Source organism: Panicum virgatum, chromosome 2K (assembly GCF_016808335.1).
Source record: "Panicum virgatum strain AP13 chromosome 2K, P.virgatum_v5, whole genome shotgun sequence".
NCBI lineage: Eukaryota > Viridiplantae > Streptophyta > Magnoliopsida > Poales > Poaceae > Panicum > Panicum virgatum.
In genome coordinates, this window is record NC_053137.1 from 59,429,597 (window position 1) to 59,569,848 (window position 140,252).

The following is a 140,252-nucleotide window of genomic DNA, read 5'->3' on the forward strand; positions in this document are numbered from 1 at the left end:
AGAGATTCCACGAAGAAGAGCAGGAGCAACGCGATGAGAACAAGATAGAGAAGATGACGATGACAACAATGAAGGTGAGCTTGGGCGAAGCTTTCATCAAGCGTACATGATAAAATTCAGAGGCTTGGAGCAGAGGAAGAACCCCAATGACATTAGCAAATAAAGGCACAAGCGGTCGACCTTCGCCAAACGAAGATGTTGCAAACAAACCACGACGTATTACAAGAGCACAACATTCAACACATGGAGACGTGAGAAGCAAACCACGACGGACCACGAAGAGTGCATCAAGATGACATCTGGCACAAAGCACCACAACTCCAATGAGTATGAAAAAGCTCTAAGGCTAAGGTATACATTGAATTCTCGAGCTTCTATTGGTTTTGTTGATAATCTTTAAAAATCTCATGCTCGAACCGATAGTCGGAATGAAAGTTTAAATTATATGCCTTATTCTTTTGATGATAGTCTAGAGTTTCTTGAGAATGTTGATTTCATGCTTAAAGAACCTCTGCCTAATAATGAGCTCCGCGCTATGCAAGAAACACATGCTGCATTTAATTACACCATGCCTTGTTGATGAAATTTAATTGAGGATGTGATTATGTTGCATATGTTTACAAAAAATTGCAAATCTCGATCTTGCTTTGCGCTTGGTCAAGCTCATGACCCTAAAAGAGCACATGTCAGGAGAAGTCCCAAATTTCACTAACCATGCAGGACATGAAACTCAAATGATGAGGAGGGAATCCGTGCCCAAAATTTTGAACACCATCATCAACATCTTCAAGTTTCAAGAACGGACGTCGCTAAGCCTCATCAATTTTGTGCACAAGTCCAGAAATTTATAATGCAAGAAAGTTGAATATTCAGGATCTCTATCAAGTCCTCGGTTCAACGCATCAATGATTGATACAATTGAAGACCCACGCGAGGAGCTATGTCTCAAACATCGGAGATGCACATGTTGAAATCAGGACGGGGCAGATTGCAGTGACGGGGAAAAAGGGGCATAACTCCCTCAATTGGAATGCATTTTGGGCAAATGAAGACTTGTTGGAAAGAAGATTTCGTGCACCTTGCATTGGATCAATTGGTTGGCGCAACTCCCAATCTGGACAGAGAGGAAAATCCATGAAAAGAAAGGTAGCGACGAAGGACAACAAAGAAGGAGGTGACGATGATGTGAGAGACGATTGGACAAATTTTCCATTAAGCGTGATTGATCATGTCCAACATGGGAAGTGGAATAAGAGCTGCATGGAACACTTCCACCTCTTGCATGAAGGACCATGCCTTCGCACCAATTTGAAGGTAAGAAAGTCAAGCTCTATGACTTTAAATGAAGCGCTTTGCAGGAGGCAACCCAATCTTTTATTTTATACATATTAATATGACCGTCTACATTGCACTATTTAATCGGAATATCAAGTAATATTGTACCATTGCTCTAACAAAAACCATAACTTCATGTTGTTCATTCTAAATGTTATTGAGCGAGCACTTTGTTATTTGATCTCGGGAAACTTGTAGACCTTTTTGTGTGCCTATTAGTGTTTAGAGTCTTTTTTATTTGTGTTCTTTTAGAGGGAAATATGAAGTGTTGCACTACCCTTTGATTCTAAACTTGTGGCTAGTTAACTTAGGCTAACTTTTTGTTTTGTTTTAGACCACCTCATCATGTCATATCATTTTATTCACCCACCCCGTGTTGCATTGCATACCATGTTGTTCGTCGCACCATTGCATTGCATTGCATTGCATTGCATTGCATGTCGTATTAAAAAAACTTTTTTTCTAAAAACATTGACTAGCCTTGCTTTTGAGATCCTAAAACCCTTAGGAAAACCACTTATAGAGCAATCCTAAAATCATAGGTTATGTTTTTCATTCAAAAAAAATCTAACTTTTGTTTCTCTATAGTTTTTTTAAAAACCACCTTAGATAGAATTTCTATACCCAACACTCTCTCTTCAAAATTTTTGTTTTAAACCAAAAAAACATAGGAAACCCATAAACCTACTTCTAAAACCTTGTTAGCTCGGTTGCTTGGTCCTTTTTGATAAATAACCTTTTCATTGACAAAATCCTCACTTCTTATGAAGTGTCGCGAAGGCTTTTTGTCACTCTTAGCAATTATTTTTGAATAAGCTAGTTGCGGAACAACATCGAAAGGTCCTTTCAACCTTGCTAACACTTGTTTGTGCTAACTTTGCATATGCACTTTGCATCCATTCCATTGTTCATGCCACAAGTTGAGTCTGGGGATGCTTGGTTTGTTGGCATTTGTCTCTACTCCTGACCGTCACCCCGGGGGTAGTGTGTGTACTTGATTGTTTTGCAGACATGACAAAGCATTCCCATAAATTCGTGATCAAAGAAGAAATCAAATTCGTCAACATCTCTAAAGTTCGAGAGCAAGCCCCGCTGTTTTCATCAAATTTTGCATATGGACAGAGACGTACAAGGAATAAAAAGTTGATATTCAGAAGATCCATGAAATTCCCGTTCCAACACAACCAAGATCAATGAATTTGAAGACCCGTACAAGGAGATATGGCAAGAACATTGGACGTTGCGCGTTCTGAAATTCGGGACAGATTGCAGCACTGGGATGAAATGGACATAACTCTCTTGTTCGGAATCAATTTTGGGCGAATGAGGACTCGTTGGAAAGGAAAATTCATGCACTTTGCAATGGAGCAATATTCCAGTACATGTTCTATTCTAGAAATTGAAAGAAAAATTCGTGAAGATGAGGCAGCAATGGGACAACGAGGAATTGAAGGAGGCGACGATGATGTGAAGCAACGATTGAGACCATGACTTAGTACAAGAAGAAGTTGAAGGAAATTGAGGTAACAAAGGTGAAGATACATTGAAGATGATATTCATACACATGAAGGAAGGACTTCAAGAATTGCAAGATGGTCCATCTTCTCCTTCCACGCCTAGCATCATGCTAAGCATGGGGGAGGATTTCGTGGACAAGGAAGAAAGATCTCATGGAATAAGATAATCACGGTTGCCACAAGATGCTCATGATTCTTCTTCCATACTTAGCACAATGCTTAAGTATGGGGGAGGCCGCACTACACTTCATTACGAGCATCGAGAAGGACGGTAATTCTTCCTCTCTCTTATTCTAAATGCTTGTACATATATGCCTTCAACCATAGATGCAACCTTTGTATATCTCTCCCTATAATAAAATGGCTACTAGAAGTACAACCTAGATTTGTTTTTGTTTTCAATGAATGATAACCAACATCACTTTGTGCTCACCACATTGATACATTTTGGCAATGTCTTATGCTTATGGAAAAATGATGAAAGTTGCTACTTTGTTTTACCTACGCTATGTTGTATATGACTTGACCATTTGCTCTCAATTAAATGGAATTAAAATGATTAAATACTGGCTCTTTTATTTGTGGAGGTTAAATGACTAAATTCTAGACCCACATATTCTATGTTGCTCTTTGATTTAAGTCTACCGATGACCTTACACCTTGTGTTGTTTAATTTGAAAACTTAATTCCTATGCTATCTACATTTGTGAATCTCTTATAAAGTTCTACTTACCAAAGCTTATACATACATATTCTTTCATGATGAAACCTTTAGATTACAAACTTATATTTTGATGAGTTGGATTAAGATTGATTTCTTTGGTATGAGACTAAGAAGCTGATCATTCTGTTTTTTTTGTGTAACCTTCTTTCTGCTAGCCTATTTATCCATGCATTGTGAGTTTCTACTTCAGGAATTTTACAAACCTCGCTGGATATTCATCCTAAACCAAAAATATCTTTTTGTGATTACTTCCTTGACCACAACCTAATTTGAGTATGGATTATCATTTCGACGGAATTAAAAAAATCGAGGGCACCATATAAAGAAAAGTTTTGGGAGACAACGCTCCCTGGAGATTCAAGAGGTTCTACGAAGAAGAAGGTGAATTTGAGATACTTACCCTAGCTAGTTGGTTCTCCCACTATTCATACTCGAGGACGAGCATTCATTCAAGCATGGGGGGTGGCTGGGTAAGTATTCTATATTATCAAAAGTTCTAAGGAGCAAAAAGAAAGAAAAAAAGAAAGAAAGAGAAAAATAGAAAAATGAAAAAAGGAGAAAAGAAAAGAAAAATGAAAGAAAAATGAAAGAAAAAAAAGAAAAGAATAAAATGCTCATTAGCTCTTTTTGGCTTCATTATTTTTCCAAGTTACTTTGAAGAATTATTCCATACTCAAATCTTCCAACCATATGCAATCCGATAACGAGAACTTTATTTGTGTCTCGGGATCATCCATTTGCCGCTTGCACATGTCCACCTATCTAAATGTGTGTGTTTCATCTTTCTCCCTCTCCAACATTATTTTCCAATGACCTTTTTGACAAGTCTCAGTAAATCCAATAGATCTCTCTCTTAGTTTGACAATATTTCAGATATAATGTTTTGCTAGGATTGTTTTTACCTACCAAACTCCACATAAGCCTTCCACTTTTATATATGAGTAGAATAGGTTGAAGACAATCTAATGTAGGCTTGAGAGACTTGATGAGATGAGTATTTCCATGATCTTTTGCAAGAAAATCTCACTTATGTTTGATATGCATTCTTTTGAAAACTCTTCACGATGAAACAAGATAAAGGTTTGAAGTTCGCTTAAGTTTGAGAGCATTGCATTTATTTATTATTGTGGCTTGTTCTTTAATTGCTAGTCTATTTCCATAATGAAAAAGTAGCCGATCACAACATGAACTTAAATGCTAAATGCTTTGAGAGAGCAATATGTCTTGTTATGTATGACTAAGTGCAGAGAGGACATTGAGGGGCAACACTGATTTCTTTATAAGCAAAGCTCCTGGACTTACTCGAGGACGAGCAAGGTTTAAGCATTGGAGGAATGTTGGCGCTCCTTAAGTACCCCTTTTATCCCTTGTTTATCCTTGATAATGGCATGAATTTAATATCAAAATCACTAACTGTCCTAACCCCGACCTAATTATTGGTCATTTTCACACTTGCACATATATTTTGGAGGAATTTCATTTTTGCAGGTTTTTGGCCTATTTTGGAGCATGAAATGACGAGGCCCGTGATCGAGCGCTAACACGGAGAAAGACGAAGGCCAAAGACCAAAGGAAGGACCAAAACTCATGTTGATTCGAAGCCCATTCATGCACATCCATCCTCCAAGAGAGCCCAAAGGACCAAGCCCATGAAGATGAGATCAAGATACTTCGGGATTAAGCAAAGCAAATGAAGATTTAAGGAAGGATTCTCTATCCTATCCTTTCCTCGAAGATATCTCGAAGATAACGATGTCCAAATGGGTGCAATCGTGAAGGACATAAACTCTAGAAGATGCGAGAAGTCTACACGCGAAAGATGAGACCGAGGCGAGTCCGAAAGAGGGTAGGCCGGCCGACCTAGCCCGTTTTCGAGGCGGTTCGGCCTCCCTTTCGACCGGTGGCTTCCTCGGCTTATAAATAGCTCGCACCTTATTCAACTCGCAACATCCATCCATCCAGAACTCGACGAAAACCTAGGGCCAAGACCGGAGGGAGACGACGGCCGCCGCAAGTCTTCGAAGTTGTCTAGGAGATGGCTTAGGCCGCCCCTAGCTGCCATGGCCTCCCTGCGTGGTTGTGCCATGGTGGAGTTCATGAGCTAGTTGGAGTCGTCAATGGTATGTACTCGGTGGTGACGATCCAAACAAATCTATTATGTGAGTAATGGTAATCATGTCTTCCGAATCTTTTAGCGACCATGTTCTCTCTTTCGATTTCATTTTTTTTCTTTGGGTTTGCTTCATCCTAGATCTATTATCGAGATAGATCGCTTAGCATGATCTTGTAGTCATGGTGGCTAGAGGTTCATGGCGGAACTACCAAAGGGGGTTCGACTTGCTTCAGGGTGCTTTCGTCCAAAGGAGGGCGTCGTGACAGGGCGTTGCTTTAAGTAGATGGGGTATCGAATGATCGGATTGGAGATTTTGGGTTTAAAGATGCCATTGATTGAGATGCATGATTTATTTGATCGTTAGCTTGAACTACAACTAGATGACAATAGGCCTAGTCATGTCTTTGGTTTTGCTATGGTTACGCCTATGTTCATGGATGAGATCAACCTTTACACAACACTCATATCTATTAAAGGTTACTCTATATGTGCAATTCATGCTTCATGTTAGGATAGATCCGTTAGATTAGATGGAAAACCTTAGGTAGTTCTTTGTCGATCCACGAATTGATAAACCTTGGGGGAATACTCTAAGGGAAAAGCTACACGATCCCGTGCGCTAGCGGTATATAAATTGGGGCGCTAAGGAGCGTCAACACCCGCGCTCCTGCGGTTGAGCTCCGCCCGCAGGTCTTCTGTTCGCGCACCCCTCACCGTGGTAGGGTACCACCGCATTGCCAGGCGGAGGTCGTTGCCCAGTCCTTGCAGAACTGTGAGAGGCCTGAGCCAGATGGAGGAGACGGTCAACGTCGTCCCGCCACTGCCTCAGGGCGTCTGGCGAGGCTGCAGCAGCCGGAGGGTTGCGAAGCAACTCCCTAGCTGCCGCCAGTGCTCCGCCGCTCGCAGCTTGTGAGGGGGCCCTTGACGGGCGCCCTGACTCTTGCCGACGTGCAGCGCGCGCTGCTGCCGACGGTGGCTGCTCCACGGGTACGGTTGCCCCTGGAGCAGGAAGGCGTGAGACGCGTGGCGCGGATGATGCCACACCCTCCGTCATCTCCACGTCGTCGTCGTGGTGGGAGTGCTCAACCACCCGAACCATGGAGATGAGCAAGAGATGAACTAAAACTAGCTAAAGCCCCCTACCTGGCGCGCCAAATGTCGTGGTGTGCAAACCCACAGCCGGGTGGCGTAGTGCACCCGCCTAAGTCAAGAGGGTGAGTACTCGGGGATTAGCTAGGATTAGCCCAATCTAGATGCAAGAACACGATAAACACAGCTGGTTTAGAGTGATTCGGTCTGCCGGAGCGTAATACACTACGTCCACTGTGTGTTGTATTGCTTGTGCTCTCAAGAGATTGAGAACGGGGTTGTTCAGAGTGAATCCGAGCTTGTGTTGTGTCTGCCTTTTGCCTGGCCCTCCACTAGAGTCTAGAGTGTGCAGCAAGCGCCTCCCTTTTATATCTCAAGGGAGGCGCGTACATGGCCGTTGAGTCCCCGACAGGTGGGCCTAACGATGTAGTATAAAATAACATACTATACATACTTTATGGCGTTGCAGGCGACGGAGATCTCATTCCTGGATTTTCTTGCTCTGCCCGTGGGAATCTTCCGTCCGGCATAGCCATGTCCTGTCTTGTCGAAACAGTGCCAGGGGTAGCTTGCGGCGTAGCTTGCCGCGTAGCTGAACGGGCCATGTAGCTTGCGGCGTAGGCGGTTTGATGAAAAGGTGCCGTGCCGTCGTATCAATTTAATGCGGCAGACGAGCTCTGCGCGGATGCGGCGCATGCAGCTGCATTGTGTACCTCGGTAATATGCGTCTCAACTACCCGCATTGAATGCGGTGGGTGGACGAGTCTTCCAGCGGAAGACTCGCGCCCGCGCCTGCGGGACACGTGGCTCCCCCGGACCCCGCCCCGGCGGTATATTGGTTCTACGCGCGTGGGAGGTCTGGATGGACGCGGGGAGGTCTCGGACCCCTATGGGGGGTCCGAGCCCTCGGCTGTTGGCGTGGAGCTTCCCCTCCTTAGGGACACATGGCATCACCAGACCCGTCCCAGACCTCGGAACGGGTCCGGCGCCGTTGGCCCGGTGAGGTAAGAGCCTGACCCCCTGGGGCCCGGCTTCTCCGCCTCTTAGGGCGTAGTTATGGATGACTACGCGAGTCCTGCCTTGCTGCAGTAGAAGTGGGTATCCCTACTACAGGGTACCGACGGCCTCGGACTCCTCTGCTTGCCATCTGCGCCGGAGCTCGCCGCCGCGCAATGAATCAGTGATTGCCGTCGACGAAGACCTCCAAGCCTAACATGCTTCACCAGAGGATAGAACACAAACTAAGAGATATTTACTGGTATGCGGGCGAATCTGGAACATAACCTGACATGCTCAAATATTTGCTTGCAGATTTCTGGCATACACTGGCGGTACAGGGTTCCAAACCACGCAGCTGGGCTCACTAGAGGTGCAAGTTAATAATTATTAGGTGCACATTCAACCCTCTTTAGTTCAAAATTTTGTACTATTTCTCCAAAAGTTTAAACTAAAGAGGATTGGAGGTACGGGTCACCTCTTTGCACCGAGCTCACAGCCGGATACTACAACTTAGATGACAGAGACGGTTACAGAACCATAGCACACATGCTCACAAGGCATCGTGCTAGCATGAACTTCACTTGTGCTGAGATAAGGGACAATGAACAGAGTTCGGAAGCAAAAAAGTGCACCTGAGAACTGGTTCAGCAGGTAATTAAACTATTGGTCACTCATCTATAAATTGGTGATTTTTCTCCTTTTAGGAACACAAAAGCAGTTCTAAATGATCATCAAATATTCTTGTGCAACCATAAAAAATGGCAGGTCTGGATGGAGAGAGGGCCTACACATAGCATGCGAAAATGCACTCAGTCGCTATGATGCAACAGCTTACAACACAACCCTCAGGAATGCAAGACCGCAAGGAATCAACAACAATGGCCCTCCTGAACACAAGTTGTATGGGTTCACCTACCTCCGAGTATCGAATGAGCTCCTTGAAGGACAGAACAACGCCACTTTCAAAACTTTTGTCAGGAGAATGCATGTTAACCTGGTGAGTAACACGCTTGAAAATCAAGACATTCATAACTGGACATATTTGTGTTTGGAGCTACGTACTGACAGAAATACAAAAAATATTTCAGGATTACAACGCAAATATTGATCCAGTTGCACCTGTGGAAAGATCAAACCCAGAGATACCAATCGAAGAAATCCTGGATGTAGCAGCACAGCCAAAGTTGGAGCCATTTCCTTTCATCGAGAACGCAGATCTGCCAGTTTAAACATTCCAATGGTTCAATCTACAGGAAGGGGCACAAGGAATTTTAAAAATCGAGACAAATAGAGTAAGCCTATAGTCGAACAATATGCTGAAACTAAACAAACTGCTATGCTAAGCAGACTGCAATCATGATCTTGCGTTGTTGAGCCTAAGGCTTGATGCTGGTCTAATGAGCTGTAATATCTTGGTGTTCACGTTGGTGTATGTATTTGAGCTAATGAATACAATTGTTGTTATCTGCCTTATTTATCATGCCATTTGGAGACTATGGTCACTATAAAAAATCATTAGAGAATATAGTAGAAGAACCACAAACTGGATAATTGGTTGGCATAAAGCTACAAGCTTAGTTGATTATAACAAACATAACCTTAACAGAACTATCAAGATGGTTTAGCACACATTTCAGCAAACATTTTTCTCTGGAATAATGGAATTCATAAAAATACGGAAATTGCAGACTTCAATAAATGCGAGAGAAATCTATAAAGACACATGCGTTCTTCTTTGGAGTGCACATCTAGTCTAGTGTCTACCTCTTTTCTTGATTCTGCATATTTCTGAATGCAAGAAAATGCAGAAAATTGTTCGCTGCATTTGATTTACATGGCCTACCTTCCAATGCAGTCAGCTCATTTCTTACTTATCCCTGAAAAACAAATATCATACATTATGAAAAAGTTTTTAAAAAAGGTAACACAGCAGGTCCAAAAATGGTCCATTATGGTCAAAGCAAGAGTGCAAAATGCTGTTTGTAATAGTGGAATGTTTTAGTGCATCAAAATAAAATAACCAGTGTTCCATCAAACAAGAAATAGTCATGAGAAAACATAGTGCCTTAACATAAAGATTGCTTCCCTGCTAAAAAGGTTGATATATTTTTGCCTAGCTTGAAAAGCTTATTAAAAATCAGGAGAAATTGTGTACTCTATGAACCAAAAAATTGTACGGTTTATGCATACCAGGAGGCGCTAAAACAGAGATAAGATGGCAATGACCCATGCATTGCTACACCCACAACCCAGGCATGGCCACAAGCCACAGCTGCCGATTGCTCCTTTCGTGGTTTGGCACAGCCACGTGCTCTCGTGGCTCGATGGCCTCCTTGTTAAACAAAGTATAAACCAAATATGGAAATGTAACTAAATATGGAGAGACTTGACCGGCTAAGGATGTAGATTGTTGTATAAGTCTAGGACTCTTGTTGTAAATCTTTTCCTTCCTAGAATATTTCCTAGCCGGTCATGATCTGCACCATATATATGTATCGCACCATGTTGTGTGTTTCAATTAATCAACACGCAACCGCTGAGATCTCCGAGTTTGGAGGCCGGCGTTCCACCACAATATCCACCGCACCTCTGATCTTCACATGGTAATCAGAGCCTAGGCGATTCAAGCTTCAAGATCTCCATGGCGTCCTCAAGCTTGACGTCCAACCCTCTTCTCGGCGTTCAAGTCACCGAGAAGCTCACCCGCCAGAACCATGCAATGTGGTCGGCGCAGGTTCTCGCGACCTTACGAGGCGCGAGGCTGGAGCGCTATGTCAACGGTAAAGCCGTTGCTCCAGCTGCAGAGGTTGAAGAAAAGAAGGCCGACGGCAAGACCATCATGGCCTCCAACCCAGCCTATGAGGAGTGGTTTGCCGCGGATCAACAAGTCCTCGGTTTTCTGCTCAGCTCCCTATCCAGGGACATCTTGGCGCAAGTCGCCATCTCGAGGACTTCTGCTGAAGCATGGAAGGCGATCAGCGATATGTTCGCGTCGCACACGCGTGCTCGTACCACCAATGTACGACTCACTCTCGCCACGACAAAGAAGGAGAACATGACCGTAGCCCAGTACTACGGCAAGATGAAGGGACTTGCAGATGAGATGGCTGCAGCAGGAAAGCCTCTTGATGATGAAGAGTTGGTGATGTATATTTGCAATGGTCTAGATCTAGAATTCAATCCTTTAGTTTCTGCTCTTGTAACTAGGATTGAACCTGTTACCCCTGCTGAACTGTACTCACAATTACTAAGTTTTGAGACTAGATTAGAACTACAGCTTGGCACAGGATCTTCATCAGCCAACACCGCAGGGAGAGGCGGCCGTGGCGGGAACCAGCAGATGCGTGGTTCTGGCCGTGGCGGTCGTGGGCGATCAAGCTTTGGCCGAGGCTCTGGTGGGCGCGGTTCTGGTGGGCGTGGACAGCAGCAACAGTCACGCCACAACCAGCAGAACCAGCCACGCAGGAATTTTCCCACCGGACCTACTGCAACCCACGACAGCAATGGGTGCCCCATTTGCCAAGTGTGCTTCAAGACAGGACATATGGCGCTTGAATGCTGGCACCGTTTTGATGAGAATTATGTTCCAGAGGAACGACACGTTGCTGCTGCTATGAGCCTCTATTCCATGGATCAAAACTGGTACATGGACACTGGTGCTACGGACAACATAACTAGTGATCTTGAGAAGCTCGCCGTTCGTGACAAGTACAACGGAGGCGATCAGATTCACACCGCAAGCGGTGCAGGTATGGAAATTAAACATATTGGTCATTCAATAGTTCATACCCCAACTCGTGATTTACATCTAAATAATATTCTTCACGTTCCAAAAGCTGCTAAAAATCTTGTTTCCATTCATCATCTTACTAAAGATAATTCCACTTTCCTTGAATTTCACCCTGATTATTTTTTGATCAAGGATCAGGTCACGAAGAACACCATACTTAGAGGATCATGCCGTAGGGGCCTATATCCTCTTCCTCCTTCGTCCACCATAAAGCAAGCTTTTGGAGTTGTCAAGCCATCTTTTGAAAGGTGGCATAGTCGTTTGGGTCATGCGTCTGCTCCCATTATCTCTAAAGTTATTAGTATGAATAATCTCCCTTGTTTAGGTGAATCAAATAAAGAATCTGTGTGTGATGCTTGCCAAAAGGCAAAGAGTCATCAGCTTCCTTATCCAAAATCTCATAGTGTTTCGAGTCAACCTTTGCAGCTTATTTTCTCAGATGTCTGGGGACCTTCGCCCTTTTGTGTTGGAAGAAACAAATACTATGTTAGTTTTATTGATGACTATAGCAAATTTGTGTGGCTCTATCCTCTTAAGCACAAATCTGAAGTTTTTCAGAAATTTCATGAATTTCAAAATCTTGTTGAGAGGCTCTTTAATCGCAAGATTATATCTATGCAGACTGATTGGGGAGGAGAATATCAAAAACTTCACTCCTTTTTTGAGCGCATTGGCATCTCTCATCTTGTTTCATGTCCTCACGCTCACCAACAAAACGGGGCTGCCGAACGAAAGCATCGGCATATTGTTGAAGTTGGCCTAGCTTTATTAGCGCATGCATCTATGCCGCTCAAGTTTTGGGAGGATGCCTTTATCGCTGCCACTTATTTGATTAATCATACTCCTAGTCGAGTTATAAATTTTTAAACTCCTCTTGAACGTTTATTTCATCAAAAACCAGATTATTCCTCCCTTAGGATTTTTGGCTGTGCTTGTTGGCCTAATCTTCGCCCCTATAATACCCACAAATTTCAGTTCAGATCCACACAATGTGTCTTTCTTGGTTATAGTCCTTTACACAAAGGATTTAAATGCTTAGATCCTTCTACAGGTCGAGTTTATATATCTCGGGATGTCACATTTGATGAAAATATTTTCCCCTTTGCCCAACTTCATCCAAATGCAGGAACTCGTCTTCGTCATGAGATCTCTCTTCTTCCTTCTGATCTTAGGCCATCGACATTTGATCAAGGGGGAGAACTATCGAGTGATCATATGTTTAATTCTAATAATTCATGTGATGAAGTGTGTGCAGAAAACAGGGGGGATTCAGATTCAGCAATTTTAGAAGAGTATCATGGGGTAGATTCAGCAAATACTCCTGGCGCTGAAACCCATGGTGATTCGGTGTCTGTACCGATCCTCCGATCGGCTGGTGCAAGTTCGACCCAACAGGAGGGCACCACGTTGCCAACAGGAGAGGAAGCCGACGCGGACACAGATTCTCCTGGCGCAAATTCTCCTGGTTCGGCCAGTGGTGCAAATCCCGCAACTGATCCACCTGTGCTGTCGGCCCTTCCTGGATCTTCTGCTCCGACCAGCTTCGAGCTTGCTGGTGTGCCTTCTGTTGAGGAAACAACAATTCGGCCAAGAACAAGACTACAATCCGGGATGCGGAAGCCTAAGGTATATACTGATGGCACCATTAGATACAGTTGTTTTACTTCATCAGGAGAACCACAAAATTTAAATGAAGCTTTTGGAGATAAACATTGGAAAGAAGCTATGGATTTAGAGTATTCTGCTTTGATGAAAAACAAAACATGGCATTTGGTACCTCCAAGGAAAGGAACTAATATTATTGATTGTAAGTGGGTCTATAAGATAAAAAGAAAAGCTGATGGAAGTCTTGACAGATATAAAGCTCGTTTAGTTGCAAAGGGTTTTAAGCAAAGATATGGTATAGATTATGAAGATACCTTTAGTCCTGTAGTAAAGGCAACAACAATTAGAGTTATCTTGTCTGTGGCTGTGTCAAGAGGTTGGAGTCTTCGTCAATTAGATGTGCAAAATGCCTTTTTACACGGAGTTTTGGAAGAGGAAGTTTATATGAGACAGCCACCAGGTTATGAGGATAAATCTTTGCCTAACTATGTTTGCAAACTTGATAAAGCTTTGTATGGTCTTAAGCAAGCGCCAAGAGCGTGGTATTCCAGATTGAGTATGAAATTACAAAGTCTGGGTTTCAAGCCATCAAGAGCAGATACATCTTTGTTCTTTTATAACAAAGGGAATATTAGCATGTTTGTGCTTATTTATGTTGATGATATTATTGTGGCTAGTTCAATGCCAAGTGCAACTACAGCTCTACTCAGTGATCTTAATAAAGAGTTTGCCTTGAAAGATTTAGGTGATCTACATTATTTTCTTGGAATAGAAGTAAATAAAGTTTCAGATGGTATAATTTTGTCTCAAGAAAAATATGCTTCAGATGTCTTAAAAAGAGTTGGCATGAGTGATTGTAAACCAGTAAATACTCCTATGTCAACTTCAGAAAAGCTTTCTGTTCATGGAGGGGATTTACTTGGTCCTAGTGATGCGACACAATATAGAAGCATGGTTGGTGCTTTACAGTATTTAACATTGACAAGACCAGACATCTCTTTTGCAGTCAACAAGGTATGTCAATATTTACATGCTCCTACTACAGTTCATTGGGCAGCAGTCAAAAGAATTCTAAGATATATTAAGCATACTATGAAACTTGGACTCAAAATTGGGAAGATGTCATCTCTTCTGGTCAGTGGTTTTAGTGATGCAGATTGGGCTGGATGTATTGATGATATGCGCTCTACAGGAGGCTTTGCAATATTCTTAGGCTCAAATCTGGTTTCTTGGAATGCACGTAAACAGGCGACGGTATCAAGGTCAAGTACAGAAGCTGAGTATAAAGCACTGGCTAATGCAACTGCAGAAATTATGTGGATTCATATTTTGCTGTTAGAAATTGGAATTCAAGCACCAAGAAAAGCAAAGCTATGGTGTGATAATATGGGAGCCAAATATCTTTCTGCAAATCCAGTTTTTCATGCAAGAACAAAGCATATTGAAGTGGATTATCACTTTGTGCGAGAAAGGGTTGCAAAAAGATTACTTGATATTGAACATGTGTCGACAAGGGATCAGATAGCCGATGGGTTTACAAAACCCTTAGCTGCACGGCAGTTGGAGATTTTCAAAGGCAATCTGAATCTATAGAAGATTTAGATTGAGGGGGAGTGTTAAACAAAGTATAAACCAAATATGGAAATGTAACTAAATATGGAGAGACTTGACCGGCTAAGGATGTAGATTGTTGTATAAGTCTAGGACTCTTGTTGTAAATCTTTTCCTTCCTAGAATATTTCCTAGCCGGTCATGATCTGCACCATATATATGTATCGCACTGTTTCAATTAATCAACACGCAACCGCTGAGATCTCCGAGTTTGGAGGCCGGCGTTCCACCACAATATCCACCGCACCTCTGATCTTCACACTCCTAATAATCCTGACCACTCCTGCAGCCAGGAATGGCTGTATACGGATCAAGCTTTGCCAGAAGGGGCCGCATGGTGGGGAGGAAGATGGTGCTGGTAGGAGGGCCACGCACTGCAAAATTGGGAGGCACCAGCACGGAGGCGGAGGCGGGTGCCGCACCCCCATTCCGCCTCGGTGCTGGGTGAGGGAAACGGCAGAGCGCGCAGCAAGGTGCTGCTGAACCTCACCGCGTATGGCACTCTGATTCCGCATCCGAGCTCGTCACCGCCGCAACACCCACGCCACGCACCTCGCGGAAACGTTCGACCTCGACGCGGTGCTGCCGATGGGTCCTACGACAAGGCCGCGTCGGGGGCTCACGCCGCACGGCCGCCGGCCTGAGGGCCGCGTCGAGAGGCGTGCGGACGCCTGCCGGAGCGCCGCGTCGAGGGCGCGCCGGCGGCCGGCGCCGACCTGAGGAACGCGTGGGCGCCGGCCCGAGCTTCGCGTCGGTGGGGCGCGCGGGCGCCGGAGCGCCGCGTCGGGGGCGCGCCGCGCGCGACCGCCGGCCCCAACAGTTTCCGGCGCCGCGCGTCTGCTTCACACGAGGAACGGCAACGGTGCCAAGCAATCGTCAATCGCGCGCCATGAGCTGCCCGCCGGGAAACGACGGCGTGATGGAAAAGGGACGATCCATGCGCTGGGAGAGGCCTAGCTCGGGCCCCACGCCTGGATCAAGACGAGCCGCTTCACGCTTGGTGCCTTGTCCATGTTTTCCAGCTGCCACGGATCCGCCGACACGGGCATCTGACCTGAGTAGGTTTCGGCTTCTCTTATCTCTTGAAATGTGTTGCTTAATCAGGAATATAACATGTGTAAATCAATTTTTTCTTGCAAACCATGCAAATTTTAATTTGGGCCACCGAAGAGTATGGAGAGACTGAGTAATTTTACAATTACTAGCTAATATGCCCGTGCGTTGCTACGAAAAGTTATATAAAATTATAAATATATATGTTGATTAGCATTGTACGTGTCGGTCGAAGACTTTAGTTTTTTACTATTTTACTCGCCAAACGCTAATTCTAAATGGTCTCGAACCCTTAACTCAACAAACGATCGCCGGATTCCGATTAGAACTCCGGTTGACGAACCAAGGAAACAATCCTTGCTTTAGAAATAGATAAAGATAAAGATTAACAAGATGCCCGTGCGTTGCTACGGGTGAAGTCATATAAATATATTGATTAGCATCCTATAATACTAAAAATAATTTTACAAAAAGTGATATGTTATATGGATGTACCTAATAATTATTATTTTTATAATAAAAAGAATAATAATATAGTACGTGCCGACATAGAACTTTAGTCTTTTCCTGGTTTTACTTGCAAACGCTAATTTCATATGGTTTTGGACTCATTCGTGATTGAATTGAGTAGTTCTGGTCGCTGATTTTGGAATCAATAAAAGAGAATGGCGCATACAGTTGGATTCTATTCTTGGCACCAGTTATTTTGGTAGCGTTGGTTGTTGGTGTTTGATGTTGGTGACATAGAGGAGTTGGAGCCCTGGAGATAGCCTACGGACGATGCCAGCACAGGTGACACCAAAAGGAAGAGCCATGAAGCAATGAGCAAGCTCACCCATGGACTCAAGGAACAGGGTGTCACCCAGGCTCGGTCCTGAGATTTCGAAGGCCCGGGGCGCAACTAAAAAAGGGGCCCCATAAGTACTCATGAACTAATATTCCTAATATTAACTCTAGTAGTAACAAAATCCTTCAATATATTCAAGGCAATATTCTATATCATACAATCTATAAATATTACCTTTAAATTTTCATCTAGCATTTCTCGATGCGGAATCATCGATGATGGCATTTATGTTGATCTGATCCAATAATTTCTAGCATTGCCCTAGCCGAATGCTAAATCCTGATGGATGATGGTTCTCCAGTATGATATGTGAAGATTGCAAAGAGGCAAATTATCAGGCTAGAGGGCAGATGCATACAACATATAGATGAATTTGTACCCGCAAAAAAAATATAGGGCTTCGTAGATGGAAAATCAATGAAGGGGGCAAAGAGCTAGCATCAGATGACTTAGATTTCACAATTCACATCAGGCTCTTGCGTAGTCTCGGCCGGCCGCAATGCAAATAGATATCAAGTTCGTCGGCGAACGGCAGTCGGCGTAAGAGGCAAATCGCATGACGCATGTGGGATTGGAAATTGGAATCCGATCGGGATGAGCCAGCGAAGAGCTAGGATACGAGGACCCGGGGAGTTGGAGTCGCGCGTGACGGAGCGACGGCCAATAGTGTGGTATGCAAATCGTCAATTCATCTGGGTGCGATGCATAGGAATAGGTGGGGACAGTGTGATGTAGATTCACATGCCAGTGTCTAACGACGGACCAAAAGTCAAAGTACCGCAGAAATAAATGCTCTTTATAAATAAGGTAAAGATAAAGATAACCGCTCATCTTTGATTGGATAATCATACTTTGCAAATCACCCTCCCACACCCCTACGCCCCCAACCCCCCCCCCCCCCCCCCCCCCCCCTCCTCTTTTGCACTGGAAAGGTTACGTTGTTTTTTTTACACAGGGGCTGAAATCGATCTAGACCATTATTGTACCAATCACGGCCTTTTTTACACAAGTGTGTATCCGGAGTTTTATTGTTTCACTACCATGGCGCATAGAAAGGATAGCAATATAAATGTTTCATCTATTTTGTACAACCCTCATTTAACAGTCTTCTAACAGTCCACTCATAATGGTATTAAAAATATGAGATTAAAATTTCAGTGGCAATGAAGAGATTGTCTAAACTTCGATAACATTGAAGGGATGAGCTAAATTTCCGATAACATAAGGAAATTGCCATTTTTTATTAGGTTAATTGGATATCTACTATTACAATTATTCCCTTATTGTATTTTAAAAATATACTATTACTATTCGTGTTTATGAAGAACTTTGGATCAAAATCCTCTCGTCATCTTCCTCTCATCCGGTCATCCCCCACCTCCCTGTCAAGCAATGTAAAAAATAGCGTGCTATAGCGTCGAGATAGCGCCGCTATAGCGGCTAGAAGCAGCTGCCGCAACGATATTGCCCATTTTTGCGCTATGGGCACTATCGCTGCTATAGCGCGCTATAGCGCCGCTAAAGGGAATAGCTTAGCATTTCATATAGCGGCGCTATTTCCTGGTTCGTAGGTTGTGGCCCAAAACTAAAACTTTAAAATTTTAATAATCTTTCTTATTATTTTATCAATTTTTCACTTTTCGAGACTTATGAGTTTATGGCTGTTTGACTGTAATAATTGAGTGTATGACAATATGAAACTTATGTGATATGTCGTTATGAAGTAATGAAGTATAATGTCATCATCTTATCTTGATGTTTGCTTATTATGTAAAAAATAGCGAGGCATCGAAATAGCGCCGCTATAGTGTCCAGAAGCAGCTGGCGCTACTGCATATGACTGCTGCTATAGCTCGCGCTATATCATATGCTATAGCGCCTATAGCGTTTTGGTGAGCCTCCCGCTAAATTCTATAGCTCGCGATTTTAAACATTACGGTCAAGTCAAAAGCTACAGTGTCCGCCGCCCATCCTCCTGCCCCGGCTCCGCGCGTCCACTGACCGCCGTCCTCCCGGTGGCCAACCCCCGCGTGCGCCCCGCTCCGGGCGAGCCCTGCTCATCCGCGCGCCGCAGCGGTCCTCTCTGGACCTGCCGCGTATGTCCGCAAGATTCTCAGCACGCGCCCTCCTCGATCCCGGCCTCCCGCGCCGGCGCTCCGGCGCGGCCTCGCGTGTCCGCGTCCTGTGGCGAGGGCGGCGCTCCGGCCCGGCTCCGCGCACCGCGTTCCGGCTTGGCCACCTGGGCGGCCGCGCGTGCGGCGCCGGCGTTCCGGCCCGGCACCGCCCCGCGCGGCGGCGGAGGGTGGGCACCACCGCGTAGTGCCAGCAGCACCCGAGGGCGGCGCGCGGGGTGGCAGACCTAGAGTAGGGAGCGCCAAAAGAGAAGCTGCGGTCAAGCAGCTTTCCCACGCGATCGATTCGGCGCCATTCTACCGAGCTCCTTGCTCCCTGCCTGACTCTTGGCACTCGCAGACTCGCTCGTGAATCACGCCAGACAGCGCAGGACACCGCAGCATTCTTGGAAGAAATCGATGAAACACTACTGTCTACTGGTCCACAGGCCATGCACCAAGCATGCACGTGCGCCCTGCAACCATATTCACCCAAGACCCGGAATCGTGAGGGAGCAGAAACGAGGATTCGATTCAGAGAACACTGCACTACACTTCTCGACGTGCACGGTTCTGATCAGCCTAGCCTGGCCTCTGATACAGACATATAGTCATAGAGATACATACAGACAGTGGCAGATCTAGGATAGGAAGTTGGGATATACCGCGTCAAAACTTCAACATACAATTAGATATTCGGTACAATCTAAAAAAATTCAGTACACAACAAAAAATTTCACGAGCAATTCGGTTTATAAGCAACATAGGCCAATACTTGCATAGATTACAATAAATATATAAAATAAGCTTACATACCTACAATAGTTCAAAGAGATTATCTTATTCCTTCTTATCAGGCCTACTCTTACTAAAGTTGATGAAAGTATTAATTAGAAAAAATAGCTATTTTGACCCCTCAACTTTATTCCAAGAGTCAAACACATCCTTTAACTTTCAAATTGGCCAATATGATCCCTCAACTTTCATTTTAGGGTTATATTTGTCCTTATACTGATATTATACTCCATAATAACATGAAATAAATGTAAAATGTCCTTTTTATCCTTGGCTTTTTTTCTTCTACTCTTTAATTTCCACTCTTCATGCGCCCGCAATACGTTGCGATGCATAGTTAAATAAAATTCTATTTTCTAAATTTAGCACTTGTGATGTTCAGCTCCTAAATGCATTGATGCTCATGCCACTATACTGATTTGCTTGCACTGGCCAAAATTTTTTTAGTAATAATAAACAGTTGAGAAATTTAGAAGGGGAAGGAGACAAGGGTAAAGAGGACTTTTTGCATAAATATTATGTTATTATGAAGTATAATATAGCATAAGGATGAGTTAGATCCAAAAATAAAAGTTGAGGGACTAACTTGGCCTATCTAAAAGCTGAGAGATGAACTTGACCCCATTTCAACATTAAGGAACCAAAACGCCTATTTTGCCTATTAATTATTTTATCTTCATTCACTAGAAAGAAGAGAAGATATCTCGCTCATACAAAAGACTATATATCTCCCATCTTATTTCTCGGCTTAGTTTTCACCACTTGGCATTACCACTTGTCGGTGTCCTGACCCGGCGGTCCGGACCCAACTAGTAATGCTGCTGCGTGTTTCCTCGTCCCAGATGTTGATGCAAGAGGCAACACAGTAACGCACGGGTTTTGAAGCGTCCCCTCATAAGAGAAGACTTAAATGTGATACAAACATCAGTCCCAGGAGGCTGATGACATATTTATTACATCAGATGGTTCATTACCGTACAACTCTACGCGGTAGTGAGCAGAGAAGCACCACTATCTCAACCCACACCCACACAACGATATTAAATATAAAAAGGGGGTCATCAGAGTCTTGCGCCATGCGGTATCTCCTGCGGGTGACCCTAATCCACAGGCAAGGCTGGGTGCAGGACGGTACCCTACTCAATGTCCTCTGGAACGAAGTCTGGGTCTTCCTCTGTAAAAATTAAGAATGAGGTGAGTACAAATGTACTCAGCAAGTCCAACCACACCCACGGAGGGGGAATAAACAAAATATAATGCACAGGGTAATTCAAGGATAAGGTTAAGGCTTACTTTTGCGGAAAGCTAGATTTTATGCAAGGGATCATTTTGAAAGAAAGTATTTCCAAAACCAGTTTTCCTGTACCGAGTAACACAAAGGGTTGATCCACACAGGATCCCAGTTTTAGACTGCTACCAGACTCCTCATCCGCCGTAGCACACGGCACAACTGCCGGACACATTCCCAAAACAACTCACGCCAATCCCATCCCAAAGTAAACACTAGTTATGTGACCACACCGTAACTCGCCAAGTACCGTGGGCACGGCTATTCGAATTAATTCTTAACTCTGCAGAGGTGTGCAGCTTTACCCACAAGTGGGGTACCACAACTCGATCACCTTAGTGTCGGTGCAGATCCCAACAAAGCCATTACCCACCTTAGCTAGACCTGACTAGCCATCACGGGATGCACCAAGGGGTCATTGACCTATCACAGAGGCTGTAACCGGGGCATAAGTCACACAGAGCTAATCCCTTCTCCTTGATCACCCATTGCTCTCAGCTCTCCTGATGGCTATCAGACTAACTAGTGGGGTTTATGCTAAGCCGTTGCCCATTCAACGGTCGAGTGGTTTGCACGATAGTGAAGTTAGGTGAGATGACACACCAACTCGGTCCTTAGTTGTGACAAGATGGATATCTCCCTTCCCTGCTCTGCCACACAGGCACGAGCACACCATACGGCAAATCACACAGAAATGCCATCCATCCCGTCTAAACTTTATCTTTACAAAAATTCCACTTCTATCCCATCCCACACACACACCTTTTCTTTTTAAATCAAGTTGTATTGTGTATAAGATCCTAAGCGTGCTAGCAGCGATTAACGTCCAAACAAAACACATTCCGACATTAATCTAAGTGATCAAGGAATGGTTATAACAAATCAAGAGGTGGCTATTGTAGGATCAAGAACACCGACTAGAGGGGGGGTGAATAGGCGGTTTAAAATCTAAAGCCAACAACACTAGAGAAATTTAATTAGTAACAAAGGAAATCCCTATGTCAAGCTATTACTATCTCTAGATGGGTTTGCAACCTAGGGTGACAAGATACAAATCAAGCTCTAGTAAAGTAAAATGCTCAAAGTAAAACAAGAATTAAAGTGAGCAAGAGAAGTAACCAAGCTTGACACAACAATTTATCCCATGATGTCGATGACTTGCCGGTCACCCCTAATCCATGTTGAGGTGGATTCCAAGAATCAACCGCTCCTCTATCAAGAACATCTTGATCTTGAGCTGGCTTGAATCAAGGAACCGCTCCACACCTCGATTCCACTAGAGTTGCTCTTCACCACTCTGGTGAGGTGAGCACAAGACCTCTCACAACCGAAATCGGGGCTCCTCAACAATCTCCTTGGAGGTGCTCCACGAAATTCTCTTCACCAAGCCGTCTAGGGAGCGGCAATTCCCAAGAGTAACAAGTTGACGATGCTTGCTTGAAGTTTCCCTAATGCCACAAAGCTCAAACTCTTGATGCAATGCACTAGGAAGCTCTCACACCCTCAAGAATGCAATCTCTAAGCAAGTGTGTGTGTGTGTGAGGGATGCCTTAGCTCTATTGTGTCAAGAATGCAGTCCAAATGGCCAAGAGAGACACCCAATGGCCGGGCATTGAGTATATATAGACATCCCTTCAAAAACTAGCCGTTACACTCTTTTCTGCGAACTCGCAAAACCGTCCGCGTTTCAAAAACCGGACCGTCCGCCGTTATAAACCAGTGAGTCAGAGTGTATTTAATGCATGTCAGAACTAGCCGTTAAGCCCTGGCGGACCATCCGCGCCACAGGTGCGGACCGTCCGCAGTTATGTGTTCCACACTACCAGAGACGAACATCGTCTCTGGAACAATTTGAAAAAGCCCGGCGGACCGTCCGCCGTATGAAACAAACCGGATTGTCGAACGGACAACCCGACTCCTTGTATCGTCGTGATAGTCCCTGGATCAGTAGCTATCACATACAGAACTCATTTCAATTACATATCACGGTCATACTTCTCGATAAATCACAACAAAGGTTTAATTATTATATAATGCAGCGGATTGTGGTACGAAATCATCTGGTACAAGCCCATTGGGCTAAAAGGGAACAACCAGAAAACGGAAGCGGTAGCTAGACTTCTGGGGCATCCTTCATCTTGACGTCTTCTTTTATCCACAGGCAAACTTGAGCGAAGCACGAGTCGTCCTTAGTCCTTCCTTCAAAGTCATCGTCGATCTTCGAGTCGGATCCTGCATCTACCAAACTATCCCCAAGGGCGGGATAGGTTCACATCACCATCCGTATGCAAGCTTTAAGTGGATGCATTATGATATAAGAAATAGTCAACAGATAAGGCTAGGGTTATCTATGCGTAGCATCAACAAAGTATAGCATCTGCCAAGTCACCTGACGCGGGCCATTCCGGCATCCCGGACTCCATTCCGGCATCCCGGTCTCCCGGTCAACTCACACCTCCGAGACTCACCCAAGTCCCTGATAACCAAGTCGGTGCGAGAACTCCCTCTCCTCGCACCTCAGCTGCTATCCAAGCAGGAAAGTAGACTAGAGGAAGGTAGAAAACTATCAAGTCACACTAACTAATGATAGTAACAGAAGAGTAGGAATGTATATGACCGAGTACGCGGCTATACATATAGTTTTTACCCTGCAGGGGTTGTACACCTGTACCCACTCGCCCCGTCGCCAACCAGCAGACAACTCCGACTGACTCCGAGGCACCGGTCTACTGAGAACAAGAACTAGCAGCCATGGTACCATCCTGCTTTCCCGGGTTTGGGTGCGTTCTCTCGCAAGAGGTCGCCCCGGGACTGTGAAGCCGTCTAGAATAGGATTCCCATGAATCCCGCGAATCGGGGAACGTCAAGTCCACACCTGCTCCCCCTGCATTGATACTACATCCACCTACAGGCTTGGCACCACGCTTACTAGCCTCAGACCAGATCCACCTGCATAATGGATAAGTGGTGTGCACGCTCACAAAGTCCCACTAATCATAGTTACACCAACCGGTTCCTTATATGCCGGGGCGAGCATCTCCGTCCTCATGCGTATCCGCCACAACGGTCCGCGACTGGCACCCATTACAGGTAAGGCCCACATAACACCTCAAAAGTCCAACCGTGTCCAACGACACCAACATGCACCCGCCACAGGTGCTCGCAGGGTGTGCCCAACACACACCCCCAGCGAAGTCACTTGCTCGACCCCTGCTAAAAGCCCTAGTCACCAACTCCTGATATGGTGGATCTCCACACACGCCAAGACTATCATATCACGAGAAAACCCCACAGATACACATGCAAGCATATCAACCATTCAAACATGGTTTATATTAGGAGTTCAAGGAATAAGGGCACACAATTGGCTATGCAGGTTCATCTCATAACAGTAATAAAGCGATAGCAGTTCTAGCAAGCAATGTCTAATAGGTAATCAAATCATAGATGGGCATGAACCTAAGACTTCTCATAGTCGTCCTAGATCTTTGGAGTCTTCTCATAGTCTGGGACGTCCTCCTGGGTCCTCTGGGCATCCGGGGCGTCGATCAGCTCCTCCTCACTAAGGGCCTATTCGCAATTATGAAATACTATGGGGCCAAAGTGCAAAAGTGCACAAAAGTATCCAAATAAGATCCAAATCACACCAAAACCTATTCTAACGGGTAGATCATGATTTTAGTAAAATTATGAAACTGGTTTCATAATTTTCGGAGCTCCGGTTAATTTATTATCAAATTTTGAAGCCTAAATCTATTTCTGAAATTAAACAAAGTTTTTCGGAAAAAGAAAAACACACAGTCAGCCCTGTTGTAGCCTCTGGGCGCACCACGTGTCAAGCTTGACGTCAGCACGGGGTCAGGCTCTGCTGTCGTCATTATCACGTCAGTGTTGGCTCGGTCAACATTGACCAAGTCAACGGTCAACGGGTCCACGTCCAGGTCAGCGGGTCCGCGGTCAGTGGGGCCCACCAGTCAATTCATAGTAGACACTGACATGTGGGTCCCGCATGTCAGCAGGGTTTAAAGCAAAAGAAAAGGGAAAAAGAAAAGGGTTAACGGGCTCAAAGGAAATGGACTGGCTAGGCGCAGCCCAGAAACTCGGCTCGGCTCGGCTTGGCTAAACGGGCTAGTTTGGGGAGCAGCTTAGCAGATCGGCTCGGCTTGGCAGGCTGGAACAAAGACGGGCTGGCTCGGCTTGGCAGGCTCAGCTCGGGGTTTGGCTCGCGGACTGGGCTGGCGAATTGGGCCAAAATCGGCCCATCTCCTTTCTTCACTTCTTTCTTTTCTTCTCCTTCCTTCACCGGCTGACAGTCCGGTCCCACTCGTCAGCGCCTTCTTCTACTCTCTTGCAGCTGGGCTCCACATGTCAGCCTCCGCGAGATCTTCTGCGTCGGCTCGAATGATCCAAAGTGGCCTTGTGCTCGTGTGGTCGTTCGTGTGCGTGCGGGCGTGCTCGAGCCCGTGCGGCGGCGGCGGCCAAGCGGATGGCGGTGAGCAGTGCAGAACAAGGCAGCGAGGCTCAGCAGCGGCCCGACGGCGAGGTCCGGCGGTGGATCGGGGTGGCAACGGGTTCCAACTCCGGTGAGGACAGGGCAAGTGCTCGGCTAGGTCAGGAACACGGCGGCGGCACGGCGGCGCAAAGGAAGGTGAAGGGGGCTACGGGTCACGGCGGTGCGGGCTCCTGCAGGAAAGGCACACAAGGGGATTGGGGTGGTCCTAGGGCTGGCTACGAGGTTTATCGGCGGCAAAGGCAACGCCGGCAGCACACAAGAGGAAGGCGAGGAGCGGCGGAACGGAGGCCTACCTCTCGGATTGGGGAAGAACACGGCGACGCAGAGGCGAGGTGAGGCCGTGGCGATTCGACGCCGTGCAGGCAGCGCAGGATCGTCAGTGTAGTCGATTGTGGGCGCCGGCTCGGCGACGTGCTCCAGCAGTGGCGGCGTCCTTCTCCTCCTGGCGCTCCTCTCCTCCTCCTTCCTCTCTTCTTCTTCCTCCTCTCCGAGTTCTCCCCTTCTCCTCTCCCTTGCTCTGTTTCTCTGGCGGCGGCGGTAGGAAGGGAAAATTCCCCTAGCTCTAGGGTTTGGGGAGCGGCGGCCACGGGTTTTATAGGGAGCGCCAGTTAGGGTTGGAGGTTGCAGTGGGCCCGGACGCCGAGGGCATCGATGGGACGCGCGCGCTGGGGCTGGGACGCGTGGCGGCATCCGAGGCTCGCGCGGCAGGGACTTGGCGGGCAAGCAAGGGGACAGGGCAGGCGGCCTTTTCAGCGGGCATCGCGGCGCGGCGACCAGGTGGTTGCGGAGCCTTGTCGTGAGGTGAGGACGGTGGCGTGCCGTGCGCGTGAGGGCGCAGGTGAGGCTGCGGCGGCGTCGTCCGCTCAGCGTGAGGAAGAGAAACAGGGGAGGTGAGGGGAAAGCTGCCCGGTGGGGTAGAGCTGTCAGCGAAAGCGGGTGGAGGAAGGAGGTGAGGCGGCCGGCGCTCGCGAGCTGGGCCGGGCGATCGGCTCGGGCTGGCGGCAGGCCGTGCGGGTAGTGGTGGCGTGGCTATCGGGCCGGAGGCGCGCGTGTGTGCTGGGCTGGGGAAAGTGGAGTAGTGCTCCGGTCCCACTAGTCAGAGGTGCAGGGTGAGGGTGCCGAGTTGGGCTGGGCCGCGTGCGTTAACAGGCTGGGGTCAAGCCAAGGGCAAGGAAGCCGGCCTGCTTGCTTGCTCGTCGGGCTCTTGTGTCCCACGTAACGGAAAGGGATTAGAGAGGGGCTAGCAGGTTGGTTAGAGGGCTCTAGGCATGTTAGCATTTGAGTTCAAATTAATTGGCTTAAATTAATTTGAACTCCACCCGTTCCAAACAAAAAAAAATTATTCGAATCCAAATTTAAACAAGGTAGATACAAATAAACTCCAACTCCAAATATTCTCACACTAGCAGTACATTATCCTTAATTATATTAGAAAATTTTAATTACTAGGATTTTTGAGAAGGCAGAAATCCTACTTAAGTTGATATTTACAGCATTGCCACGAAAAATTTTGAAATTCGCATTTTTCGACTTTATAAAATTCCGGAAAAATCCAGGTTGTTACACCGTACATCCGTGAAATCCACCAGAGACAACAATGTGTCTGGTACAAACTGTCAAATAGTAGGCGGACTGTCCGCGCCCCAGGTGCGGACCGTCCGCAGCACAGACCATAAGCCCAACTAGAGAAAACACCCTCTCTGGTACAAATTGAGAGCTGCGGACCGTCCGCCCACCTGGGCCGGACTGTCCGCCAGTCACTTCTAAAAACCACCAGAGGCAAACATGCTCTCTGGAACGATTGCGGACCATCCGCGCCCCAGGGGGCGGACTGTCCGCGCTTGTGCAGTCAGCTCTTAAACTTGTTCTTTTCAAACTAGTCAAAGCGTTGTTAGCCCTCATGCATGCACCTAGACATTTTGAGCAAACTGGCACTAAAGACCCGTCAAGCATGAGTACACAACCCCTCTTGATAGTACGGCTATTTTATACCTTTGCCTAGAGCCCGAGCTTTGCTCATCATCTCCAAAACTCCATACGTTCACAACCAAATCTCTTTCATCCGTGGATCAACCTATACTCATTATATCAAATGAAATCGTTAATCCACAAACCGTTGTCATTAATTACCAAAACTCGAATTAGGGGCCTAGATGCTTTCAATCTCCCCCTTTTTGGTAATTGATGACAACACTAAATTTTGGAGTGATAAAAGTGTTCAAGTCAACTTTATACACTAGGCATAAGGTGGACTTGGAATTGAACTTTGGAAGAACTTACTCATTTTTCTTGAAAATTTCAGAATATGGTATGAATAAATTCACCAAGTTCGATGAGTAGAGAGAACTCCCCCTTGATATGTGCATATAAATTTGCATGACTACCAAGAGCACATATATATATTTGAGAATTTTGACGGAGTTTTCCCTACAAGTGGAAATCGAGGCATACACGATACAAGATATATATGATATGAATTTTAGCTTGGTTAGCACAACCTCACAACCACAAGATGAACATTAATAGATAAGAGTAACACAAATCAACATAGTTCATCACACATTACAAACCAAATGTTCAAATCCAAACACAAGTCTCAAGCCGAGTTCAAGTAAGACACAAACCATAAACATGTAATGCAATGGTTTAACACAAATAAATGCGAGTAGCAAGCGGAAGCCGAAAGCAGATGATCTCCATGAGAAGTCCATGAGCTCCCCCTATATCCAAGCACTCCAAAGATCCTTCTCCCCCTTTGGCATCAATTGCCAAGAAAGTCAATCCATCGGCGGTGGAGGAGGTGGTGGTGGGTAGAATGGCTGGTGCGGGTAGAACTCTAGAGGCGGCACTGGAGGCGGAAATACTGAGTAGAAGTGGTCAGAAAACCCGGTGAAGGTTTTGCTGAAAGTATCAAAGCGCTGCTCTAGCTGCTCCTGCCTCTGCTCAAGCTGCTCAAACTGCTCAGAAGAGGGCAAGTCCTCAAAGCATGAGTCAAGAGCTGCTATGTCTGAGTGTAAACTCTGCTGAACCCCCTGCATCTGAGCCATCATGGGCTGGAACATCTGGTGCTGCATGTTCTGGAAGTTGAGGTTCATCTGATTCTGCATCTGATCAGCCAACCCCGCAATCTGAGAGGACTTGCTTTCCTGCATGGATGCAAAGTACGGGTCAAAGTAGCCAGCTGGAGGAGCCCACTGCTGCTGTACGGGAGGATGCAGTGGTGGCATGGCATGCTGAGCTGCAGCTGCTCCCATGTGAGCATCATCATCAATATCATCATCATGCCCCTGTGCTTCAGCATCCATATCATCTCCAGGGAAAGGAGTCAAAGGCCTCAAAAGAAAAGTATTGTCATTCTTGAATGGCCTGAAAGGAGTGTGCTTGCTTTCACATATGCCTCTGAAGCTAGACTTGACCTTGATGATGGACATAATGTATGGAGCAAAATATAGGTTCATCTCTATGTTAAGCCTTAAATTTGTAAGCTGATCCATGATAAGAGCAATGACATTTATTCTATTTCCGTTCATGACATGAGATATCACATTCCAATAGTGCCCTCGAATCTTATCCTTGTTGCCACTCTTAGGCATGAATGTGACTCTGACAATCTTATTAATCACTGCATGATGATGCCTCAGACCCTGAGTGCCCCCAAAGCTTCTAGCAATTCCAAGATGTGCATGCTCATAGAACAAGGGGTAGTCATTCTCATCTAGAGGGTTTTCTAACACAACATTCACACTTTGCTCACTAGTGATGAAATTATAATCCAACTGATTAGCCTCAGCAAACTGTGCAAATGTAGCATAATAGGTTCTCTTGCCAGTTGTCCACCGAAATGTTTCCTCAACCATGTTGATCTCTAGAGTGGCATAGAACCGACGTATCTTAGTTTCATTCCAATCACACCTATGCTGCAGAAAATTTGCTAACCCCATTTGCTGAAATCTATCTACTAGATCAGACATGACTTGTTGTTGTCTCATATAGCCTAGGTCAATGGTCTGATGTTTGAATACATTCTTCTTAACTAGATGACCAAAGTAAGCATCTTTTTGTACCTCAGTTTTGAAGAAGAGAATGTTGGTGTCACGAGGCAAGCTGAACTGATCCACTGCTCTTGCATAGGCATAGCTCTCTGCAGTCCACTGTCGGCTAGGTAGATCTAGCCCCATCAAATCTATAACATCATCCTCAACCCCCTCAGTCTCTTCCTCTGAAGATTCATCACCTGCATCTCCTACTGAAGATGCTGCAGCCATCTCACTGAGATTTGGAGCATAGTCCACATCATCGGAATCATCACTGTCTCTTTGTCTTTTGGAAGTCATAGCCTTCTTGATTTTAGAAGCAGTGACCTTGATGATCTTCCGGGGTGGCCTGAGATCAAGATTTAACCATAAGAACAATTACTAAAGCAATAGGACCAATCCATAATGATATAAGTCAGTTCAGCATTTATCTGAAAAATCTGACACTGGCGGACCGTCCGCACTTTTGAAAGCGGACTGTCCGCGGTTCATGAACTACCACTGCGGACCGTCCGCGTCCAGCAGGCGGACTGTCCGCGACCCATCTGTTCTGCGCAGGAACACAAAATCGCCCTCATCTTTGATTCACCCATATTTTGAGTTTCGATTCAAATCCACCAACCAAATTTTAACTATAGCATCTCCTCATCCCTAGGAACAAGATCCCCAAAGTATTTTCAAGAATCCATGGTCCAAAAACAGATCGGAGCATCTAACCCTAACTCTTTCCAATAAAGAAATCCAAGAACAAGAGTTAGTGATTCGTCAAAATACCGAGAGGATATGATGCACAATCTTGAGAAGAGTCCGGGGATGTTCTCGGACCATCCGGGAACCACGCCAAAAAGCCTTGACCTTGTCATCTCCCCCACGTGCTTGAGAGAGAAAGAAAGAGAGCTTTTTGGATGATGTGTGCGGTTTGGTGGGGGGTTGTGAGAGGGACACCCATTATAAGTCAAGTGTGGCCGACCCCACCTTTCTGTCCATTCGCGGACTGTCCGCGATATCCTGGCGGACCGTCCGCCTATGAATTTTAACACTGACACCCGACCGAAACTGCCTCTGGCAAATTCTGCCCAACACAGGCGAACCGTCCGAGGTCCTTTGGCGGACCGTCCGCAGTGTATTTTTGCGGTTGAAAACTTCTCTGCAGAGCCTCTGGTGGACAAGTCTCATGAACGGCGGACTGTCCGCCCCTTACCCGCGGACCGTCCGCTATACCATATTTCAGACAGCCCTGAATTTTGCCAACTTTCTCAATTCCAACTTCAATTTTGGATCATTGCTCATATAAAAATCCAAAAATCTCAAATCTTGCATAAAAACCTTCAAAAGACTCATATGAGCAAGTTATAATAAGAATTCAAAAATAAATCGAGTAAAATCATGAAAACTCATAAATGGCTCAAAAATACCTCAAAAATTCAGAAAAATAAAACAAAGAGTGCATGAAAGAACCATATGCCACATGTGCTAGTTTTCAAGCCACATTTGAGAAGTCAATGATATTTAACTCATTTCTTAACTTGCAAGACCGAGATTCATCCAAAGGCTTGGTAAATATATCGGCTAATTGATCATCCGTGCCAATACCATCAATCTTAATATCACCCTTGTTCACATAATCTCTAAGAAAATGATGGCAAATATCGATATGCTTGGTTCTTAAATGTTGAACCGGATTAGTAGCAATCTTCACGGCACTTTCATTATCACACAACAAGAGAATTTCATCAAATTTCACACCATAGTCAAGAAGAGTTTGCTTCATCCATAACAATTGTGCACAACAACTTCCGGCCGAGATATATTCCACTTCGGCGGTTGAAAGAGCCACGGAATTTTGCTTCTTTGAAGACCAAGAGACAAGAGATCTTCCAAGAAATTGGCAACCACTGGAAGTGCTCTTCCTATCAACCTTGCACCCCGCATAATCCGAATCCGAAAAACCAACCAAATCAAAATGAGCACCCTTGGGATACCATAAACCAATATTAGGAGAATATTTCAAGTATCTCAAGATCCTTTTGACGGCGGTCAAATGACATTCTCTAGGTGCGACTTGAAATCGTGCACACATGCAAACACTAAACATGATGTCGGGCCTAGATACGGTCAAATAAAGCAAACTACCAATCATAGAACGGTAAAGTTTTTGGTCAACCGGGTTACCTCCCTCATCTAGGTCGAGATGCCCATTGGTGGCCATAGGAGTCTTGATTGGTTTTGCATCTTCCATACCAAATTTCATCAAGATATCCTTCACATATTTTGATTGACACACAAAGGTGCCTTCTTTGAGTTGCTTGATTTGAAGTCCAAGAAAGAAACTCAATTCACCAATCATGGACATATAAAATTCCCTAGACATCATTTCACCAAATTCCTCACAAAAACTTGGGTTAGTTGAACCAAAGATAATATCATTAACATAAATTTGACAAACAAACAAATCCTTACCAATTGCTTTAGTGAACAAAGTAGTGTCAACCTTACCAATTTTGAAGCCCTTAGAGATAAGAAAGTCCCTCAATCTTTCATACCAAGCTCGTGGAGCTTCCTTAAGACCATAAAGAGCTTTAGAGAGCTTGTATACATGATTTGGCTTCTTAGGATCTTCAAAACCGGGAAGTTGCTCAACAAAAACAAGTTCACTAATCTTGCCATTCAAGAAAGCACTTTTCACATCCATTTAAAAAAGTTTTATGTTGTGAGAGCAAGCATAAGCTAATAAAATTCTAATAGCTTCTAATCTAGAAACGGGAGCGAAAGTTTCACCGAAATCCAAACCTTCGACTTGAGTGAAACCTTGAGCTACCAATCTTGCCTTGTTTCTCACAACCATTCCATCTTCATTTTGCTTGTTTCTAAAGACCCATTTAGTGCCAATAACATTATAATTCTTGGGCCTCTCAACTAGATCCCAAACTTGATTCCGGGTGAAATTATTTAATTCTTCATGCATAGCATTCACCCAATCCGGGTCTCTCAATGCTTCATCTACACGGTTAGGTTCAAGAAAAGATACAAAAGAATAATGTTCACAAAATGAAGCAATGTGAGATCAAGTTTGGACACCCTTACTAATGTCACCCATGATTTGATCCACCGGGTGATCCTTTGCAAGAATATGATGAATTCTTTGAGGAACAATGGGTTCTTGAGTTGATGAAGAAGGTGCATTAAATGAACCAACTTGATCTTGTACTTGAGAATCATCATTACTTGAATCTTGTACAATTGGTCGTGCTTGATCATTCGAGATAGAAGTTGAAGGATTAACTCTAATAGAGATAGAAGGACCATCTTCATCTTCATCTTCTTCTCTTGGTCTAACATCGCCAATTGACATGTTTTTCATTGCATTTCTCAAACCATCACTTCTCACATCATCAAGATTTTCTTGTTCATTATGAGACCCATTGGTTTCATCAAACTCAACATCATATGCTTCTTCAACAATGCCATGTGTTTTGTTGTAGACCCGATAAGCCTTGCTACAAGATGAATATCCAAGAAGAAAACCCTCATCACATTTGCTTTGAAACTTTGATAAACGAGTTCACTTCTTGAGAATATAGCATTTGCAACCAAACACTCTAAAATATGATATATTTGGCTTCCTTCCAATAAGCAACTCATATGGGGTCTTGTTATGAAATCTATGGCAATACAATCTACTAGAGGCATGACAAGCCATGTTGATTGCTTCGGCCCAAAAACTATCCGAAATATTGTACTCGGAGAGCATTGATCTTGCCATATCAATCAAGATTCTATTTTTCCTCTCAACAAGACTATTTTATTCCGGAGTGTACTTGGTTGAGAATTCATGCTTCATTCCTTTCTCATCACACCATTCTTCAACTCTTGTGTTTCTAAACTCACTTCCATTGTCACTCCTCACTTTCTTCACCTTGAGCTCAAATTCATTTTCGGCCCTTGTCAAGAATTTCTTGAATATGTCATATGTATCGGCCTTATCAAGAAGAAAGAAAATCCATGTATATCTTGAGTAATCATCCACTACCACAAGACAATAGCAATTTCCACCAATACTTCTATATGTTGTAGGACTAAATAAATCCATATGCAATAATTCCAATGGTCTCTCGATTGACATGACACTCTTAGTGGGATGAGAATTTGCAACTTGCTTTCCAGCTTGACAAGCACTACATAACTTATCTTTTTCAAACTTCACATTCTTCAAGCCAACTACTAAATCATGTTTCAAAAGTCGGTTGAGTTGCTTCATGCCAACATGACCAAGCCTTCTATGCCATAACCAACCCAAGGATGATTGAGTGAACAAGCAAGTAGACAAGTTTCCCTCTTTAGTAGCAAAATCCACAAGATATACATCCTCATGTCTAAATCTCGTAAAGATGTGATCTTTTCCATCCAAGCTAGTCACTACAACATCATCTTTAGTGAAACTACACTTATATCCAAAATCACAAAGTTGAGTGACCGCTAAGAGATTAAACTTGAGAGAATCAACCAACAAAACTTTCGAAAGAGAATGATCAGTTGAGATAGGAATTGTACCAACTCCTTTGAATTTGCCCCGGCTATTGTCACCAAAGATGATGTCACTATAGCCACCCACATTCTCATCTAGAGAGCAGAACATCTTTGGATCTCCGGTCATGTGTTGAGTGCATCCACTATCAAGCACCCAATGTCTCCCTCCGGACTTGTAATTCACCTTTGCACCACCCTTTGCCATAAGACAATGTGGTGTAGAGAAGAGTGATGGAGCCTCCTTGATGGCGATCCCGGCAACTCCCTTGGATGGCTTGTCATTATCATCATCATCATCATCATCATCATCGGAGTTTGCATCGGAATCCCATTCAACAAAATAAGCTTGGCCATTCCGCTTCTTCTTGATGAACTTCTTCTTCTTCTTTTCATCATTTTTCTTGTCCATTTTCTTGTTTGGACAATTGACAATGATATGACCTACTTCACCACATTGGAAGCAAGTCTTGTCCACAAAAGGATTTTTTCTTGATGATTGACCTCTCTTGCCAAAGTTCTTCTTGCTCATCATTCTATTGAATCTCTTGACAAAGAGAGCCATCTCCTCATCCGATTCTTCTTCTTGGCATCCACTTTCTTCTTCATTTTTGCTATCTTGAGCTTTGAATGCCACACTTTTCTTTTTCACATCAATTTCTCCCCCATGAGCTTCATCTTGAGATTTCTTGAACATGTCCTGGGTGAGAATTTCTCCCAATATTTGTGTGGGAGTTGCGGTCTTCACATTTGACCTTACAAGTAGGGTCACAATTGTGTCATATTTTTCCGAAAGACATCTAAGAAACTTGTGGTTGAAGTCCCCATCCGGTACCTCAAATCCAAGTCCCTTGAGGTCATTCACAATGTCATTTAATCGGTTGAACATCTCGGCTATACTCTCATCCTTCTTCATGGTAAATTCACTAAAATTGCCCTTAAGCAAATATAACTTGGTCTCCTTCACACTTGATGTGCCCTCATGAATTTCCATGAGCTTCTTCCATATGTCATTTGCATTTGTGAGGCTCTTGACTCTATTAAATTCAGTCACATCAAGAGCACTAAAGAGCACATTAACCCCATGATCATTTAGTATCTCATTTTCCTCATCTTGGGGTGTCAAACTCTTTGGGTCCAAAATGACATATCCATCACTTACTAATCTCCATAGCTTTCTACTCGTGGCTTTGAGATGAGCCGACATCCTAGTCTTCCAATAATCATAATTGTTCCCATCAAAGAACGGTGGCTTCCCAACATGAATCCCATGATCACTAGTCATTGTTCTACTCCAAGATGGTTAAATCCACAATTAATGGAGTACTTAGCTCTGATACAACTTGTAGGATCAAGAACACCGACTAGAGGGGGTGAATAGGCGGTTTAAAATCTAAAGCCAACAACACTAGAGAAATTTAATTAGTAACAAAGGAAAGCCCTATGTCAAGCAATTACTATCTCTAGATGGGTTTGCAATCTAGGGTGACAAGATACAAATCAAGCTCTAGTAAAGTAAAATGCTCAAAGTAAAACAAGAATTAAAGTGAGCAAGAGAAGTAACCAAGCTTGACACAAGAATTTATCCCGTGGTGTCGATGACTTGCCGGTCACCCCTAATCCACGTTGAGGTGGATTACAAGAATCAACCGCTCCTCTATCAAGAACCTCTTGATCTTGAGCCGGCTTGAATCAAGGAACCGCTCCACACCTCGATTCCACTAGAGTTGCTCTTCACCACTCCGGTGAGGTGAGCACAAGACCTCTCACAACCGAAATCGGGGCTCCTCAACAATCTCCTTGGAGGTGCTCCACAAAATCCTCTTCTCCAAGCCGTCTAGGGAGCGGCAACTCCCAAGAGTAACAAGTTGATGACGCTTGCTTGAAGTTTCCCTAATGCCACAAAGCTCAAACTCTTGATGCAATGCACTAGAAAGCTCTCACACCCTCAAGAATGCAATCTCTAAGCAAGTGTGTGTGTGAGAGGGATGCCTTAGCTCTATTGTGTCAAGAATGCAGTCCAAATGGCCAAGAGAAACACCCAAATGGCCGGGCATTGGGTATATATAGACATCCCTTCAAAAACTAGCCGTTACACTCTTTTCTGCGAAGTCGCGGACCGTCCGCGTTTCAAAAACCGGACCGTCCGCCGTTATAAACCAGTGAGTCAGAGTGCATTTAATGCGTATCAGAACTAGCCGTTAAGCCCTGACCGTCCGCAGTTATGTGTTCCACACTACTAGAGACAAACATCGTCTCTGGAACAATTTGAAAAAGCCCGGCGAACCGTCCGTGCCCAAGGGGCGGACCGTCCGCCGTACATCCTTGAAATCCACCAGAGACAACAATGTCTCAGGTACAAACTGTCAATTAGTAGGCGGACTGTCCACGCCCCAGGTGCGGACCGTTCGCGGCACAGACCATAAGCCCAACCAGAGAAAACACCCTCTCTGGTACAAATTGAGTTAGAGCTGTAGACCGTCCGCCCACCTGGGCCGGACTGTCCGCCAGTCACTTCTAAAAACCACCAGAGCCAAACATGCTCTCTGGAACGATTGCGGACCGTCCGCGCCCCAGGGGGCGGACTGTCCACGCTTGTGCAGTCAGCTCTCAAACTTGTTCTTTTTCAAACTAGTCAAAGCGTCGTTAGCCCTCATGCATGCACCTAGACATATTGAGCAAAATGGCACTAAAGACCCATCAAGCATGAGTACACAATCTCTCTTGATAATACGGCTATCTATCCAACAAATATGGTCATTTTTCATCCACTAAACGCCTTGTGACCGGTAAAATACAAAAGCCCTATTTTATACCTTTGCCTTGAGCCCGAGCTTTGCCTTTAATGGCGTTCGGCCGGTCGTGTGCATCGTGAAGCGGCGTGCGGGCGGCGAGGACGAGGTGCAGGACGATTACACACCTTGTTCCGGCGACGAGCGGCGCGGGCGGTGCTGTGCAAGCACAGGAGCGGCCGGCAGTGGAGGCGAGGCGAGCAGTGCACGCGTGTGCGTGGCCGGCGGCGAGGGCAGGCACAGGGCGGTGCTGTTGTGGGCGGCACGCGGCGTGCGCACGTGGGTGGGGTCGGGAGCAGTGGCGAGCGGGATCGGGGTGGCCGGCGAGCGGCGCGCGTCGCGTGGCGCACGCGCGCGTTGAGGCGGCGAGGAGGCTCGACGTGCTCTGCGGCGTCGGCGAGCGGCTGAGCAGCGGCGTCGCGGCGGGCGGCGCGGCGGGTGGCCCATGCGCGTGGAGCACGCGCGTGCGCTCAGTAGTGCTCGCGCCGCGTGGGCAAGGCAGGGGAGGTGGGCCGGGCGTGCATGGGCCGACGGCCGTGGCATAGCGCGGGCGCCGCGGCTCGGTGCGCCGCGAGCGCGCGCGCACGCGCGTGGGCTGGCCGGGGGCGCGCGGGAGCAGTGCGTGGGCAGGCCGGGGTGCTTGGCCGAGGGAGGAGGCGCGCGCGAGGGCTGGGCCGGGAGCGTCAAGGGCGAGTGCGGCGCGAGCGGCTGCTCTGCAGCGCGCGGGAGAGAAGGGGAGAGAGAGGAAGGAGAGAGAGGGAGAGGAGAGAAAGAGAGAAATAGAGAAGAGAAAAAGGGGGAAAGGAAATAGGAGAAAAAGAAAAGGAAAAGGGAAAAGAAAATAGAGAAAAGAAAAGAAAAATGGGGGAGAAGAAAAGTGAAAAAGGAGAGGGAGAGTGAGCGCGCGCCGGCGGCGATTGCAGCGGGCGGTCGCGCGTGGCGACAAGCCGCCGAGCGGCGCGGGACGGGACGGTGACGAGGAAAAAGGGAAGGGGTACAGTCGGCGGAAAATGGAACGGCGATGGAAATTGGATGTCAGGACAGCGGAAAATTCAGGGATAGGTCTTGAGCTCAACGATGAAAAATTATAAAAATAAATTATCGAGTGATTTAATTAGTAAATTTTTCCGGGACGTCACAAACCTACCCCACTTAAAATGAATCTCGTCCTCGAGATTCGGCTGGCTCCTAAACAGGTGGGGAAATTCTTTCTTTAGAGCATCTTCGCGTTCCCATGTCGCTTCCTCTGCTCCATGTCTGCTCCACTGGACTCTGCAAATCCGTACTTCGGAGTTTCTTGTCCTCCTGGTGACAGTGTCCAGAATCTTGACCGGTATCTCCTGGTATTGCAGGTCTGGCTGCAGATCTATCGCTTCTATTGGCACGTGTTCTACCTCGGGTACCCTCAAACATCTCCTTAACTGGGACACATGGAATACTGGGTGTATATCTGACATCCCCTCTGGTAACTCCAACTGGTATGCTATAGCTCCGATTTTCTTCAGAACTCGGTATGGTCCAATGTATCGTGGGGCCAACTTTCCTTGTACCTGAAACCTTCAGGTTCCTCGAATGGGTGAAACCTTGAGATAAACGAAATCTCCGGGGTTGAAACTTATTTCTCGTCTTTTCCTATCTGCGTAGCTCTTTTGCCTTGACTGGGCTGCTTTCAGCTTTTCTCTAATCTCGGCAACTCTTTCTTCTGCTTCTTTTATGAGTGCGGGTCCAACTAGGGCACGTTCTCCAACCTCTGACCACATCAGGGGAGTTCTACATTTTCTGCCACAAAGAGCTTCAAACGGTGACATGCCTAAACTTGCTTGATAACTGTTGTTTTATGAAAACTTGGCATAGGGTAAACTCTGCTCCCAATCTTTGCCATAGGTAAGGACACATGCTCTCAACATATCCTCCATAATTTGATTCACCCTTTCTGTCTGACCATCCGTTTGCGGGTGATAAGCGGAGCTGAAATCCAACTTGGTGCCCATGGCTTTATGCAGACTTTTCCAAAATCTAGAGGTGAATTGGGTCCCTCTATCTGAGACAATTCGGCTGGGCACACCATGCAGCTTTACTATGTTTTCCACGTAGAGCTTTGCTAGCTTTTCCTCGCCGTAGCTGGTTCGTACGGGTATGAAGTGAGCCGCTTTAGTGAGTCGGTCCACTATTACCCATATGGAGTCGTGTCCCTTCTGTGTTTTGGGCAAACCCACTACAAAGTCCATTCCTATCTCATCCCATTTCCAAACCGAGATGGGTAGGGGTTGTAACAACCCTGCTGGCTTCTGATGTTCGGCCTTGATCCTTTGACAAGTGTCACAACGGGAAACAAACCGTGCAATATCTGCATTCATTCCATTCCACCAATATTTTTATCTTAAGTCCATATACATCTTGGTGGATCCTAGGTGGATGGAGTAGGCCGAGTTATGGGCTTCATCCATAATCATTTGCCTGAAGTCTCCTTTCTGGGGCACACAAATTCTATCTTTATATCATAAGGTTCCCCTATTATCCACCCTAAAATCTGGTGCCTTATTTTCTCCAGTCTGCCTCCAGATTTCCATCAGCCCCTTGTCCAAACTTTGTGCCTTTCTGATTCTGTCTTCTAGTGTGGATTGGACGTTCAGCACTTGGCTAGAACCTTGAGGAACAATGTGCACATTCAATCCTGACATTTCCTCTCGCAGATGATCATCCCTGGGCCCATAGGATTTCCGGCTTAGGGCATCGGCTACCACGTTTGCTTTTCCGGGGTGGTAATGGATTTCCAAATTATAATCCTTAACCAATTCCAGCCATCTTCTTTGCCTTAAGTTCAAATCTGGCTGGGTGAAGATATACTTCAAACTCTTGTGGTCGGTGTAAATCTCACACTTATTCCCAATCAAATAGTGTCTCCAAATCTTAAGGGCATGCACTACAGCTGCAAGTTCCAAATCATGGGTTGGATAATTTTGCTCATGAGGCCTGAGTTGGCGGGAAGCATATGCGACGACTTTCCCGTCTTGCATGAGTACACAACATAATCCTTGTCGGGATGCATCACAATAGATGACAAAATCCCGATGAATGTCCGGTAGGGTCAGTACTGGGGCAGTTGTCAACCTGTTCTTCAATTCTTGAAAACTCCTCTCACATGACTCTGTCTAGGTGAATTTCTGCTCCTTCTTGAGCAGCTCTGTCATGGGCTGGGCTATCTTGGAAAATCCTTCGATGAACCTCCGATAATACCCAGCTAATCCGAGAAAACTTCTGATCTCACTGACGTTGGTCGGTTGCTGCCAGTTGGAGACTGCTTCGACCTTCTTGGGGTCCACCTCTACTCCTTCCGCGGTCAGAATATGACCAAGGAAAGCTACTTTCTCCAGCCAGAATTCACACTTGCTAAATTTGGCATATAGCCTGTGTACTCTTAATTTTTCCAAAACTACTCTCAGATGTTGCTCGTGCTCCTGGACACTCTTCGAGTAAATAAGTATGTCGTCAATAAAGACTACGACAAACTTATCTAAATCGTCCATAAACACCATGTTCATGAGGTTCATGAAGTATGCAGGTGCATTGGTGAGTCCAAAAGACATCACGGTGAACTCAAACTGCTCGTAGCGGGTGACAAAAGCTGTCTTTGGAATGTCGCTTTCTCTGATCTTCAGCTGAAAATATCCTGACCTTAGATCAATCTTGGAGAAGTACTTGGCTCCTTTTAATTGATCGAAAAGGTCATCAATCCTGGGGAGGGGGTACTTGTTCTTAATGGTGACTTCGTTTAGCGCCCGGTAATCTACACACAACCTCATACTCCCGTCCTTCTTCTTGACAAACAGGACTGGGGCTCCCCAAGGCGATGAGCTTGGTCTGATGAAGCTGATTCATTGTAACTCTTCCAGTTGCTTCTTTAATTCTGCCAATTCGGAGGCTGCCATCCTATAGGGTCTCTTGGCTATAGGGGCGGTTCCAGGGACAAGGTCGATGACAAACTCTATATCCCTATCTGGTGGCATCCCAGGGAGTTCTTCCGGGAAAACATATGGGTACTCATTTACCACTGGGACTTCTTCTAAGGACTTGGCTTCCATGCTAAACACCATCGGGTCTGATCCACTTACCCAGGTATGGCAGGTCACTCGTACTCCTTCCGGGTTTGTCAGGTGTACCACCTTGTCCGTACAACCTATTAGGCCATTGTGTCGGCTTAATCAGTCCATTCCAAGGATCACGTCTATCCCCTTAGACTTAAGTACTACTAAGTCTGCTAAAAATTCTACCCCACTTAAATTGATCCTTACCCGTAGACACCCTAGTTGACACTTGATGTCACCTCCGGGCGTCCGGGTTATTAGGGGCGTTTCTAGTAGTACTGTAGGTATGTTATGCTTTTCCACAAAACTCGAGGATATGAATGAGTTGTGATACTCCAGAATCAAATAATACTATTGCAAGAGCTGAGCTGACTAGGTACTCACCGAGCACTACGCCCTGAGCCCCTTGAGCCTCTTGCGCGTTGATGTGGTTGACGCGGGCTCGTCCAAATGACTGCTGGGGCTGCCTCATATGCTGACTGTTGTTGTTGGTGGTGTTGTTGTTGCAGATGGGCACTCGGTTGGCACCTGACAAAACTGGCCTTGGTCCATTCATTGTATTGGAGAAGGATGATGTAGCAGGCTTGTTCTTGGCATATGGGCAGTTGGCAATGAAATGCCCTGTCTCTCAGCAGTCAAAATAGACCCTAGCATTGCTGTTGGTGGTGGTGACTTGACTGGCATTGCTCTGCGGGGCCTTCATGGTGTTCTGGCTCCGGAACTGCGTGTTAGAGGCCTGTGAGCCTGTCACTTGAGATTGAGTCCTATACTGCATTGGGGCCTGATACCTTGGTGCAGTGTAGCTGAAGCTTCTTGATTTCTGGAAGCGATCCTGCTGGTGGGACTTGCTTTCCAGAAACTTGCGCTTGTTATCTTTCCTTTCATCAATTTTGGCCCTTTCGGTAAGAATCGCCTTGTTCATCAGGGTGTTGAAGTCTGGATAGATCTGCGGAGTAAGCAAGGTCCGGAGTTCTGGGTTTAATCCTTTCTTGAACATATCCTGTTTCTTCTCATAGTCATTCACTTCTTCTGGGGCATATCGGGCCAACTCCATGAACTGATGGGTGTACTCTTCCACCGACATGCTTCCTTACTGTAGTGCGCGGAACTCATCTGCCTTGCGCTTCATGGTGGCCAAGGGGATATGATATCGGCGAAATTTCTTTACAAATTCCTTCCATGTGATGGTGGAGGCATCTTCGGCGGCGGCACAGTAATTCTCCCACCAGACTAAGGCAGTCCTGGTGAGTTGGTGTGTTGCCAGAAGGACTTTGTCTCGGTCCGGACACTCGAACGGCTCGAGCTTCCCCTGAATTACACGTAGCCAGTCATCTACATCCAAGGGGTTGCTGGATCCGGCAAAGGTGGGTGGCTTGGTCCTCAGAAAAGCTGTCAGCTTGTCATTCATGGTTTGCTCTCGAGGCCGCTTGTTTACGAGGGAATTGACCAGTGTTTCTAGGATGAGGGTCTGGTTGTGGATTATCTGTGCCAGGTCTCCGAGGGGTGGTGGTGGTGGCACTTCTTGATTTTCTCCTCGGTTCTGGCTCACTTCTTGTTCACCCTGAGGGGGGTTCTGTCCATTAGGCTGCATTCCCGTGCCAGCGACTGCAGGGTTCCGAATGCGGGAGGCCCTCATAACGCTTCGGGAAGCCATCTGTAATTTGGGTAGAGTTTTTGTGAGATTTGGATTAAGTGATGTTTAAGTTGTTTAATTCGTATTTTTGAAAAGACAGAATCTACCTTCTGCCGATAAGCACACAACTAGCAAGCACAAACATAGCAAACACAAGCACACCCAACTTTATTACCGCAAGGGGGTACAACACTGTTCAAAAATCTCAGAACATAAGCTCTATGGATGTCGAGAGTTGCAGGGATTGAGGATTTTCTTTCCTACGAAGAAAGGATAGTGAACAGTGCTTGCATCTACAGCAATCTCAGAACTGATGCAATTGTGCTCCTTGTTACAGAGTCAGAGGTCCTGAGGGTTCTAGCGATGACTAAGGTAATCCCTTATCTCTCTGTTTTTCTATATTTCTTTGTAGTGGGGATATGTTATTGTTTTCTCGGCCTTGCTTTGTTTGCTGAAGCTGAAAGAGCTGGCAAATTAAGGCTAGGATTGCATACTAATGTGTATTGTTTTCACGAGCTGAAATCCTATGACGTTCATGACAATTATTAGAGGTCTGAATTGAGCAATTTTCCTTGTGACATTGGATCGAAATTGATGGGAATGGCCACAGTCCTACTATTGCTAGCGTTCTGTTATTTTCTTAATTCTGCATTGTGCTCTGATGAAAGAGTGGATGAGTGATACTTGCAGCACTGGAACTGTAGCTTTTGGTCTACGGTCCTTGTGATTTTGAAATTCTTGTTCTGACAACGAGAGTCGTGCAGTCAGCAATAGGGACTATTTTCATGATGTAGGTTGATCAGTGAAATTGGATGCCCAACTGCTCTACTATTAATCAAAATTAACTAGTTATTGCTGTGTCAGGGCAAACTAAACTGATTCCCTGATAAGATAAGATACAACATCAATCTGTCATGTCCTGTTGTCATTGTTGTACAGTGTTCATGGCCATGCTTGGTTGTTTCTTACCTGGCCTGTGTTTACTTCCCAAACTTTCCAAACTTTCTATCACATCAAAATCACATCGAAATATTAAATATAGTAAATGATTCATGCATGGAGTACTAAATGTAGGTAAATAAAAAAACTAATTGCATAGTTTTGATGTACATTGCGAGACGAATCTTTTGAGCCTAGTTAGCCCATAATAAGACAATATTTATCACAAATAAATGAAAAGTGCTATAGTATGCTACAGTGTCCGATGTAACTTTTTCTACCAACTTTTCAAGAATCTAAACACACCCCACCCCTGCTTTCTTTTCTTTCTTGCAGAATGTGAAGTGCGTTCAACCCCGCCAACTATCCAAGATGAGGATAGGCCCACATGCATGAGCCTTGTCAACAGGGGCCGTGGCCTACCCAGCGGCCAGCCCAGTTTGCTCTACCTAGGTCAAGTTGAGGCTCTGTTTATATTTTTACCCGTAAATCCGTAAACATAAAAAAAAACATCACATTAAATGTTGGAATACATGCATGGAGTAATAAATGAAGTCTATTTACAAATTTTTTTGCATGGATGGTCTGTAAATCGCGAGACGAATCTAATGAGCCTACTTAATCTATGATTTGCAACTGTGATGCTACAGTAACCATCCGCTAATTATGGATTAATCATAGATTAATTAGCATCATTAGATTCGTCTCGCGATTTACAACCCATCTATGTAAAAAGTTTTGTAAATAGATTTCATTTAGTACTTCAAATTAGCAAGATTTCAACACAAAATTTTTACACGTAAAAAACTAAATACGGCCTAAATCGTTGTGTTCAGTTCCTGCAGCCTGCTGGCTTGCTGCGCAGGACTAACGCGGCCTGAATCGTTGTGTTCAGTTCCTGCAGCCTGCTGGCTTGCTGCGCAGGACTACTGCCATTCGCCGCTGTGATCCCATCGCCCGCTCCTTCCGCCTGCGGCCTGCTGGCTTGCTGCGCAGTACTACTGCCATTTGCCGTTGTGGTGCACGCTCGTACATTTTTGTGTGAGTTGTCTTCGGGCCCCTAGAAGTCTACTAACAACAATAGAGCCTGCTAAGTGCGGGTATTTTTTTATATATATACGGTGCATTGGATTTGGAACTACGAGTGGTATACGGTCATACTTGCTCATTTTAATATTGTACTAGTGGAGGTGAACTCAAACCGCCAAAGGATGTCGGACCAGTTGGTCACGGCAGTCCGGCGGCACCCCGCAGGTTGTGGGTTTGATTTCTGGTCGGGATAAATTTCCGCATGCGGGTAAAAAAACCCCCTCGCCTACCTCATGTCCAAAGCACTGTGGAGCCCAGCCTAACTCACAAGGCGACGGGCCCCCGTGTACGGGTGGGCAGGGGTTCGGGAGTTTTCTTGGCCTGCTGTGAGAAGGTCATTCTACCTCTCAAACAATGCCGTGGGGGCGGTCTTACCCCCCGCAGGTCAAGTTTTTTTTTCAAATTCGGAAACTATCAGTTTCACCACTCACATTGCAATAGACAAATCACAAATTTAAAATGAATATTTCAATCAATCTTGACATATTATCAGAAGAGCTGCACTGATGAAGCCTATTTATACATAACATCTTTTGGATGGGAATATGTATCAGGCAAAGACAGCCTAAGGAAGCAATCACCATCTTTGTTTATTTGCAGCTCCTTATGCTCTCTCTTCAGAGTCTTCTCAACAAAGTGGATTACTTATTGGGCCGGATTAAAACTATTGAAAACATACTTATAATAGAAAATGTGCTACACCTCAAATGGATTTAGCGATAATAAGCAAAAGAATTGAGAAACTTGGTTGCTTCCTTATGATAATGTGATCTGCATTGGAGAGCTAAAGCCAAGACTCACGTCTTTTACTGTGGTTGGGGACCATCCAACCATAATTATAGGAAGTAAAAGGACAGGGTGTACCATTGCAATTTGTTCAGCCATATGATGGTTTACTTCTTCGAAGATCTAAGTCCTTGTTTGTTTCATACTTTCATCCTGTGAAAATGGAGTTAACAAAGTCAAAAGTTGAATACAATATGTGCCTCAAGTAAAACACACCTTGAAATTCCATCTTTGTTGAACAAATTTGACATTTTAGTAACACTTCTATTCATAAACTAAATTTATATAGCACCGTAGTCTTATCATCTCATCATATTTTTGCACAAGATACTGCCCAAGAAAACAAGTAGCTCCAACCATCCCCGCTACAATTCCAATATAAAGGCTTCTAGACCCCATTTACATCAAGAATATTAAGGAAACAAACACAAGTTTAGAAGCAAAAATAAAAACTTTAGGAATAAGTCCAATTTACCCCCCTAAACTTGTCAAGAAGTCTGAAATACCCCCTCGAACTACAAAACCAGACATTGTATCCCCCTCAACTCTCAAAACCGGGCAAATTACCCCCCTTGGCAGGTTTTCAAGGTGGTTTCGTTGACGTGGCAGCGTGCCTCACATGTCAGTTTGCAGACCCCACATGTCAGCCTCTCCTCTCTTCTTCTCTCTCTACCTCTCCTCTTCTACGCCCCTCCCTCTCCCCGCAACGCCGCCGCCTGCCTCTCTGCTTGCTGGCGGGGGCCGCATCAGTACCTCCCTCCCTCTCCCCGCAACGCTACCGCCTGCCTCTCTGTTTGCTGGCGGGGTCCGCATCAGCTCGTCCCCACCCACTCCTGCCGCCCCTGTCGCCTCCAGCGGAGTGGAGCTGGGCTTCGGCAGGGCGGAGGCGCGCGTGGAGGGAGGCGGAGGGCCCTCGAGCTCCGAGCTCCGGCGGGGCGGAGGCGCGGTGTGCGGCAGTCGGTACACGGTGGAGGCTCCCGTGCAGGGAGGCGAAGGGCCCTTGAGCTCCGGGCTCCGGTGGGGCGGAGGCGCGTGCGGCAGCTGGGCCGCAACGGAGGCACGCGCATGTTGCGGCGCCCATGGCGCGAGGCGAGCAGAGCGAGCAGAGGACCACAGAGGCAGGAGGCGGCGTTGCAGGGAGAGAGATGGAGGTAGGACAGGAGAGGTGGAGAGAGAAAGACAGGGGAGAGGCTGACATGTGGGGTCCGCAGACTGATATGTGAGGCCCGCCGCCACATCAGCGAAACTACTATAAAAACCAGCCAGGGGGGTAATTTGCCCGGTTTTAAGAGTTGAGGGGGGTACAATGTCTGGTTTTGTAGTTTGAGGGGGTATTTCAGACTTTTTGACAAGTTTAGGGGGTAAATTAGACTTATTCCAAAACTTTATAATTGCACTCAGTTCCCAGCTGCAGTAAAAAGCAAATGTCACAAGGAATGGACAAATGGTTAATACATGAGAACATCTAAATGATAATAAAGGAGAGAAAGTATTTACAATGTACTTCAGTTCACACTAAAACATAAAGTGACGGTTGAAAAGAAATCACATAACCAAGCTTACCCAAATTATCAATTGAAAATTGGGTCAGTTCTGGAGTCCAACTCATCCATCACTTATCGCGTGCCACTTCAATCAGCTACCAAAGGAAGTATCTTGTGCAATATCATTTGACCGAACCTACTACATTTCCCCCTTTGCCTCTGACAACTTGGCTAGTCATTGGCGAGAGGGGAGGGGCGGAGCGGGCCGAGCACGCAAGCTGGGCCGGCGGGAGAAGAGAAGGAAAAGAAGAGGAAGGGAGAGAGAGGGGGATTTTGGGCCGGGCTGGAAAGAGTAGGGAGAGAGAGAAAGATTTTGCATTTTCTTTTGAAATTGATTCAAACAAGTTCAATTTAAATTCAAATTTTAGAAATTCGAATTCGAGTTGAACAACAAGCAAGAAAATAATACAAAGACGGCATGAATGCTCAACATCTATATAACCTTATATTTATTTTTATAGCTAACTAATTTATTTAATTTACGATAAATGCTCTAAATTCAAGATAAATTAAATAAAATCTTATCAAAACTATGATAAATCTAATTAAATTTATTTATATTCCTAAATTAAAAATGCAGGTGTTACACTAGCGCTGGCGGTACCCAGCAAATTAATGTAAAATATTCCGTTTCCAGAAGCCTCCGGTGCCATCCACTTCCATCCTGCCAGGCAACGCGTGCACCTGCCTACCTCGGTCCATATGTTTTAAAAATATAATACCACTTGCTCGAATACTTCCGGGACAGTTCAAAAATACAGCGGCTGTACTTATCCCCAACCTAGAAATCGCTGATCTCAACGCCATCCTCGTCGTTCAGATACACCCTTATTCGACCGGCTATGAAAAATACTGCTGACTGGTGCTGATTTAATGTAAAAGAAAAATAATGCTGCTGATTACCAGCAAAACAGAGTGTGGCATATAATGAAAATCATGCACACGATGCCAAGTGCCAACCGAGGGGAAGTAGACGATTCATCAAAAGTACTTCGCTTCAAATCTTTGCTTCAAATTATCGATTATCAATATAGGAGACACACAGTTTATATATTAGAAATCATATGAATGAACATCTATTTGAGACATGTAACTCATAACATATTTGTAGATAAACAAAAGGAACATAACTTATCCAACACAAGCAGCATGCAGTCAGAGATCATTTCACAAGGGCCAAACCGCACAGAATCAGCGCCAGAATTTACTTCAGTGCTCACAAATTAATAATTCCCATTGTATGTTTGGCCTATCCACTCCCTTGTCTCCTTCGTGCTCGAACGATTCTCCTCCTTCGCTGAGGTAGCACCAGCGGTGCTAAATTAGGATATTTGGGCGCAAAGACTGAATCATCATATAAAAATAAAATGTTCGCTCCAGAAGCAGCAGTTCCTGCAACTAAAACTAGTAATTTTGTAACAGCAGCTGCCGGGCTTGTTTGATGGATCATTCCATTTCTTTGGATGCAAATTCCCGCAATGATGGAAGAGACAAATCCAAACTCAGAAATAACTCGGACAAGTGAGCGAAAAGTTGCATATGGATCAGGGTCTGGAGATGGGTCCTCAGGCAGAGGCATCCTAAATCTAGTAGGGCGCATCCTGTAAATTTAAAAGGAAATGTCAAATGTTTCTAATGTCTGCCAGTGCAACTGAACATTATACAAACACATCAAAGCAATTCCATTTATAGTTCTATATTAACATAAAAAGCACCAGTTGCTTTCTGTTTTACATCAACCCACCTTGGTGTACACAGAGTTCTTAGAAGAGAAGTGTAGTCTTATCCGTTCTATCAATACCAATAGTTTCTACTGATTTCATGTTCTGACTCCCCTATCCCCAAACAAAAGAATGATAATAATCACTGCAAACTTGTCCAAATCTCTAAGAATCGAAAGCTGGGTCCATTCTCTGGCCGGGTAGCGGGTCCACGTCACCCGTTAATCCGCTACCGTTGGATCTGGCCAGGGCACAATTTGAACCATCCGATTGCGGATCGATTCGGGTCTTGACCCATTAAGCAATGGACTCGATAGAAGCTCCTCGACCGATCTCGTCACCTCCGCCTCGCGCCGCCGGCCCGAGCGTCTCCTTCCGCCGGGTTGCTGTTGAGTCTCCGCCGAAGTCCACGTGGATGAGGCTGAGCCACCGCACGTCCGCGCCGGCCGCGAGCCCAAGCCCCCGCGCCGGCCGTGCCCCCGCGTGACTGCGCCGGCCGCGCTCCCAAGCCCCCACCCCGGCCGATCCTGCACGGTTCCTCCCGCCGGGTTGCTGCTGGATCGTCGCTAGAGTCGTCCCCGCGGATGAGGCCGAGCCCCTGCGCGCCCGCGCCGGCCGCGTGCCCAAGCCCCGGGCCAGCCTGCGCGCTTCCTCCCGCCGGGTCGACGTCGGCCCGGGCGCCTCCTCCTGCCGAGTTGTTGCTGGGTCACCGCCGGAGTCGACGCCGATGCGGAGGACCGGATGGTGGTGCTGCGGCTGCCCCATTCTACTTAGGACCGAGGCTTCCTTACAAGATGGCTCTGCAACTGCCCTTTCCAGCCTTCGATCTAGGTACCTGTTCAAATTGTACTTGCTATTCTTTGATGCTTGTTAATCATCGTAATTCTCTTCGACACACAAAATTTTGGTGTTCTGAAGTATCAATAGTTACCTCCCCAATTAAGGCATTTGAGGTTACATATTTGCAGGAAGAAAGGCTTCTGACATTGATCCGTCTAGATGAGATCACTAGGTAAAATGTCAACCATAAGTATGAAACATCTTTTGTCCAATAAATCATTGAACTGCTAAGCACGATGTTTATCCATGATTCAGACCTTAGGACATTGCTCTTAGTATTGACACCAATCTAAATCATTGAATAGATTATTATAAAACTATCGATGAGTGGAAGATATTTTGGAGTTTTATACATTTATCTCAAACTCAGCATCTTATCATGCTATGTACCTCTTACATAGGGCACCTCTGTTTTTTTTTCAAACAAATTATGGTGTCTATCGATCTCAGAAGTTTGATTTACATAACTGCGCACATTTGAAAATTAGTTATAACTACAATTTCCCACAATGCATACTATATCACTTTATCAAGCACCAAACCATCTCGAAATAGTTGAGCAGTGAAATGCTTCTTTGCTAGGATTACTAGCAGGAGTATAAAAAAAAACCATAGTGCAGATCTTAGCAAATATATATAATGACATAGATTATGAACGTTGAATAACATTTGGTACCTATTATACTACATTTGCCTGTATTTACATATTTTACATAAGTGAATGAACAGATACACTTAAGAAGTATACTAAAGACATACACGAAATTGAAATGAAAAAGATTCATGCTGAAGATAAACACAAGCAAACTGATATGTGCATTGTGCAAGACTAAATAGAAAATAGAATAAAAGCTCATGTCAGCTTACTGGTGCTCCTATGGGAAAGCCTTCTACAGAAACATATATGAATTATAGCTGCTCCGTTCGCATCAAATTGAAACTTGTTTTCTACTGTAATTGCTACAGCCACCACATCAAACGTGTCTATCTGTCTTCTCCACCTTACTGACATTTGGATGGACAGTGGGAGTACGATTAGGATGTCATATACAAGAGATAAAATGCAAGGGACAGAGCTGATGATGTTTTAACATTTTCTGAGTTGCACTGAATTGAGCAATCCAGGCATCTGTCGGTATTATAATTTCAGCTAATCCCGTCCCCTCTTGATTATAATTTCAGCTAATCTCGTCCCCTCTTGAAGCATGATCGAGCAAAAGTGAAACTAGGCTACCTCTGTGCTATTTCAATAGTGACACTGTCATTTCCTTGCACGAGGCAGTCTGTGCAGTACCCTGACAATGTTCCTTTAAGCTTTTACCCTTTTATATTTGCTGCTTCTTTTGTCATGATCATTTTCCTCTAATTTATGACAATTGGCCACTGCAAATTGCATGTCTCATCCTATTATGTCTGTGTTAGCAGAAATGGGGTCCAACAAGCCCACTTACCGTCCAATCCAGTAAAAAGAAAATAGAACACGAACAATTACATAATAAAAATATGAGGCACATCATGCCGAAGAAACGTTAGTGCTCCATTTCGCAAGCCATGGGGTGGCTCGGCAACGCCGAGCCTGCTTTCTAGTAATAACATTAATACCAGAAATGTGGCACATAACCACCAAACCTAATTTAAAACTACATTTGCACGATTGCTTGTGCGAATAGAAATTTGAACTACAAAAAAGGAATAATCTACAACAAATACAGTGATGTTGAAGTGCTAAGCTTCAAGCAGCATTAGATTGGCCTCAATAAAGAGTGCTGAAAAGGTTCTTTGGTCTAAAAGAAGGGTACTAAACTGCACATCAAAAGTTCGAATCATTTGTTTGATGTTATGCATCATAAGTTTTTGTATCTGTTGGTTCTCAAAATTCGTTTCCAAAATTTGACAGGTGGGGCCCACTTGCAAGCATTATTGACAGACTTGCTAGTGGCAAGTCATATGTTCCCTCTCCCTCTCCCTCTCCCTCTCTCTCTTCATCTTCTCTTGCATGATTATATCGACTTTTATATTTACCGGAAAAGTTAGTTCCATTGGATTTCGATCTGAATGTACATCAAGGAGAAAATACAGTCGGTATGGAGGCCAACAAAAAAGGTAATAAATCTAGTCTCAAAACTGAAGGAACTATATTTTCTCAGTTTGATGTTAGTCCCACACATTGTAAACCACACAATTTAGTACCATGCACTGCACCATTGCTACTTTCTTAAGTGAATCTAGTAATTGAATAGAAACATATTTTGGGTGCACCGTGCATAATCCTTACCACAATAAGAAAGTAGCAATAAGAGATAGCATAAAAACAGCTCTAGGTTATGAGAATTGCAATTACTATTTGAAACTGTTTGGTTTCAATAGTACCAGAAATAGCGTAAAACCAGCACTTCACGATAACTATATCAGTATATCATATAGTATAGAGTTTGAAAACAGAGAAGAAACAACCAGCCAATAAAAGGAGGGTGCAGTGACGGTGCCATAGCAAACAATAAACATATTAACCAAAAAGTTCTTTTTTCCACATTACCTAAGACCACAATAGCACACCGGCACCAAATTTTGGAGTTCAATTGATCTGCAAACATGCACACAAAAACATAAGTTTGTGCTACAGGAAAAAATCAAAATAAGGAATCAGGTGATTAACCGAGCGGCCCCTTGCAACTCTGGACAAATAATAGGAAGCCTAGGGTTCGGACGAATTTGAAACATAAACTGATACGCACAGCAAACATGGCTGATTGAGAAATAAAAACAGCTCTTTGAGCATGAGATTCATCCCAAGAAAAGCTAGGGCTTCCTCACCAACAAAAGAATTAATTAATCCAAGCGCTGAGGACCTGCACGTCCCATCCTTGTAGAGGATTAGGGGCGGGGGTGGTTGGGTGGGGGAGAGGGGGGGGGTGCTAAGATTACGTCAGAGGGATTTGAAGGTGTGGGCTTCTGCGGCGGAAGGTAAGGGAGGAGGTTTCGATGACCAGCGCAGCGGGCATAATTGTGAAGATTTTCTCCACTCACCGTATTCGGCAGGCTGGAGCTGGAGCTGGAATAGAGTGAGAGAAAAATATTGTTGTACTGGTAGGGCTGGTGGTTGGAGCGGTATGAAGGAAGGTACGAAAGAAAATTACTGTAGCGCGGGAGGGGAGAGGACAGGCGAACGGATTCTTCTATCTACTGAAGTATATAGGCAGAGAGATGGAGTACGATTCCAACTTATAACTGTATTGGGCTCATTGTGGGCTGCTGATAGAGATGGCAACTGCGAATTCCCCGCCGGGGGCTCGCTCCATCATCCCCATCCCCGTGGCGTGAAAAAAGAAATACCCGTCCCCACACAGCGATTTTATCCCCGTCGGAGACCCCGTCCCCGCGAAATCGAGGGATCAAAACTAGGACTAGAGCTCAATCTGGAGGTGGTGCAAGCTGCTGGCGCCGTGGATCCACACCCACCGCTCGTTGCAGCGACTCCACAGAGCTGACGCCGGCGAGAGCCCCTCCAACAAGCGATGCAGCTGCAGGCTGCAGCTCTGGCGATGCGGCCACTCTCCTCCGCGCTCCGCGGCCTGCCTCGAGCGGATTTTCTACGCGCGTGTCAGCCACCTCACCGGCACCGCCCTTCCTCCTTGCTACAGTCGCCAGGAACGACGGACACGGCCAACGGGAGCCGGCAGCCAGCAGCCGCCATCTAGCCAGTGCCCAACTCTCTCATCTCCTTGCTACACCCACCGCCTCACCAGCGCCGCACTCCCTCCTCAATAGCCGGCCGGATCCGTGCGATCCTGTGCTCCTCCTCGACGCAGATCCGGTGCAGCCCAGGTTAAGGACTGCATACAACTTGAATCGTTGAATAGAATTACGACAGTACTGCATAGTGATTCACCTCTTGATTGATGCCTGCTTAAGTTGCAGTTGTAGCACTCCGCGCTTCCCCGACCGTGAGTCCCTCGTCCCCTCAACACGACGCCGCCGACCGCAGGATTTGAGAGAGATATACGGTTGGGGTTGGAATTGTGGGCGGCGAGGAGACTGGAGAAGTAGGGCAGGATTGGTTGGGCCGGTGATCGGGGGCCTTGTGAGTGGGTTGTTAAGTAATCTCAATGCTGGACTCTAATGCTTTTTTAATTATATTAAATTTGCTTGGTTGGATGTCAAAATATGAGAATATCAAAATATGGGTAAGCATGTAAATTTTGGCACTTCTTCAGAAGAACGAAAAGTAGTCCGCCTAACCAAGTGCTATTCTAAACTTGCCAAAATTTTGGTAGAAAAAATTTGCGTGCCCATATTTTGGTATCCAACCAATGAGGCCCATAATCTAGACTCCTTTGCTAGATTATATAGTCCAGCTTATTGGTGGTGAATTATATACTCCAGATTACTATGAGAAGAGGGATGAGTTGTCTGGTAACCTGGTTTGTTGAAGGTGTGTATTATTGTTTTCAGGGATGCAAGTTTTTTTTTTTGAGGGGATTCAGGGATGCAAGTTTGATATCCTAATATCCACTGGCGGAGCCCAGCGGAGGTCTCCGTCTCCCCCTTGGTTTAGCAAGAGTTATGGAGATTTAAGAGTATGTCTATAGCCATAAGATAATAACAAATCTAGCGCTTCATTATCAATGGATAATTTAGCCCCCCCCCCCCCACCCCCCCCCCCCCCCCCCCACACACACACATTTGATTCCAAGTCACGCTCCACCACTGCTAATATCCTAGATAGATGACACCACTAAAATTATTAACTATATTTCTCTCAACATACAAGTTATCTAAGTCATATAGGAATCAATTATATCAGTCATCACATTATCATCCAATAGGACTATCTATTTATGTCTTCCACTGATTTTTTTGTGAATGTTGTCATGCAATTATCTTAATATTTTTACTTTTATTTTTTTTTAAGAAATCTCGCAGCAACACGCGAGGTATCACCTAGTATTTGGAGGGATGCAAGTTAGATATATTTTGAGTAATTGGATTGAAAATAAAATAAACTAAAATAATATTCTGCATAAATAATTTGGGAGGAGAAATAAACCAAAATAAAATAGCATTTTCATCATAATTAATTAACTGATCTAAAAACATCATTGAATATTCACTTGCATCCTTAATTTTTTTAAATAATTTATGTGTATCTTTGCTTCATATTGCTGGTTCGTGTCGCTGCTGGGCATGCGCTTGCTGCGGCCGCCGGCCCAGTGCTGCTTGCATTTGCGTCTTGGCGCAGGGTGCAGAACGTCTGCTTCAGCGCCAGATCAGCTGAGGCCAGCACAACGCCCAGCGTCGGCCAAGGGACGCCGTCTGCCGCACCCGCACCGGGCAACATGCTCTCGCGTCTCGCCCCTGCAGGCTGGATGGCGTGTGGGATGTGCCTGCGCCGCCGGGAGTGCTGCCCGCCGCACCTGCACCGACCCGGATCACACGTACAGTACGGGTGTAAGTGGATAGTTTTTAGATGCACCTCTAATTTTTTTAGTTTAAAATATTATACTAATTTTTCAAAATAATATTATATTTTAAAAAACTAGTTCAATATTTTGAAGAGTATTGGAGGTACTCCTAAAGATCACCCATTTACACCCCTACTAGTACGCAGGTTTAGATCGTCAACGCTATGCCAGATAGGGGTGCCAATGCGTGAGTCTTAGAGGTGTTTTCAACTCTCTTTAATTTAAAATTTTACACTATTTTTTTAAATAATAATATAATATTTTGAATAAAAAAATAGAGGCATATGAGGATCAACCATTAGCACCCCTACTGTGAGACAACGACTGCGGCCCCCGAAGCTCTGAATGTCATGCCGACAACCTGTCAGACTGTCTCCAACAACGGAGACCCAAACCAGCTACCCATTCTAAGATTTGGGTCATGCACAGTGAAGAAGTCAGTAACCCAAATATTTCCGCCTCCAACAGAGGACCCATCCTCCCGTTGCTCTCTTTCTTCCACCTCGCTCACCGCAAACCCCCGCTCCGCTCAGCCGCCGCCGTCGACCGCTCGAAGGTGCCGCCCGCCGAGCTCGCGGGTGCTGCTGGGCCCCTCCTCCCGCGCGCGGGGCGGCGGCCGGCTCGCGGGTGCTGCTGCAGTCGCCGCCGCCGGCGTTCCTGCTCGGCTCCAACGACGACCAGCCCGAGCGCGCCCGCGTCCGAGCCGCGGTGCGGGCCGCCTCCATCTTGTCCGCCTCGTCCGCGTCGCCGTCCTCGTCCGCATCGCTGTCCTCACCGCGCCTCCGTCCTCGCCTCGTCCGCATCGCCGTCATCGCCGCATCACCGCATCTTGCGTCCTGCAGCTGCTGCTTGCTCGACAACGCGGCGTGGGGAGAGGCAGGGACTGGGCGGCGTCGCGGCTCGCTAGTCCGAGGCCGGAGGGAGCGGGGGCCGGAGCCCGGCGTCGGGAAGAAGCAGTGGCCGGCGAAGGGGCGGCGCCCGGAGCAACTCGAGGCGCTGACGCCGGAGCAGAAGAAGGCGGGCCCGGGGGCCACGCTGCCGATCGGCGCAACGCCGCCGGTCCACGCGTTGATCTCGCCCGAGGTGGCGATGGCGGCGTGCGGGTCCGCGACGCCGGCGTGCTTCGCGGCGGGCCACCACGTGCTGCCCGGCGTCGGGGAAGATGGCGTGGGGCAGATCCCCGCCGTCCTCCTCCGCCTCCGCCTCGCCAGCCTCCGCCGCGGGCTCCTCGCCGCCGCGCCCCGCCGTGGGAGAAGAGGATAGAGGTGGGAGAGGGAGGAGGACACCGGCGCCGAGAGGTTTGCGTCGTGTGGAGATAGATGACCCATTTCTGGGTCTCGTTTGGGCTGATACCCAAAATGGGTTCCGTATTTGGGTCGTCCGTTGGAGCAAGTATTTGGTAGGCAAAACACTGTTCATGACCTTTTTTGGGTTTGCATCACCATTTGGGTGCTCTGTTGGAGATAGCCTCAGTGCAACTGCAGAATACCTCACTATCGCCGGTTGTTGATATATATTTTTTAATAATCATTCTAACATGCCTTGGTTAATTAAGCACAATGGAAGAGAACGTATGAGATATACTAATGGATTGGGAAATTTTTTAGTTTGGGGCAATCTCTCACGGTGTTTCTCCACACTCCTCATTATTTTACTACAACTAGGTAAACTGCGCGCTACGTCGCGCCCACTTGAAAATATGGGGAAAAAGTCTATATTACCCTCCAACTATGAAGAGTGAACTATATAACCCCACAACCTATAAAACGGTCTATATCACCCCCTAAACTTTCCAAAACCGGTAAAATTACCCCCTAAAGCAGTTTTGAAAAATCATAGTAAATCATAGAAAATCATAAAATGAAAAATTCAATTGTGTTGGACTCCAAATAAGTAGATCTACACAATGAATATATAATATGAGATGGTTTACTACATTTTTTACAACTATAAAGAAAAGTATAGATCTAAAGCTACAACAAAAAATATATTAAAACATACCATATAATATATTCACTGTGTAGATCTATTCATTTGAAGTCTAATACAATTAGATTTTCTATTTTATGATTTTTCTGTGATTTACTATGATTTTTCAAAACTGCTTCAGAGGGTAATTTTACCGGTTTTGGAAAGTTCAGGATGTGATATAAACTGTTTCATAGATTGGGGGGTTATGTAGTCCACCCTCCATTGTTGGGGGAGTGGTATAGACTTTTCCAAAATATGGAGCAAAATGATTAATATATTGACAGTTACGTGTACGTATAGTGCAAGAACAGAGGTACATTGGGCGGTGCGGCAGGTCGGCTCGTGCGGCGTTTCGGAGACGGGTTTAGACCGTCCGCACTCGTGGTACTCTATTTTTATTCTCTAAAAGAAATATTCATGTTTGATCATCGAGATTCTTTCCTCTATATCCAAATTTCCCGCACCCATCATTCTCGATATCTTATACTCTATACCAACTACCAACAACGGCCCGCTTATCATATTCTTTTTCTCCTTTATCCCTCACCCACCTCCCTCCCTCCCCATCCTCTCTCTCTACACCGAGCACGCCGGCCTCCTCTGCCTCATTTTCTCCGCCTCTACCGCCTCCTCAACTCCTCGGCTCACCCACCCCGCGCACGCAAGCGAGCAGGCACGGATCGAGGCGGCGAGCTTCGGTGGCGGCCGGATTCGAGCGCGCCGAGCTCCGAGCCATGGCGGCGGCCGGATCCTCCCTCTCCTCTCCTCCCCTTTCCTCTTCGCCTTCCCTCTCCTTCCACGCTAGCTCCTCACGGCTCCGTCTGCGGATCTACGGCGGCCAACCTTCCACCCCATCGTCTTCCCTCCTCCCGCGGCCTCGAATCCGGCCGCCACTAGCTCCAAGCTCCGTGCGGGCGGGTGGCTTGGAGGAGCAGGGCGCGGCAGGTCGGCGTGGCGCGATGCGATGGGAAAGGAGCGAACGCCAAATCCATGCCTCGTGTCGGGCTTCCACTACTACAAAAAATGATTTACCGTGACCTTTATTTTGCACCTCCGAGGCGGACAAAAAAAATAACCGCCTCAATTAATGCTTGGCATTAACCAAGGCAACCACCTCGCAAAAATATATTGTTTGAGGCGGTTGTCTTATTAACCGAGGTGGTTAAAAAATTGCTTCGGTTAATTATTTAAAGAGGCAAACATGTAAAAAGCGTCCACCTCAAAAAATTTGGCCCCACCCAAAGCCCACTATTGCACTCGACTATATAACCAAACCCTAACCCTAACCCTTGCTCCACTCTCTTCCTCCCTTACTGTTCATTCCGGGCATCGCCCTCCCTCCACTTTCCCTCTTGCCCCTGTCAGCCCCCTCTCGCACCCCTCTCCCTCCCTCCCGCACTCCTAGGCGGGCGAGCGGCAGCGGCGGCGGGGCTCGAGGCCGGTGAGCGGCGGCTCGCCGGCGGTGAATCTGGGAAAGTGGGGCCCATGGCAGCGGATCCGGCCAAGTGGACAACCACGACGGCAGATCTGGCCAGGAGGGCACCCCCCACGGCGACGAATCCGTCCAAGAGGAGCACCGACGGCGCGTGGGGTGCGGGCACGCGGCGGATCCGGCTGAGCAGGGACTGGATCCGGCCTTCCCCGGGGGTGGCGCGGCGGCGGTGCCCTCCCCCTTGGATGGGATCGGTGGTCCTGTCAACGGGCTTTCTATTTTTTTTCTATTTGATTAACCGAGACGGGCAAGCTACCGCCTCGGAAAATGGGTTATTTACTGTGGCCGTATGTCCGAGCCTCCGAGGCGGTTGCCAAAAATGCCTCGATTAAGCGTTTTTGCCTGTGTCGGTTAATAACTTTTGTAGTAGTGTTCCTCTGTCTAGGGACACATGTCGCTTGGGGAGCGCTCGGTTGCTCCCAGCCCTCCCTCTCCTCGGTGTATAGGTAAGTTGATCCTTTACATTTCTCTTCATTACTTTACTACAATAGGCAAGATGGTCCTTTACATTTGCTCTGTTTACACCAATACTTTCCCTCGAGATGGGCTAAACATATTCAACAAATCCATCTTGTTACATGCTAGCTTTGTGTGATTCTCAGTTAGTTGATAGGGAGACTTGACATACTTTAGCTTTAAAAGCCCACTATCAATCTTTTCCTTAATAAAGAGCCTATCGATCTCCACGTGCTTCATGTGGTCGAACTGAAGAAATGTTTTATTCTGCAAACAACTAAACTAGATTATTTGCCATATTGATCTCTGCTACATTATCATAATGAAGCAACATAATTTCATTCTTCAACACCTGAAGCTTTTTCAAAAGATTCTTCAGCCACATCATCTCACACAAAACCACTTGCTTGGATGGTGGAGGAGGTTGTCTCCTAGAATGCAAAGTTGCACCTATCTGCATAAAAGTTTTATAAATAGACTTCATTTAGTACATCATGCATGCAAGATTCTCTTCTAGAATTAAAATTCTAGAAGGGAACCAAACGTGGCCAAAATCATTACCGTACTAAGATATTTGAAATCTGAATTTATTCACATACCTTTTATGCACTAAGCATGCAATTGCTATTTCGATACTGAAAATATCACATAGCAACTTGGGTGTTACAAATAATTTGCTAATATGGTTGTAAACTGATGGTTAAGTCTGCTACTTCAGCGAAGCACTAGAAGCCCATGATGGTGGTAGCACGGCCCTCAGTTTCGAGTTAGCCACACATGCTCGATTGGGTGGTGATGTCGTGCTGGGGTTCCAGGATTAAGGGATCGAACTGCATCTTCTCAAACAGCCGTGTGTGTCTGAACTCTGAATCCGGGAGCAGCGTGGCCGACTAAGGGCATGTACAACAGTGGAGACAGTTGTTGTCTTTTTGTTACAAACAGACAGCTGAACAGACAGCTTATACAATAAGCTGTATGTTTAGCTATCTGCAGGGTGATTAATTTATCCTTTGACACACAAAATTATGATGATCTAGTGCATATTGATCTTTGTAATCATTTTGTTGCATACATGAGAGAATGCACAATACATTCAAATAATTCGTATGACTCTTAAAATAAGCATGTATATAATGTATATATTCATATAAAATGGTCTTAGAAATACATGATATAATATAATAATAAAATCACCATTACATTGGACATGTGGCTCTAATTTTCTCTTGGCCCAAAACTGAATTGGAGTCAGAGATGTTAGGATTGATCTAACAAAACTTAGAACAAACTTGACTTAACCAGAATCTCTAATCCAAAATAGATCACATCTAGTACATTAACTAATGCGGAATGGTAGTGTTCGGTCCTATACCAGCGGTAGTGGTGTCCATGGCGCCGCTGGAAGTAGGTGTAGGCGTCACGTCGTCGATGGCGTGGACGGCGTCGGGGACGTAGCGCAGACGCTCCTTGAGCGTCCTCTCGGGGTAGCGGCGGCCTTCAGGACGCCACCGGCACTGCCCCGGGGTTGGTGCTCGCGCTTCTGAGTCTTCCCGTGCTCTGATTGATCGGTGGATGGTGGAATGGAATAGGTTACTAACCCTAGGATTGACCCCCTCTTATTTATAAGCACTGTAGACCCAGGGCCGAGCCTAATGAGCTTAGATTTGCCTCCCGATCAAGGCATTCGTGCATGGGTTCTATTGAACCGATCCCTAAACTCACGGGGTGAGATCTCCCCTTTTTTCTCTTGGTTCTGTTGTTGACAGAGGTCAACCAAATCAAAAAAGAAAATATAAAATATAAGCCCCGCCCAAACCGTCGTCAGCCGTCGGATGAGAGCCAATGGCTCAGATCGATCGCGGGGGTGAGGGGTCGCGCGCCGCAGCGGGTCGAAACGGCGGCCCGCTCGTCCGCTGCCGAGCCACACGTTAATGGGCCGCCTAAGCCGCTGCCGTCGCCCCGCGCGCCTGAGCTGAGCCGCCGCGCAGCTGAGCCGCGCCATTAAGCCGAACCGAAGCCACCTTCGCTGAGCCACGCATCCGCTGAGCTAGGCCGCACCTTTGCTGGGCCGCGCGCGCGATTGGGCTGCTCCTGGGCGCCCCTGCGGGTTAGGGACGCCGCGCGGTAGCGGGCCGCTGCTGGGCCATTTTTCCTTTTTGGGCCAGTTTTAAAGTTTTTCCTTTATTTCAGTTTTCAGTTCTTTTCAGTATTAAGTTCAGTTTAATTTCTTGTATTAATTTCAGTTAAACTATCACATGAGCAAATTTAAATAGTTGGTGTTTATTTCATGTTCATAAGTTTTTTCCACCACTATACTTTGAGATGCCTCTAAATAAATGGAACCACCGATAAGTTTATTTAGAGTAAACTTGTGATTATTTCTGACCACCGTTGTTTAATCATGAGTATTAAGATGAAATTTCATTTGTTTTCCCCACCGGTGATGCAAATTGAAATTTTAATTGCGTGATGTTAATCAGACCACCGTTCTTTAATCATGAGTATTAAGATGAAATTTCATTTGTTTTCCCCACCGGTGATGCAAATTGAAATTTTAATTGCGTGATGTTAATCAGACCACTGTAGAACTATTATCATACTTTTATTTGCATTTCATTGTATATGATTACTAAGATAAGTTTTTTCTTTAATTTTCAGTGACAAATGTCAATGTTGTGGCCTCCTATCTGAACAACATTGAGCCGCTCAATGGAGCAAATTTCCCTGACTGGAAGGGCAATGTCATGACGTGCTTGGTTTGGAATGATCTTGACTTGGCATTAAGGGAGGATAAGCCTGTTGTTGCTGCATGACAGACTTCAGCTGCTCTGGAAAAGTGGGCAAGATCAGACCGCATGGCACTTATGGTCATGTCTCAGACTATCAGTGTGGGCATTAAGGGCGTCATCTCCACCAAGGATGCGCAGGGAGCAAATCTGAGTGCTAAGGCCTTTCTGGCAAAAATTGAGGAGAACTTCAAGAGCTCATCCAAGACTTATGCAAGCACTCTCATCGTGAAGTTAGTGGCCTCTCAGTATGATGGGAAGACTGGCATCAGGAAACATATTCTCAACATATGTGACATGGCTAATAAGCTCAAGGAGATGCAGATGAAGATCTCAGATGGCTTTCTTGTTCACTTCATTATGACCTCGCTGCCCTCACAGTACAATGCTTTCAAGATCAACTACAACACCAACAAGGTTATTTGGTCTATCAGTGAGCTAATCAGTTACTGTGTTGAAGAAGAAGAGAGGCTTAAGACTGAGAAGATGAAGGATGTGGTGAACATGGTCCATCACATGAGTATCAGTGACAATCTTCCTAAGAATCAGCATGAGTAGGTAGTAGCAAGCAAGCCCAGAAGAAGTTTAAGAAGAAAGGGAACCAAAACTTTGGTCCAAGAAACAACAACAAATTCAAAGGCAAACAGTCCCAAGGTGAAAAGATGATGTGTTCATTCTGTGCTTCACCCAAGCATCTTCAGAAGGGCTGCCCAGGCTTTAAGGAATGGCTGAAACAGTAAGGTAATATTAAGTTTGATGTTGTTTCTTTCATTGATGAGTTATTCTTAGCACATTTATCCCCTAATACTTGGTTAATTGACTCAGGTGACACTGTGCACATTTCTAATTCATTACAGGTATTTCGTTCGATCCGAACTATAAGAAGGGGGGAGCGAAACCTAAGAGTGGCTGATGGGAACATGGTTGAAGTCGAAGGCGTTGGAAGCTTCTCCTTAGAGTTGCCAGGCGGCTTCCAGCTTAATTTAGATGATGTCCTTTATGTTTCTAGTTTAAAGAGAAACATTATTTTTGTTTCGCGTTTAGATAAATCTGGACACGTGTGTGAGTTTGGCAACTCGGTTTGCAACATTAAATTTCATAATATTAGTGTTGGCCTTGGTCATTTGCAAGGCGATCTTTATTTGCTCTCTCTTGATGATAATTATTCTATAATGAATGTTTCTGATGTGATGTATAAGCGTAAGCGTGATAATGAGACTTCTTCGAAATTGTGGCACTGTCGTCTTGGCCACATTTCAAGGGGGAGAATGGAGCGTCTTATTAAAGATGAGATACTTCAGGAGTTAGACTTTTCAGATTCAGAGCAGTGCATCGATTGTATTAAGGGAAAATATGCTAAGACTATTAAGAAAGGAGCGACTAGGAGTACGGGCGTATTAGAAATAATTCACACAGATATCTGTGGCCCTCTCTCAGTAACATCGGTAGACGAATATGATTTTTTATAACATTTACTGATGATTATTCCCATTATGGACACATTTACCCCATCCAAAAGCGTTCAGACGCATTAGAAATATTTAAGATTTATAAGGCGGAAATTGAGAAACATCACAACACTTCCATTAAAATTGTAAGATCAGACCGGGGAGGTGAATATTATGGAAAACACGCTCAATATGGTCAGATTAAAGGACCATTCGCTAAGTACTTAGAAGAAAATGGCATAAAAACGCAATACTCTATGCAATACTCTATGCCAGGCGAACCACAGCAAAATAGAGTCGCTGAGCGACGCAACCGTACACTGCTTGACATGGTACGGAGCATGCTCAGTTATTCTACTTTGCCTGTGGAGCTGTGGATGGAAGCATTAAAAATAGCTGCTCACATCCTTAATCGGGTTTCGTCTAAGTCAGTTCGCAAGACACCTTTTGAGCTGTGGAACGGGAGGAAACCGTCACTTAATTATTTAAAAGTGTGGGGCTGTCCTGCTGAGGCTAAATTATTTGATCCACAGCAAAAGAAATTAGATTCTAAGATGGTAAGCTGCCACTTCATTGGATACCCAAAAAACTCTAAGGGGTACATATTCTATTGTCCTGGTCGTCACACTAAGTTCGTAGAAATCATGCAGGCTGTGTTCCTAGAGGACTCAGGAGTTAGTGGGAGCTTTCCAAGGAGGGAAGTGAGTCTCAAAGAACTACGGATTGAGCTTCCTGATCCAGTAGTTCAAGGGCCCACAGAGGTATATCAGTTTGTACCACCTGTCATTCCTCCTATTCAGGTAAGTGGCGCCATGCCATCTACTGCTGCTCAGCAGGAGAACATGGAGCAAATGGTTGGAAACTAGACGCAACCTGCACCACAAGATCCAATTCCTCAACCTATTTCTCAACCAGTTGCGATTGAACCAGTAAGAAGATCGCAACGGGCAAAGAGATCAGCCATTTCTGATTATTATGAGACATACTTAAGTGAGGATGTATATGATATTGGGAATATAAGTGACCCTACCACATTCAGACAAGCAGTGTCAAGTGAGAATTCCACTAAATGGATTGAAGCCATGGAAGATGAACTAAGGTCTATGAGTACTAATAAAGTATGTGATTTAGTAGAAATTCTTGATGGAGTCAAACTAGTATGTTGTAAATGGGTCTACAAAACCAAACGTGATTCCAAAGAGAAGGTCGAACGATTCAAAGCTAGGCTCGTAGCAAAAGGGTTTACACAGAAGGAAGGAATTGATTATAATGAGACCTTTTCTCCTGTGTCTACCAAAGATTCTTTTAGAATTGTCATGGCATTAGTAGCACATTTTGATATGGAGCTACATTAGATGGATGTTAAGACTGCATTTCTAAATGGAGACTTAAATGAAACAATCTTTATGGCACAGCCAGAAGATTTTGCCATAAAAGATAAAGAATATATGGGATGCAAATTAAAGAAATCCATTTATGGACTTAAGCAAGCGTCCAGGCAGTGGAACCTTAAATTCGATGAGGTCATTAAGAAATTCAGATTTTAGGAGAATGATTTGGATAGTTGTATCTACGCCAAAGTTAAGGGTGGAAAATTAATAATTCTAGTACTGTATGTGGATGACATACTATTAGCGTGTAACGATAAGAATATGTTACATGAGACTAAGAATTTCCTTTCATCCAATTTTGATATGAAGGATCTTGGTGATGTCTCATATGTCCTTGGCATTGAGATACACCAAGATAGAGCCCAAGGAGTACTAGGATTATCTCAGAAAACTTATATTAAGAAAATGCTTAAGAGATATAACATGGATAAGTGCAACACTTCACCTGTTCCTATTCAAAAGGGCGATAAGTTTAGTCAAGCACAATGCCCTAAAAATGACTAAGAAAGAGAAAGAATGAATAATGTTCCTTATGCATCAGCTGTCGCAAGTCTGATGTATGCACAAGTCTGTACGCGCCCAGACTTGGCATTTGCAACCGGAGTTTTTAGTAGATATCAGTCAAATCCAGGATGGGCTCACTGGGTAGGTGTCAAGAAGGCGTTAAGATATTGCCAAGGCACCAAAGATTACATGCTCACATATAAGAGGACAGACAATTTTGAGGTTGTATGTTACACTGATGCTGATCTTGCTGGTGATGAAGATGATAGAAAATTCACTTCTGGATATATCTTCACTCTGGCAGGGGGAGCAATTTCATGAAGAAGTGGTAAACAAGGTGTAACGGCTGCATCTACGATACAAACTGAATTTGTGGCATGTTATGATGCAACAGGACAGGCAGTGTGGCTTAAGAATTTTATTCCGGCATTAAGAGTTGTGGATAGTATCTCGAGACCTATCACAATGCACTGCGATAATCAATTTGCAGTATTCTTTTGCGCAAACGATAAGATGTTTGGTGCTTCTAAGCACATTGACCTCAAGTATCGTGTCGTGAAAGATAGAAACCGGGACCACACAATTAAAATTGAGCATATAAGTACTACAGCAAATATTGCGGATACGCTCACAAAAGGTTTATCACCATTCCTCTTTCAGAAACATGTCCTAGGTATGGATTTGGTTGATACTTTTGATCAGGTCCTGGTTCAGGACCATTAATATTTTCCCAAATAAGAATAAGAATCCTGACAAAGTTTTTCAGTAAGGCTATGTGTAATGTTATCCCAGTATGCCATTGTGCTGCTGACGATGCATTGGTCTGGTACTTACTGATTTACGGATGATGGATTTTAGTTTAGTTTAAGTATAAGTTAGTGACAGAATAAACATTAAGTTTAAGTTAAAAATAAGTTGTTGACCTTCGGTCAAGGGGGAGAATGTTGGTTTTTTTATTTGGTTGACCTCTGTCAACAACAGAACCAAGAGAAAAAAAAGGGAGATCTCACCCCGTGAGTTAAGGGATCGGTTCAACATAACCCATCCGCGAATGCCTTGATCGGGAGGCAAATCTAAGTCCATTGAGCTCGGCCCTAGGCCTACAGTGCTTATAAATAAGAGGGGTCAACCCCAGGGTTAGTAACCTATTCCATTCCACCATCCACCGATCAATCAGAGCACTGGAAGGCTCAGAAGCATGAGCACCGACTCCGGGGCAGTGCCGATGGCGTCCTTAAGGCCGCCACTACCCCGAGAGGACACTCAAGGAGCGTCTGCGCTACGTCCCCGATACCGTCCACGCCATCGACAACGTGACGCCTACACCTACTTCCAGCGGCACCATGGACACCACTACCGCTGGTATAGGACCGAACACTACCATTCCGCATTAGTTAATATACTAGGTGTGATCTACTTTGGATTAGAGATTCTGGTTAAGTCAAGTTTGTTCGAAGTTTTGTTAGATCAATCCTAACAAGAGAAAAAACAAAAATGAACAATATAACATTTTTAAGGCATAGCAAAATGGAATCATACCAGCAGCAACTTCATCACCGGGCTCTATTTCTTGTGCCTCTACAGCAGCGCCATTATCAGGTGGACTCCACAGCAGCGCCATCATCACAAGCTGAAGGCTCTGTTTCTTCTGACTCCACAGCACACAGCATCAGCGCCATCGATCATCTAGGTCTCGTCGTCTCCAGCAGCAACTCCTGCAACGGGCGTTTTCCCCTCGCCGCGCCTCGGAGCACGGGCCATTAGCCGTAGTCGAACGAGACGCCGGGTGGACATTTAATGCGGGTCCCGAGGAGGGTTTTTGAAAAAAAAAATCCTGCATGTCTCTACGTCAGTAGACAATATATGCTCTAAGGGCTGTTTGTTTTCTTGTTTAAGTCATAAATTATGTCGGATTGAATGATTAAATATAGACTTATTACAAAATTAATGTCATAATGACATGTAGAACAGTGAGCCAACCTCGTCGATATGCAGGTTCTTTTTGCAAGGCTGGCATTTACTGAAGAAAGAGAACGACGCCGTCGTCTTGTTCGTCGACGGATTCGACGCGTGCTCCGAGGGAAAGCGACGAGGAGCGCCGCCGCTGTACAAAGTGTTGCGGCTCGGCGACGGCGGCGAGGATCCGATGGGCGCGTGGGGGGAATCGTTTCGCGCCAGTGGTTTGCGCCGATTCCTGCCGAAAAAAATCCCCTCCTCCCCTTGTGCTGCTCCTCTTCCATCTGTGACGGCCACTATGTCGCAGCAGTCCGAGAAGGCGGCGGCGCAAGATCTGCTCAAGGCGGATGTGGCTTGGATGCGCAAGGCTGCTGCGGGGCATGAGCTGCTTGATGCTGCGGCGCGGCGGGAGTGGAAGGCTGCTGCGGTGCAAGCACAGAAAAAGCTCATCGTTGGCAGGGGAGGCAAAAGGGAAGGCAGCTGCGCAGCAGCAGAAGAGCTGTCTGCACTGTTGTACTTGCCCTAAGTCGTGATTCAATCATGAGACAAATCTATTATGTTTAATTAGTCCATAATTTGATCACTAATTGCTATAGTAACTATTTGCTAATTGTGCATTAATTATAATTAATAAATTTGTCTGGACCTCTAATTGCAATTTATGTTCGATGTGACAGTAACTTACAAAACCAAATAAGCCTAACCTGGCTGATGCCGTGGGCTCTGCCGAGACCCACGAGTCGACAAGCAACACGCGGCCCTGCGGCCAGCGATCGCCGCCCTCGCGAGCTAGGCGCGCCGCCGCCGCCGCTCCCGCGGCAATCCGGCCGGTCAGGATGACGTGGGTTGTGGTGTGTGCTGGCCAGGTGGCCGGTGGGCTCACTGGGTTGGGCCGTTGGTGCCGTCTCTCGCGAATGGTTGGCCGAAGGGGATCAGCACTCAGCAGCGAATGACCGACCCAGTGGTGATGGAAGTCTCGTTGCGACATCTGTAAAATCAAAGGAATAGTGCGTTTTTTCAGGAAATGAAGAGCACCTCCTATGAAGTTCACAAAGCCCAAACATGTTCTAAATAGATACTGTTTGATTCTTCAACTAAAACTCCGACCTCGCAAGGGTCGTTCTGGCTTTGATCCACTCAATTGTTTTGTTTTTTTTTATTTTCAGGGTGCGTTGGTGGTTTTAGCTAAGACATTTTGATAATGCAATGTTTCATAACAAAGTTAGCAGACGACTAGGGGCGGAGACAGGGGGGCAGGGGCCATGGGCCATGGCCCCCCTAATGTTGGTGTAACTACACATAAAATTCTCTAATCTCATTGCTAATGTTGCTCATTAATAAGGTGTGGCCCCTCCTGATTGTCGGCATTAGTAAATTGGCCCCCTCTATTTCAATCCTGGCTCCGCCCCTGACTATTCCTTCTATGTTCATGAATCTTACTGCTAGTCTGCTGCTACAGATCAACCCGGGGCAGAGAATGGCGACGAACACTTCCAGACACGGTCAGCGCCCCATTGGCGGTGGCGCAATCCAAATGGAGGCCTCGAGTGATTCACGCGGCCACATGGCGTGCACACACTGGCCTCCAACTTATCCAGTCAGATAAGGTGACGGCGGCGGGCGACGCCACCACGTCCGTCTCATATATTTTTGGTTTTGCCACGCTGCCGCTCGATCCCGAGACTGCTCGACCGGAGAAGTGCACACACAAGCCAGCCAAGGCCCCCGAGCTGCTGAGATGGCACAAGCCATGGCGTCCATGACCGGCCTCTCGCAGGGCGTGCTGCCCAGCAGGCGCGCCGCCAGCAGGGCCAGGGCGGCCGTCGTCAGGGCATCGGCCGAGGGCGAGGCCGCGGCGCAGGCTGGCCGCCGCGCCGTGCTCGGGCTGGTGGCCACCGGCATCGTCGGCGGCGTCTTCACCCAGGCGGTGCGCGCCGATGAGGCCGTCAAGACCATCAAGATCGGGCCCCCGCCGCCGCCCTCTGGGGGACTTCGTGAGTGCCTTGCCTGCACCTTTTCTTTGATGCATGCTAGATGTTTCTGCCAAGCTTTTTACACCTGCTGCTGAATGCCTGAATCTTGATCACAAGTTCAGAATCAATGTGTAGTTTCAGCTTCCATAGACTTGTGTGCGCATCTGGCCAGTAAAGATAAATCAACTTTTCAATGTGTATTTCAAAAAAAAAAATCAGCCTCTGGATCCTCGAATGGTGTATTTCAATGGTGCAAACTCCTGTAAAGATCGAGTGGTAGAGCACTGCGCTGATCCATCACATGAACTGATGAAGCACAAACAGACTAAAATGTGCAAGAAAAAATTGATCAAATTTTGCGCCAAATTAGCTGTATAGCTCATGGAAAACCGCGTGATTGTGAAACAAAACCGTCTAACGCATCCGTTTCCAATTTACTATGGCACAGCCGGGACCTTGAACTCTGACCAGGCCAGGGACTTCGACCTCGCCTTGAAGGAGCGGTTCTACCTGCAGCCGTTGCCACCGGCGGAGGCCGCAGCCAGGGCCAAGTCGTCGGCGCAGGACATCCTCAACCTCAAGCCACTCATCGACAAGAAGGCTTGGCCGTATGTCATGAACGACCTCCGCCTCCGGGCCTCCTACCTGCGCTACGACCTCAACACCGTCATCGCCTCCAAGCCCAGGGAGGAGAAGAAGAGCCTCAAGGAGCTCACCGGCAAGCTCTTCAGCACCATCGACGATGTAAGCCATGTCATGCCATCGAACTGAGAACAATTGGCCTATTTGTTTCTCTTTTTCACAAGAACTGTGGAAATGACATGTGAGCTTTTCTTCTCATTTTGGCAGCTTGACCATGCGGCAAAGATCAAGAGCACCCCAGAGGCTGAGAAATACTACGCGGCGACCAAATCTGCCCTCGATGATGTTTTCGCCAAGCTAGGCTAGATGGAATATAATGGGCTAATGGCCATGTAATTTCAGACTTTTGTGTTTGTTCATATGGATATGGAGCCGGCAATGTGCCATTTCCTGTTGATATTATATCAACAAGCACGTAACTATGATGCTATCGTGAGGTCTTGACAAGTACAGTTCCAAGCAGATGTGATAATCAGAAATTGACACCAACAATAATACGAGATCCACGTACATAAGAAAGGAATCAAATTGAGTTTTCTGTCTAAGGAGGCAAATATTGGTCATCAGATAAGTAGCAGCATAACAGCGAGCATGCGAGTTCAATAGTTCATGATAATTGTTCACAAAAAAACGCACCAGATCTTTCGACACTACAAAAAAATCCATTCATTTTGCTTACATGCAAGCAATAAATAATAAGAATGTAACAGAAATGAGCAAGGATGTTAGTCGCTATTATTTAAACAATTCAGTTGGTGTGGCAGCTGCTGTAAATAGAGAAATTCTACATGATAAACTACCTCAATTCAGGCTCTTGAGTCTTGAGTATTCAATGGTTGTACAAAATTTCCACCAAAATAGTTCTTACAACACTAAGATGTTGATATAGAAGAGAGGTTGGCTTAACATACACTGCTGCTCCCAAAAAAGGGGTATAGTTACCACATAAGAAATTTTGCCCAGTTTATATCAAGAGTAAGCCTTCCATTATTTGCCCAGAAACAACCAATGTTTTGCTGCCTCCATTTATCTGTGACAAAAGAAGTATTTCAGCTCTATCATAACTTTGGGTTGCAAAAGGGCTGCCATGTGCATGCAGGAGACCTGGACTTTGATGTTTGACAGATAACTACAACCAGGCATCTAATGCAGCAACACAGAATTTGAAGTACATAATATCTGCAGAAGCAGTCTCAGCGAGACTCAATTTCATCTATGTGTGATTTGCTATCACATAAGAAAGGCTTCATCTATCTGAGAGACAAAATAATGCTGCAGTTATCTGGGTACATGCTATCTGGATCAACAAGGAATATGAACACAGTCATTTTGCTAATAATAAATTAATGGACTCTTAACATCGCAATTATAGTTCGTCTTCTGAAAGAATCCACATCTTGGGTACTAAACAGAAAAAGCTTTCAAAAGCTTTAAGTGATGATCATTGCAGATAGAAAAGTTTACCATTATACTCACCATTCAAGACAGGTACAAAGGTTCAGATTCAAGCTGCAGCAGCAGTAGCAGATACCTCTTCCTTTTTGTCTGTGACTTCAGTTGTTTGGTCTTTACCCGCTTCTAACTGCCTTTGCTTTGCCAAAGCTCTTCTTGCTTCCCTACGGAAATCTCTCTTGGCAGCATGGACCTCGTCAAAGCCCTGTTCAATTTTAGCCTCTTCCTCAGGAGGGAAGAAGCCTACTTCCATTTCAGCCAGCTCTGAATACATCTTTTCAATCTTTGCTTTCCACGCTATCCCCATCTCAGTATCCATTTTGCTGTAAGGTGTCTTCAGGAGGTATTCATCTATACCACCAGCTTTGTCAATGCACCGAAGTGCATGTGTGGTAACCTTAACTCTAATGTGACGGTCATGAATATAGCTGAAGAGACGCTTCTCCTGAACATTTGGCTTCCATGATCGCCTTGATCTAAATAAGAAAGAGGTAATTTGATCAGAAGATTATAAAATTAAAACCATAAGTTTGGATTTGCATGTGCTACATAAAGATACTTCCATCACTACCAAGATATTCTTAGGAAATGTTACTGCCCTGTGGAAAGTTTACTACAATGGCATCATTTTAGCATGCTGATGCAGAAGCACATTTTCCCAGTGTTAAAATTCAAGAAATCTGCCACTATAGTAAGAAAAGGTAACAATCCAGATCTTAACATTATCTCTTTCAAGAGATGGAAGTGTAGACTGCAAAGGCCAGAGTAATCCCCACAAATTTATTACTCCATGTGGAGAGGTTATAAATGGCACCAGAGATGCAAATCAATGTGCTTCAGTGATTGAATTCATCAACCGGCTGAGAATAGACACTGACTTCACAAATAACATCGAAATAAATGCCTCCAAAAAATAATTTAAAAAGGTGGAGAAAAAATGCAAGAGAAAATGATTGATGTATTATCTTTGCATAATGAAATGCAGATAATTCATAAGGTCGCACCAGCTAAGTTAAGACAGTGACATTGATCCTGAGATAATGGGATTACATGGTTATTAGATTATGATTCTCGACATGGCTGATGAATTTAACTGAATTGAGGACATCATGAAAGAATTTAGTTGTATTGCAACAGTGTGCTGGAACCTCAGCTGCTGTTTCAAGAATTTTTATTTTTTAAAAAAAAGGCATACAAAGGAGGCATTTTTGTCTCTTCTCAACCAAGCTCAGAAATTGTATCTCGCATGCTAGCATTATATGGTATTGCCATATATACAAAATATAGCAATTTTGTTGGTTTGGACATTCCAGACATCAAAGAACATATGATCCAAACTATTAATGCTAAATGTTCCAAAGGTGTCTGATTCAGTCATCAATGCTTCCAATGCTCCAGGCAGTAATAAGGAAACGGTTCAGTCAGACAAAATGGTATTTCGAGATGCCCTTGCCCTCCCCAGGTAGCGCTCACCCTTGATCATACAAATTTTCTTCTCTAGTTCTATAACTTTGTGCATTTCCTCTGGGGACTAATTCTTGTGCTATTTGCTTCAGCCCTGCATCCAGGTCGGTATATCCTAATTTCCCACTGAAGGCTGAAATCACAATTATCACACTATTTACCATCCAGCCCACCAAGTCTATACGAATACAGTGCAATCAATTACAAAACCTTAATCCCCATTTCGAAAACTTAATTTCTGCGGACAGCATCTACGCGCATGGATCAGGACATGAGGGAGGGAAATGAATTGCCGTGCAAGAAAGGCGAGATGGCTTACTTGTTGCCGCCGTCCTCGGAGACCTTGTTCCCGAACTGGATGTGGCGGCCGGCGAAGATGCCGCGCTTGGCCCGCCCCATGACGACCTTGCTGTCGGGGAGCATGTCTTTCACCGACTTCATCAGCTCCGCCGGCAGCTTCCCCTCGCCTCCCACGCGCCGCACCACCTTCTTGTACATCTCCCGCGCCCGGAACGACATCTTGCTCCACTCCTCCTCCGGTCCTCGTCCTCTTGCTTCGACGGCGGCGCCGGCGGCCGGTTGCTTCGCGACGTTTTGGTGCCTAGGGCGGCGCTACGGTGCTGGGCCCGCTTCGGTTCGCCGCAGGCCCGCAGCTAGGGCTGCAGAATTGGGCTTTGAGCCTTTCTGTCGTATGGTGTCTGGGCTGAGCCACTGGAGAGGAGTGCAGGCGGCAGGCCCCTTACGTATGGGCCTGATTGGTTCCCGCAACTTTTTTCTGGTTATTACGTTTTCTAATTTGGCTCCGGTGTAAAATGCGTAACTCCTGCAGCTGTCAATAAAAAGATTACCGTTAAGAATTAAGATAGTAATGAAATTTAGTACTTGAGTAGAACTCCAGAAAAAAAGGATGAAATAATTTAAAAGCTCTCCCATCTAAAATATTACTGAAAAATTCAAATCATAGAGCTTCATAGCATTCCAAAGAAAGCTCAACACGATGAAGGGATGTTATAATGTACTTGATAAAGAAGAGCCCGCCCCCCCCCCCCCCCCCCCAAAAAAAACTTGGTGAGGCTACTGCCAAAGAAATATCTGAGTACAAACATTTAGATGAAGCCCCCAGGAATGAGAATGGTAACGTAGTTGTTTGTGAGCCTTGTTCTGATCACGAAAGTTCAACAACAAAGAGCCTTGTTTGTGCAATGGCCCTGTTTGGTTCCCACTAGAGTTTCTAATGCACCCGAGAAAAGAATCTCGCATGCATGGAGTGCTAAATAAAGTCTATTTGCAAAAATTTTTTAGGGATGAGTATAACTTTTTGCAGCGAATCTAATGACGGTAATTAATCGATGATTGGCTACAGTGATGCTACAGTAACTATCGCAGGGTCCTGGAATTGGTTTTGTAAGCTGGCTTTATTTAACACCGTAATTAGCAGTCAAAATTTCCTAATACTCCCTAGTACACAAAACCAAACAGGGCCAATGTTCAATGAGTTTAAATTTGGTGTTGACTATGGTGACATAACGAGATATTGAGCTAGTTGCATGAATATGAAACTCGTTGAGGTTAGACACTCTTTGTACTTAGTATGTGTATGTAATGAACTGGTGCATGATAGCTTCTAGCCTTCTATTCCCTCTATTCGTTAATCTTATGGTGCTTTTAGGTCAGGCTTGTTTTTTAAGTTTCAATCGTAAGTTTTGTCACATCACATGTTTACATATCAATTAGGAGCACTAATATAAATTTAATACAAATTTGATTTCATAAATCATAATTTAATCACGAGACAAATTTGTTAAGCCTAGTTAATTCATAATTTGGTCACTAATTGCTATAGTAATTATCAGATAATTGTGCATTAGTTATACTAAATGGATTCGTCTAGAGCCCTAATTGCAACCCAGGATGGCAATGGTTTGGTTTCGGGTCGCATATTCGCAGATTTCGGGTTTTGCGGGTTCGGGTTCGAGGATAATTTCTCACTCACGGTTTCGAGTTCGGGCCCCCGAAACTTATTGGGTTCGGTTTCAGATTCGGTATTTCCTCCATGGATACCCAATGAATAACCGTTTGGAGTAAAATCTCATGTTTTATAGCATACTTAGTCATAATTTTGTTTACTTAGACTATTAAATTTATTCTAAGTTGACTTAAAAATTATTTACTATTTATTGCATCTTGTTTATATACATGTAAATGTTATATATATATATATCATGTATACGTTTATAAAAAGTGGTTATTGCTCTTACTATATTGCTATACAAAAGCGGGTTTCGGGTATCCAATTGGATTTTGGGTATCCGCAGGTTTCGATTTTGAGAATAGATTTTCACCCGAATTGGTGTTCGCATCGGGTTCGGATTTTAAGTTCGGATTTCGATTTTGTGTGCCTAGACACTCCATCCGACTCGAATTTGATCCGTTGCATCCTTAATTGTATCAATATGACAGCTACTTAAAAAGTCAAACGAGACCTTAGGCTTATACTGTTCTACTACTTGAGCAATTCCAAGCAAAACCCGTTTTGGGCCAACCGGACGGAGGATCACGGTAGCCAAAACCGCTAGACACTGACACGCGGTCCCACTCGGCCGGACACGTCACCGATCCGGGGGCTCCCGCTTGGCGGGCGTTTTCCGACGGGAAACCGCCCAAACGAAAACTCCCTTTCATCGCCTCCCGCCGCTTCCGGAACGCGGACCCCGCGCGCATCCGCCGCCCGCTCGAACGCATCCGACGGCTCCCGTGCCGCGATCCGCGTGATCGCCTCCCATTGGCTGCCGCTCAGTCCCGCGCCCCTATATATACCTCCCCGCTTGCCCCGACAACACATCTGCCGTCGCCCGACTCACACCGTAGCACACAACCCTCACGTTCCGTCCCCAACCACCGCCTCGTTTCGCCGCCGTCGTCGGGTGGTCGAGAGAAGAGATGGCGGGCCGTGGCAAAGCGATCGGCGCGGGCGCGGCGAAGAAGGCGACGTCGAGGAGCTCCAAGGCCGGGCTCCAGTTCCCCGTCGGCAGGATCGCCAGGTTCCTCAAGGCCGGCAAGTACGCCGAGCGCGTCGGCGCCGGCGCCCCCGTCTATCTCGCCGCCGTCCTCGAGTACCTCGCCGCTGAGGTAAGAGGGGACTGAATTTCGCGGTTGGAGTCTTCGATTTGGTTTTGAATAGCAGTTAGTACAAAAATTGGGTGCAGGGTTCTCATCTCGTCGATAGTTAGGGTTGGTAGCAAAATTGGGGCGAAATACTCTTCCATTAGATTCCAACAGTTGGGACTTAGGGGAAATGATTCAAATTCGAGCAGCGGGTGTAGTTCGATTGGCTAATTTCAGTCGAATTGGCGAGAATTTTGACTAATTGCTTGGATTTCTTCCCTTCGGACTAGGTTCTCGAGCTGGCCGGGAACGCCGCGAGGGACAACAAGAAGACCCGTATCGTGCCGCGCCACATCCAGCTTGCCGTCCGCAACGACGAGGAGCTCTCGCGCCTGCTGGGCACGGTGACCATCGCGAGCGGGGGTGTGATGCCCAACATCCACAACCTGCTGCTCCCCAAGAAGTCCGGTGGCGGCAGCGCCAAGGCTGTGGCCGGCGACGAGGACTAGATCCCTGACTGCACCGCCCCTCGGGTGGTGGTGCTTCTTGTGGATGCAGCGTATCACTTGTGCTTGTGTAGTAGTGTGTTCTAGACTCGCCTAGGTGTTGCCGTCTTGTAGGGAGGTTGTATGTGTGTGCCCTGTACCGATGCTAAACCTAGTTCACTCTTGTGTTCGCTAAGGATTAGTTATTTCTGTATTTGTTGCCATATCTCTATAAAAGATGCATCGTTCCGATGACTTGTTAATCAAATCTGTTGTTTATCCCCAATTTGAGTCGGAATGGATTTTGAATTCTTGATCTGTTAACCTCGAATTGGTGCAGTGCTGTGCAGTAGTGAAACCTACTTGGTGTTCTGACTGCTATTTTGCTATCTCATGTCAATCGGAGACAGTAATTTCAGAAATGTACAACACATCGGCATTTCATACTTGAAGTGGAGGGTTATTTCGTACTCTTATTTCACCAAAATAAAAGTGCATACAGCACTGAGCTGTTGTTGATATTCTAGAAGAGAGGCTGGCTTAACATAAGCTGCTGCTCCCCAAAAAAGGGTTATAGTTGCCACACAAGAAATTTTTTGCAGTTTATATCATGAGTAAACCCTTCCATTATTTGCTCAGGAACAATCAATGTTTTGCTACCTCCCTCTATCTGCAAGAAAAAGAAGCATTTCAGCTCCATCGTAACTTTGGGCTACAAAAGGACTGCCATGTGCGTGTAGAAGGCCTGGACTTCTGATGTTTGACAGATTACAACCAGTCATATAATGCAGCGAAACAGAATTTAAAGTACGATATCTGCAGAAAGAGTCACAACAAAAACTCAATTTCATCTGTGGGAGACGGAATAATGCTGCAGTAAAGTGGGTGCACCTTATCTGGATCTACGAAATTAATGGACTTCTAACTTCACAATTATAGTTCATCTTCTGAGAAAATCCACATCTATGAAAGGTGTGCTTATTGGTAGTTTTTTTTATTAGAGTTCTTCAAAGGATAAGTTCCCTTGCCCATCATGCCTTGCAACAGGATATAAAAGTTTTACATCATCTTACGCCCATGCAAAACAACACCTAGCAAGGCAGCAAATCAAAAGAAAAAACAGGTCTGAGACCCCAGCAATGATCGATCTTCCCACAACCTAACTATCTATTGTCCACATACATCAGCGAAAGAAACAGCACAAACTGGTGGCAGCTTCAAGCACACCAGGCATCTCCCCAGTCTCACTGCATATCTGTCCATGTACCCATTCACCATCTGCCCAAAGCAGCCCTCCATCGGAGACTGGTCAGCAGCAGCTCGATCTGTCATCAGTCATCAGGAAGCAGCAGCTCTGTCATCACCCATCAGGATCCTCTCTGGTCTTGCCTCCAGCGCGGAGATCGCCTACAAGATGTTTGAGGATGGGAATAACCAGCTGCCACATGTTTGACAAAGCCTCGCCATTGTCCACTACTCCGCTGGCCCAAAAAATGCATCAGAAAAACCACGGCAATTACACTATGTTGCCGCTGGCCCGACACGGCTGCTGAAAGATATAGTGCATTGGTCAAGTGTTACTGTTTGTCCATTGTCAGGCAATGTGATTAGGATCATCAAATCATCATGTAAATTAAAACCTCCACTTTTTTTAACTGAATGCAACATCATGGTAGAATACTTGTTACATTGATGAAATAAATAGAAAGGCAAGTATCATTGTACTAAGACCCAGAAACTACACGATTTATCAATGACATAGCATCGTTTCACTCAATCTGAGAATATAGGAGGAAAAATTATCTCTGAGCTTATCTACTAAGATTATTAATAAGATTGTCTAATAAGGTAACTCCTCTGACAACATTTTATCCATGGGAGAAATTGAATAAGAATATGATAAAGCTAACGAGCTTCGTGAAATTCAGATCTCACCTCACCTTCAACACGAACAAGGCCTATGCTTAGCAGAAGTCAGTCACTGTTCTGAAGGAGCAAATAGTCAAAGACCTACCACTCAAGAGTTAGCGAAAGGGGCAATCAAAGCCCACATCTACAAACACAGTTTGCCCAAGCAGAACTCGCAGCTTCAAAGCATGAGTAACAAAAAGAAATACAACTGTTAACATTATTTACCTCTGTAGTATAGTATGCACATCAATAGCCTGCATGATAAGCGCTTCACTCAAACTGAAAAGCACAAAAACCTATTTTAGCTCATGGCAACACGACATTATCTTTCTCTGTTACCAATGCTATAAAGAAATAGTGACAATTTGAATTCTCTCCTCTATTTATTACAGTAGCTTGAATCTAGTTGTAAGTGGTACATCCATATATCAAGAAAATAATTTCAGGATTAGATCAGAGAGCCCTCTTTGCTAGTATGCTTTTGAGACAACCAAAATAGCAGTTGGGCTTTTCTTTTGCAATCTGTGACTTTAAGCATAATATTCTAGAAGTAAAAGGTAACAGCCGTTACAGGAAAAAATTTGTCAACCTGGACCAACAGGATGATCCTTGCACAGGCAGCTAACACTGAACTTATTCAAGCATTACACAACCAACACGCCATTTCAGAGCATTACCAAAATTACGAACCAAAGTATGAATTGTAAGAAAGAAAATTCAACACCGCATTACCTTCAAGGCTTCAACCGAACCTGTTGTGCGTATGCACCGCAACAAAAACACATAAAGAAACATGGAAGGAAGAAAAAAACAACTCAGCACTGACATGCATGTAATCGGAGTTAGTACATCACAAATCAATCCGGATACCAAGATGGTACCATGCAGGGCCGGATGGGAGGTAACAACTGAACAGTGCAGCCTTGCTCTCCCAGGTAGAGCTCACCCTACGCAATCTTATTCTCTAGTTGAATTTGTGCATTTTCTTCGGGGACCAGCCCTGCATCCAGATCGATATATCATAATTTCCCATGGAAGGCCGAAATCACACACCAAGTCTAAACGAACACACTGTACTCAATCGCAAAACCGTAGTCCCCATTTCGAAAACTGAATTTCCACAGGCAGCACCTACGCGCATGGATCAGGACATGGGGGAGGGGAATGGATTGCCGTGGTTAAGAGGAGGCGAGATGGCTCACTTGTTGCCGCCGTCCTCGGAGACCTTGTTCCCGAGCTGGATGTGGCGGCCGGCGAAGATGCCGCGCCTGGCCCGCCCCAATGCCCCAGGACGACCTTGTTGTCAGGGAGCATGTGCTTCACCGACTTCATCAGCTCCGCCGGCAGCTTCCCCTCGCCGCCCACGCGCCGTACCACCACATCTCCTGCGCCAGAAACGACATCTCGCCCTCTTGCTTCGACGGCGGCCGCGGCTACCTCGCGGCTTCCGCTCCGGCGCAGCTCAGCTAGGGCTGCAAATTGGGCTTTGGGCCTATTCGTTGTGTGGTGGCTGGGCCACTGGCGCATCATCTCTGCAGTTCCTTTTCCCGGGGAATACGTTTTTCTAATTTTGGATCCGGTGTAAAATGCGCAACTAAAAGATTCAGATAATAAAAAGGATGAAATGACTGAAAAAAGCTTTTTCCATATAAAAGATTACTGACCGTGGGGCAGGTGCGGTGAGCAATTCCCAAATATGAATCAGATATAAAAGATTACTGAAAAATTAAATCATAAAGCTGCAAAGCTTTCCAAATTATTCTCTATATGTACGAGAGATAATTATTTCCTTGGCCCTATAAAAAGTTATGCTTAAATTTTTTTTTGCCTTTTTTTCTCTCTCAAACTTGGCTATTTGGCCAAGCTTGCCGGATCAGACTTCCCGTTTCTGTCTTGTGGTGCTGTTGCCACTTCCTTAAATACGAGTATCCGACCAGCAAGATGCAATGTGTCTCGCTCTCTTTAGTCCCAGCCGTCCTATCTTTAGTCGTAGTCGAACATGATGACGCTTTATTTGCTCTGCTCTGCTTTGCACAAGCAAAAAATTATCTTCTCGTTCCACTTTCACGTCAAATGCACTCACCAAAACATACAAATGTTATGTATCTGTAGGACAGTAGGAGAAAGCGTGATACATACATATACATCACCTTCTTGTTCGGGGGAAAACGAAAACCTAATGCGCAAGCTTTCCCGAGCAAATTTTCTTTCTTTTTTGTTAGTCAATTTTTTTCTTTTTTCGAAAGAAAATTTTTCTGGAGAATGAAAGTTATGGCTGTCAGGTGGAATACACGGATCAATGGATGGGATGATCACGAGCCTCAGAGCAGGGCTCCGGTCAGGCATGTGCCACCCGAGGTTAACCGATGCACTGCACTGCCCGCTGGTACGCCATGGAGGATGTCGGCAGAGGAGCGCAGCCTCAACGTCTAGCGGACACCTGGTGGCTTTCCGCAGTGCTCGTGACACGGGATGGGTAAAGAAAACCAGGGCTGAGGCAGGGATAAAGAACATGAAAAGCAGAGACCGGCGGCATCTCTGTCCCTCTCTCGCACACCAGTCCGTTTCACAGGCTCAGCACTGTCGCGCAGCGCACACCCTGCTAGCTCTGCACGCCAGCATCCCAAAGCACAGGAGAAGAGGAGGAGGATGGAGAAGCCGGGCCATGGCGAGAGTGGAAGCCGTGGTCGTCTGCCTCCTGGTCCTCGCCATGGACGCCGCCGCCGGCGTGCTCGGGATCCACGCGGAGAAGGCTCAGAGCCAGGCAAGTCGCGTCTTTCTCTTCTCGGGGTCTTTTCTGAGCGTCTGCGTGTGTACCGGGAAGCTGGGGCTCCTTGCCTCCTTGAGGCTTTGGCCTACTGCTCCGCTCACCTGGCCCTGGCGTGGCGATTCGTATGGCTCATGGTTGCAGGGGCGGCACCTGCGGATCCTGTTCATCGAGTGCCGGCAGCCGGTGCGGCGCGCCTACGAGCTCGGCATCGCGGCGGCCGCCGTGCTGGCGGCGTCGCACGCCATCGCCAACGCCGCCGGCGGCTGCGCGTGCTCCTGCTCCGGCGACAAGCTCCGCCGGGCGTCGCCCAACCGCCAGATGGCGTCCTTCGCCCTCGTCCTCACATGGTACGTTAGCGGCATCATCCCCTGCTCCAACAAGGCAGCAAGTCGAGCAAATCTTGCTCTGGAAATTTAAAAAAAAATCTCGGATTGCTTTGGTGGCAAGCGATTTGTATTCTAAATCCTTGCCGTGTCGGTCGCGGGTGATGAGCAGGATGGTGCTCGTCGTCGGGCTCGCGCTGCTGGTCCTCGGCGCGCTGCCCAACCGGAAGCACAAGCTGGCGGACTGCGGGGTGGCGCGCCACCGGTTCCTGTCCATCGGCGGCGTCCTCTGCTTCGCGCACGCGCTCTTCTGCGTCGTCTACTACGCCTCCGCCAGCGCCGCGGCGCGGGAGGAACGCTGCGCGGCGCCGCACGGGTAGCCGGCCGGGCCGGCCCTGTCCGTGGCCGCGCGCGTCGTGCTGACATCTTCTTCCCCGTCGACGGCGTGCGACGGGTTGTAAATTGTAATTTTGCTTGGTCACGCATGGTACCTCGGCTTGCTTGGCGTCTTAGCTTGGAGCGTGCACCGTGTTATGAACATCTCGCCATCGTGTGTTCGCGGCTCGACATGTCAATGAATCGTTGCAGGAACTTTTTGTCGCAGCAATCCCATCGACCAAGGATGATTAATAGATGAGCTTGTATTGTGAAGGGGTATTAGGGTCAATGATCTGTTACCATCTTAGTAGAGACTAGAGAGTAATGCATGTGACGGTCATGATAGCTAGTCATACCTTTTGTTTTAACAGCTTTTTCATATAAAACAGGATCACATTAGGTTGCAGGTCATGTGAAAGAATAGTTTGCTACGCATTCACATTTGGGCTCAAGAGAAGTTACATGCCTAGCAATGACTTTCTCGAGGCCAGGACCAATAAATAGGCAGCCTTTGTATATATCCATGGACCTTAGAAGCAGAGTTTTAATTCACCGTTTAGTTGGAATGCGGAGGAACAGAGAAGATGCATCTAGGAACTATTATTGACTACATTATCATTGAGGAGAAAACAAACACTTTTAGCAAGGTTTTTGTTGCATTCAAACCATGTATCGATCAACTACTTATTAGAAGAATACCATGCCCGGCCACAAACTCAACCTTCTTGAATGGCAAGAACGTGAGCAAGGAGTATCATGGAGATTTAATTGGTAAGAACATTTAGCCATCAACAATAGCATATGGAAAGGAATCATTTAATAAGTTTATGACCACAACAAACCCGGCCCTAATTGCATAGATTGGCTTGTAAGGATCACCCATCCATATAAGCCAATATCAAATTCATGGATCACTTCAAGTGGCTACATTTAAAACAACACCTCATAGTCTATGAACAACAAGGTAATAATCCTTATAAAGGAATGACAATTATTGAACTTGTTGATAAAGTGTGGTGTTATTGATGGAGATGATGGAGCTACAAAAGATATACGAGGAAAAAAATCAGTCCTTTTGCTTTTGAAATAAATTAAATGAACACAGTTTTATGGCACAGTTACTAAGATTGGGACCTAGTAACTATGCTAGCTGAGTTTCATGGGGTGAAACTCCTCTCTCATCCCATGAAACTCCTTTCTTCTCTTTTCTGGCCATGTCAATGTCATAAAACTCTCCATGAAACCCTATTAACTAACGTATCTCATAGACTCAGCTCAATCTTCCCAACTCAGTGTTTCTTATAATCTCAATGAGACTACTTGGAGTAGCTATTCATGCAGATAAGGCTACTTGGAGTAGCTACTACTCAGTGTTTCTTATAATCTCAACGAGTTGGATGAATGCATTCCAAGGCTACTCGTAGCTTTAACATTCATCCAATGCCTGAAAGTTTAATTTGGCAGAGGATACACTTGGATTCAAAAGTTTAAGAGCATATCCCAGAGTTTTATACAAAGGTATGCTCTGGAAAATAGATACATGTGCTAGCATCATTGGAAGCTGTTGGAGCTTACTGTAGTTGCTACTGAGTGCTGTGCTATTGTTAGGTCATGTTTGTTTCATCTTTTCTCAGCATTTGGCAGCTAGAAGCTTGAAAGTTGAAACAACAGCCTAACTGATTAGCTGACTTTCGGAAAGGTAGCCTCCGAGGAAATGAGCTGAGTTGGAAAGCTGGTTTCTGATAGTTTTTTTAGGTTTTCATGTGTGCTAAGAAGATAAAAATTTATTAAAAAATCAACAGCAAAAATTCAAAAGCTAAAAAGTCTTTCGGTCAAAAGTCCACAAGCTGCAGCTCAAATAAACAGGCTCTTGGTGCCGCCAACACTTGCGAACAATCCGACTCACTCTGTTCGGTTACAACCAGCCAATAATATTTTTCTTTCACACCAAATCAGCATTAGCTTCCAGCCACAGCCAACCAGCAGTATTTTTCTCTTATATTAAATCAGCACCAACTATCTGCCACAGCTAGCCGAACAGAATGTGTATTGATTGATCTAAAGATAAGAAGAAAAGTTAAATGTAAACGGGTGGCCTTAAAATCGCTAAAGGATTAAGGACAGTCGATGCAAAATTGCTTTTCGGACCAACGGATCAACGGGGGGAGCACAGGACTCAGCTCAATCGCTAAAGGATTACGCTTAGCGCGCGTTTTCCGACGCGAAACCACCCGAACGAAAACCCTCGCGCGCCCCGCCCCTCCTCCGCATCCCGCCGCTTCCGGATCGCGCAGCCCGTGCGCATCCGACGGTTGCCAGGCCACGATCCGCGTGATCGCCTCCTATTGGCTGCCGCCCCGGCCCCGGGCCCGTATATATCCCCGACCCCGCGCCCGGCGCCTCCTCACATCTCCCGTCTCGCGCCTCGCCCACAAGCCCTCCGGTTCCGCCCCCCCGCCTCGCCGTCGTCGTCGGCTGGTTGCGAGAAGAGATGGCGGGCCGTGGCAAGGCGATCGGCGCGGGCGCGGCGAAGAAGGCGACGTCGAGGAGCTCCAAGGCCGGGCTCCAGTTCCCCGTCGGCAGGATCGCCAGGTTCCTCAAGGCCGGCAAGTACGCCGAGCGCGTCGGCGCCGGCGCCCCCGTCTACCTCGCCGCCGTCCTCGAGTACCTCGCCGCCGAGGTCCGTGCCCCGCCTCGTTTTCCCTCTGATTACGCTTCGTGGTCTGGCTGGGAGGTGCCTCGATCCGGTTTTCCCGTCCTTCTAGATGCGCTCGTCCGGGCGTTCCTAGATCTGACAGTGCTGGGGAGATTTCCTTCTCCCGGTCAATTGTTCTAGCAAAAACCATTGGCATTACGAAATTAACCCACTGATTTAATGCTCAGTTGTGAAGATTTGATAACTTTGTAGAAATTTGAGGCATACGCATCGGATTAAAATGCTAGTTCCTGTAGCATTCTGTTTTGCCTGTTGCAAAAAAATTCCCCAGCCAGCTCGACCTAACCTCACTGTGCATTTTCCCCAAATCGACCAGGTTCTTGAGCTGGCCGGGAACGCTGCGCGGGACAACAAGAAGACCCGCATCGTGCCCCGCCACATCCAGCTGGCGGTCCGCAACGACGAGGAGCTGACGAAACTGCTCGGCGGCGCCACCATCGCGAGCGGCGGCGTGATGCCCAACATCCACCAGCACCTGCTTCCCAAGAAGTCCGCCTCGTCCAAAGCGTCCGGCCACGACGACGACGACAACTGAGGCGCCGGGCCGCCATCGTGTTGCTGGTTTGGTAGGAGTAGCCTTTTGTTGTTTTGGTGATACCTGTGAGAGCTTAGATGCGGTTTGGGATGGGGAAGTAGAAGAAGGTTGCAATAGGTTCTTGGCTGGGTGGTAATGTTCTTTCAATGGGATGTGAATACCACTAAGTTTTTGGGTTGTGAAACTCGGGGGTGTAAGCCAGATGATGTTTTGATTTATGAATGAAGAAATCAAATGGGAGAAAGTGAAACTCCAGTATTGCAATCTCGCACTTCTTTCTGTTGCATCATTTGCTGGGCTAATTGATTTCACTGGATACCCGAGCTGAATCCTGCATCAGCGAAGTTGCTGGACATCTTTTGTTAAGGTTGCCAAAGATTGAAGCGAATGCGCTGATGGTTTGCTCATTGAAGACGACCTGAACCTGGTCTCTGCACGTCGCATCGAGCCTGCAGGAGTGTGGCGTCATGCCGCCATCCAACGAATTGCGCGGAAGGACACCGCCAAGACGGCAGGACCCAGGAAAACAAGGGATCGGTTCGGTGAGTTCAGGTAGGGACGCACATCACTGACTCATTCTGTAGTTGAGGCCAGCCGAGCACCAATTCTTGAACATGCAGGTGCAGGGTTCAGCGTATGCCACTGTATCAGTATACATGCTGTTGAAAATTGTAATTTTTCACTGCTGCTACCATAACCTGTCTTTGGCGTTACTTTTAGTACTGCTGTCTTCGGTAAACCGCGTCCTGTATGCTCTTTAATCTTCACTGTTCAATGCACCTGCTACCAATGGGTCGTCTGATCAGGCAGTCTACTGCTCCACCAATAGGTAGAAGGCCATGTCCGGGAGCTCCAAGGCCGGGCTCCAGTTCCTTGTCAGCAGGATCCCCGGGTTCCTCAAGCGCGGCAAGCACGCCAAGAGGAGACTTGAATTTTACTGTTGAAGTCTTCGATTTGGTTTTGAATAGTACTAGTTAGTACCAAAAAAAAGGAAAAAAAAATACGTGCTGGGGTTTCCATTTCCTTTAATTGGGTGAGGGTTGCAAAATTGGTGCAAAATTGATTCGAATTTGAGCTGCGGGTGCTGTTCGATTTGCTTATTTGAGTCAAATTAGTGAGAATTTGAACTAATAGTTTGGATTTCTCGCTTGTTTCACCTAGGTTCTTGGTGCATCAGATCATAAGTCTTTGCACTGCATTTCTGTGTCTTTGGTACAAGTGTATAATGAACAAAAAGAGCAGTATCAGAGTCAGCCTACCTCGTCATGCATGTTATGCCCGCCCTAAACTAGGCCGGTTTTCTTCATTTTCCTTTGAATTGCCCCATTATGCCTTTGGTTGCACCATTCATATGGATGTTGTCTCGACCATCAGAATTTCTTTTGCTTGTTAGGAGAGTGCAAAACAACCAACTCAGAAGGACAAGCTAGGTCCGCTGAATTCCAAATTTTCCAGTGTACAAAAAATCTGGTTTAGCAATTTGATTCTGTTTGCACAATGAAGGGACAAAACAGCGTCGATGTTATCATACCCCCATCAATTTTCATGTGTTTCGTGTCGGTAACTCGATACTGTTTGGAAGGTTCATAGCAATGCACTCCGTAGGGGGAAACGACGGTTTCCTTGATTTGATATATAGCTCAGCTTAGTCATCCTCATCAGAACTTGAGCTTGAGCTATCTGCCCTCCGGTCTTGAATTGCAGGGAATAGTTTACGCCTTGGATCATTGAAAGACGGATGGGATGTTTGGGGTGGCTGATGGGTCTTTGTTTTCTTTGGAGCTACTTTTGATTCTTCTTTCAACTCTTTGCATACCTTTTCCAGCATTGTGAGGAAATCGCGCACTACCACAAATAATCGTAGGCCTTCGTCCTTCCCTGTACTCCCATGAAAATAATCAACAGTGCTTTTGACCATCGAACGTATTTTCTTCTCTTCCTCTAGCAAGAAAGAAACATCAGTTTGAGACTGCTCAGTGAAATGCTTAAGCTTGTGGTGAAACCCACTGTCTTCATCCAAACTTTTCATGCTCGTGTTCAGGAATTCTTTGGTTCTGATAAGCTTGTGGCCAAGGCTTGCTACTGACATAGCCAACTGATCTGCATCCAGGATTGCTGCCTTCCTGACATTTTGGAGTTCATCACCTAAATTTGACACCACTTTCAGTCCAAGTTGCTTATAACCATCTTTAGTTTGTTCCTTGTTGTCATTGGTAACATTATTGCTGTCCAAACTTGATACACTTGTGCTCTGCTCTTTTGCAGCCCGGGAAGCGCGAACCCCTTCAGAACGAATAATTTCTAGAACAACAAAATGCAACAGTGTTGTTTTCCCATCAGTTCCTTTGACATCAGAAAGCTTAAGGAGCGTATCAAGTTTAAAAGCTTGAGCTCCTCCACGGAATGTGCCAACATTCATTCGATTTCCTGTTTTAAGGACCGCCTCTAGTAGCTTCAAGAAAAGGCGGCTCTTTGTAAGCTCTTGGCATGCCACCTGATCAGGAAATACCAGGAAACATTATGAATAATGATCAATATAAACGTAGAAAACTCCAGGGGTTTGTGCAAGTTGTGCATGTTAGCTAACAAAAATTCAATATCCTATGCTATATAGAAGTGAACAAATAATGATAAATACGTCAGTCATAGTGCTGAAGCAACCAAAACTTTAAAGATATTGACACAAACGAGTGACATATAACCTATAAGATTAGAGGTTATTACCTCTAAAGTAGCAAAAGATTGCCTCACATTTGAAGCTTCCTCTGGAAGATTGGACATGAAAAGTAATGCATCCAGACGTTGGAAAACATATGGAATGTCAATAATTGCTTTCAGGAATTGCTCTGCAGGACCAAGTTGAGTGAGTTCGCCGGTGTATAGTCGAAGCCTAAGCTCCTCATCACTACTTGGTATCCACTTCAGTATGGTGTCTATCAAGTCTGTTGGAAGTTGGTTTCCTACAAATAAGCAAGGATAGTGGATATGTTGATAAAAAAATGATCGGGAAGAATCAAAATGGTTCTGTATGAAAAGATTGAAGTGGACATATATATGGAAAAGGTGTTAACAACTTAGCTTAGAAAAAAAGATTAGTCTCTAATATTTATTTTTAGATTTTGAAGGCCTCCATTATTTTCATATGGTAATGTATATTATATCCATTATTACAAGAGAGGTTGTAAACCGGAAAGGAAGACCTATGTAGGTAAATTTAGTAAATAAATATGCAATTACAAGATTATGCACTGAGAGTAAATAGCAGAAAGGAAGACCAATGCAGGTAAAAAGAGCAGTAATGGCAAAATCGATATTACCTTCCTTAACTGCACTGCATACTTCCATTGGTGAAACACTTAGAGCTCTCAAGGATATCGCTAGGTTCTGCCCCTTTTTAGGATCAAGTATCCTCACGAATTGAGGAACATCCTTTGATGCTAAATCTTTTTTGCCATCACCGCCTGTTTTGTCTGTAGAGTTATAACCAAAAAGGGTTTCAATCATCTCCTCGTTGAACCTGCAGACCATTATAGGGAACTGGTGTGATGTCGCAACAGGGGGCTAGGTGAGGTAAATAGTTGTAAAGCCATCAAAAAACTTACTGGAACGATCCAGATTTAAGGTGATCCCACACCATAGATTGATTAGCATTTGCTGTTACTTTATCCCAAAAGAAGGGCTTTAGTTTTGTTTTAGCTTCTTGAGAAGTTGCGCCATCATCTACTTTATTGCCTAACTTCTTCATGGGTGGCGGTGGACGCATTTTTGAACCAGGCAGTGCTGGAGGTGGTGGGCCAGGTGCACCAGAAGATTTTGGCGGTGGCAGTGGAGGTCCAGCTTTTGGCGGAGAAGCAGCGCTTGGTGGTGGAGGTGCAACGTTTGGCAGAGTTGTAGTGTTTGACAGTAGAGGGGTAGAGTTTGGAGCAGGTGATGGTGTGGATTCTGCAAGAAGAACTGGCACATGTGGCGATGAGAATTCTGCATGAAGAACTTGATCGGGTTCTGAAGGTGGCACAGGTGCATAAGGAGTTGAAGGATCTTGTGGAACTGTAGAGAATGCATATAGCACAACTGGTGGAGGCGATGGCTCCAATATAGGTGTAGAAGAACCAATAGAACCAACCATTGGCTCAACCCAACTGTTGTAGACTGCTGGGTGAACATTTATGTCAAGGACTTCAGATGAGCTTTTGATATTGCCATTTTGGATAGTCTCTGACTTCACTGGTAGTGCTCCCAGCTTGTTGACATCAGTTGGATTTCCTTCGAAAGGTATAGAAGTTGCTACAAAATCAAGCATGAAAAATTAATACTAGAACAAACAGTTACATTTCGTTGGTAAAAGTTAAATGGGTGTATTTCACACCAGGCAAATCACTCTGGCTTAGACCCAGAAGTGGTTTATCATCCCTTATAGAAGATGCCTTGTTTGCACGACACATGCAACAACATAAGCATAGAAGAGCTAACAATGCTATAGCAGATACACAGAGACCAATGATAGCAATGGTTGGCATGCCACTACTATTCTCCTTTTTGGCCACTGATTCTTTTGTTGGGGGCATTGTCTTCTCTTTAGGTGATGTTTCCAATGAAGAATCTGTTTGTTCCTCAGGTATTGGTGAGGAAGATTCACCTAGAGAAGGTAATGGAGTTGATTTCAAATCTGCTGGTGGTGCTGGATCTATTACTGTACCTGGAGGTCCCTGAGACACATCTCTTCTTAAAATGGCAAGAAGTATTTTTATAAAATTAGGAGGCAATTTTTTTGCGCTCTCCTGTGCAACAATGACAAGTGGCTGCTTGCTTAAGCAGTTCAGCAAAGTTTTCTTAATTTCTGGAGACAATGCTTTGCTAGCATCTTCAGTTTCATGAGTTTCTTTTCCAGAGACCGTACGGAGAATGTCAAGTACATGGCTGTAATTGAAATGTTTTCTAACATCTTCCAGAGATCCCTTGTCTAGGCCACATTTGAGCCATACATGTTCCACCTGTATGTAAATTATGACAATCATGTCAGTGTATGTAAATTAACCAATACGAGATCATAGACGTACAACCAAATTGGCAAACATAGCATGAATTATCATAACATATATAATTGTTAGAAACTAATGAATATTTATACCTTTAGATTTTAGGTGTTCAATATTTATGTTGTAAAACATCACTACAAAAATTAACAAATCACAATTTTGCTTAGCAACAACAGTCACAAAATCAAGAAACAAAACACTAGCAAACAAAAGCACTATATGACGGGAAGCATCATATTCTCCTCAACAAGTGCAGCGATGCACACTATCAGTACAATGCAATTTTATAAATAAACTTTATGCTTTTTTTGTAAGTTCAGCTTGCTTACATGTTTAATCAATATGAAGTAGGCGTTCAATTATAATATCAGACAAAAAGCAATAAAACTATGTATGACTTTAAAAATCACATCAAACTTTCAGGTGCATGCATGTCCCAGATCAAGAAAATACGTTACATCAAAAATATATGTTCCATTCAACATCTCTTGTAGCTGGTGTCTCACTGTTCACGACTGAAACTAAAATAAAAGAACTTAGAAAAACTCTGCAATATAAACCAAAGTATACTTGCCATTTCATCTACTTGTTTGACAAGGAGTGGTGTCAAGGCTGGTGGAGAGCCCTGTGCGGTAACTAGTAATCCCTCGAATACCCGTGGCATGAAGAGATGCATGGAGATAAGGCACATGCATAGGAGCCATTCCCTCTTGCAGCACCTCATATTTCCTGCCTCCTTCTACACCAATGCAACCATGCCAATGTAATAACCCTATGAAATATACTAGCAATCCTCCTCCCCCCTTAGAAATTTCTCAGCATGGATAACAATTTCTTAGCATCGTCGAACCGATTGCTTGACGAAACCCATCAATTTCACCAAAGCAACAAGGGTTGCATGCAAGGAAAATGCAAGAAAATGGAGCCACAAAGAGAAAAACTGTGCAATGGACACCTAGGGATGCCGCGGAACCGAAGATGAGGAGGCTCAGAAAGAATCATGAAAGGTGTGGGAAATAAGATTAGGGGTGCTCCACAGCAAACATCAGCATGCAAAGCTGCAATGCCCTCCTAGAATGCGGAGGCAATCTGCAAACGCGGTTGGAGAAAATCCAATAAAGAAAAACTGTCAAGAAATCCAAATGAAGAACTTGGGGGATGGAAGAGAAAACAACAAAACAGAAAAAATCAATCCTAGGAAATTGTAGCAATGCCCCCCTAAAAATGCGGGACCAAATCCGCGGCAAAACAAGAAATTTGGCGCGTGATCTTGAGCCGGCGAGGTGGGCAATTGGTTTCTTCCGCTCCCCTCTTATTTTCTCCCTCTTTTCTGGTGGTGCCTCCCCGAAATGGGGAAGAAGAATGGAAGAGGGAGAGGAGGAAGGGGCGGAGATGTGGAGAGTAAAAATGATGGAAAGTGGAGGATGTTTGGGGGGTGCGGTTATATAGGTCATAACAGGTGATGATTTTTCAAGCTATATCTCCTTGAAATAAAAATAGTTGACTATAATTACATGGTCCAATCAGCTCATATGGACAAACCAATCAACATATAAACCACTACTTAATTTTAAAAGAGAGAAGTCAGTTGCATCCGTACAAAGAATGAAAAATTTGATGATATTCATTCTACATGTAATTAGATACTTTAATGCTTAAAACTGGACATCAAAAATTAATTTCAGTTTCATCATAATAGTTCTTACGACAAGATCTTTAAAATATGACCGCACTTGACTATGCTTAGATATTATTTTCACAAACATTTTTTTAGCAATTAGTAGAACACGTGACCGTAAACAAACACTTAAACAACAATGGACAAGTGAATATTTTCTATTAATAAAGATTAAATAAAACATAGATAATTTAGCATTATGAACGGATTAATCACAAACACAATAGGTAAACATGATCCACTGTGATTTGATGGGCTGAATCCTGGGATCATTGGAGCTGCGCACCTTGAACTAGCACAATTTATGATCATGTGCTAATTGCAGCATGGTTTGCAAGTTGCTACCATGACTTACCAAAACCATATGAATTAACACCACTCCAACAGCGCACCAAATAGTTAGGAGTGGTTTCCTGGAATTAATTTGGTTTTCTGGCATGTTTGGCTGATCAGCTGCATCGCGAGGGTGTGTTGGCAAAACAGATATAGAACAAGCAGGAAACAAGCGTTGAAATATTACACAAAGATCAAACTCTAGTTATTATCCAATCTAAAGAATCCTCTGTTTCATGTTGTCGGTATATGAAGCATAACCATTCTATGGAGGCTTTACCCGAACCATTCTCCTCTAATAAAAGTTCATGCAGCTCACTTGCATTTGGCCAGGCTGCTCTACTCCACTAATTTTCAGGGTAGTGTGACTGTGTGAGATAACGCGGCTCGCAGAGGGTTATAAGCCTCTTGATTGATTGAAGGTACCTACGAGTGGTCTCATCGTTCATGATGTGGGCGACCCTGTTTGTGGAAATCTTCTCTCGGGCAGAACGCTCATGGATACCGACCATCGTGACTCCAATAGGCCATGTGTCATTGCCAAGGGCCAGCTTGATGTATTGCTCCATTGCTAGCAGGTGGTCATGCCTGATGCAGCATTCAACTATACCAAGCAATGCTTGACGGATGTCATCAGGAAGAATCTGAACATACAAGGCAATTATTAGTTTCAGAATTGTTGAACAACATACAGTGAAGAAAGACAGTCAAAACGTTAGCAGTACCATTAAACTAAGACTAATATCAAAGTGTAAGCAGAATTAAGAACATAGTAGTGCCACAAAAAGCTAAATCGATGTGCCAAGGCAGTAATTAGTTATATCGAGTCTGAATCCCGGGGGAAAATGTTTTGCATGCAGAAAGTTCAACTGTAGTGCAACAAACAATTAGTTTGTATGGTATTATCTTAAATCTGCTAATGAGAAACAAGTTGAAGCATGATCCATGAACATCATATTAATGTGTACTTCAATTATTTTGTTAGTTATTATTTTTGCGCGACTGCTACGATCTAGAATAATGCAGAACACCTTAGTTGATTGTAATTTAAGCAAACCGTCTGGCAGGAATCCCCAAGAACTCTCACCTTTTTCCTGCAGAACTCGAACAGGGGGTCGAGGTGTTGTGCGGACTGACTGAACCTTTCAACCTTCCTCTTCCCGTCTTCCGTCCGCTTCTCCATCTCCGACATGCCATCGAGCTCCCGTCTCCACTGATTTAGCAGCTTGTTGAAGAACACCAAAATCTTGTCTTCCACGCAAAGCTCATCGAACTCGGCCTCCATCCTCTCCAAGTCCCTGTCTGTACCCGCATCGTCGTCATCCCCGCTCCTCCCGTCACCACCAGCGGCACCCCCAACGGCACGCTTGCAGTAGGCGTCCCTTGCAGATTTGCGCCACTTGCGCATCTCGATCACGTCCTCCCCAGTAAGGAAGTCCTGCTGCCCACGAGTCATGCCGAGACCGTCGATGCCGTCGATCGCGCTGGACCTGAGCGCGAGCTCGAGGCGCTCGGCGCGGGCGGCGGCGTCCTCCCCGAACAGCGTGACGGGCTGATGCAGCAAGCGAAGGCGCCGGGTCACCTCGTGCTGCGGGAGGCAGCTGAGCTCTTCGTGGGGCTAGGGCTAGGGATTCCCGCTGCGGCGTATGGGTTGCTGCCGGGACAAGAGGCAGCTGCAAATTTGAGGGAGGAGGAGGACGCCGGCGCACTGGCCTTGGGCTTGGGATGCTTGTCGCGGCGCTTCTGGAGCTGCTTCAACTCCAGCTCCGACCGCCGCACGAAGCTTCTCCCCGCGAAGTCCTCCCTCGCCGCCTTCCGCTTCTTCTGCAGCTCCCGCTTGAGAAGATCCATCTTGCCCGTGTTTCGCGCTTTCTCGGAGATCAGGGATCGGGAGAGCCCCCGTGACGGGCTGATGCAGCAAGCGAAGGCGCCGGCCCGATGGATGAAGCTCCGTTATAGTCGGAGGAGAGCATCTAGCCAGTTGAAACCTTGCACAGTTACGATCGAATCATGGCGGCGTACCAGTAGGGCGACGTCGACGGCTGCGGCGGCGGGGCGGATCGCATCAGCGGCCTCCCCGACCACCTCCTCCACATGATCCTGCTCCTCGTCCCGGGCGGCACGGCGGCCGAGGCCGCGCGCACCAGCGTCCTCTCCTGCCGCTGGCGCCACGTCTGGGCCCACCTCCCCGAGCTCGCGCTCTGCTACGACCACCGCGCGCACGAGCACATCGACGCCGCCATGGCCGTGTACGCCGCGCCGACCGTCCGCCGCCTCAAGATCGCCATGCCTTTCGGCTCGCCCCACGTCACCGCGGGACGCGTCTCGTCGTGGCTGCGGTTCGCCTCCCGGCGCCTGGACGGTGAGCTCCAGCTCTCGCTGCCCCACGAGTACCTGGCGCCGTACGCGGAGGAGGAGATCGCGCTTCCCCTGTGCGATCGGGTCACGGTGATCGACATGGAGTACCTGGTCCGCGGGCTGCGGTTCCGGCGGCTCGACGGCGTTCACGGTGCTGGCCACCCTGAGGATAACATACGCTCGCGTGGACGGGCGCGAGCTGGAAGGTCCTCCCGGTGCCCGCGCGCGCTTGACGAAGCTCGTCCTGGAGAAGGTCAGCCTGCTGGATGGAGCTCCGATCTTCTCCATCCGCTCCGGCTCCCTGCAGGAGCTCGAGATGTCCAGCGGCAATGAATTCACCGGCGTGCTCCGGCTTGCCACGCCGGAGCTTCAGGTGCTGAACCAATGGTGCATCTCATGCGACGCTGTGATCGCCGCCCCAAAGCTTTCTGAACTCAAATGACACACGCGCTTCTACGATCCGAGCCATCACCATTTTCTGGAGGCCGGACGCCATCTCCGGCGGATGAAGGTCGAAACAGGCTCTCCGACGATGGCACTGATGAACCGATTCGACATCGTCGACGAATTAAACTTGACTCTCTCCGTAGAACCGGTACGCTGTGCCTGCTGCCTGTGCAAAATTAAACTAACACCTTGTTTAAAGAGAAAACTTGGCCTTTAACGTGTTTTCCTCTCTCTTTGTGTCTTCCCCCCTCCTCATCAGGGTGTACACCAATACAAGGAGCTCTTGAAGGACACTAATAAACTTACCAAATGTGAGTTTTTGGTGCTAAAGTTTTGGGAGGTAAAGCATGACTTTAAGCCAATAATGGTACATCTTCTCCAGCAATGTGCTGGTATAAGAAAGCTTCTGGTGGAATTCCCTCTTGAGATGGTACGTCAATATATATAGACACTTCATTTTCATTTCTAGCTAGGGTCGGTTGGCATAAGAGTATAAGATACCAGCCGGCTAGAGTAGCTGGTTGCGAGAACCCGCCATGGAAAGCGGTTTTGACCGGCTCTAAAAACTGACTATGTGCAACTTTTAAAAAAAATGATTATGTAGTAGTGATACATGATGAATGCTACATTTAGGATGGTGGTTAAGTTGCATCATTTTGTTGTTTCAGGATGATTATCCCTGCCATTATTCATTGGGGTGCCCCTGCAGTCGGATTGAGAATCGCAAGACAAACCGCATCGTGCTGCATTCACTTGAAGAAGTGGAAGTAAAGGGTGGTCGAGACGATGCAGACCATAATGTTGAACTGGTGAGATTGTTGTGCAAATGCCATGCGACGGTCTCCTTACTGTGCGAGGAGTTACTCGTACGCGCAGCAAGATCCGTAGCATTGTGCCTCCAAATGACAAGTATGAAATCACCGTGTGTTCGCGAGTTGAGTACTTGACTTGAGACTTGGGGTTCGTCCTTGTCGTCAATCGTCATTTCTTAGACGACGAGTATATCGTGCTTGATTGGCAACAAGCATACCTTAAACCATGGCATTTTCTTGTATATATGTCCATGCATGGTTCAGATAATTGTTTGATCGTTATGTTGATTTAAGATTTATTTGGCTTTCATTGTGAAGCACTTTGTGTGGAGAATCGTTCATACTAGTTTACTGATGCGAAGGAAGATATATAAACAGAGGCATTGGCATTGATACTAGAGGAGCTGCAGATCAAATTGCTCATTACATGTGGAAGCTGTTGTCTGTAGGAAATGAAGTTAATGCTGCTGACAATGTGAAACAGCCTGCTCAAACCAGTTCCTCGATACGAACTTACGAGGACAGTTAACTGAATTTCTCCATGCCTACCAGAAGAATGGTGATGGTGTGGACCAATCCTGTGAAGAAATGATGCAGGGCAGCAGCACCTGACTATCTGAAAATTAACGCTGATGGTGCGGAGTTGTGACCAGCGAATGAGCAGGAGAGGAGATGCTGGGACGGCGCAAGAAACAGCATCCTGGAAGAAACTGCGGGGAGCGAAATGCCCCGGAAACTTCCTCTGGAGAGTGGAGACCATCTCCTGACATGTCAAGAAGTTATGGCAGATCAGACACCGGGATATGCATAGCTTCAACGAGGATGCGCTGTTCATTCAGCAAGGAGCTCTGGCTGGACCTGGTATGGAACATTATGAATGAAAGTCTGAAAGAGATTGGTTGATTGCTACAGAGCCTTTCGTGGCCCTGTTGGCGAGAGGGGGAAACAATGTGAGAGAGTGTGAACAGCTCAGAGGGATGAATGTAACTCCCGAAGCTAATGGAGAAGGATCGTGGCACTGGCACACTAGCTTTGCATCGCCTGACGCCTGAGCTTTGCGGCCTGTCTGGCTCTGGCAGGAATCGATCCGAGCAGCCACTGAATTGGGGATGCAACACGTTGTAGCTGAAACAGACCCCGTGATGGCGAAGATAGCGCGCTCTTTCGTTTCTAGAAGCTCTGATTTTTTTTTTGAGAAAAGAAGCTCTGTTAGTTTCTCAGCTTTTTCTTTGGTCCTCATCATGAGCGTCCATGCTGTTTTACCGGCGCTTGGCTGTAAACGTCACAACTGGCTCAGACCTGGCTGGCTGCTCTTTGGGCCCAATAGGAAACGCGGGCCTCTGTAGCTGTAGTCGGCCCGGTGGTACCCGTTGCGGCCCAAAATAACCGGCTCGGACTGGACCTGCACAACCCCTAGCCGTCTGGCGCGTACGCTCCGGGCTCAGGAGTGGGATAAAACGAACTCGTTCTCACAGACAGCAGCATGGTCAGCTCAGGGCTCAGCTGTGACGCATCCGAATCCGGGAACACACCGCCTGCCAAAGAGGTTTCTAGACGCAGTAGCACGACTGCACGAGAAAAGGCTTTGGTCAACAAATCTGCTACTTGCTCGCAAAAAAAAAGAACAAATCTACTTGTACGTACCAACAGACATGAGCAAACAAAGAAAAAAAAAGGTCCCATACGCATCGGCTATTGGGGCTTGATGAATGAAATAGAGGTGCACGTGCGCGCCGACGAAAGATTCGATGTTGCAGAATTGCAGGACATGTACATGCGGCGGTGATGGAGCCGTTTCCTCCTGTACTCCTGTCCTGTCCCGGGCATGCAGACCGGAATTATTAATTATTTTTTCTTAAAGAACACTAGGTGCATCCATGTTTTTAAGCATGTGCCATATATACGCTCTATCTGCCATGCCGACATGCTAGGTGCCATGTATGTATGTGTATGAACCAGACCAATGGAGACCCCTTCAACGTTCCAGCTGATCACCATTCAGCGTCCACCCACACATACACCTCTTCTCTCTGTTTTTTTTCTTTCTTTTTCTGATGACTGGATCAATCGCCACATCCTTATCCACGATGAGAGGAGATGATCAATCCATTTTTGACCCGAGTCCAAAACAGGCGGTCGTGGGTTAGCGAGCGCTCCGCCACGTACGTTACCAGCAGCTAGGGATGCAAGCGGGGCGGGCTCTGCCGCGAGCCCGCTGGGTCAACCCGCGCCACCAACCCGCATAACCCGCGCCGCGAGTCCGCTTAGCTGGAGCAGTGCACGCGGGTTTGCCCGCGCTGCCCGGCGGCGCCGCATCCCGCATGTGGCAACGACCGCGTACGACTTGACTGATACAGGAAGACGACTACCACGACCGCCGCGGTGAACCCGACGAGGATCACGTCCGCGCCGGCCACCGACCGGTCGGGCCTCCCGCCTCCCCCGGGCCGCGACGCGCCGGCGGGCCTTGCCGCGGCGCCCGGCGGCTCGGCGATGCCCAGCATCAGCGGCTTGGGCACCGCCACCGCGGCCACCACGTCGGCAAGAAACTCCAAGAGGAGGAGCCATGGCAGCGACCGGAAGCTGCGGCGGCTCGCCATCCTACAGAAATCTTGCAAAACTGTCTCGCAGCTCGCCCCTTGCAAAACTCTACAGAAATTTGGAGAATTCCAAAGTACAGTGTGATGCCCTGTTCCCTCCGCCTCTCAATTCCCAAGTAGAATAATCTTGCTAGCTACTGACATTCTGACAATCGTGCTTGCTTGAGCAGGTTCTCACAGAAGCAAGGGGCCTGCGCATCCCCAACCACGCCGCCGTCGCGCCTTCAGCGGTGGCCGCCTCCGTCCCCTCTGAAGGGCCTGCGCAGGGGAGGCAAGAAGCGGCGGCGGCGGCAATTCAGTCCTCGTCATCCGTGCTGGTGCTGCTGAGGCTTGCCAAGTTTGGCGCCGCCAGACGGACCGAGTCCGGCAACACGGCGGTGCTGCTGCGGCACGCGGCGGCCGGGAACGAGGCGGCGGTCTGGGCGCTCTTGCTCCTTACCCTAGACGGCGACGACGCGTGCGTTGTGTTCGTGACAGATGGTGCCGTCCACGCACTCTTCGCCGTGGCGGCGCGGTCAGCACGCTCGCGGCCACAGCGCTCACCAGCCTCACCACCGTTGATATCAACAAATGCAGCATCAGGGCACACCCCTCTGTCATCGCCACGGAATCGCGGATGCATGCGGGCTACCGCAAAACCCGCAAAATCAAGCGGCGCTATGCGGGCTGCCGCATTTGCCCGCGATAGGACTCGCGGCTTGTGCGGACGCGGGGCGGGCAGCCGCAAACCGCCCCGCTTGCATCCATACCAGCAGCAGCCTGGTGGTCGATCCAGACCATGGGCCAGCCGTTCGGGCGTTCACACCGCCGGCCGGGCCGGCCGCGGCCCGTTCACACACCCGTCCGTACGTCACCCCACGCGCTTCAGCTAGCTGGGCACCGTTCACAAAATTAGTGCCCACGCCAATGGTCCCACTAACAAATTTGGGAAGATATGTTGTGCAGTAGTGTAGACCCCCAGACCATGATGGCATGATTGCATCGGAGAAAAACGTGCTGCAAAAAGAGGCGGCGGCGCGCGCGACGGATAAGCTAAGCAGAGTGATGATGGCCAATGATACATACCCACACGAGTGGAGTGCAGGCGCCATGATCCTGATCCACCCCAAGCAACCTCCGGAGCGACGATATCTTTCGGGATCTAAAATCTGATGGGATCGATGGACATGGCCGGCGATTCATCATGCGCATGGCTGCCGGCGAGAGGAACCCCTTGGGTGCCGCATGACTGCATGAGACGAGTGCCTGCGGCGCCGTCCCGCACGATGCCATCCACACACACGTGCAGATGCGTGCAGCTCTGATGCGATCCAGGGAATCTTCTGAATTTTGTGCGCCAACCAACCGCCAAAATGGCAACCACCACAAAATAAAACGCTGGAAATGGTCACAATATCATAAGAATTGGGTTCTACTCCATCCATTTCAATATATATATATATATATATATATATATATATATATATATATAGTTTGTTTAACTTTTTTTAATAGAGCAAGCATTTTACACAAATTTGAAATAAGATGAGTGGTCAAATTTAGAGTTAGAAAAGTCGAATGAATTATAATTTGGAACGGAGGGATTAGTATTCTACTATGGTCATCCTACCTTATTCTATAGCTACTTCGATCATGCATACAATTACGAGTGCAATTTAAAATGGTCCTACATACTAGCTAGATATAATAATAATTATTATTATTACTATGATGATGATTTTGGCGCACTAATGCTGTTAGGATCGCATGATCATATAATTCTATACTATTATTATTACAACTTTGCTTTGGTTTAGCTAGTCCAACTTGCTCTTTTTCCTTTTTTCTTACTAAGAGCTAAGCAAAAAAAAAAAAATGCAAGCAAGCAACGGCTAACCAACCGGAACAGCCGAACAGGCCGCCGGGCTGACGGCTCATTGGTTGAGGAGGAGATGCGCGCGCGCGTCATCGCCCGTGCCGCGTCGCTGATGATGCCAGTGTCGCTGTCGACTGTGCGTCCACTGATGAATGCTAACAATATATATAATCTGGTTTATACCCACATCGATCACTTCTCACGGACACGACGAACTGAATAATGAATGCGCGTCGCAAGATATTATTGCTGCAGGCTGCGCCAATGGATGTATCGGAGCCTCCTGTTTAGTTTCTGATGTCACCACTGGGTAACTTGTGCGACTTGCGTGGTATCTGGATTGACTGGAGATTAGCAATGCGCCGCAGGGGCCTCATAAAGCTCCAGCAACTGAAAGTAACGTTTCTGTCGTATTGGGAAGTTTTTTATCTTTGCTCCGATCCACTTCCACACCCCATTTCTCTTGCGTTTGTCTTTTTCATTGGCGAAGTAGGGACGAAGCAAGCAGTGACGGATCCAGGATTCATGGACAGGGGGGCTGACATCCTTCTTCCTCCTCCAGCACCCCCTCTCCTTCTTTCTTCTCTTCTTCTTCCCCTCATTCCTCCTCTATTTTTCCTCGATGTGCAAGTACATAGGGGGCTGGCGCACCCCCAGCCCCCACGCTAGATCCGCCCTTGGAAGCAAGAGCCTAATGACGAGGTAATAAGGTAACCAGCGACAATTGCCGCTAACAAAAAAAAACAATTGTCACTAACAAAACAATTAGGACACGAAAAGATGTTTAAAAGTACTCCTACTTAGTAGTACTTTGGTTATTAATTTCTCTTGCAATATGCCATCAATCCGTATACAAAAATGAACATAATATTAAAACCTTAACGAAACACGAACCAGCTTTTTAAATACTAATAACCTCGCTCGCTCGATCGGTTCGTGCTGCGAGCGCTCGCGCGCACGGCGATTGATGATCCATCTCGTTCTTATCTTGCTTCCTGCCGCCGTCCCACGAAGACATGCGAACGCACGTGCGCACGCTGCTTGGCTGCTGCGATTGACGGCGCGAATCTCCCCAACTTTTTTTTTTTGGTGTCATCAGATCGATCGAGAGATGCTGTTTTTGTTCAACCTCATCCGGATGGGGGTCGATGGAAGTTTCCTAGTTCAACACTGCTGCTGCTGCTGTCGTCGTCTGACAGATTATTGTTTTGGTACTTTCAGATTCAGCCAAAATTCAAGGAAACTATTTTTTTCCCTTTTTCCGAGGGATGTGTCTGCAGGCCGCCCTCTACATTAGTTTTGTTGCTTGAACAGCACATGTTTCCCGTGGCCGGCCCCCGTGGGTACCCAACCATGAAACCAACCACCACGGTGGGCACCTCCACATAAGTCGATACAATAACCACCAGGATTGTAAGGGATGCAAGTTGGTTCCTATTTCATACAAGAGCAACGTACGGGAGCGCGTTTCAAGAAATGCGTTCATTGGCCACGTCCATGACCCAGGCACGGTGATGCTTCGTTCTACAATTATAACCACGATATTATTAGGTCCATTAATAATTAATAATTAGGTCCATGACCCAGGCACGGTGATGCGTTCATTGTTTCTTTTTCTAGTTGTATAAATGTTGGCGGGTTTGTGAAATATTCTCACGTAGCACGTATGAAATTCCAAGACATCTTCTACGCGAGCTCTTTCAGCTTGGCGAATAATTAACATTCTTTGTGCAAATTGATGTATCCTTTTGTTCTTAACTGAAGAACATGTCGGCAACGAGTCCTAAATAGATTTAGCAGGTCGCTTAGCTTCTCATGCACTCGTTCATCCCCTCCAACACATAGAACATTGTTACTTTTAGTACGAGCCACCAGTATAACCACTGGTGCGAGTGCGACCGTGACAACACTAGCTAGCTAGTAAAAGGCCAAGCGCTGATCACTTTCAAGGCTGGCAAAAATGATCCGCACGGTTTGGCGTATAAACAAATGTACACTCCTGCAAATGTTTCCTCTTTTTCTTTTTGGGCGATCAACCACTTGAGCTCATCTGAGTTGAGCGCCTCTCGTTCGCACTCGCCAAGGACGCGTCGTCGAATACGAATAGGCATCAGCCCGGATGCGGACGTCAGTGAGTGGCCTCCTCCTCATCGTCTGGTCCGGCAGCAAGCAAATTTTTTCGTGGGCGCTCGCGTGGGTGGGGCGGCCCACTCCTCAGCTGTTCCTCCTCGGCTCGGAGAACGCGGGGCTGCTACGTGGCTGGCCCTGGCCGTTGCCCTTCTAGAAGAAGAGTATAGCCGATTTCTTGCCATGTTCAGACTTCAGGTTGAGGGGTGGCAGCTCGCAGGCTCCGATTTCCCTTTCTCTTGCTCCGGGGAGTACTGTAACGGTACGGTCGGAGATGAGGGTCTTACTTGGTCATTTGCATGTCAATTGAATCTTTGTTGATGGGTCTATATGTCAAGACCCAACGCAATTACACGCACTGTTCCGGTCAAGCAAATTGGTGCTGTAGTTTTCCTGATCAGTTCTCAAGCTTTTGAGCTGGCTCCATGCTTTTAGACGTAGAGTTCAACATATTTTATTTCACAATGTAAAACGTATTCTTAGTGTCAATTCCTTGTCTTGACGGAAGCTTATGAATGCCCAGACAATGTATAATGTTTCCGAGCTCATTCACTGAAAATATTTAAATTTTAAAAGGAATCCAATGGTTTGGGAAAGGAGCTTGTCCGATCATCGTCCAAACAAACAGATTCCTCAAATTTACATGTATTTTTCGCTTTTTGTCCCATAATGTTATGGTTGGGGTATATCCTATTTCCCTTTTTTAGGAGAAGATATGTTTTAATTATAGAAGCGGCATATGAAATTCTATGCACACCTTTCCTGGCCCATGACGCCAAAAGCTTAATCCTCCATGATTTCTACAAAGACCTGCTGGGCCGCTCCTGCTCGGTGGAATGGCGTTTCTGCCTATCTGAACTTTATCCGACAACAGCCGTTGCCGGTATGGATCTCTCGCGTCCTTTCACCTCTGATGAGATTTCTTCTGCTATGTTCTCCATGGACATGAACGCCAGTCCGGGGCCTGATGGCTTCGGTCCGTCATTCTATAGGCACTTCTGGGCGGCCCTACAGAATGATCTCACCCAACTGTTCACTCAATTTTATGATGGCTGCATTGACCTAGATGGTCTGAATAGGGCATACTTGGTGCTCATACCAAAGAAAGCCGGAGTCCGCACTGCTGACGTGGCCCTACAGAATGATCTCACCCAACTGTTCACTCAATTTTATGATGGGTGCATTGACCTAGATGGTCTGAATAGGGCATACTTGGTGCTCATACCAAAGAAAGCCGGAGTCCGCACTGCTGACGCGTTCAGACCGATCTCTCTCCAGAATTGCCCGATGAATCTCTTCACCAAAGTCATGGCGAACCGGCTTCGTGCTGCCATCCCCGCCATTGTTGACGCTGATCCGACAGGTTTTGTCCATGGCCGTAGCATTGCCGAGAACTTCATATATGCTGCAGACCTTCTGAGCTGCTGCCATAAGCGAGGGGTCCCTACTGCAGTGATCAAGCTCGACTTCAAAAAGGCTTTCGACTCGGTGAACTGGAGCAGCCTTGACGCCATCTTGCTGGCTAGGGGGTTTGATGCTCGGTGGCGTGGCTGGATAGCCAATGTTCTCTCCTCTGGGAAGACGGCTGTCATGCTTAATGGTGTGCCTGGATGCTGGATTACTTGCCGGAGAGGCCTACGACAGGGCGATCCCATTATCCCTTACTTATTCGTCATCGTCGCTGACGTTCTGCAAAGATTGGTCAGACGAGCTTCGGTTCGTGGCAATCTCTGCCACCCTGTTGTTCCCTCTCTCCCATGTCCGGTGCTCCAATACGCAGACGACACTCTTATTGTCACCAAAGGAGATGTGGCCTCGATGCGTACCCTCAGGTCGATTGTTGAAGACTTCTCTGCTGCTACCGGCCTCACCATCAACTTCCACAAATCAACCTTTGTCCCGATGCATGTGGCTCCGGACGTTGCCATGGACATGGCCACCACTTTGGGTTGCACAGCGTCTACTTTCCCCCAGACCTACCTTGGCTTGCCACTTTCTCCCCACAAACTCAGAGTGGCCGATTATAAACCATTACTTGACAGCTTTGACCGCTACCTCAGTGGTTGGAAAGCCAAACTCCTGAGCACCGGTGGGAGGCTTGTTCTTGTTAATGCAGTTCTTGGGGGGCTTACTGTCTACTTCATGTCGTCCCATCTTCTGCCAAAAACGGTGATCGATAGACTGGACGCTCGTCGTCGGGCCTTTCTCTGGACTGGTGATGACAAATGCAATGGTTCACAGTGCCTCCTGAAATGGGAGGATGTCTGCACTAGCAAAGACTGTGGCGGCTTGGGTGTCATGATTCTTGAGGACCAAAACCACTGTCTTCTCATGAAGTTCGTTCACAAGCTTCACGACCCTACTCCGCTCCCCTGGAAGACATGGTTCCTTCACCACACCGCGAGCATGGATGACTCGTTCTTATGCAGGCTGATCAATGCTGAACTGCATCGCTACTGCTCTCTCACCTCTGTGCGACTTGGGGACGGGCAACTTACCTCATTTTGGCATGTCAAATGGATTCTCGGCACTACGCTGGCCCAAGCTTTCCTGGCCCTCTATTCGCACTGCACCCGTACCTCAGACACGGTTGGAGCTGTGCTCACCAGGGGCCTCGTCCCTTACCTCAGACCTCGGTTGACGCGGGTGGCTCGTGAAGAGCTCAACATTCTTCAGAACCGCGTTCAGGTTTCTCCCCTCTCGGATAGGACTGATCAATGTTTCTTGGACGATCTTGCCCACTCCCCTTTCACTACACAAGGAGCTTACCGATCACTACATATCAATGATGAACGACACCCGGATGCTGCTAGGATCTGGGCCACGAGACTACCCGGTAAAGTTAAATTTTTTGGTTGGTTGCTTCTGCTTGGGCGACTAAACACTAGGGCAAACCTTCTCCACAAAAACATTCGCCGTCGCGACGAGGCAAACTGTGAGCTTTGCCAAGGAGTCCTAGAAACGGATGAACACATCTTCGTCCATTGCAGCCGGGCCGCTGCGGTTTGGTCTAGGTTGGGGATCAGTTTCACGCCGAGCGCGCATAAAACGCCTTGGTTCATTGGCTGTTCTTTGCCGCTCCCTGATCCAGCTCGCGCAGACGTTGTGCTCGTCCTCCTCTGGCAGCTTTGGAAGGCTCGGAACGCAAAAAATCTTTGACCAACTGGACCTCCCACCTGCCGAAATCATTCGCAGAGCTGCGAAGGACCTTGATGTCTGGTGCTTCCGCTACAAACGCACATCTCATCATGTCCGTGCTTGGCGGGATTACTTCTTGTCACGCTGCTAAGTTTTTACCCCTTTCTCTCCCCCCTCTGTAAATCCCCTTCGGTATGCCGGGGAAGTATGTTGTAAACATCCTTCGATCAATGGAAGTAGGTGGGGGAATTTCCCCCCGATTTTGTTCGAAAAAAAATTCTATGCACACGGCAATTAGGACTTAGGAGAGCTCACATTTTGAAATTCTATAGATGAATCATTTTATGTTCCAGATGTAGTATGACACGAATGAAGTTTCTCTTTTTTTTTTTGGGGAATCTTGAGCTGCTAATCGGTGTCTTCTCACAAAGACCATGTTTAGTTCCTAAAAAAATTTTCTCTTTGGATACATACATGTAGCATTAAATATAGTTAAAAATAACTAATTACACAGTATAACTATTTTATACGAGATGGATATTTTAAATCTAATTAGCTTATGATTGGACATTGATTGTCAAATAACAAAGAAATATGTTACAATAGCAAAACTCAAATTTTTTCGTGAATTAAACACAGTAAAAAAAAGAAATATGTTACAATAGCAAAACTCAAATTTTTTCGTGAATTAAACACAGTAAAAAAAACTGCTGCTCTCCGCTCCTACGTTTCCTTTCTGAAATAACCGCGCTCCAATGTTTCTCGACGAAGGAAAGAGGGGCAACAGCATCGCATTCCTCCCCCATCGAAATGGACACCACCCAGGCAGAGCTATCGGCCCCATCACCTCACTCTCCTTTGTCGGCTTCCTGGTGGTGGGCCCCGCATCCACTAATGGGCCCCACGTCGCCATCTTATCTCCCCTCGCGCCCAATCGGCTCGGACGCCCTCCACAGTCCCACGCGCCCTTCGCCCGGGCCGCCGAAGCCAAGCCTCCGAACGGAAAGCCCTCCGATCCGTAACGGACGGCCCACGGCGGTTCAAAGCCCATCCACATCAGGTCAAACGCTCGACCGCGTGCCAACTCGCCGCGCGTCACGCGTGTCGTTGGCCTCAGCGCCGCGCGCCCAGCACGTGACCTCACCCGCGTCCGCCTCCCGGTTGCATCTCGGCCGTCCGTTACGGATCGGACGGCCGGATGGTGGTGCCCGGTCAGCACGATGGCCAGGGGCTGGAGGGTGGGCCCCAGCGATGCGACGCGGGAGCGCTGACCGGCGCCGGCGGGGAAGAGCGTGGCCGTGACGGCGTGAGGCGGGGCGGTAACGGTCGCCGTCGGGGGAGGGGGGTATATAAAGCGTGGCGCTTTGGGGCTTCCCCTCTTTCTCTCAGATATAATTATTCGCAGCACACAAAAAGAGGGGGCGCAAGCAAGAGAAGACACGAGAACTAGCGGAAGAGAGAGAAGAAAAGCTTAGGGAGAGAGGGAGAGACGTGTAGTGGTGGAGTTGGATCGGCCTGTGCGGATCGGAGGAGGTGAGAGCTCTCGTCCTCGTACCTCGTTGGATTATGTGCCTGCTACTGCGCTGCTGATTATGCTTGCTTCTGATTTTTCGTTTTGGGGGTTTTTGGGGGGCGGTTGTGATCGGTTTGGGAGGGTGGAGATGGGGGATTTTCCCGCTGTTTGGGGATGATTCGAGAGCATTCGAGTAGCGGATGGGCTTGATTTGGCTAGCTCAAGGCCACCGATTACTTGGGGATTTATGCTGCTTTGAGCCAATTTCATCGGTCCATCAGGACCAGGGGTCGCTCCTTCGGAGCATTTCGCCTCTGGCTTCGTGAGAGCGCTTCCGCTTCGGGATTGATATGACTCGATCCTGCTCCGGTGTGCCGTAGTGCTGACTGCCGTTGCATTTGGCTGTTTTTTGCGCTTGTTAGTGGGTGGGTTGGCGGTAGTTATGCTTCACTTAAGGCTTTTGTTGGTATAACTAACTGCGCTTGCTATACTTAGCTTGGCGTGAATGGAAATGGAATCTAATTTATAGAGTTACTGAAGAACACAGTAGCTTGCTGCAGTTGTAACAAGTAGTGGACACTGTGTAACAAATGTTTTCCTCTGAAGGTGCTGAAACTTAGGATCCATTTGTTTCTTTGATGTCGACATGCTTTAGAAAATGCTATCCCGTACCTGATTAGTCAATCTGACTTACCCATCTTCGCGACAATCCATGGGATAATTGGTTTTCTGAGTAAAGTACTCCATGGGAAGAAGAAGAGCAAATCGAGGTTCTTCATGGAGAAGGGGGTCTTTTAACTTATGATTTTAGCATGGTCAAGCAGCGTCCAGGATCCTAGAAGTTTCAGACCTTTTGGAGTAGAGGCTGTGCAATTTGGCTTCTTGTTTTAAGTGATGAAGTTGACGTTGATTCAACTCGGTTGATTGGTCAAACTTCTTGTTGGGAGCTCTTTCTTGGGAATTCAGAGGGGAGCAATGGACCACCGGTCAAACGACAGAGTTGGTCAATGTCCTTTAACAAATAAAGAATCTTAGAGGCTGCTTGGGTTTGTCTTGATAGTTGGCTTACAGGATGATTAGCAATCAAATAGTGTAGTCAATCGTCTGGCAACAACTAGAGAATGTCTGAGGTTGAATTGCTTGATTATTAGAGCTGTGAGATGTCCATGAGTGTGTTAAATGGGTTGTAAGATATTTTGTGATGATGGGGGACCGAGCTGGGGCTCAGTTGGCTAGCTCAGCTGGGGCTGGGCAAGCCCACCCGCGTTCGATGCCGGCCGGGCGCGGGTGCTCCACTCCTCCTTACAAGATGCGCCAGAGCTCCTGGCAGATTTCAAAAAAAAGAAGAAGATATTTTCTGATGTTTGGTCTGCAATCTCCCTTGTTAGGCCGCATTTTCTTGATAGGTTGATACTTCTTTTCCTGGGTGTACAGCAAATTGATAGTTGGACACCATCCTTTGTTTCTTGTATTCCTCTATTAAAGTCTGGTTTCATGTTCTGTTGCTTGATTTTGACATTCTGAATACACAAACTTAATGTCTAAGGATACTTTGGTATTAAGGGCAGAACAGTGAAGCCACTGGGATTATTGGAAAACGATTGAGATATTTTGTAAAGTATTGACTGACTGGTCTATTAGAATGGCATGACAGATTTGGTGATATATTGAAATAGTTTTGCTATTTCTGTAACATAGGGATTCCTAAAATTGCACATAACTGGATGCAAATTGCAATGATGTTCAGTCGATGTTTTTCCATCTTGTTATTAGCAGATCTACTATATCTCCACTGTTATATTACTTTGATAACACAATAACAACTGCAAAATGTTATGTAGGTAACTGTCTGGAACTACCTGTATGAATGAATTTGGTTACTCTTTTAGAATTCCCTTTTTTTTTCTTTGATTGATTCATCTTCTCATAGTGCCTTGGTCATAATTCAATGGTAAACTTGCCATTTGTTCTCATCTCATATATTGTGATTATCATCTTGAAGATAGTGCTAGTTATTAAGATCCTTTTTTTTGCTAAATTCCTTTCATTTGTTCAGAGCTTTAGATCTAAATAATGCTTGTAACATTTTTTGGCCTGCAAAACCGTATATTCCTACGATTTTCTTGTTGGTAATGTGTTTTTACTTGGGCACTTCAGGATGGGTTAGATGTATCCCCAATTCCTCATGAATGATCTCATATAGATGCATGTGCTTTTATTAAGCCGCACTGCAGGTTTACAAAGTTTGTTTCTGTTACCTTTGTCATTTCTTCATTCTTTTTTTCCTGATTGATCTCCTCTTAGTTGCACTGCTAAATCAAACTGTTCTCTTCAGGTTGCTTGCTCCATTTCCTTCAAATAAGTTGTTCACTGTTCCTATCTTCTGCTATATATGTGCAGGTCATGAACAGCTAATGCCCATTCATTTATTATGGACTTGCACCAGTTGTTAAAGTACAGATTAGCTGGTGCTAACGTCTTCTACGAGTTCCCTACAGAAAACAACTTAGCAAACATTCCCTGGCCAGTTAGTCCCCTGAAGTCCGAGTTCAGCAACTCCCCATACACTCTTTCAGCCCAGCTTGAGTGTGACAATTTGTCTGCTATTAGCAACACTCCAGATAATCAGAGCTCCACAGAAACCATTTCAGCACAACCAATATCACCATTGGAAGTTGACAGTTCATACAGACAGGCAGGCATCCTTCGAGAAAACACCCAAGTGAGACCTGATCCATTGTACGCAACATCAAGGCATAATATGCAACACACTTTACGGGAAATAGAGACTGTTCTGATGGCTCCTGATGCTGATGATGCAGCCAATGGCACCAAGCATGAGTTTGAGGAACACAAACCTACTCAGCTGATGAGGCAGCGGTCAAGGACATGGAGTCATGAATCAAGACAGCCATCACCAGGAGTTGTCCGCACACAATTTGGATCTGGATACCCCACAGCAAGCTATGACTTCCGCCCAGAAAAGCGGCAAAGGGAGTTAAGGGAGGATCCGCAGAGCATGGTGAAGCAGCTATTAACCAAGTGTGCTGAAGCATTAAGTGAGGAGAGGATAGATGAGTTCTTCAAGCTTGTTCAGCAAGCTCGCGGAGTTGTATCAATTACTGGGGAGCCAATACAGCGGTTAGGTGCTTACCTTCTTGAGGGTTTGGTTGCTAGACATGGAAACTCGGGTACGAACATATATCGTGCTCTGAAGTGCCGTGAGCCGGAGAGTAATGAACTTTTGTCCTACATGAAGATTTTATACAGTATCTGTCCGTACTTCAAGTTTGGCTATATGGCTGCCAATGGGGCAATTGCAGAGGCATTGAGAAATGAGGATAAAATCCATATAATTGATTTCCAGATTGCTCAAGGGACACAATGGATAACACTGATCCAAGCGCTAGCTGCAAGGCCTGGGGGTCCACCACATGTGCGGATCACTGGGATAGATGATCCAGTGTCAGAGTACGCTCGTGGGGAAGGTCTGGACCTTGTAGGGAAGATGTTGAAGAGCATGTCCGAAGAATTCAGGATACCATTGGAGTTTACCCCTCTACCTGGTTTCTATGCCACTCAAGTCACAAAAGAAATGCTGGACATCAGGCCAGGCGAAGCACTTGCTGTCAACTTCACTCTGCAGCTACACCACACACCAGATGAGAGCGTGGATGTCAACAACCCACGGGACGGGCTACTCCGGATGGTGAAAGGGTTGTCCCCGAAGGTGACTACGCTGGTGGAGCAGGAGTCACACACCAACACAACTCCATTCCTGATGAGGTTCAGCGAGACTATGGACTACTACTCGGCCATGTTCGAGTCAATCGACGTGAACCTGCCACGGGACAGCAAGGAGCGGATAAACGTGGAGCAGCACTGCCTTGCCAAGGACATTGTGAACATCATCGCCTGTGAGGGGAAGGACCGGGTGGAGCGGCATGAGCTCCTGGGCAAGTGGAAGTCGAGGCTGACCATGGCTGGGTTCAAGCCGTACCCGCTAAGCTCATACGTGAACTCGGTGATCAGGAGGCTCCTCGCATGCTACTCTGACAAGTACACCCTGGAGGAGAAGGACAGCGCGATGCTGCTCGGCTGGAAGAATAGGAAATTGATATCAGCTTCTGCGTGGCACTGACAATAAGTTTTCAGAAGAACATAAGTAAACACCTTCTCTTACATATAAATATATATAGTGAATTCCCTGGTCTGCTTTCCCAGGAAAGGTTCTCTTTGTTGTGTACATGTACAGGATGTTGCATCCTTAGTTTTTTCCCCCTAAATTGTAAACCAGGATAAACATTGACATTAGATTCTAGCTGTATGATAATTACAATTTTCTTGTGTTCTCCCGTCAGTCTTATGGTATCTTGGATTGGATGTATCTCTCAAAGCTAACTCATGTTGATCGGCAAACATGCTGAGATGCTCAACTTTTAATGTTGCTGAGTATGCAGTGTGCGTCTTTGTAACATGCCCCTGGGAAGGAAGACTTTCTGAGAACAGATGCACATATAGGAATGGTTTATTACTGCGAGATCGAATTTTGTACTTGTTCACTAAGAACAGATGCAGATTTTCTGCGAAGACAATGGGCACCGATGCTGAGACAAGGTAGACGACGAAACCGGCAATGCCGACACCAAGTGGTGATGTTACCACTCCTATTCCTATCTCTGAAGAAACTGAATCTGTCGCCTGAAATTCTATATATTTTTTTTGAAGAAAGGTCGCCTGAAATTCAGGGCATCCACAGCTCCAGCAGGACCGGCACATGGGGTGCACGCGGCACGGCATCGGAGGCTCAGCGCATCCCAAAACAAGCGACAACTATCATGTCCATCCAAACTCCAGAGTTTGAGCTAGAATGAAACGTTTCCTGTGCACAGCACAGGCACGTACGAGTAAGATAATCTGGTAAAAAACATTGGACGGCTGCCAAAGGTCACGGCAGCACTACTCTCTATCATGTCGCATGGACCCTTGCGCAACCCGAAAAATGGAAAAGGTGATCAACAAAAGTTGGGCACGATGTAACTTTTTTTTCAGAAAAGTGTTAAGAATCAATGAAAGGGATTAGACGATAAAAGGAGTTCCATGATAAAAAGATTGGATTCGTGGTTACTTGTCCAAGACATTTGAGCTTTAGCATCATCATGGCATGGTCAACGCCCGGCGTAATACGGCATCTCAAAGTTTCAGAACCTATCAAGTATTCTTTGGAACACAAAAACTTTACTTTCCCGCATTTTATGATGAAAACTTAAATCCAATTAAATAGGGACCGTGAAAAATTCTCTGATTTTGATGAAACTTCTACGTGTTCTTCTTCCGGCTCGAGCCATCTAAGATTTCGCCTTCCAAGCCCAACAATACATTCAACCGGGCCAAACCCAATCTACTGAACCTGCTGCAGATACGGCCCAATAACTAGGCCTAAATGGGCAAACAGGCCCATCATCCCGTCAGCGACGGACATCCCAATTCCCAACCCAAGTACCCAACTGTGTCCAAAATCGTTGCTCAAAAAAAAAAAAAAAACTGTGTCCAAAATCGCTATCCTATCCGGCCAATCCCCCGCTTCGCCGGAGCTCGGCCGAGAGGGAAGGGCTGGGCCATGGCGGGAGCCTTCGCTCTCCGTCTCGTGCCGCGCCTCGCCGCGGCGCCGCCGGGGAGGAGGAAGGGCGGTGGAGGAGGAGCTGGCCGCGGTGCAGGCAGCAGAGCGTTGTAAGTGGGGGATAGGTTTCTTCTTATATAGCTGAGCCTGTGTGTGCTGGTTGCCCTCGCCTTGCTCCACGAATGCGATTGTCTAGTTGTTTTTTGCCGAATTACATTTAGTGGGAGCTCGATTCTCTCCAGATTCGTTTGGTTCGATCTGCTGGTCCATCTCGATTCTCTCCAGATTCGTTTGGCGATCTGCTGGTTCAGTTCAAGGCACACAAAGGGTTCAGGATATTGATTTAGCATACGAGGTAGCCGAAGACGGTTTTGGTGATTCGGTGCGGTTTGTCTTGTATCCGTGCCATTAGCAGAAGTTCCGTTGTGAATTTATAGAGTTTTTCGGATATACGTGGTGTGCAAGTCCTCCAGCCAGTATTTGGTTGTTATGTTTAGGATGCAGATTTGCAGAGTAGCTACATGGAGATGGAGTTTTAAGTCACATTATGAATCAGCTACACACACGTAGTATTATCTCATTTGTTGCTATGTTCTGGGATTCTTTGATATGACCGTACATGCTGCCTTAATTTTCTTGTTGCTGACTACAAGAACTTACATGACTTGAAATACCAGGAATTCTGCTAGAACAAAAAGGTCTTCATCATTACTGGAAGTTTTAGATTTTGTAGACTGTCTGATGGCCTCAGCTGGTTTTGTCCATCAAAGTGATTTGTACAAAAACAAAATAAAACAAGACAATAGCTTTAAACAATGCTAGCACATGCAATAGAATTAGTTGGTTTAGGTCCCTTTCTGCTCTTAATGGGACCTGCTACTTCCATGCATGATCTTCATTTGTTCAATTTGTAGTAACTGCCTCTGAGATTATGATGTTACCCCTTCAAAAAAACCTAAAAAAAAAGATTATGATGTTCACTCTGACCTGTTCTTCATCAGTTAACAAATTGATTTACATTTACTTTGGTCATAGGGTGACAAAGAAACCAAACAAGGAGCACCACTTGTGGATCAGGAAGGAGACAGCTGGGTCCGGGAAAAAGGCTCTCCGTCTTATTGATACTGTAAGTTACAAGACTTCTTTATCACCCTTCAATTATCCTCACTTAACATGTGAAATATGCTGAACAGATCACTACTGTTATCATATTTCTCTTTTGCTATGTCTGATTAGCAAGAGTTAGTTATTGTGACATTGATCTATCATGTTTAAGAAACTGATGTGTTCTCAAATCAGTCTGTGGAAACATTCTTTTAGGTTTCCAAGTTACCAAATGAAAAGGAAGCTATTTATGGTGCATTAGACAAATGGAGTGCTTTTGAGCCTGAATTCCCTATTGTAGCAGCAGCAAAAGCTCTAGGGATGTTGAAAAGGCGAAGAAAATGGCTAAGAATCATACAGGTAATGTTTTGTTAGTAGCTATTAGCTACTACTCCATCCGTTCCAAATTATAGGTCGTTTTGGCTTTTCTAAGTACATAGTTTTTACTATGTATTTAGACATACTGTATATCTAAGTGCATATCAAAAGCTATGTGTGGTATCACTGCTTTCGACGAAACGGCCTATAATTTGCGACCGAAGAAGTATTGCGAAAAGAGTATGTCTATTTCTTAGTTAATTATGTTGTACTGCTTTCGATAAAAAGTTGGATTTCTCACTCTCCTATCGACTTTTATTTTTTTTCACAGGTAACCAAGTGGTTGATGAGCAAAGGCCAGGTGCTGACATGGACAACATATGATACACTTCTGCTAGCACTTTTTATGGATGGAAGGGTAGATGAGGCTGAATCTATTTGGGATACTATTGTACAGACTCATACACGCTCAGTGCCCAAGAGGTTGTTCTCTCGGATGATCTTGATGTATGACATTCGCCATCATCCAGATAAAGTTTTGGAGGTACATCTTAATAATTTTTACCTTCATATAAGATCTAGCTTTCTTCCATTCCAACTGTATTTGTTGACTGGTGCATAAATAATTCTTTGGCGAGTGAACTTTCTATTGAGTTGAGACCATAATTATGAGTCAATCGATAATTAAGTGCTGAAAACTAGGCAAATCATGTGTAGTTCAGTGTTCCTAATAATGTTAACCAGTATTCTTAGATAGCAATCTAGTACTGGTTATACAGCCTAGTAGACTGATTATGCAGCGTGACTGATTGTTTGGGAACAGGATGGGGACCCATTCCTGGTTAGGTATTTGGTCCAGCAGATCTGTTTTCATTGCACTGGTCTAGCTGATTGGTCAGAGTTGAAACTTAAAAGCTTTTTTGTTCAAAAAAAAGATGATTGAAAATCTTACTCTGCTCTTGTTTCCATTTCCAGGTATATGCTGACATGGAGGAATTAGGGGTGCGTCCAGATGAGGATACAGCTAGGCGGATTGGAAGAGCATTTGTGGCTTTTGGCCAAGAGGAAAAAGAAAAGTATGTCCTTGATAAATACTTGAAAAGGTGGAAGTACATCCATTTCAATGGTGAGCGTGTTAGGGTGCGGAGGGATGGTCCGCTGGCATAGCAACCGTTATCTGAAATGCTTGAAGCCATCTATATCACCTCCGTTGGGAAGATGTCATTATTGTCGCTTTGACAGCCACACGGAGATAATGGGCATTCCTCCTTTGTCAGATGGAACAAAGTTTCTTTTCAAAAAAAAAAAAGAAAAGAAAAACAATGCCGAGAGGTTGATCTGTGTTTCTCTAGTCTGTGGGAAGAGATGAAGACCTGCTGGGTGGAAACTACTAACATGCTAGTATGAAACCGGTTTCATACCGGTCCGGTCCGGTTTGAAACTTATTCGACACAATCTTTCACCAAGACACCTAGACATCAGGCCATCACATAGCAAGATACATGATGTTTTCAAATTTAGAAAGACTCAAATAATGTCAGTGAACATAATTTAGAGTTAGCTCAAACTAGCAGCTATCCATATCCGAAAAGCGATGACAAAACTATGCAATATTCGGTAGCCGAGTCCCTGAAGAATCCTCTCACTGGTGTGATCCCATAAACCATCTACACATGCCAATGAGATGAATTATCAGAAATTAGTTCTCTAGCATCAAGCATAGTTTTTCTTAAACCAACCAGCAAGTATAATATCTGACCTACAATTTGAAGACTAGTCTTTTTCAATTATTAACCTCTACAATATTTGAACAATCTAGGAACAAATGAAGCTTCTTCGCTTGGATCCACAAACATCTATAGATACTTTTTTTTTCATTAGATATGTATGGTCAGATATGCATACGACACATCGGTAGATATTAGCAAGTACTTACTCTGGAACAAATTAACTGTCACAAGAACTAGCAAATAGCAATAGCAAGGCAACAGCAGGTTCAATGTATGCACATGAGAAGATTTCAGATTTGTACTATATATGCATTTAAACAATACTACTATCTAAATATTCAAGTAATTAGCAGATATCAGAATGAGTAACACATCCAATGAGTAAAAGTTACATATCCAAGTTGCAGGAGGACAATGATAATCAGTGTTGCCTAGTTCTAGAATGCTAACATCAGATGAGATCCTCAACTAAAGTTCTACAATGAGTAAAAGTATCCATGCACATACCCACTCTGCATTTGTGTCACTCCTGTTACGAAATAACTTCTACCTTCTATGCACTGTTTGCAGCAAGTGCTCTACAAAATAGTACAAATAAAGTTTGCATTAATTATTGAAGCGTCTCCACATAAGTAGAGACTAAATGTGATACAAATATCAGTCCCAGGAGGCTGATAACATATTTATTCAACAGATGGTTCAGTCACCGTACAAACCTCCGAGGAGGCGAACACTCGATACAAACGATAATAAGCAGTAAAACAACTACGGTGATACACCAAAGCACGACCCAGACGGTTTCCAGCTCGGGCTCAGAGTAATGTGCTAGCAGAAGCATCTTGCAGAGGGCCAACACCACAGGCAAGGTTGGGTGCGGACGCAACCTCTACTCAACGTCTTCAACAGCGAAGTCCGGATCTTCTTCTGAAGAAAAACCACAAATATATATCAGGTGAGTACAAAAGTACTCAACAAGTCCAACCCCATCCACGGAGGGGGATAACACAGATATGCACAGTATAATTCAAGGATAAGACTGAGGTTTATTTGCAGTAAAGCTAGATTTTATACATGCGAGGGTTTATTTTTGAAAAGAGTTTTCTCAAAGCGATTCTTTACTAACCGAGTAATGAGCGGGGTTGATCCTACACAAAGGATCCAAGTTTTAATGCTATCGGACTCTTCATCCGCAGTAGCTCACGGCACAACTACCGGACACTTTTCCAAAACACTCACATGATATGAAAGTGAATTTCAGATTAAAATCACAGGCGCACATCACATTTTGTGACAATGTTCCTTTCCTGTTTCTGTAAGGAGGTGCCTTTTCTTCTGCAATGGTGATAGGGATGTGGGTGTCATCTATAGCACCAATGCAGTTCTGCAGTAAAAAAAATTAAATCAAGGAATGAGTGTTGGAATCACGTGTTGTGCAGTTATGATTGGGCCAAGTATAGTATCTATAACTAACCTGGAAGAAAGTCATATATCGAGGGTCGGGCGCAATCTTGACATGTGTTTGGTATACATCTGGAAGCTTCAGAAACTTATGAGTAAGGGCTGGAATTATATCGAAGAACTCTGTAATTTTCCTATATATAGTCTCACCACTACGTTGGAATCTCTTTTTTAGCCTCTCGGTGCTCGTATTATGAGAGAGCATGAACATAAACATTGCAAACTGCTCTTCAATCATAACACCACGCATGTCACGTAATAGATTCTTCACTCCAAGAAAGTGTACTATAGCTCTAAAAATCTCAGACTCCATCCTAAAGTCCACTTTACCCCACCTCTCATGACCTTCTAAGACTTCTTTGATATATTTTGAACCGGTCAAAACTGAGGTGTGCTCTGGCTCTTTCTCATCATACATGCCCAATTGAAGTGCGGGGACCAGAACAAAAAATAATTCATCATCCTCTTCTTTTTCCTCTAACATGAATTTCCTAACTTCCTCTTCCCAAGAGTCCATGATCTAGTATATAGATAATATTATTTAGTAAATTATTATTTACTAACATGGTACAAGGCAGCAATAGCTAAGGTATAAAGAGTATGAATTGTTAAAGTCAAGTCAATTAACATCCGAGCATGGAGGAAACAACAACATCTGAGCATGCGTCCGGATGAACAAAAAAATAATTCATCATCCGTTGCTGTTGCTGTTAAAGTCAACATCCGAGCTCTAACATTTTATTTCTAATCATGAACAAGATTGGTCCGAGTTGCTACATATGGGCTGTGTTTGGTTAGGGGTGAAAAAGTTTTGATGGAAACTTTTTGCAACTTTGACCACTATTTAGAGATATTAAATTAAGTTTAATTACAAAAGCACCTCCACAACCATGGGTACTGTAGCAATATTGTACCTGATGAGGCATTTGACCGCATGATTTGACAATGATTAGAGCATGGTCACTGTAGCATTATTGTATCTAATTATATATTAATTAGGCTCATTAGATTCGGCTCGCAAAGTTACATCCATCTCTAAAAAGATTTTGCAAATAGACTACATTTAGTACTCTATGCATACAAGATTCTGTTTTTGCGAAATTTTTACTGTTACAACCAAACACGGCCCTGGTTACATCACATCCTATCATGCATCGGATCGATATGCACAAGCTCTGAAACTATTTTATTTCTAATCAATATCTATATGGACTAGTATTTGATTAAAAGATTGCACTGGCTAGCTAACTAGCAGTATTAGCAAGATTACCTAACGCAGCTACAAAAAGCACTAGTGTTCTAAGCCAAACCACCACTGATTAGTAATTTAGTACCTGATTCAATGGAAACAAACAAAGGTGAACAAGCACCAGCATACTACATGATACGGACCTTGCATGTTCTACTCTGATGAACAAGCACCACCAGCAACATCGTAATAAACAAACAAAGAATTACACGAGAAGAGCCCACCTTGTGGATCTTGACGACCCGCCGCTGAAGTGATAGAACCGGATAAGATCCTCAATCAGAGAGCCCTCCTGCGTCAGATCATCCTCCATCCGTGGCTGCAACTCCTCGTCCCCATTATCTACAAGAAAAGGTGTAAGATGAGGAGGAGAAACGCAAGTCAGGGAGATGCGGTGTAGAGGTGGACTCACCTGATGCGGCGCGCAGCAGTGGAGGACGAGGAGAGTGCGGCGGACGGACGAGGAGAGTGCGGCGGACGTGATGTGCGAAGGCAACGCGCGTCGGCGGCGGCGAATGAGGAGAACGCAGCGGAGGCGACGTGCGACGGCGGCGGCGGAGAAGGAGAGCGCACGACGAGCGGGGGCGATTGGGGCGGGACGGGGAACGCTGCTCGGTGTCTGAAGGTCGGGCTTGTTTCCGCGTCGAAAAGCGACGAAACCGGGCCGGAAAACCTCGCCAAGCAGGCTTCCAAAGAGGTTCGTGTGACAGAACCGCCAAATTAAAACTCTAATTAAGCGTAATGGCCGTCATTTGAACACATCGGGCGCATTAGCTTAACGGCTTAATTTGGCGATCCTTTCTCAACCCACAGCCCGATCGAAACAACACCGGTAGTCCCCCGCGAAGGTGGGCACAGATGGTACAAGCACGACACAAAATACTTGAAATTATACAATGATACGATAGAACTTTAAGTTTACAAACCGAGTTTCAAATTACAAGGTTAATTTATATAAGATGGAACCCTCACAAATTTACAACTGGAGGACTAAAGTTAAAACTTGAAAGAAACTACACTAGAACAAACTACCCCACACTGCTGCCCACTCTTAGCCTAACAACACCGGTCAGACCGGTCCCGACAAAACAGATAGGCTGAACACTCCGCCCTCGAGTGTGCAACCCGACAAACCCCTAACCTAAGGGTCTCGCTCCACGACCTGCCACCCCTCTGCATCCCGGCGGATGAACTTGACGCAACAGGGGCAGAAGTCGACGTCCTGGGGTCCTGAAATAATAATGGTGGCAACAAACCCTGAGTATTCTAATACTCTGCAAGGCTTACCTGACCAGTGGGTATAACTTAGCCCACATATCTAGACATGCACGGCCTTTGGATGGTGGTTTGTTTTGCAGAAAAAGCAACTAGAGGTGTATCCTTACTTTCCATGTTTTAGCCACACATTTTTGATAGATGGACTTTTACTAATGTTTGCCTATCTAAACACCCAAGTTGAGGCATACAATTAAGATTCAGAATAGTATCCATTTCTATGTTTCTAATATTCTATCTCATTTGCTACGGTGTGACAAAGAGACCAAGGCCCTCATAACCGCGAGACACGGCGAATCGATCCGATTTAACCTTGCAAGGTGGACCTAACCAACACGGCACGTATTTGCCCCGTCGGGCTATACATGCCAACCCTTCCCCTCCCCACCTCGAACTACAGGACCGCCCCACCATCATATGGTCAGCCGAGCTCAACGTGAGACCACCAAAAGTAAACATACATCCCCGTTTCTCCGCGACTACTCGACTACCCCAGGAGGTGAGTTGAAGTCCTGTACTTTCGAAGCAAAGCAGTACTAGGCTTACCGGTTTCGACTACCTCCTACTCCCGGCATGCGGTTAGTACAATTCAATCCCCGATCAGCACTGCCACATCCACCGGTCCTTAATCGACACAGACGGGGCTAAGACACCCAGGAACCCTGTCCTGCTGCCAAACCTAATACCATCATCCCCGCCCGGTCTCACATCTCCATAACCATTTCAAGCCACTTCAATAATACTGATGTACAAAGATAATAATGCAACTCGCGAGTAACCGGCAATTACTCGGCTTCTAAAGTTTTCCTGTGTCTCGCGAGTGACACGAAGCCACTCGACTTCTACCGGACTTATTTAGCCTAGCCGCTATCGACCTAGACTTACTAGTAAACTCAAGGAAACCTAGGGATTATGCAGCTAGGGTTCCAATCAATTCCCTAATACGTAATGCACAAGTAATAGATAAAACATATACATAGGGAGTTAAAATTTAAAATAAAAGGACATGCACCGGGGCTTGCTTTGTGCCTGCTGCTCAGTACTGGGGTTAGCCGGGCCTTGAGCCGGCTCCTCGCGAACCTCCTGCTGTGGGGCTTGCCCCTGGGGCCCCTGTGGCTCCGCAACCACCTCGAATACGACCCCCTCCGCCACGGCTACTACACGTATGCATAATGATATGAGAATGCTTGCATGGGTTGCAAATCTTAAAACAACCAATGGCTAGATGCAACCACAAATAATTTACACAAAATTTGCACTCCCTGGCCCATAACAATCCCCAAAAATCCGGAGTATCCGGACTAATACCCGGAGTATCTGGACTCCCAAGCCCGGAGTTTCCGGGCCTATACCCGGAGTTTCCCCCGGAGTATCCCAAACCCGGAGTATCCGGGCTTATACCCGGAGTTTCGCCCGGAGTGTTCAAAACCCGGAGTTTCCGGGCCTATACCCGGAGTCTCCGGGCTTGACAGCATTTTCGCCCCAAAACTGGAAATCTTGATTTGTGGCAAAACCACCCCACCAAATTTGAAACCCTCTTGAATCCTAGTTGAAGGATGCATATAGAGATGATTGACCAAAGGAAATTACCTAGAACATCCTAAAACAACCAAATCGGCGAGCCCTAGCTTTTAGTACCTTGAACTAGTCCCTCTTGCAAGAACTCGAAAACGATGTCGCCCCAAGGTGGAATACTTGTAGAAGATGATTCCCCCACGCCGAATGAAGCTCCCTTGGCCTTGGAATCAAGTTGAAATGGAAGATTTCGGAATCTAGAGCTTAGGGGAGAGGGAGAGCTAGTGAGGGAGGTGAGGGGGAGAGAGGTAACGGGAGAGAGTGAGAGTGAGGGAGAGAGAGTGATAGTTTCCATTTAATTGATTGTGGGGTCCAGATGTCCAAATTATGGAAATAGAAACTCCACACCCGGAGTATCCGGGCCAATGTCCGGAGTATCCGGGTGTTACAGTTCGTTGAGTGGCCCGTGGAAATTTCCCGCGTGGCCTGCCGCCGCGGGGAATGAGCCGGAACCCGGCGGGGAAATGAGTTTCCAAACGAGCTCAAACAGTAGTGTTCCTTTCTTCCGCGAAAGCTCCATCCAATTGGACTCCAACCATGGAAGCAAAGAAACGTCGGCCGGGACCAGACATGAGTTCTCGGGATGCAACGATCCTCTTTTGGCAAGCATCCCCATTTGGCAACATGTTTTGCTTCTGCCCGCGCGAGTGAAGCAGGGAACACGTGGCTGCCTGGCCAGGGACGCCCGCCATGCCGTCCGCCAACCGATCGCCCGAGCATCCCTGCCGGCTGCCGTTATTTATCCCCCGCCGCCGTGTGGCTGCCCCCCCCCCCCCCCCCCCCCCCCCCCACACACACACTCGGCCCCCTCTCGCCGATCGCTTGCGCGCTAGAGAGAGAGGCAGGCACATGGCCGGCGCGGCTGGCGACGACGCCGGGATGGACGCCGTCCAGAGGCGGCTCATGTTCGAGGATGAGTGAGCAGTGCCCTCCTAGCTTCCCCCCTCTCACAATCAAGTTGACAAGAAAAAATTTGCATGCAGTCGTACAGAGGCATAACAATCAACCAATTAGTAGTCGAGAACCACTAAGGAGTCTGAATTCGTATCGATATCCAATGGACGCCTCTTTTATTACTAGATTGAAAAGTGGACGAGTAACGTCTTATTACAATGGATCATCTTAGTTTCAGATTGCAAAATTCTTCTACAAAGTAGTGGTAGGGTCCTGGATGGTGAGCGCTTTTTTCATTTCAGATTTTTCAGGGCAATGCTATTCGTACTGATCGTTCTTTACAAAAGTTATAGCACACAGTTTAAGTTCCTGCGTGGAGCCTTTCTGATGATATAGTTATTTTTGTGTTTGTATGGTGATCCTCGAGTCACTCCCTGAGTTCACGTTTCCACCACGCTGCTTGGTTATTTCACAGGTGCATTCTGGTGGATGAGCAGGATAATGTTGTTGGCCATGAATCAAAGTACAACAGTAAGTTGTAATCCCCTCTGCAAATCTAGTTAAATTCTTTGCCCTGCTTCATGTCCTTTTTTTTTGAAAAGGTGCTTGATGTGTCCTTCGAACAGGCTGCTTCCAATTGTACTGTACTTGACTAGTTATCTGTATGGCATGCTAGGCCATCTGATGGAAAAGAATCTGCTCCACAGGGCTTTCAGTGTGTTCCTTTTCAACTCAAAACATGAGCTCCTACTCCAGGTTTTTTAATCTCCTTTTTTTTGTTATCCTGCATTTGTGTTGTGAGGAACCAACCCAAGTTGATCCCGTTTAATCAAGTTATCGTCCATTGATCAACTAAATTAAAAAGGGCCAACCCCGGTAGTCCTTGGAATATGTCATGAGCACCGCTCAGGATTTAAACACACTCCACTCGCACAACATGTGAACATCATCACACAAGCACAACCGTACATAGAGTTTAAATTATATAAAAAAGGTTCAAGTACAAGGACATCATGTTCAGAGTTTTGCAGCGGAAAGTTCTACATCGCATCCACTCCATACATAGCACAAAATAGAAGGTTAACACTATATGCCGATAGTGCTCTTCTCATAGCCACCGGCCATATACTCCTCACACGTACCTCCGTCCGCAGGGTAGAAGTACCCAAAGACGGCTTCCGACTGCGGATCACTTGCAACAACTTTAACGATAGCACCATGAGCACAAAAGGGTACTTGCAGAGCTTATCCAATATGGGTATATACTAACCCGATCTCAAGGAGAATGCATTTGGTTAGTAGCAAGGATATGATAAGGTATTTAACTTTTACATAAAAGCATCTAACTATGATCAAGTTGTAATAAGCAAAAGACATAGCATCTATGATCTCTAAAGCATGCATCAAACAAATGAATAAGTGAAGTGCTCATAAATCATAAGCTCAATCTTCTATGAACTCCTTCACGAACTTTACATTGGAGCGAACCTCAAAGAGCGTGCTCATGACCGAGAGCGCGGCGATTGCAATAGATTATTAACCCTACAGGGGTGTACAACCTTTCCCACACGAGAAAAAGACCAACGACCATAACCATGGCCAAGGATAAGTGTTAATTCATGCCTCAACCTTTCACACAAACACAACCAACTATGAATGAACGGTCAGGAAGGACAAGTGCACCGGATCCGCCGATCACGCTCCATCACAACCCGCACCAAATCCGGTCAAGGCAAGGTGCGACTCATGCTAGTTGGCTTACCATCCCATTATGAAGCATGTGGTTTATACGAAAAAGTGCTCAAGAGACCGGCGACCAAAGAGACGGTCCTTAACCAACTCAAGAAAGCCTAACCATTTGAGCTCCATCTCAACATGGCCCTACCATACTTGCCCAAGTCCGAATCATTCTTCATAGTTTCTCATATGTTATTCATTCTTGACTAATCATGTGAAAATAAACATACATCCTATAGCTCGCGAGTGGTGGTGACCTTGCCACCTCTCGTCTTGTACCGTAGCTAAGCATGGCTAAGCATATAGTTCGTGACACATATTCAAGCATACTCATTTAAGGATGATATCCTAATAAAGGTTGATAATGCATCAAATAGGTTCTAAACAATCAATGATATATATATATATATATATATATATATATATATAGATAGTAACTCATGCGCAAACAAGACACATATATTTCATTGATCCAAAATAGGGTGTAAGAAATAATTAGGTGCCTGCCTTGAGTCTCGACAGGAGTGTCGTCTCCAACGAACACCGGCTCACTCTCCTCTTGCTCCGGCGTCACGGTCTCTACACGAGTGCAATGATGCATGATAAATAAATATGCCATGAATGATTGACATGGTATGCAAACGGCATGAGAAGGTATGATTTGATATTGCAAAACTATGATAAAAGAGGCTAGACATGTAGTACATATGTGGATTAATCATAGCTAAGTGTAGAGGTGATAGACCACAAAATGTAGACCGTCCGGCTTAGGAGAAGCGGACCATTTGGCGGACCGTCCGCCGGCCAACCGCGGACCATTCTGGGTCAAAAACATGGTTTCTGTGTGTTTCTGTGTAAGGCTGAAAAATGACCTGCGGACCGTCTGACCCTAGGGGGGAGACCGTCCGCCTCACAAATTTTTGGAAGGCCGAAAAGTGTCCAGAAATGCTATGGGTCGGGTCGGGTGACTAGCGGACTGTCCACCCATGATGGGGAGACCGTTCGTACCCCGGCCGAGGCTCACCGGCGAGTTTGCTGCTGGCGATTCCGGCCATGGTTTGGGATGGGGTTTGTTTCTAAGGGTTTCTGAGAGTGTAGGGAGTTCATTTTGGTAGCTAAAACCCACATGCATTAAGGTCTCAAAGCTCTAGGCTATCAATGGTGAAAGTGCTCTAGGAGGGCTTCATGGCTTGCAACCTAGGGCAATGGGGAGTAGATCGGGGAGGGGATGAGCTTACCGGCAATGGGTGGAACACCGGCAAGGGCTTCAAGATGAGGTAGAGGGCTTGGTGAAGCTCGAGATCAGTCTCCTTGCTTGAAGCTTGAGGAAGGGGAAGGGGATAGAGGGAGAAGCTTGGGAAGCTCCTAGCTCCAAGGAAGAAGATGGAGTCGAGGTGGTGTAGCTCGTCGGCGTCGATCTCCGGCGTCCTCCGGTGATGCTTCGGCGAGGTGGAGGGGCTTCAATGGTGGAGGAGAGGGTGGTGAAGCTCCTCCATGACTTTGGTAGAGAGAGAGAGTGAGGTTTGAGTGAATGGGGAGGGAGAGAGCATGGGGTGCTCTAGTGGAAGAGGATGCGTGGCTGACACGTGGGGTCCGCGAGGGGGTACGTGGCGCGAAGTTTTTGCGCGTTGGACACGCACGGAGGTGCACTGGCGGACCGTCCGCGAGTGGGGCGCGGACTGTCCAGGATGTTGACGTGGCATGACTTGACTTGGTCATGGTTGACTAAAAAGGGGGCTGTGCTGATGAACTGAGGACGGTCCGCCCTATATGGTGTTTCGGGTTGGTTCTGAGTAAGTCTGGGAAATTCTACTGCAGACTGTCCGCCTAAAACTCGCGGACCGTCCGTGGTTCAAAGTGGTGAAACACACAAGTTTCGGGAAGGTTCTGTGTAGGATTCTTGAGACAACGGCGGACCGTTCGGGGTCAAAAACCGGACCGTCCGCAGGTAAAAAATGGATCCGAAATAGCAAATTGCAAGTGTTCTGGTGGGGCTGAAATATTGAAGGGCGGACCATCCGCCCCTACGGGGTGGACCGTCCGCAAATCACAAAAAATGCCCAGAAAGAGCCCAGATCGGTGGTCTTTTCAAAAGTATATGGTACCAACCAAAGTAACAACTCAATAGATCATGTAACAACCATCCTATAATCACTAGAAGATCATAAACAAGATGAAATAATAGAAAGAATCACGAGTGCACATACTCATCCATAAATAACTCAGGGTAAGAATTCCGAAGTTGATCTTCTTGTTCTCATGTTGCTTCTCGCTCGGAATGGCGACTCCATTGGACTTTCACAAACTTGGTGACTTTGTTCCTAGTCTTGCGCTCAGCTCGGTCAAAAATTCGAATAGGATGCTCTTTGTAAGAGAGGTTGGGTTGGATATCAAGATCCTCAAAATTGGTGGCTTCCATAGGAACTCTTAGGCATTTCTTCAATTGAGATACATGAAACACATCATGTATAGTTGATAAAGATTGTAGTAATTCCAATTGATAGGTGACAGCCCCACGCCTTGCCAAAATCTGAAATGGACCAACATAACGAGGAGCAAGCTTGCCTTTCTCTTGGAATCGTTGAGTACCCTTAAAAGGTGTGACCTTGAGATAGACATGATCACCAACTTGGAAACATAGCTCCCTCTTACGGCGATCTGCATAATGTTTTTGACGAGATTGAGCCGCTCATAATCGTTCTTGAATGGTTTTCACCTTCTCCTCAGCCTCCATGACAATTTCCGGGCCAAAATAAATTCGTTCTCCGGATTCCGACCAATTGAGAGGAGTTCTACAACTCCGCTCATACAAAGCTTCAAATGGTGACATTCCAATACTTGCTTGATAACTATTGTTGTAGGAAAATTCAGCAAAGAGTAGGCATTCATCCCAACTCTTCCCATAAATAATGGCACATGATCTAAGCATATCTTCAAGAATTTGATTCACTCGCTCGGTTTGTCCACCGGTTTGAGGATGAGGCTGTGCTAAGTGTGAGCTCGGTACCCATGGCATGATGAAGACTTTTCCAAAACTGAGCAGTGAATTGAGGACCTCTATCGGACACTATGGACTTAGGAACTCCATGAAGACAAATAATCTTTGTGAGATAAAGTTCAGCATATTTGTCAACGGTGTATCTATCTCTCACCGGAAGGAAGTGAGCTGATTTTGTGAGACGATCTACAATGACCCAAATGGAATTGTACCCATGAAGAGTATGAGGTAGTCTGGTGATAAAGTCCATGGATATATTCTTCCATTTCCAAGAAGGAATAGGAAGTGGTTGGAGAGTTCCGGCCGGTTTATGATGTTCGGCTTTCACCCTTTGGCAAACGTCACATTCGGCTACATATCTTGTAATTTCCCTTTTCATGCGAGTCCACCAAAAATTTTGCTTCAAGTCTTGATACATCTTATTGCTACCGGGATGGATAAAAAATTGGGATTCATGAGCTTATTCAAAAATTTTCTTCCTAAGCTCAGAATTTTTGGGAATCACCAAACGTTTTCCAAACCAAAGAATTCCATGCTCATCAAGTTTGAAACACTTGAGCTTTTCTTCATTGATTCTAGCTCTAAGATTCATCATGCCTTTGTCCTCATATTGAGCTTTTTTTATTTCATCAATGAGGTTAGAAGTGATAATTAAAGAAGCAAGTGACCCATGTTCTACCGTAGTGAGGTTGAGCTGCCGAAAATCATCACAGAGTGTGTTGACTCCGGATCGGGTAAGCAAGCAATGGCATCGCACCTTTCAGCTCAATGCATCGGCAACTACATTGGCCTTGCCGGGATGATAATGAACTTCCAACTTATAATCCTTGATTAATTTCAGCCACCTTCTTTGCCTCATGTTGAGTTCCAATTGAGTAAAGATATACTTGAGACTTTGATGATCGGTATAGATATTGCAAGAATTTCCTAGGAGATAATGACGCCATATCTTAAGAGCATGAACAATCGCTGCTAGCTCAAGATCATGGGTGGGATAATTTTCTTAATGACGCTTCAATTGACGTGAAACATAAGCAATGACTCGGCCTTCTTGCATAAGAACACAACCAAGTCCAATTCTAGATGCATCACAATAGACATCAAATCCCTTAGTGATATCCGGTTGAGCAAGAATAGGAGCAGTTGTGAGTTTGGTTTTGAGAGTTTGAAAGGCATTCTCACAAGCATTGGTCCACTTAAATTCCACACCCTTCTTTGTCAATTCGGTCATAGGCTTAGATATTTTGGAGAAGTTTTCATTGAACCTACGGTAATAAACTGCAAGTCCAAGAAAATTCCGGATTTCACTAGTATTTGTGGGTTGCTTCCAATCAATCACATCATTCACCTTGCTCGAGTCAACTGCCACACCATTTTCAGAAAGAACTTGTCCAAGAAAAGTCACTTCCTTAAGCCAAAATTCACACTTGCTAAACTTGGCATAGAGACGATGATCATGAAGTTTTTGAAGAACAATGCGAATATGTTCGGCGTGCTCTTCCTTGGTCTTGGAGAAAATGAGAATGTCATCAATGAAAATGATCACAAAGACATCAAACTCTTCAAAGAAGATAGAATTCATCAAGTACATAAAGTATGCCGGGGCATTGGTTAACCCAAAAGACATAACTGTGTACTCATAAAGCCTATATCGAGTAGAGAAAGCTGTCTTGGGAATATCTTCCTCTCGAATTTTGATTTGGTGATATCCCAAACCGAGATCAATCTTGGAAAAAATTTAGCACCGACAAATTGATCAAATAAGATGGCAATCCTAGGGAGAGGATATTTATTCTTCACGGTCACTTCATTCAATGATCGATAATCCACACACATCCTTAGACTATCATCCTTCTTCTTAACAAAAAGAGCCGGGCATCCCTGTAACACCCTAATTTAAATTTCAGTATTTAATAATAAATTTAATTGGCTTTATTTAACTCTCTAAGGTTTTATATGCTTAGCCTTGCATTTAATTTAATTTTCTTTCATAAGTAATTAAAATTTTTCTAGGTTTAAACTTGTTTGTGCATACATGCTGGTGCCTAAGTTTTATTTGTTTGAGTGCCTAGGATTTGAATTCAAATTAGTTTGAGTTGAGTTTGAAAAAGAAAAGGAGAAAGGAAAAATGGAAAAAAAAATCAAACCAGCCCAGTGGCCCAGCCTGGAAACCCTTCCGGCCCAACCCGCTCCTTTCCTTTTCCCTGTTCGGCCCGCTCCACCTCTCCCCCTCTCTTCCCTGGCGCGGCCCAGTTTCTCCCCGAGACCCAGCCCAGCGCAACCCAGGCCGGCCTGCTTCTTTTTTTCCCTCCGCGCGGCCCAGCTACCGCGGCCCGGTTCCCTCAGCCTGCTCTCCCTTCGTCCACAGTGCTCGCGCGCCTTCCGCCGCTGACAAGCAGGGCCCGCATGTCAGGCTCTCCTTCCCCGTCGCGAACGCAGAACGGAATCCCACCGAGATTCTCGCCGTGATCCGTTCCCGGGCGGGGCCCGCACGCCGAGGTTCGCCCTGCCCTTCTTAACCGCAGCACGCACCCCCTGGACCTTCCCAAACTCCACCACTGCCGCCTCAAACCCTACCAACCACCTCCGCCATCGCCTTTGCTCGGAGCTACCTCTGCGCCGCCGTGGTCCGGCCGTTCCGTAGCACCTCTGCCACCACGAACCACCGCCGCCGCTCCGCCTTGGGACCAGGATCCTCGCCGAGCTCTTCTTCTCCGACCCCGGCCCTGCTACGCATGAGAATTCCCGTGGAGGAGCTTCGTCGACCCGCCTCTGCGACGCCGTGATTCCGCCGCTACGCCGCCGAACCTCGACATCTACACATCGCCGTAGCTTCACGGGGTGGTGAGGAACACGCCATGCCCTTTTCCCCTTTTCCCTTTCCCTCTGCACGTGCGAGGATTCCTCGGCGTAGTTCGGTAGTGCCGCCGCGCCGTAGCCAATCTCCGCTCCACGTGCTGCAGAGCTAATCCGAGCCCTTAGGAAGGTTTGTCGTGTCGTGCTTTCCATTCCTGTGCCAAACTCAAGCCAAACCGAGGCCAGAATCGAGAGGTCGCGGTTCACCGGTGAGTCAGTGCCGCCCCTCGCCATGGTGAGCCTCGGCCGTGCCCCAATCCAACTTCCTTGAGCACAGGTGAGCTCGCCGTGTCGCGGACTACACCCCAGGCCAAACCCAAGCCCGAGCCATGGCCGAAAACGCGCGTACGCGTTTCTCCGGTGAGAGCCCCACCGCGGGAGAGCGTCGCCGGTGACCCAGCGCCGCCGGCCGTGGTCCCGTTCGCTCGGGTCGTCCGATCTTGCGTGGACGTCCCAAATTAGATCTAGGATCCATCAAACCCTGACCCTCAGATCTCGATCCAACGGATCAGATCCGCGCATACCGGTTCGGCCTGGCCTTTTTGTTAAAAAGCCCCTGGACTTTTCGGGAATCAACCCGCAGTCCACGTTAGTTCAAAAATAATTGCAGAACAGCCCTGTTTTTAACGTTTAAGCCCCTGACCTTTTTAAAAATAGAACTCACAGTCCTGGCCGGTCAGTTTTATGCGTTAGACCCTAGATCTAATCTTTAATTACATTTTAGTCCCTAGTTTCTACGCAGAAGCCCCTGGAACCCTAGTTTTTCTCGCAGTTTAGTCCCTAGACCTAGTTTTAGCTCTAGTTTTCGCGTTCTAGCTCCGTTTTAGGTGTTCTTTATGTCCATGCGATCGTTGTAATGCATAGAATAGTCTTAGCTTAGTTTTGTTTGTAGTTTTTATGTATTATTGTACTATTTCTTAGTGTTTGCTCTTGTTTGCATGTATGTGTATGTGCTGGACTTGTTTTGGCATTGTGATCGTGAGTAGACGTTGATCCTTCGGAGGAGTACCAGTACTCGGAGCAGCCACCGTCTTCACAGCGGTTTGAGCAGCAGTAGGAGAACTTTGAGGAAGGCAAGTATAACATGAACATTCCTATCACTTTTAAATACAATTTTATACTGCATTTTAACACTGTATGCCTATAAGGACTTTCCTAGCCACTTTATATCCTTTATATATATATCCCTTGGGTTGTATTTTGGTTAGTTGTGCTAGGTGCCGCGCTATAACACACTTGGTCCTTTTTAATTAATTTGTTAACGGTCTTATGCAACTTAATTCTGAGCGTTACCCTCTGTGCTCTGTACTTGAGTGGTTTACGTCTCCTTAAAACATGTTTTTCTAGAAACTTGGTTTAGGGGGCTCGCACTATGTTTTGTGCTAGCTACTCTCCATAAGGACCGTACGTCATTAGAGCGACAACCTGGGACAACCGCGCAACCACAAGACTGGAATGAGACGGTTTTGGCTTACTAATTAGGTCTTTTTGGTTTGGAGTAACTTACCTGCGGGGCAAGGGTGGTAAGCTTCAATGGTCCCTGCTCCTCCGGCTTGGTCCGTGCTACGTGCTTGTAACCCCGTGAGGTGGGCCCCATTGTCGCTGATCCAACTCTTCGCGGTTACGCCTTACCAACGAGATTCTTTGTAATGGCCTCGTAGTGAGTTTGCTAGTCATCTCACCTACGGAAGTGTGATGAACAACTAGCGTAGCTCACGACTTGTGGGTAAAGATGTGCAGCCTCTGCAGAGTGTAAAACTGGTATACTAGCCGTGCTCACGGTCATGAGCGGCCCGGATCCTCCTTTTGATTAGTGGGTTACCTTGGTGGTTTCGGTGTGGTTCTCAGTAGTTCATAATTAATTCTGATTAATGTCTATGTAACTGGATTTATGATAATTCATCCACTTGTAGTAATTAGCTTTAATAAATTTTTGCTAAGATTAAAAGCTAATGCAGTTGAGTCAGCCAACCTTAGAGCCTCATAGATTGTGTTATACTTATTGAGTACAAGTTGTGTACTCACTCTTGCCTACTCTACTCTTTTCCTCTTGTTCTCTTTGGGGACACCCTACTGCTGCTCAGTTCCCGGTGACGCGGAGGAGTTCACCTGGAGCTACCAGGAGTACGAGGACTTCTAGGCTGTCGTCTCCCAGTCGACGTCCCTGTGGTGCCCAGCTTCCGAGTTTCGTACTTGTTTTACGCTTCCGCATACTCTGTATCAGACATTTGTCATTTATGTAATAAATAACATTCGTACTCGCTTTATTATGTCTTTTTACGTGATATGTGCTGTGATATACTGTTCATTCTGTTGTATATACGTGTGACTTGATCCTGGCACGTATATGATTGCTCGGTTTATGTCCTTTTGTAAACCGGGTGTTACAATCCCCAAGGTGAGGAGCTCGGACGAATAAATCCCTTGTCAAGGAGAGTTTGCAATTGTTTCTTCAACTCAATTAATTCATTGGGAGGCATTCGATAAGGTCTTTTAGATACCGGGGACGTCCCGGGGAGTAGCTCAATAACAAACTCTACTTCCCAGTCGGGAGGCATCCCCGGCAACTCTTCGGGAAAAACATCCGAAAATTCACATACCACCAGAATTGCCTCTAACTCCGGCAAAATAGTAGCATTAAGAGCATGAAGTTGAGAACCAAATTTCTCATGGAGATAAAGATTAACCCGCACTCCGAAAGGGTGCCTAAATTCAATACAGCGAGGATTGCACCAAATAACCCCATCATGTTTAGTCATCTAATTCATCCCAATAATGACATCCAATTCCTCTAGATCAATGACCACAAGGTTCACTATGAAAATCAGCCTCGATACTTCAAGTTGAGCTAAATTGACCACTTTCTTAGCAACTAATGTTGCTCCGGGAGCATCAATGATAAAAGGAGTAGGTATTACCCGGATAGAAAAATTATGTTCTATGGCAAATTTTCTACTCGTGAAAGAATGAGATGCACCGGAATAAAATAATGTTCGAGTGGGTTTAGAATTGATAGAAATCATACCAACAAGAACTTGTATGTCCTCACTAGATTCTTCCGCCGTGATATGATTCAACTTGCCACGCTTGGAATTTTGACCATTCCTCCCATCTTGGCGAGGAGGAGGAGTGGGTGGGTTTGGAGCATTGCCGGCTCCACCCTTTCTTGGAGAGGGACAATCACGAGAGATGTGGCCTTGCCCGCCACAATTGAAGCATGGCCCACGAGAGGTATTTCCACTACCGCCTCCCGGCTGCCCCGGAGCACGAGGAGGTTGACCTTGGGGAGCCGGAGGACGGCGTGCCATCCACATGGGTTGAGGAGCACCAAAACCCGGCGCACGGGGTGGAGGAGGAAGTCCCGTGCGGGGGCGTTGCGAGCCACCACCGGTTGAAGAAGAGGAAGCCCGCTTGTGATTCTCCACCTCAATCATGCGATTCTCATTTTCAAATGCATTCATCTTGTACTCGGCCTTAATTACCTTGCTAACTATGTCATTGAAATCCTAAAAATCTATGGTAGAGAGATGAGATTGTAGCTTCAAAGACAGCCCATTTATGAAATGATCTTGCTTCTTCTCATCCGTGTTGACATCTTCCAAGGCATATTGGGCAAGATAATTGAAAGCATTGACATACTCCATCATGGGCTTGTTGCCTTGGCGTAACTTGCAGAATTCATCCCTCTTGATATTGAGCACACTCTTGGGAATGTGATATGCACGAAAAGCCTCACGAAATTCAACCCAAGTCACTTGGTGACCTTCTCCAACTTGTGCCTTGTATCCCTGTCACCAAGCTCCCGCGGCATCACGAAGTTGTTGACCCGCATAATTAACCTTCTCTTGATCATTGCATTGAATAAGATCAATTTTTTGCTCTATGGTACGCAACCAAAAATCAGCATCTAAAGACTCCTTTGATCCACGAAAGATAGGAGGGTCGGTGGCCATGAAAGCAGAATGACCATGGCGTTGACCGCCATGTCCCTGCCCACCCAAGTGCTGCACAATGGCTTGCATAATCTGATTTTGCATTTGTCGGCTCTCCTCCGACCTTATAAGGATCTCCACAAGGGTTGGGTGCAAAGGAGGAGAATCAGGGAGAGGCGGATCGCCACCACCACCACCACCACCGGCACCAGCACCAGAGCTTTCAACCATCCTGCCGCCAACCACAAATGAGGTTAATGACTGGGATAAAGAAAAATTGATATAGTACAATTGCACAAAAAAATTGCACAACTATGTAAGATATCAACCACAAATGTGTGAGAACAAAAATTTGAAATCATAGATAGAATGGATCAAGAAACAATGAGACTAAAGAATTTTGGACAGCACTAAGAATCACTCATAGGAAGTAACCATAATCAAATATCTAATACCCCACATATTCTCAAAAAGAAACATGCATGAATGATGATAAATGATGACATGTCACAGCCATACGCACAAATAACACGGCACATAACTAACATAATGGAGGTCCACATAGATAATATATAGTAGTACATTACATAGGCATATAGCTAACCAGTGTCTCACACGATCTCACCAATTAACTATTCAATTACATAAAATAGATGGTACATTACAACGAGTCACATAGCTCGAGGAGTCTCATAACCGCCATAGGTTAACATAAATATTTAGAAGGGACCATAGGGACCTCTCATGAAGTATGGTGGGAAATCATCAAGAAGGTGATATTGTGGGGATCCGGTGTCTTCGGGGTTCTCCGGGTGAGTGAGGGGTGCATGTTCACCACCAAAGATGATCTCACTAGTCAAAGTTGTGGGGGCAAAGCGGCGCACACGCAGCCCATTGGACATACGTGCTTGCCCCACCACATGTTGAGGAGATATATGCCTTGGACTAAAGGAAAGCGAAGCTCCAATGGTGCCGCCTCATGCGGGGTGTAATCATTGGGTCCACACAACACATCTTGAGGCACACGGCCCATGCGAACATACATATCCACGGTGCGTTGCAATTCGTTGAAGCGACGTCTTGTCTCCCTTAACTCCGCTCGGATGCAACGGAGGCTTCGGTCTTGTGCCGCCACCAACTCGGACATACGCCTTTCATACAAGCTAGCACCTCCCATTCCCATCTCAAACACATTCACACCTTGCAATGGTCCTTGAATTGGGAAGTGAGTGAATGGGTGATGCTCCAACTCGATCACTTTTTGGCGGAGAATTGCCATGGCCTTATACGCCACTTCTTGGATTGCCATCTCAATTGAAGTTCCATGAGCTAAAATGTTGTGAGCTTCCGTGACCCCTTCAACAAAGCGTCTCGGGATGAACACGGTGGCAGCATAGTTCACCATGCTCGGCCCAAGTCCCCTCGCAAAGACCGAGTACTCCGACCTCCGCGAGAACTTGCCTCTCCAAAGCATCTCGGCAACGAGCGGAGGAAAGCCTTCCGCCTCCTCAGTCTGAGTCACCATGACCAATTGGCCCAAGTTCCCGTTTATCTATCATGAGCAGACAAGATAAGTTAGAGAACATATTTATAATAACTAATGTGCAGCCCACAAGGTAAGAAAAAGTAGGTCTATGGAAGATAAGAGATATATACACAATAGAAAAAATATAGCCTTAAGAAAAGCAAAATTTTACAAACACTTGATTCTTAGTGATCACCATTTTGTTTCTATACGTGTCTCACACCAAAATTTTAGTGATAACCATGCATGGAATGCAACCATAGCTCTGATGCCACGCTGTGAGGAACTAGCCCAAGTTGATCCCATTTAATCAAGTTATCATCCATTGATCAACTAGATTAAAAAGGGCCAACCCCGGTAGTCCTTGGAATGTGTCATGAGCACCGCCCAGGATTTAAACACACTCCACTCGCACAACATGTGGACATCATCACACAAGCACAACCGTACATAGAGTTTAAATTACATAAAAGAGGTTCAAGTACAAGGACATCATGTTCAGAGTTTTGCAGCGGAAAGTTCTACATCGCATCCACTCCATACATAGCACAAAATAGAAGGTTAACACTATATGCCGATTGTGCCCTTCTCATAGCCACCGGCCATCTACTCCTCACCCGCACCTCCGTCCGTGGGGTAGAAGTACCCAAAGACAGCCTCCGACTGTGGATCACCTGCAACAACTTTAACGATAGCACCATGAGTACAAAAGGGTACTCGTAGGGCTTATCCAATATGGGTATATACCAGCCCGACCTCAAGGAGAATGCATTTGGTTAGTAGCAAGGATAGGGTAAGGTATTTAACTTTTGCATAAAATCATCTAACTTTGATCAAGTTGTAATAAGCAAAAGACATAGTATCTATGATCTCTAAAGCATGCATCAAACAATTGCATAAGTGAAGTGCTCATAAATCATAAGCTCAATCTTCCATAAACTCCTTCACGAACTTTACATTGGAGCGAACCTCAAAGAGCGTGCTCATGACCGAGAGCGCGGCTATTACAATAGATTATTAACCCTGTAGGGGTGTACAACCTTTCCCACACGAGAACAAGACCAACGACCATACCCACGGCCAAGGATAAGTGTTAATTCATGCCTCAATCTTTTACACAAACACAACCAACTATGAGCGAACGGTCGGGAAGGACAAGTGCACCAGATCCGCCGATCACGCTCCATCACAACCCGCACCGAATCCGATGAAGGCAAGGTGTGACTCATGCTAGTTGGCTTACCATCCCATTATAAAGCATGTGGTTTGTACGAAAAAGTGCTCAAGAGACCGGCGACCAAAGAGACGATCCTTAACCAACTCAAGCAAGCCTAACCATTTGAGTTCCATCTCAACATGGCCCTACCATACTTGCACAAGTCCGAATCATTCTTCATAGTTGCTCATATGTTATTCATTCTTCACTAATCATGTGAAAATAAACATACATCCTATAGCTCGCGAGTGGTGGTGACCTTGCCACCTCTCGTCTTGTACCGTAGCTAAGCATGGCTAAGCATATAGTTCGTGACACCTATTCAAGCATACTCATTTAAGGATGATATCCTAGTAAAGGTTGATAATGCATCAAATAGGTTCTAAACAATCAATGATATATATATAGTAACTCATGCACAAACAAGACACATATACTTCATTGATCCAAAATAGGGTGTAAGAAATGCTTAGGTGCCTGCCTTGAGTCTCAACGGGAGTGTCGTCTCCAACGAACACCGGCTCACTCTCCTATTGCTCCGGTGTCACGGTCTCTACACGAGTGCAATGATGCATGATAAATAAATATGCCATGAATGATTGACATAGTATGCAAACGGTATGAGAAGGTATGATTTGATATTGCAAAACTATGATAAAAGAGGCTAGACATGTAGTACATATGTGGATTAATCATAGCTAAGTGTAGGGGTGATAGACCACAAAATGCAGACCATCCGGCTTAGGAGAAGCGGACCGTCCGGCTCTAATCATAGCTAAGTGTAGGGGTGATAGACCACAAAATGCAGACCATCCGGCTTAGGAGAAGCGGACCGTCCGGCTCTAAATGGCGGACCATTTGGTGGACCGTCCGCCGGCCAACCGCGGACCATTCTGGGTCAAAAACATGGTTTCTGTGTGTTTCTGTGTAAGGCTGAAAATGACCTGCAGACCGTCCGCCCCTAGGGGGGAGACTGTCCGCCTCACAAATTTTTGGAAGGCCGAAAAGTGTCCAGAAACGCTATGGGTCAGGTCGGGTGACTAGCGGACTGTCCGCCCATGAAGGGGAGACCGTCCGCACCCCGGCCAAGGCTCACCGGCGAGTTTGCCGCCGGTGATTCCGGCCATGGTTTGGGATGGGGTTTGTTTCTAAGGATTCCTGGGAGTGTAGGGAGTTCATTTTGGTAGCTAAAACCCACATGCATCAAGGTCTCAAAGCTCTAGGCCATCAATGGTGAAAGTGCTCTAGGAGGGCTTCATGGCTTGCAACCCAGGGCAATGGGGAGTAGATCGGGGAGGGGATGAGCTTACCGGTGATGGGTGGAACACCGGCAAGGGCTTCAAGATGAGGTAGAGGGCTTGGTGAAGCTCGAGCTCGTTCTCCTTGCTTGAAGCTTGAGGAAGGGGAAGGGGATGGAGGGAGAAGCTTGGGAAGCTCCTAGCTCCAAGGAAGAAGATGAAGTCGAGGTGGTGTAGCTCATCGGCGTCGATCTCCGGCGTCCTCCAGTGATGCTTTGGCGAGGTGGAGGGGCTTCAATGGTGGAGGAGAGGGTGGTGAAGCTCCTCCATGACTTCGGTAGAGAGAGAGTGAGGTTTGAGTGAACGGGGAGGGAGAGAGTACGGGGTGCTCTGGTGGAAGAGGAGGCGTGGCTGATGCGTGGGGTCCGTGAGGGGGGTACGTGGCGCGAAGTTTCTGTGTGTTGGACACGCACGGAGGTGCACTGGCGGACCGTCCGCGAGTGGGACGCGGACTGTTCGGGGTGTTGACGTGTGTAGCGAAAATGACCTCTCATGCCATATTTCAATATAATTTTTGGTGATTGATATAGACAACACAACATTTGGACTAATATGATTGTTAAGATGACCATTCTCAGGCTTTTAGGTTCAAGTGATGACAAAGAGAAGATAGGCGTAGCTAGGCCCGAAGGGCCGTCCCTACGGTGGTTCTGCTAACCGATTAGCGCCCTGAAACCTCTTCGGTCCAAGGGACAAGAATTGAAGAGACCGTGAAGAAATCCAAGTCGAAAAGATCAAGACGAAGACAATTTGCTATCACCGGTTAAACCGATGATGAGCAAAGTGTACTCATCGGTGCAATGAACTTGGCACCGGATTAACCGACGCTGAGAAAATTACATACGTCGGTGCATTGACTTGGAGCACACCAGGAACTTTGGTTTCACCGGTTGAACCGACGTTAGGAAAGTTGAATACGTCGGTGCAATGGACACAGAAGCTGAGGCAAAATCTATACACCGGATGAACCGACGATAGGGTCTTGGTGAACGTCGGTGCAGTTGTCCAGAGAGTTTGTTTTTCAGAGTTCACAGGACAACTACACTCACCGGTTAAACCGACGCAGCATCGGTCGATTGCCCGTACACATAACGGCTAGTTTTTGAGGCGGACAGTTTAGTATCACCGGTTGAACCGACGATGGCTTTTGGAGGTGCGTCGGATTAACCGGCTTTAAGTGTTTTTTTGGCAGCTTTTCTCCAACGGCTATATTTGCGTGGGCTGCCTATATATACCCCCAAGGCCGGGTCATTTGAGGTTGCTGGAGTTGCTGAAGCAATACTACACTTGAAGAACACCTCCAACCACCTTAGAGCTTCATTGTACATCATATAGGTTTGAGCACACTTGTGAGAGTGCTTAGTGCTTGTAATAGAGATTAGTTCTTGCGAGAGCTCCCTTAAGAGAAGTCTTGCTGCGGCAATCATCTTGTGTACTCGTCGTGTGACCCTCCGACTTGGTGTGGAGAGGCAACGACACTTTGTGCGGGGAAGGAGACCCCTCTTGGTGAGAAGCTCCAATAGTAAAGACGGTGCCGTTGGTGACGCTTCGAGAGAGACGGTGGAGGTGGCCTTGTCTTGGTGACTTGGGGTCACTTAGCCTTTGCTTGCCGGGATCCTTGGTGGCGAACGCAAGATGGTGATCAAGCGAAGAGACTCGGCATCACACTTGTTCGTGTTGGACAAGTGGCCGTGGACGTAGGGAGGGACTTGGTGTCCTAACCGAACCATGTTAAATCGTGTGTCTTGGTGTCTTCACGGGAGTTTGCATATTCTCTCCCTTACCTCTTTACTTACCGTATTACGTTTCCGCATTTACTCTATCTTGCGTGCCTTTACTTTCCTAGTTACTTTGATTAGGATTAGCTATAGGTTGCAAGTCTTTTAGGGGTAAGTAGAGAGTAGTATAGATAAACCTTAGTCATAACTAAGGTTGCAAGTCTTTTAGCATGTGTAGGACGTGTTAGGTTTATCTTATACAAATAGATTGAGCCATATGATAGAAAGCGATTAGCGACCCTATTCACCCCCTCCCCCTCTAGGGTCGGACACCCCGGTGATCCTTACAACATGGCATGACTTGACTTGGTCGTGGTTGACTAAAAAGGGGACTGTGCTGATGAACTGAGGACGGTCCGCCCTATAGGGGGAGACCGTCCGCCCTTATAAATTTTTGGAGGGCTTAACCCCAAAATTTTATCACTCCTAAGTATAATCTAATCATGGTTAATACTTGATGATGCACATGATGACATGATTAACCTCCTAATTAGTTTAGGGATGTTACATGTGTGACATATTTTTTCAATTTTGCTGCGCTATTTCCGACCTGACAAAGGTTTTAAATTCCCAGTAATCTTGGTTTCATGTAATAGAAGCTAATAATAAAGTTCCAAGTCAATTACTCTGTCTCTGGTCGCTCGTGTAACACTAGATCTCCAGACGGAAGCCTGCATATATGGCAGCTAGCTAGCTCTTAGGTTGCATTTGGTGCAGTGATGTGACTATCCTGTTGCTCTTCAATTGTTCAAGTTTCTACTTGCAGCAAAGGTCCGCAACAAAGGTTACATTTCCTTCAGTTTGGAGCAACTCGGGCTGCAGCCATCCTCTGTACCGTGAGTCTGAGCTTATCCAGGAGAACGACCTTGGTGTGCTACAGAGTACAGAGGAGCTTGTAAACTGAAACTGTTTGCATCCGTTTCTCGTTCTCCTTCAGTAAAAATGTAGCTACCTTCATACTGTTCTCCAGGTGTGAGGAACGCGGCACAGAGGAAGCTCCTGGATGAGCTGGGCATCCCAGCTGAGGATGCCCCGGTCGACCAGTTCACCCCTGTTGGTCGGATGCTCTACATGGCCCCATCTGCCGGGAAATGGAGCGAGCATGAGCGTGAGTCCTTGAATTCAGATATTCTATTGAATTGGTGGTCGACTGAATATTGATGATAGCCTGTGCTGACGCACTGAAAGTCGATCC

General features: G+C 46.1%; 11 protein-coding genes, 3 long non-coding RNA genes and 1 other non-coding gene across 25 annotated transcripts in view; 9 read left to right on the forward strand and 6 right to left on the reverse strand.

Moving 5' to 3' along the window:
- Positions 1-8,787: 8,787 nt before the first annotated feature.
- LOC120690557 lies at positions 8,788-10,105 on the reverse strand. Of its 3 annotated transcripts, none has more exons than XR_005681809.1 (3): positions 9,968-10,105; positions 9,621-9,654; positions 8,788-8,994 (listed from the first exon to the last, which is right to left on the reverse strand). It is a non-coding gene; the product is annotated as an uncharacterized LOC120690557 (long non-coding RNA). The 3 variants fall into 3 exon arrangements; XR_005681806.1 differs by having other exon boundaries at positions 8,788-9,024; XR_005681807.1 differs by having other exon boundaries at positions 9,542-9,654.
- A 793-nt stretch (positions 10,106-10,898) lies between these two features.
- LOC120696350 lies at positions 10,899-11,037 on the forward strand. The gene has a single exon (XR_005684126.1). It is a non-coding gene; the product is annotated as a small nucleolar RNA Z247 (small nucleolar RNA).
- Positions 11,038-47,804: 36,767 nt separating this feature from the next.
- Positions 47,805-53,591, reverse strand: LOC120690548. Of its 2 annotated transcripts, none has more exons than XR_005681802.1 (2): positions 53,267-53,591; positions 47,805-51,961 (listed from the first exon to the last, which is right to left on the reverse strand). It is a non-coding gene; the product is annotated as an uncharacterized LOC120690548 (long non-coding RNA). The 2 variants fall into 2 exon arrangements; XR_005681804.1 differs by lacking the exon at positions 53,267-53,591 and adding an exon at positions 52,192-52,332 and having other exon boundaries at positions 47,921-51,961.
- Positions 53,592-61,422: 7,831 nt separating this feature from the next.
- LOC120690526 lies at positions 61,423-62,685 on the forward strand. Its single transcript, XM_039973209.1, has 2 exons — positions 61,423-62,285; positions 62,402-62,685. The coding sequence occupies exon 1, from the start codon at positions 61,614-61,616 to the stop codon at positions 62,100-62,102; it is 489 nt and encodes a 162-aa protein (XP_039829143.1). The 5' UTR covers positions 61,423-61,613; the 3' UTR covers positions 62,103-62,285; positions 62,402-62,685.
- A 5,784-nt stretch (positions 62,686-68,469) lies between these two features.
- On the forward strand, positions 68,470-69,968 carry LOC120690509 (oxygen-evolving enhancer protein 3-1, chloroplastic-like). The gene is made up of 3 exons (XM_039973187.1): positions 68,470-68,837; positions 69,265-69,560; positions 69,666-69,968. The coding sequence occupies exons 1-3, from the start codon at positions 68,582-68,584 to the stop codon at positions 69,762-69,764; spliced, it is 651 nt and encodes a 216-aa protein (XP_039829121.1). The 5' UTR covers positions 68,470-68,581; the 3' UTR covers positions 69,765-69,968.
- Positions 69,969-70,123: 155 nt separating this feature from the next.
- On the reverse strand, positions 70,124-73,036 carry LOC120690518 (54S ribosomal protein L24, mitochondrial-like). The gene is made up of 3 exons (XM_039973200.1): positions 72,694-73,036; positions 70,935-71,386; positions 70,124-70,488 (listed from the first exon to the last, which is right to left on the reverse strand). The coding sequence occupies exons 1-2, from the start codon at positions 72,891-72,893 to the stop codon at positions 70,963-70,965; spliced, it is 624 nt and encodes a 207-aa protein (XP_039829134.1). The 5' UTR covers positions 72,894-73,036; the 3' UTR covers positions 70,124-70,488; positions 70,935-70,962.
- A 2,042-nt stretch (positions 73,037-75,078) lies between these two features.
- On the forward strand, positions 75,079-76,250 carry LOC120690564 (probable histone H2A.2). The gene is made up of 2 exons (XM_039973261.1): positions 75,079-75,503; positions 75,770-76,250. The coding sequence occupies exons 1-2, from the start codon at positions 75,315-75,317 to the stop codon at positions 75,986-75,988; spliced, it is 408 nt and encodes a 135-aa protein (XP_039829195.1). The 5' UTR covers positions 75,079-75,314; the 3' UTR covers positions 75,989-76,250.
- Positions 76,251-76,909: 659 nt separating this feature from the next.
- LOC120690571 lies at positions 76,910-79,389 on the reverse strand. 4 transcript variants are annotated; one of them, XR_005681827.1, is made up of 3 exons: positions 79,078-79,389; positions 78,757-78,875; positions 76,910-78,627 (listed from the first exon to the last, which is right to left on the reverse strand). It is a non-coding gene; the product is annotated as an uncharacterized LOC120690571 (long non-coding RNA). The 4 variants fall into 4 exon arrangements; XR_005681826.1 differs by lacking the exon at positions 78,757-78,875 and having other exon boundaries at positions 76,910-78,154; XR_005681825.1 differs by having other exon boundaries at positions 76,910-78,875.
- A 993-nt stretch (positions 79,390-80,382) lies between these two features.
- Positions 80,383-81,619, forward strand: LOC120690583. The gene is made up of 3 exons (XM_039973285.1): positions 80,383-80,639; positions 80,787-80,992; positions 81,141-81,619. Exons 1-3 carry the CDS (start codon positions 80,388-80,390, stop codon positions 81,346-81,348), a joined length of 666 nt encoding a protein of 221 aa, XP_039829219.1. The 5' UTR covers positions 80,383-80,387; the 3' UTR covers positions 81,349-81,619.
- Positions 81,620-83,744: 2,125 nt separating this feature from the next.
- On the forward strand, positions 83,745-84,868 carry LOC120690589 (probable histone H2A.1). Its single transcript, XM_039973296.1, has 2 exons — positions 83,745-84,026; positions 84,379-84,868. Exons 1-2 carry the CDS (start codon positions 83,838-83,840, stop codon positions 84,595-84,597), a joined length of 408 nt encoding a protein of 135 aa, XP_039829230.1. The 5' UTR covers positions 83,745-83,837; the 3' UTR covers positions 84,598-84,868.
- Positions 84,869-86,242: 1,374 nt separating this feature from the next.
- LOC120695534 (formin-like protein 11) lies at positions 86,243-90,357 on the reverse strand. Its single transcript, XM_039978755.1, has 6 exons — positions 90,208-90,357; positions 88,964-89,588; positions 88,200-88,881; positions 87,915-88,114; positions 87,322-87,557; positions 86,243-87,091 (listed from the first exon to the last, which is right to left on the reverse strand). The coding sequence occupies exons 1-6, from the start codon at positions 90,355-90,357 to the stop codon at positions 86,243-86,245; spliced, it is 2,742 nt and encodes a 913-aa protein (XP_039834689.1).
- A 1,634-nt stretch (positions 90,358-91,991) lies between these two features.
- Positions 91,992-93,495, reverse strand: LOC120695535 (pre-mRNA-splicing factor 18-like). Its single transcript, XM_039978756.1, has 3 exons — positions 93,354-93,495; positions 92,732-93,252; positions 91,992-92,288 (listed from the first exon to the last, which is right to left on the reverse strand). Exons 1-3 carry the CDS (start codon positions 93,493-93,495, stop codon positions 91,992-91,994), a joined length of 960 nt encoding a protein of 319 aa, XP_039834690.1.
- A 12,862-nt stretch (positions 93,496-106,357) lies between these two features.
- Positions 106,358-110,881, forward strand: LOC120690597 (chitin-inducible gibberellin-responsive protein 1-like). Its single transcript, XM_039973308.1, has 2 exons — positions 106,358-106,514; positions 108,895-110,881. Exon 2 carries the CDS (start codon positions 108,926-108,928, stop codon positions 110,633-110,635), a length of 1,710 nt encoding a protein of 569 aa, XP_039829242.1. The 5' UTR covers positions 106,358-106,514; positions 108,895-108,925; the 3' UTR covers positions 110,636-110,881.
- Positions 110,882-112,028: 1,147 nt separating this feature from the next.
- On the forward strand, positions 112,029-114,981 carry LOC120690606 (pentatricopeptide repeat-containing protein At4g18975, chloroplastic-like). 5 transcript variants are annotated; one of them, XR_005681846.1, is made up of 6 exons: positions 112,029-112,224; positions 113,150-113,240; positions 113,435-113,578; positions 113,677-113,776; positions 113,868-114,080; positions 114,512-114,981. XR_005681846.1 is itself a non-coding variant. In XM_039973320.1 (6 exons), the coding sequence occupies exons 1-6, from the start codon at positions 112,115-112,117 to the stop codon at positions 114,701-114,703; spliced, it is 819 nt and encodes a 272-aa protein (XP_039829254.1). In that variant the 5' UTR covers positions 112,029-112,114; the 3' UTR covers positions 114,704-114,887. The 5 variants fall into 5 exon arrangements, 3 of the variants coding, with proteins under 3 accessions (XP_039829254.1, XP_039829270.1, XP_039829262.1); XM_039973320.1 differs by having other exon boundaries at positions 113,708-113,776; positions 114,512-114,887; XM_039973336.1 differs by lacking the exon at positions 113,677-113,776 and having other exon boundaries at positions 113,994-114,080.
- Positions 114,982-121,672: 6,691 nt separating this feature from the next.
- The window catches only part of LOC120696188 (isopentenyl-diphosphate Delta-isomerase I-like), an 18,894-nt gene continuing 314 nt past the window's right edge, over positions 121,673-140,252 (forward strand). The window contains exons 1-5 of the mRNA XM_039979324.1: positions 121,673-121,740; positions 122,193-122,248; positions 122,394-122,473; positions 139,824-139,926; positions 140,028-140,165. Coding sequence (XP_039835258.1) covers positions 121,673-121,740; positions 122,193-122,248; positions 122,394-122,473; positions 139,824-139,926; positions 140,028-140,165 — 445 coding nt within the window. The remainder of the gene's footprint in view (positions 121,741-122,192; positions 122,249-122,393; positions 122,474-139,823; positions 139,927-140,027; positions 140,166-140,252) is intronic.

Bases quoted from the DNA above. Each gene is read 5' to 3' on its own strand.
- LOC120690526 (XM_039973209.1), top strand. From the start codon at position 61,614: ATGGCACTTATGGTCATGTCTCAGACTATCAGTGTGGGCATTAAGGGC.
- LOC120690509 (XM_039973187.1), top strand. From the start codon at position 68,582: ATGGCACAAGCCATGGCGTCCATGACCGGCCTCTCGCAGGGCGTGCTG. The intron at 68,838-69,264 runs GTGAGTGCCTTG...ACTATGGCACAG, and splicing joins GCCGCCCTCTGGGGGACTTC to CCGGGACCTTGAACTCTGAC. The intron at 69,561-69,665 runs GTAAGCCATGTC...TCATTTTGGCAG, and splicing joins TCTTCAGCACCATCGACGAT to CTTGACCATGCGGCAAAGAT.
- LOC120690518 (XM_039973200.1), bottom strand. From the start codon at position 72,893: ATGTCGTTCCGGGCGCGGGAGATGTACAAGAAGGTGGTGCGGCGCGTG. The intron at 71,387-72,693 runs GTAAGCCATCTC...TTTCTTATTTAG, and splicing joins TCCGAGGACGGCGGCAACAA to ATCAAGGCGATCATGGAAGC.
- LOC120690564 (XM_039973261.1), top strand. From the start codon at position 75,315: ATGGCGGGCCGTGGCAAAGCGATCGGCGCGGGCGCGGCGAAGAAGGCG. The intron at 75,504-75,769 runs GTAAGAGGGGAC...CCTTCGGACTAG, and splicing joins TCGAGTACCTCGCCGCTGAG to GTTCTCGAGCTGGCCGGGAA.
- LOC120690583 (XM_039973285.1), top strand. From the start codon at position 80,388: ATGAAAAGCAGAGACCGGCGGCATCTCTGTCCCTCTCTCGCACACCAG. The intron at 80,640-80,786 runs GCAAGTCGCGTC...TCATGGTTGCAG, and splicing joins CGGAGAAGGCTCAGAGCCAG to GGGCGGCACCTGCGGATCCT. The intron at 80,993-81,140 runs GTACGTTAGCGG...GGTGATGAGCAG, and splicing joins TTCGCCCTCGTCCTCACATG to GATGGTGCTCGTCGTCGGGC.
- LOC120690589 (XM_039973296.1), top strand. From the start codon at position 83,838: ATGGCGGGCCGTGGCAAGGCGATCGGCGCGGGCGCGGCGAAGAAGGCG. The intron at 84,027-84,378 runs GTCCGTGCCCCG...CAAATCGACCAG, and splicing joins TCGAGTACCTCGCCGCCGAG to GTTCTTGAGCTGGCCGGGAA.
- LOC120695534 (XM_039978755.1), bottom strand. From the start codon at position 90,357: ATGAGGTGCTGCAAGAGGGAATGGCTCCTATGCATGTGCCTTATCTCC. The intron at 87,558-87,914 runs GTAATATCGATT...GCTTATTTGTAG, and splicing joins ATGCAGTGCAGTTAAGGAAG to GAAACCAACTTCCAACAGAC. The intron at 87,092-87,321 runs GTAATAACCTCT...TTTCCTGATCAG, and splicing joins AATCTTTTGCTACTTTAGAG to GTGGCATGCCAAGAGCTTAC.
- LOC120695535 (XM_039978756.1), bottom strand. From the start codon at position 93,495: ATGGATCTTCTCAAGCGGGAGCTGCAGAAGAAGCGGAAGGCGGCGAGG. The intron at 93,253-93,353 runs GTGCGCCGGCGT...AGCCCCACGAAG, and splicing joins GCATCCCAAGCCCAAGGCCA to AGCTCAGCTGCCTCCCGCAG. The intron at 92,289-92,731 runs GTGAGAGTTCTT...TTGTATGTTCAG, and splicing joins TCGAGTTCTGCAGGAAAAAG to ATTCTTCCTGATGACATCCG.
- LOC120690597 (XM_039973308.1), top strand. From the start codon at position 108,926: ATGGACTTGCACCAGTTGTTAAAGTACAGATTAGCTGGTGCTAACGTC.
- LOC120690606 (XM_039973320.1), top strand. From the start codon at position 112,115: ATGGCGGGAGCCTTCGCTCTCCGTCTCGTGCCGCGCCTCGCCGCGGCG. The intron at 113,777-113,867 runs GTATGTCTATTT...TTTTTTTCACAG, and splicing joins GAAGAAGTATTGCGAAAAGA to GTAACCAAGTGGTTGATGAG. The intron at 114,081-114,511 runs GTACATCTTAAT...TTCCATTTCCAG, and splicing joins ATCCAGATAAAGTTTTGGAG to GTATATGCTGACATGGAGGA.